We start from the raw sequence: 104644 nt of genomic DNA on the forward strand, positions 1-104644 counted from the left end.
TGTGCCTTGTCCTGTACTTACAAAATGAGGTTTGGGAAGTAAGAATAGGACTTTACATTTGCCTCTGTTACATTTCCTATTGTTAGATTTGGCCATGGCTCCATCCTCATGGGATCTTTTGGGATCCCGATTTGCTCACTCCGTGAATTCAAAGTCCATTTTAAGTGCTGGTCTCCCATCATGTGGTGAGCTGTGCCCGCATGTTGTAGAACTCACTCTGCAGCTCCCAATTCCCTTCCCAATCTCTGGCTTGGGTTTGTGGCCCTCTGTTGCCCTGCACTCATGACCCCTGGAAGTATCACCACCTCCACACTCTCTGGGGTTATTTTGCCCATGCTCACTTGGTAATTTTTTTTGGATTTAGATTTGTTTTGCTTTTTAATCCTGAACTTGCTTTTTTTGGCAGGGGTGGGGAATATACCCCTTCCACCCACCCTTACCTCCTCTACTCTTGACTTGCTGTAGCTGGAGGGTGACCGTGAACTTGTCCACATCCATCCTAGCTGCCACTTTCCTGGGAGGGAACAAGTATGGCCACCGAGGTTGTCCACTGGTGACCACTCCTCACATTAACCCATTTGTCATGGAGTATGGGCGTTTAGGAAGGTGTCCAACTCTACTAAGTGTATTCTTCATCTTGCTCACAAGAAAGAGGTTTGAAATGCTTTCTCGTGAAATCCTGATTCATTAAATTCGCAGTATTCTGCCTAATCTCCACCTCTCTAACCCCATCAACTACAAGATTAAATGAGCTTCACCAGACTTGGTTCATTCTTAGTCACTTCATGCTTTCTCTTAGTGATCATGGCTTCATTAAGTGCTAAAGACAATCACTGTAATAATTCATCTAGAATCTTTCCTGTTCACTAATCTGTGCTTGCACAACCCCTCAGACCCAGTGATGGATGTGGGAGCTGTCTGGAGGTAGGCAGTATTAAGGGTTAAGTATTAAGTATTCTCCTAAGAGGCTTGGAAGGAAGCTGGAAGACAGAGTGTGACTTAGTGGTCTGGGAGAGTCATGGAGATGATCTGGTCTGTTTATGTGTCATTGCCTGGAACAGGAGTGGAATCAGCCAGATCCCCCCGGGGCATAACCACAAAGGTCACAAGGCAGCCATTGTGTATAGCATGTTAACTCTTCAGCTGAAAGGGATAAGGGTTAAACTAACAAAATGTGCCCCTGCAAGGCACTTCAGAGAACATTTAGATCAGTGCTCCTCAAGCTTTACCGCTCACACGGGTCACGTGGGGAATCTTATTAAAATGCTGATTCTGGGGCTTCCCTGGTGGCGCAGTGGTTGAGAGTCCGCCTGCCGATGCGGGGGACACGGGTTCGTGCCCCGGTCCGGGAAGTTCCCACATGCCGCGGAGCGGCTGGGCCCGTGAGCCATGGCCGCTGAGCCTGCGCACCCGGAGCCTGTGCTCCGCGGCGGGGGAGGCCACAGCAGTGAGAGACCCGCGTACCGCAAAAAAAAAAAAAAAAAAATGCTGATTCTGATTCAGTCGTTCTGGGGTGGGGCCTGAGAGTCTGCATTTCTAGTGCATTCCTTGATGATGTCTCTGGACTGTGGCCACACTTTGTGTAGCAAGGATTTAGATTATACTGTATGTTTTTCCAGATGTAGAAACTGAAGTGCAGAGAGGTGAAATGGTTTCCCCAAAGCCACATCCATGAAGTTAGAGCAGCCTCTTTTATCCAGGTCTCCTGGGGCCCAGGTCAGTGTCTAACTACAAAATTAATTACCAAATTGCTGGACCTAGTAAAGCAGGGTTTACCACCCTTTCTTAAGGACCCGTAGTATGTGACAGTACAGGCAAGGTCAGATTCCAGGCATGGACATGCTTGCCTGAAGGCACACACACATGCACACACATGCACACATATGCACATGCATGCACACACACACACGTTGTATGTGCTTTGCATTCTCCTTTCTCATTGATTATGATGTGTAGGAAACACATGGATTAAGGAAACACATGGAGAAATGGGTTACAGTCACATTAAAGATATTCTTAAATGCAGATCCATTCTGAATGTGTAAACTTTTCCATAAAAATCTTACAGGAAAATATGTGAGCTATTTCTGACCTATTAAATATAAATACAGATGTTTCGGAGCTCTGCAAAGACCATGTCGCTGATAAAATCGCGTCATAATGACGTCTTCTGAGAGTTTCCATGGTAAAAGCTGTGGGCTTGGCTCAGTGAGTGCTGTGCTCCAGACTTTGTAAAGGACCTTGGAGTTTGGCGATTTTCCATGAACTTCTGGTACTGAATTTTTATTGCCAACTCTGACAATTTGTTTTCCCTGAACTCTGTCGGGGGGGGACTAAGCAACTGACAAAACCCAGGCAGGAGTGTGTGTGTGCATGTGTGTGCATGTGTGTCTCCTTGTTGAGAAGTGGGAAAGAGGAAGGGAAACATCTGGAGTGGAAAAGAGGGTCAGAAAAATCCTGGAAACAAAATCTTTCCTCTCCACTAAATGTTCAGTAAGGATAAACTGATTAGGGAAAACTTGGGAAAACAAACTCCTGTTTTGGGGCAAATACCTAGGGTGGGTTAAGCCTGCTGGTGTCTTGTCCATGGCCTCCCTATCAACTGGGTAGTAAGTTTCTTGGGGACAAAAGCTGGGTCTTCCTGATCTTTTGTTGTTGTTCTTCCAAAGAGCATTGAGAGGGTCTTGCCTTCAGTGGAAGCCAGAAACATCTCTTCAGTGAAATATCATTCACCTTCCAGCATGAGTAGCACCTGGCCAGCAATGTGGGCGGTGCTAGTGTGTTTCTAAGGATCTAACAGCTCAGATCAGCAAGGCTGCCCCTGGAGCTGGGGGTGGGTTAGGCTCCAGAGGCCCCTGCTACTCCACATTGGAGGAAGGGTGGAAAGTTCCCCCGGCCCCCCGACCTTTGAGGGTATCTCAGCTTTGTCAGTGAGGTTATGTCTTTAGCAGTCTGTTGACACACCGGACGGCCTAGGCCTGAATAGTCACGTGACAGGTAGGTTAAAAATGTCAGTAAAACCTCTACAGGAATGTTGCCTTAACCTCAAGACCGTTCTGCTCATTCTTAATGTTGAAAGTCCTGTCTACCACTCAGGTGGAAACATTTGATCTCTCAATTAAAGCTCGTTAGTCTCCCAATTAGTCACAGCTACTTATAATCATTTAGCATTGGAAACCATTCCGGGAGGCCCTCTGGGAAGGATACCGGGAAGGGTGAGGAAATTGCACTCCCCCTGAGTACATACTCCCTGTTCACAAATATTGATAAATAGCACAGGTCCCTGGAAAGACTCAAAGAGCAAGGCCAGGTTGGGTTCCACCCGGGCTCCACCCTGCCTGGCTGAGGGAATCTTGGGGAAAGTACTTACCTTTTCCATGCCTCAATTGCCTTATCTGTAAAATGGGCTTAACGAATTTAAAGTTCCTGGAAAAACTGATACATAATAAGTGCCCGCCCTTGCTGTCTGTGTTGTTATCATGGACAGAAGACTTGGATTCAGAGCACGGAGCATCACCCCAGGATGCAGTAGGGGGTATGCATGAGTGAACGGTGAAGACCGGAAGTGCGGGGAGGGGGACGAAGAGGAGGGGGACGGAGTGTTGTGCGTGTTGTGACATCACGTTCAAGAGGAGGAGGGGAGACGGGGCAGGGTGGTGGCTGCAGAGCACGTGCAAACACAGGTTTGAACGTTGTCTTCTGGAGAGAGTGGTGGCCCATCCAGGTTGGCGCGGGGGGTTCTTTTAAAGGGCAGTGGGACAAGGTGGAAAGGCATGCGGAGGTAGCTGCAGGAGGGCCTTGGGTGCCAGGAGAGGAGCCTTGGCCATTTTGGTCCTTGCGCTGCAGACTTTGAGTACAGCTCTGATAGGCGGTGCCCGTGCTCTGTTGAGAACATGAATCTGGATGCCGGGCGCGGGAGGGGCCGTGAGAGAGAAACAGAAGAGGGATGCGGCAGCACAGTCCCTCGGGGATGGATCAGGCCACCGCGAGTGGAAGCCAGAAGCTCTGGCTACATTTCCCCGAATCCTCCCTGCCCGGATGGATTTTGAGCCCAGGGGTGACTCTTGGGTCTCCTCGCCTCCAGGATGCTGAGAAGAGATCCCTGCAGTGTCCCCAGGGCACATGGCAGGGGCGGTGGGCACAGTAGGAAGAGGCCCTGCGTCTGAAAATGCAAAGACCTGAATGAAAGGTCCTGCAGCATCGCCGGGAGCTCCCATCCGTGGGTGTCATTACAAGAGGCTTGGGAGGTTGGCAGAAGAGCGAGGGCATAGGAGACCCCAGGCCTGGCCTGGACTGGTCCAGATTCTGATAACAGGAACTGTGACAGACGAGCTGTCTGTGGGCCAGCCTTGCCCAGGTTTATGGCTCAGTCATTTGAGAAGAGAGACACAGCCTGTGAACTGTTAGGAGTGAATGCTCAGTGGAGAGCGTGGTATTTCGAAAGGGCTTGGCACGTTTTCTGAATGTTTCTGGCTGCCTGCCGGGCTCAGAGTTTCCTGTTTCTAGTTCCCCACATGTGTCACAGCTGAGGATTAAAGCCCTAAGAGGCATCACCGGAGCCCACTTTCTCCTTTCTCTCAGCCTCTGCACAGCTGGGTCTCCTGACAAGCTGTGAGGCGTCCCTCTCCTACGTACAGACCAGACCTAAAGCTCTTTGGGAAAGAAAAGTGCAATTAGCAACTCCATCCAGGACTGACTTCTAAATGCACTTTTGTTTTTAATAACCACCGTCAACTCAGCGGGCTCCAACCAGGGACAGAAACCCTGCAGGCTGACCCTGACTTACCACCTCCCTTGGGGCCAGCCGTTCCCAAAGCCTCCAACCATAAGGAAAGGGGACGGTAAGATGATTGATTTGCACTTTGGTTTTCGTTTCTGTATTTTTTTCCCCTCCTTTTCCCTTTGTTTACTTATACACTGATGAATTATTTAAGAGGGGCCAATGGAATCTGATAAAACTGACAATGTCATGCTGTTTGTTTAGACAAGATGTGAAGGATTTCTTGGAGTTATGTGGCCCTGTGGCCATATTTAACCCTAAGTGTGTCTGTGAGCCCTATTAAAAGATCACCTATGATTACATATGTTTTATTCCATGGAAGATTAACTATGAAATATGTGGGAGATATATTTTATGACTATATACTACCTATAAGGCATCAATAGTTATGTGTCTTTTGGTAAATCACGAGGTTTAACCAAAGGATGTTGTAAAGTTCTTTTAAAATGCTGTAGTAGATGTTAGAATTAAGACATTTTATGACTTTCCTTCATGCTTCTACAGTTCTAGAGGGGCATAACCTGGGCCTGTGTTTGGCTGACGGCATTGCATTGCTATAAACAGATATCACCGATTGCATTTAAAATTATAATATATTGTTTTAGCAAGATTTGTGCATGCTTCCTTCCATAAGAGCTTACAATGGAATCTTTTTTTTTAACGTCTTTATTGGAGTATAATTGCTTTACAGTGATGTGTTAGTTTCTGCTTTATAACAAAGTAAATTAGCTATACATATAACATATACCCCCATATCCCCTCCCTCCCTCCCTCCTAATCCCACCCCTCTAGTTGGTCACAAAGCACCGAGCTGATCTCCCTGTGCTATGAGGCTGCTTCCCACTAGCTATCTGTTTTACATTTGGTAGTGTATATATGTCCATGCCACTCTCACTTCATCCCAGCTTACCCTTCCCTCTCCCCGTGTCCTCAAGTCCGTTCCCTATGTCTGTATCTTTATTCCTGTCTTGGCCCTAGGTTCTTCAGAACATTTTTTTTTTTTTAGATTCCATATATATGTGTTAGCATACGGTATTTGTTTTTCTCTTTCTGACTTACTTCACTCTGTATGACAGACTCTAGGTCCATCCACCTCACTACAAATAACTCAATTTCGTTTCTTTTTATGGCTGAGTAATATTCCATTGTATATATGTGCCACATCTTCTTTATCCATTCATCTGTTGATGGGCACTTAGGTTGCTTCCATGTCCTGGCTATTGTAAATAGAGCTGCAGTGAACATTGTGGTACATGACTCTTTCTGAATTATGGTTTTCTCAGGGTATATGTCCAGTAGTGGGATTGCTAGGTCATATGGTAGTTCTATTTGTAGTTTTCTAAGGAACCTCCATACTGTTCTCCATAGTGGCTGTATCAATTTACATTCCCACCAACAGTGCAAGAGAGTTCCCTTTTCTCCACACCCTCTCCAGCATTTATTGTTTCTAGATTTTTTGATGATGGCCATTCTTACTGGTGTGAGGTGTTACCTCATTGTATTTTTGATTTGCATTTCTCTAATGATTAATGATGTTGAGCATTCTTTCATGTGTTTGTTGGCAATCTGTATATCTTCTTTGGAGAAATGTCTATTTAGGTCTTCTGCCAATTTTTGGATTGGGTTGTTTGTTTTTTTGATATTGAAGCTGCATTAGCTGCTTGTATATTTTGGAGATTAATCCTTTGTCAATTGCTTCATTTGCAAATATTTTCTCCCATTCTGAGGGTTGTCTTTTTGTCTTGCTTGTGTTTTCCTTTGCTGTGCAAAAGCTTTTAAGTTTCTTTAGGTCCCATTTATTTTTGTTTTTATTTCCATTTCTCTAGGAGGTGGGTCAAGAAGGATCTTGCTGTGATTTATGTCATAGAGTGTTCTGCCTATGTTTTCCTCTAAGAGTTTTATAGTACCTGGCCTTACATTTAGGTCTTTAATCCATTTTGAGTTTATTTTTGTGTATGGTGTTAGGGAGTGTTCTAATTTCATTCTTTTACATGTAGCTGTCCAGTTTTCCCAGCACCACTTACTGAAGAGGCTGTCTTTTCTCCATTGTATATTCTTGCCTTCTTTATAGAAAATAAGGTGACTATATGTACATGAGTTTATCTCTGGGTTTTGTATCCTGTTCCATTGATCTATATTTCTGTTTTTGTGCCAGTACCATACTGTCTTGATTACTGTAGCTTTGTAGTATAGTCTGAAGTCAGGGAGCCTGATTCTTCCAGCTCCATTTTTCTTCCTCAAGATTGCTTTGGCTATTCGGGGTCTTTTGTATTTCCATACAAATTGTAAATTTTTTGTTCCAGCTCTGTGAAAAATGCCATTGGTAGTTTGATGGGGATTGCATTGAATCTGTAGATTGCTTTGGGTAGTATATTCATTTTGACAATGTTGATTCTTCCAATCCAAGAACATGTTATATCTCTCCATCTGTTTGTATCATCTTTAATTTCTTTCATCAGTGTCTTATAGTTTTCTGCATACAGGTCTTTTGTCTCTTTGGGTAGGTTTATTCCTAGGTATTTTATTCTTTTTGTTGCAATGATAAATGGGAGTGTTTCCTAATTTCTCTTTCAGATTTTTCATCATTAGTGCATAGGAATGCCAGAGATTTCTGTGCATTAATTTTGTATCCTGCTACTTTGCCAAGTTTATTGATTAGCTCTAGTAGTTTTCTGGTAGCATCTTTAGGATTCTCTATGTATAGTACCATGTCATCTGCAAACAGTGACAGCTTTAATTCTTCTTTTCCGATTTGGATTCCTTTTATTTCTTTTTCCTCTCTGATTGCTGTGGCTAAAACTTCCAAAATTATGTTGAATAATTGTGGTGAGAGTGGACAACCTTGTCTTGTTCCTGATCTTAGAGGGAATGGTTTCAGTTTTTCACCACTGAGAACGACGTTGGCTGTGGGTTTGTCATATATGGCCTTTATTATGTTGAGGTAAGTTCCCTGTACACTTACTTTCTGGAGGGTTTTTATCATAAATGGGTGTTGAATTTTTTCGAAAGCTTAAACCATTAGCCAGACTCATCAAGAAAAAAAGGGAGTAGACTCAAATCAATAGAATTAGAAATGAAAAAGGGGAAGTAACAACTGACACTGCAGAAATACAAAGGATCATGAGAGATTACTACAAGCAACTCTATGCCAGTAAAATGGACAACCTGGAAGAAATGAACAAATTCTTAGAAAAGCACAACCTTTTGAGACTGAACCAGGAAGAAATAGAAAATATAAACAGACCAATCACAAGCACTGAAATTGAGACTGTGATTAAAAATCTTCCAACAAACAAAAGCCCACGACCAGATAGCTTCAGAGGTGAATTCTATCAAACATTTGGAGAAGAGCTAACACCTATCCTTCTCAAACTCTTCCAAAATATAGCAGAGGGAGGAACACTCCCAAACTCATTCTACGAGGCCACCATCACCCTGATACCAAAACCAGGCAAAGATGTCACAAAGAAAGAAAACTACAGGCCAATATCACTGATGAACATAGATGTAAAAATCCTCAACAGAATACTAGCAAACAGAATCCAACAGCACAATAAAAGGATCATACACCATGATCAAGTGGGGTTTATCCCAGGAATGCAAGGATTCTTCAATATAAGCAAATCAGTCAATGTCATACACCATATTAACAAACTGAAGGAGAAAAACCATATGATCATCTCAGTAGATGCAATGGACTCTTAAATGCTTGAGCATGGTTGCTGTTGTTGCTGTTTGTTTTTATTTTTATTGGGCTCTGGAAACTTATTCCCTTTGTTGGGCCTAGGGAATCACTCAGACGTTGGGACTGTCCATCACCCCCAGAGCAGAGGCCTGTATAGCTCAGGGAGCCCTGGTCAGCGTTCACTGTTTTGAGCATGCTTCCTCAGAGGCTTTGAAAATGTTACATCTGGAATTGCAAGGAAGACTCTAGGCTCTCAGGGTTTGGTCAACATTGCCTTGTATTTCTTATTGGACACCCTTGACCTCTCTGTGTCCTATGATAATGTTGTTGTGTGAAAGAATAAGAAAATGGGACAGAATCTGAGATATTAAAGAAAGGAAGGAAGAGAACAAAAATGAGGTTAAGCATTCAATTCAATTCAACTTAAAACTTCCTCTTCTTCTTATGCCAAATGTGACTTTGCACTGTGGGTGTGAGGGTGTGAAGGGCTGGATAGTGGGAAGGACATTTCAAAAGGTGCAGTGAGTGACTAGCTGGTTTGGTGAATCACCATGTCCACCCACAGGCAACTGGAGGCCACCATGTGTGTGCTGGGGGCCGGGGGGAACTCTGTGCTCACTGAAAACGTGTGGATAGTTGGGGAAAGGGAGCAGACATACCATCTGGAAGGAGTAGGGACACTTCTCAAGATGAATTTGATCTTCTTAATAGTGATGATGAATTTTATTTTATTTTTATTTAAAAATGTATTTTTTAGAGTTTCTTCAACATTTATTCCAATTTGCTTTATATTATTATACTTCTAATAGTTTTTCACAGTTATTTAAATTTAAAAGTTAACTTATAAATTAGTGCATTTTATTTTTTAAAAAATTTTTATTGGAGTATAGTTGATTTCATGTTGTGTTAGTTTCAGGTGTACAGCAGAGTGAATCAGTTATACATATATCCACTCTTTTTTAGATTCTTTTCCTATATAGGTCATTACAGAGTGTTGAGTAGAGTTCCCTGTGCTATACAGTAGGTTCTTATTATCTATTTTATATATAGTAGTGTGTATATGTCAGTCCCAATCTCCCAGCTTATCCCTCACCCCTCCTTCCCCCCAGTAACCATAAGTTTGTTTTCTACATCTGTGGCTCTATTTCTGCTTTGTAAATAAGTTCATTTGTTACCTTTTTTTAGATTACACATATAAGTGATATCATATGATAAAAATGTATTTTTTATTGAAGTGTTGATTTAGAATGTTTCAGGTGTACAGCAGAGTGGTTCAGTTATACACATATATCTATTCTTTTTAAGTTTCTTTTCCATTATTGGTTATTACAAGATATCCAGTATAGTTCTCTGTGCTGGAGAACTATACAGTAGGGCCTTGTTGATTATCTATTTTATATATAGTAGTGTGTATCTGTTAATCCCAAATTCCCAGTTTATCTCTCCTCCCCCATCACCTTTCCCCTTTGGTAACCATAAGGTTTTTTTTCTATGTAAGTCTGTTTCTGTTTTGTAAATAAGTTCATTTGTATCATTTTTTTTAAGATTCCACATATAAGTGATACCATATAATATTTGTCTTTCTCTGTCTGACTTTACACAGTATGATAATCTCTAGGTCCATCCATGTTGCTGCAAATGGCATTATTTCATTCTTTTCTTATGGCTACATAATGTTCCATTGTATAAATATACCACATCTTCTTTATCCTTTCATCTGTCGATGAGTAGTGATGAATTCTGAAAGATGCTTACGGCCTGTCTCTACTCAACATTCAGTTGTGTTTTTTTTAATTTATTTAATTTATTTATTATTTTTGGCTGCATTGGGTCTTCGTTGCTGTGCACGGGCTTTCTCTAGTTGCAGCGAGTGGGGGCTACTCCTTGGTGTGCTGAACGGGTTTCTCATTGTGGTGGCTTCTCTTGTTGTGGAGCATGGGCTCTAGGCATGTGGACTTCAGTAGTTGTGGCGCGTGGGCTTCAGTAGTTGTGGTTCAAGGGCTCTAGAGAGCAGGCGCAGTAGTTGTGGCACGTGGGCTTAGTTGCTCCGCGGCCTGTGGGATCCTCCCGGACCAGGGCTCGAACCCGTGTCCCCTGCATTGTCAGGCAGACTCCCAACCACTGCACCACGAGGGAAGTCCCCACATTCAGTTTTTAATCTTTAACCTACAAACCCTTTGGGGCTCTGTTAACTTGCTGAGGAGAGAAACTCCACAGGCGAGGTCACGGAGTGGCTAGGATCCACTTCTGAAATATAGCCTTTAAAAACATACACAGACAGAACATGCTCATGGTCAAAAATAAAATTAAAAAAGAATACATAGAGGGCTTCCCTGGTGGCGCAGTGGTTGAGAGTCCGCCTGCCGATGCAGGGGACACGGGTTCGTGCCCCGGTCCGGGAAGATCCCACATGCCGCGGAGTGGCTGTGCCCGTGAGCCATGGCCGCTGAGCCTGCGCGTCCGGAGCCTGTGCTCCACAACGGGAGAGGCCACAACAGTGAGGGGCCCGCGTACCACAAAAAAAAAAAGAATACATAGGGATAAATGAAAAAGGTGAAACATAAAAACCTAACATTGTGAGATAAATACTGTTAGTGTTTTGGTGGGTATGGTTTTCTCTGAACACATTTACATTTTTGACAAAACATGCTTGTACTGTACATGATGTTTTATCACCTGCTTTTCCCTTTCAGCAATATGCTGTGAGCGTTTTACCATGCTAATGTATTTCTTCCTACAAAAGCTTTTTAATCACATTACACAGATGATGTGTTAGATCATGTTGGTATATTTGATGTTTTTCTTTTCTATTTTTAACATTCCCCAAACTAACATTCCTATAGGGAAACCTATGCCTCTCTTCCTGATTATTTCCTTGGAATAAATTCCCAGAGGTCAAAGGGCACGAGCATATTTGAAGGTCTTGCTTCTCTTACTAAATTTTTCTAGGAAAGCACTAGTCGTGTATACTCCCTCCAGCACTGTATGGACACCCTTTTCTCACACTTTCACCAGCATTGGGTTTTTCACCTTTTTTTTTTCTAAAGTGTACTAATCTGGTAACTGGCCAAGAGTATTTTGTTGTCTTAATTTGCTTCAAGGCCACTTTTTGTGAAACCTTCTGGCTTCCCATTCTGCCCCTTTAGGTTCAGCTTCTTGTCTTTTTTTGGTTACATTATCAAACCAATCCTCTCTCACAGTAACTTTTGCCAACCTAATTTCTGAGGCCTTTGACCTCATTTGATGTCTCTCAGCAAGTCCGCCCAGAGTGTGTGGGAGTCAAATGCTTTTGCTCTGACTTTTTATTTACCGTTTGAACAACTGAGCGCAAACCTCGGTCTTTATGATTTGATCTCCTTTTATCTCTACAATTTAGAGGTAAAAGGACTGACTTCCCACTCCACCACATGATCCTACTGGGAAGATAAAGAGAAAAGCTAGAGGAATGTTCTTTAAATAGAAACAAAGTAAAAATACCAAATGGTACTATTACTAGTGTTTGCTTATATTATAGCCTTACCTTATAGAGCATCTAGTTTTGGGAGAGCTGCGTGCTGACATTTTGACAATGTCTTCTAATTCTAAACTTGGAAGGTTGTGCGTGTTACAACATGTTTCTTGGTTCCTAGATTCAGTAGCACGTGGACATACTTTAGATTAAAAACAGGTTTTATTTTGTTGCTTCTTTATCTCACCTGCACATGGGATAATATGCCATTCTTCTCATATTGCATTTTCACCATCCACTTGCTTCACTCTGATCCCCAGTGAGAGCCTCTGAAAGGTAGGGGCTGGTTTTATGTGTTTCTCTCTCTCCTGGGCCTGGTTTGGGGTCTGACACCCTGTGAGGGCTTGACGAACGTTTCTCGCATGAGTCAGTGGAAGGGAGCTAGGAACGTTTTTACCCAACTCTGCAGGGAAATGAACATCCCCAAAAGGAATTACAGAGGATTTAAAAATGGAGCTTTATCTGGGACATATTGATTGTTTTCTTGGTTTAGTTTAGTGTGGGTTGGTTTCTCTTTCTACTGAGTAAGACTTTAAAGCTCTTAATGGATGTTAAGCAAATGAATACAAACCCAGGGTAGACTCAGGAAAACGGAGATCGCAGCTTTTGTTAGTGCGAGTCCCATGGACTTGGCATGTATGGGAAGCTTTGCAGGAGGTACAGAGTTTCACTCTGACCCTCAGCTCAGTGGTCGGTTGTTAATATTGGGATCAAATGAACATTTCGCAATCGTTTGAACCTGGTATTGAATAAGTAATGATGATGGCAAATAACCAACAGAGCACTTTCTACATGTGAGACCTGGTTCTAAGTGCCCTGTGTACGAGGTAGTCTTTATTATTATCTTACTTTGCGACTAAGAAATGTAAGTGCAGGGACATGATTTGCCTAAAGTCACATCAGTACTTAGTGCACGACTGGGCTTCATGACACGGTCTCTAGCGAGAATGAAAACACATAGCTTGCGTGCTTTTGAATAGATGACACACAGTTTAAAAGGCTTTAAAAAGGTTATTCAGCGAAGTCTTTCCCTCTTTCTCACCAATAGGTTGATAGTTAATAGTTTCTTCCACCTCTTTGACACTGTGTTAGTCAGGGTTCTCTCTCTGGAGAACCAATAGGAGATTGATATATATGTAGATATGTAGGTATCGATATAGCTATATCAATCTCCTCTTGGTTATATATGTGTCTATCTGTCTATATGTATCTGTCTAGGAATAGACTTATTATAAGGTGTGGATTGGCTTATGCCATCATGGAGGCTTGAGAAGTCCCAGGATCTGCCATCTACAAGCTGTAGACCAAGGAAAGCAGATGGTGTAGTTAGAAGGTTGAGAGTTAGAAAGCAATGGTGTAGACACCAGTCTCGTCTGAAGGCCTAAGAACCAGGAGTGCCAAGGGCAGGAGAAGACCGACATCCTCACTCAAGTTGTCAGGCAGAGTTCATTCAACCTTCCTCTGCCGTTTTGCTCTATTTAGGCCCCCAAAGGATTGGATGGAGCCCATCCACACTGGGGAGGGCCATTTGCTTTACTCAGTTCACCAATTCACGTGCTAATCTCTTCCAGACACACCCTCACAGACACACCAGCTATCTGGGCATCCCATGGTCCAGTTCGGTTGACATATAAAATTAATCATCACACATGCCAGTGACGTACACTCATCTGTACCTGGTTCCAAATCTGCGTCTAACGAGCTGCTTTTTAGCCTTTTGCTGACTAATAAGTTGTTTGCAGTCTTCTGCTATTACAACCAATGTTGCAATGAATAACAAACAGCCATGCCTGTGTCGTTTTGCAGAAGTGCTAGCAAGCGTATTTGTCGGCTAAATTCCTAGAAGTGGCACTGCTAGGTCAGAGGCTTGTGTGCGTTTGTGATTTGCCCACCCACCTCCCCTCAGGTTATAACAGTTAACAACTCTGCCAGGAATGTTTGAGAAAATGTTTCTCTACACGTATGTCGACACAGTATGCTACCAAACTGTGTTTTTGTTGTTGTTGTTGTTGTTTTTTGTTTTTATTTTTTACCTTTGGTGATCTTATAGGGGGAAGAGGTTAACTCTGTGTGTTTTCGAATTTTTCATATCTCATATCATTGCTGAGGGGTTTTTTTAGACTATTTTTTTATTTTTTAAAATTTTTATTGGAATGTAGTTGATTTACAATGTTGTGTTAGTTTCAGGCGTACAGCAAAGTGAATCAGTTATACACATACGTGTATCCACTCTTTTTTAGATTCTTTGCCCATATAGGTCATTGCAGAGTATTGAGAAGAGTTCCCTGTGCTATACAGTAGGTCCTTATTAGTTATCTATTTTATGTATAGTAATATGTATATGTCAAGCCCAATCTCCTAATTTATCCACTCCCCCTTATCTCCTGGTAAGCGTAAGTTTGTTTTCTACATCCATGACACTACTTCTGTCCTGTAAATAAGTTCATTTTTACCCTTTCTTTAAGATTCCACATATAAACTATATCATATGTTTGTCTTTCTGTGTCTGACTTACTTCACTCAGTATGACAATCTCTAGGTCCATCCATGTTGCTGCAAATGGCAATATTCCATTCTTTTTATGGCTGAGTAATATTCCATTGTATACATGTACCACATCTTCTTTATCCATTCCTCTGTTGATGGACATTTAGGTTGCTTCCATGTCCTGGCTATTGTAAATAGAGTTGCAATGAACACTGAGGTGCGTGTATCTTTTTGAATTATGGTTTTCTCCTGGTATATGCCCAGGAGTGGGATTGCTGGGTCATATGGTAGTTCTATTTAGACTTTATTTTTTAAGAGCAGTTTTAAGTTTACAGAAAAATTGAGAGGAAGGTACGGATATTTCCCATATACTCCCTGCTCCACACGTGTATAACCTGCTCCATTAGCAGTATGCCCCACTCCCCAGAGGGATACATTCGGTACAACTGATGAACCTACACGGACACGTCATTATCACCCAAAGTCCGTAGCTTACCTTAGAGTTCACTCTTGGTGTGGTACATTCTGTGTGTTTAGACAAATACAGAATGACGTGTATGCATCATTATGGTATCATACAGAGTATTTTCACTGCCCTAAAGGTCCTCTGTGCTCTGCCTGTTCATCCCTCCTCCCCCCCGCCCCCTGGCAACTACCAATCTTTTTATTGTCTCTATAATTTCACCTGTTCAGAATGTCATATAATTGGAATCATATATTATGCAGCCTTTTCAGATTGGCTTCTTCCCTTAGTATTATTCATTGAAGGTTTCATCATGTCTTGTCATGGCTTGATAGCTCATTTCTCTTTAGCACTGAATAATATTCCATTGTCTGGATGGACCACTGGTGATTCATCCATTCCCCTGCTGAATGGTATCTTGGTTGCTTCCAAGTTTGGACAGTTATTAATAAAGCTTCTATAAACATCCATGTGCAGGTTTTTGTGTGGATATAAGTTTTCGACTCCTTTGGGTAAATACCAAGGAGAGTGATTGCAGGATCGTACTGCAAGAGTATGTTTAGTTTGGTGAGAAACTGTCAGACTGTCTTCCAAAGTGCCTGCACTGTTTTTCACCCCCTCCAGCAGTGAATGAGGGTCCCTGGTGCTACACATCTTTGACAGCATCTGCCGTCAGTGTTGTGGATTTTGGCCATTCTAATAGGTGTGTAGTGGCATTGAGATTGTTTTAAAACCGGCTGTGATCATGACGATTGTTTTCTGAGCCTCGTGGGTGTCCAGCCATGGGATGCTGCAGTAGGGCAGGGCACACAGAGGGGCCGGGCAGTAGCCCAAGTCGAGTGTGTGATGAGCGTCGTGAAAGACACAGATGGCTGCTGAGACAGTGGCTAAGGGGCTGGGTCTACGTTACCTGGTGATGGGGGGTCCTTGTGAGGAGGCGTGAGGTCTGAGGCAGAGGGAACAGCGGCACTTGAGCCCGGGGTGGGGGGGCAGGAGAATGGGGCCAGATCACGGTGGCGTAGACAGAGATGGGGCCAGATCACAGTGGCGTAGACAGAGATGGGGCCAGATCACGGTGGTGTAGACAGAGATGCGGCCATGGTAAGGAGCTTGGGTTTCATTCTGAACTTCCCAGTCACAGGCTGGGGAGATGGTGCCAGAGTGTGTACAGTCTTACCTCCCAGACCACAAGTGCTCACCTGTGTGATATTAGGGAAGCCCAATCCCTGTGCCCGAGCACTGGGGGCCGTCGTTGTATTTACCATGAGAGATGGTGGCAGGGCGGACATGTCCTGGCACGCAGGACACTGTGCTGTCTCGCCCAGCCCTGGATTCCTGGGTGTGTGACAAGCGACAGGTGCTTTGCCTGAACGTGGCCGTGGAGACATTCCACAGGCACGCACTCTGCCTCTCCCAGGAATGAAACGAGGTGTACAAAGGGCATTCTTGCTCATCCCCTCACGCTTTGCTAAATTAACTGAGGGTTCTGAGAAATGATTCATGAGCGTCCAGTCCGGACTGAGCCCCGTGCTCGGTGCTTCCGGTGCCGAGAGGAGTCGGAGGATGGGAAAACACAGAGGAAGAAAGTGAGCAGCGGCTTCTTACTTTCTTACTTACAGTTTCGAGACAGAATTAACATCAATGATCAAAAGGCAGGCGGAGGGGGCAGCAGAGAGGCCCAGGCGCCTCTGGTTCCAGATGAGAACCCCGGCCTTGCAGACCACTGCGGGGGCCTGTTTGGTGCTGGGGAGTCCATGGGGCTGGAGCTTCTCATGTCCTTCTCTGTAGGTGCAGGTAGGGTGTTCCTTCTATGTTTAGAGGTGAAGAATCAAGAGCTTTCCTCAAGGCCACGGGGTGGGCCAAGGGTGGAGCTGGGACTAGCCCCTGATTCTGAGCTCCCTGAGGATGCTCTCCAGGCATCCCCAAATGGAGAAAAATTCCTCAGCCTCATCGCTGGGGAAGGCCTGGAGGAGAGGCGCTCTCTCTGCCCCGCATCCTCTTTCACTTTGGCCCCTCTGGTTCCAGTATCATGGGGCAGCTTGGCTTCCGAGCCTGTAGCACTGGCAGAGCCCTGCAGAAGGGCTGGGCCACACCCTCACGTGCCTGATGGTTCAGGCTGTAAGCCCAGAGTTGCTTCTATCTTGGGAAGGAACATAGGGGACGGAGGTCAAGTATTGTTGGTCGGGCTCTCAGGCCCCTATCTAGGGCACAACTGGTGATTAGAGTGGGGATTAGCGCGTGTGCGTGCGTGTGTGTGCGTAGGTGGTGTGTCTGAATGAAGGCTTCAGGACCTGCTGGCCCAGAAGATGTGTTCAGGGTTGCAGGTTTCCATGGAGATAGGACCACCTGGGCAGGAAGTGGGACAGCTGTGAGATCAGTTAACACCTCAGCTAGCTTTGCTTCCTGGTCCAGGGAGAAGAGGGCAGGCAGGGTTTGCTCTGGAGGAGAAGGGATTCCACAGATGAGTTCCAGATGCTCAACTCAGACAGAGTGGCCCAATCCAACACAACATGGGGTGGGGTTGGGACTTGTCTAGTGGTAATGATAAGGAGGTAAAAGAGGCACAGCCAAAGGGATACTTACAAAGGAAAAGCCCAGAAAACATATTTAGAAAACTTGAACGGGGCTTCCCTGGTGGCGCAGTGGTTGAGAGTCCGCCTGCCGATGTGGGGGACACGGGTTCGTGCCCCGGTCCGGGAAGTTCCCACATGCCACGGAGCGGCTGGGCCCGTGAGCCATGGCCACTGAGCCTGCACGTCCTGAGCCCGTGCTCCGCAGCGGGAGAGGCCACAGCAGTGAGAGGCCCGCGTACCGCAAAACAAAACAAAGACAAAACTTGAACGGCATCTGTGCTAATTGTAATTAAAATAAACATTTCAGGATTCATAGATTTTTAGGCTCTTGGTTTTCCGATATCTGTGTTCAATCTGTTCATGACAATGACTAAAATTTCAGTGAGAATATTAGCAAGTTTGACGTCTGAAGGCTTCAGACATTCTCCGAATCAATGAACAAATGAATGATGATGTTGCTATAGAACTAGGCGATGGCGTGATTGTGTCTTTTGTGGAGGTTTGCCTTTTTTGTCACTTGAGGGGAAATTATTGGAAGTGGACACACTTATACATTATCCTCTTTTTTCTGAAGATGCTGAACTTCCTGGCTGAGGTAAGCAGTGTTGGTTTGTTTGACTATATCCACTCAGCCACTTACGCCAACGATATATTCCAACATGGCTGCAAACCCAACACATTCCACAGCCATGAGTATGACCCCAGAGGTTGATGTGGTTTCCCTCATTCAATTCCTGGACTTAGTGAGAGGGCAGAACTTGACTGGAAATCATGGGACAACTTTTCTCAGATCATTTATTACCTGGATTTCAATTGCTGGTTCTTTGACCACATCGCTCTGGGCAGATCTGCCGCTGTCCTGAATGAACCAGGGTCAACTGTCATCTGGCTCCTCCTGGCGGCGTCTAGGTGCTTTACAGACATTACCTGTGCTCTGTACAGAGGTTTTGCTGTTTTCAATTTGTCCCAAAGGAAGATGGGGGGCAGAGCTAGCAGATTTAGGCAGGTACCATCTCCAGATGGTGGCAGATGAATGACAGAGTCAGGATTTGAACCTGGGTCAGTTGGGCTCCCAAACCTCTTCGCGTTTCACTGTGCTGATATGATAACGGGACCCAAAGAAGGGAAGTGCTAGTCGATGAATAATTCTTTTTGAGATGTATTTGAACTCATATTTCTATGAGTGCCGAAGCTTTCAGAGTTCGTTCACGGGAGGAACATGATTAAGGCTCCCTTCTACCATTTCTTATGGGAATTTATCATCCAAGCTGGCACCTGGTACCTGTAAGCTAGTTTTTAAAGAAGGCGTTCTGTACAAGGGTTATTTTCCAGCCTCTGAAATGGTCTGTAGATAATATTTAAGCTACAACCAATACAATACATATTATAAAGTAAAAATTCAACTATAATAGGAACTCAACAGATATTTCTCTGGAAGGATTAAACATACCCTGCCTGAAATAGGTGGGAGAAACCTGGTTTCACAGATTGTATCATCTATCTGTTAATGAATGATCTGTACATCAATAAAAGAACAGATAACACATGTTAATGAGTATGTGGAGAAAAGGGAACCTTTGTGCACTGTTGGTGGGAAAGTAAATTCGTGTAGCCACTTTGGAAAACAGTGTGGAGGTTCCTCAAAAAATTAAAAAATAGAGCTGCCATATGATCCAGCAATGCCACTTCTGGGTATATATCCGAAGGAAATGAAATCAGTATCTTAAAGAGATACCTACACCTCCATGTTCATTGCAGCATTATTCATAATAGCCAAGATATGGAAATAATCTAAGTGTTTGTCAACAGATGAATGGATAAAGATGTGGTACATACTGGACATACAATAGAATACTATTCAGCCATGAGAAAGGAAACCCTGCCTTTTACAAGAACATGGAAGAAACTTCAGGGTATTAAGCTAAGGGAGATAAGCCAGACAGAGGAAGACAAATACTGTACGATATCACTTATATGTGGAATCAAAAAAAGCTGAACTCAGAGAAACAGAGAGTAGAGTGGCGTTTGCAGGGGCTGGGGAGTGAGGGAAATGGGGAGATGTTGGTCAAGGTACAAACTTCCGGTTATAAGAATAACAAGTTTGGGGATCTAATGTTCCGAATGGTGACTGTAGCTAATATATTGTATTACATACTTGAAAGTCACTAAGAGAGTAGATCTTAAATGTTCTCACCACAAAAAAAAGAAGTGGTAATTATGTGATGGGATGGAGGTGTTAGCTAACACTATGGTGGTCATATCTGACAGTATAAAAATATATCAGATCAACACGTTGTACACCTTAAACTTACACAATGTTATATGTCAATTATATTTCAATTAGGCTGGGAAACAAACAAACAAAATAATAACCTGTTAAACAATATGCAAAAAGTCACAGCATTTCTTTCCTGGGGAGAAAATATATGATTCTAGCCAGGGGTGATAGAATGGGTTCTTTGACTTGTTGATTTAAAAAATCTCATGTGATACTTGCCATGACGACCTCTTTTGAACAAATTTCCCTCAAGGTTTAAGCACTTCTCTAGAATATCGCAGTGGTTTGCTGAGCTGACTCATAGGGAGAAGGAGAGGTTACATTTTTGCAATTGTAATAATGTGGGAAATTACACCCCACATCACTCAGCACACTTGAATATTTCTCATCAACCTCGAATTCTGAGATTTATTTAACTGCAAGATCAGAGTTCTAGATTTTCTTTCCCAGTTGAAATGTTTAAGAAATTTAGGTAACGTGACATAATATATAAAAACTAGGTTCATAGGAAAGTGAAAAATGCTGGGAGGGTGGCGGAGGAGGGGTGGTGGAGACAGACACTTCCTTTAGTCTGGAACTGATGTCCGGATCATGAATTATTGTTCCAGGGAAACCTGCTGTGTGTGAGTAAACCCCTGAAGTTGGACTCTCTTCCTCTGCCTGGCCCCTGTCGGCCCAGTCGGTGTAGAAAATGGTGTTGCTGCATTAGGGGACCCACTCAGCTACGTACAGGTACCTACTATGGTCAGCCTCTGTGATCTAGGCCAGCCTTTGTCGATCTTGACCGCACGTTGGAATCACCTGGGGAGCCTTAAGAACTACCAGGTACCCGGGCCCCACCCCCCAGACGTTCTGATGGCATAGGTCTGAGATGCAGCAGACCTGGGCAGAGGGATTTTTTAAAAACTCTCCGGGGGCAGGTGTTATAATGTGGCCTGAGAATCACTGACCCGGGAAATAGACAGCCGTAATTTCCATAATTTACCCAAGTCAACGAGAAGCTGGCTAGAACAAGGCTGTCCTGAGTGATTGCCACATCCCTCTGCTGGGGGAATTTAGGTCCATTTCCCAGAATACTTTGTTCCTGAACATGGTCACAGGTTCTCTGTCCCGTCCGTGTGGTTTGAATTTTCTAAGGGACAGTGGGTGTGAGTAGTGTAAACGGAGCCGCTGTCATTTATTCGGCTAAGATTTAAACATCTGCTCTGCTCAAGCTACGGTCAGTAAGGGAAAGAGCTTACCTTTCAGCATGTGATGAGTATCAGGGAGAGAAGGACTCAGCCCTACGGAGTCCGGGGTGCTGGTGCCACCAGGGACGGGGAGGTGAAGCCAAGGGCTCAGAGGAGGTGGAGATAGTCACCCGTTTCCCCTGGTTGGAGGGGTGGGAAAACCCTAGGACGCCCTCTGAAAGGAGCATACAGTATTGAGGCTGGGCCTGGAGGACGAAGGAGGAAGAAGGATAACAGTCTGGGCAGAGGGAATGAGGGAACAATGGAGAAACTGGCAAGGAGGCTGCTTTGCGATTTGACCTCGGCCAAGAAGCATCGAGGCAAGGAGGGGAACTTGTCAGAAAGATGGAGTCAGGGAGGCCAGGAGGGTCTGGAATGAGAGCCAGTGGTCTGGGCTTCATCCAGGGGAGTGGGAGCCCTGCGGGGCTGGGTTCTGACTGCCAAAGCCCAAGCAAAGGGCAAGTAGGGGCTGGCCTAGCACTATTTATCCAGCTAATGTGGGTGCTTTGGAAGAAAAGTCTGTGTTGGTCTAACCATCTCATTTGACAAAGTGGGAAAAACACCCACGTAGGCTCCACACGTCAGTTTTGTGTCCACAGGGTGGTGGGTTATTGCATTAGGGTAGTTCAGACTTTTCCTGATTGCTGCCTTATTCATCTCTCCTTTTCTCTAGCTTTGAGCACTACTTCCTTTCTTCTTCCCCAGTCCTCCTTCTGAGGGGGAAATTGAAGAGCCTCCCACACATATAATCTTGTTGCCTCCAGTAGTGACAGTGAAACTCTGAGTATAAAAAGATTCTCTGGTCATTAAGAGGCCTGATGGTTCGCACGGTATTTACTTCATTCTTCGCCACGTTGACTCTTAAGTAAATATGGTAACTGCTTGTTTAAAAATTCTTTTCACAATACAATAATAACATTGAAAGGTCAGCCAGGTTTTGGCTCAGATGGCCAACATGCTTCTGCCAGAGATGTTTCTGGATTAATTTTATTGCTTCTAAATGTTCTTCAATGCATTTTGAGAATTTTATTTGTGAGAAAGTGCTGTTAGTGGTTCTGTCTAAAAGGGGAGGGGGGGAGAGCGATTTCCCTATAATTGAGATCACTTTGTCTAAGTCTGATTTTGAATTATCTCAGAGGTAGAACAGATTGGTGGTTACCAGAGGCAGGGGGCGGGGAGGGGTGAAATGGGTGAAGGGGTCAAAATGTGCAAAGTTCCAGTTATAAAATAAATAAGTCCTAGGATGTAATATACAGCATGATAACCATAGTAACTGTGGGTGGTGATCGTGGTTCACTAAACTTATTGTGATCATTTCAAAGTATATACAAATATCCAATCATTATGTTGTACACCCGAAACTAACATGTCAATCATATTTCAGTTTAAGAAGCATTTATTTGCATTGTGTTGGACACATTAGAGGATTCCTCCCCTCCCCTCCAGCACACACACACACACACACACAGAAGGAGGATGTTTATGGTCCTGAAAACTCTCGGGTTCACTTTTTCTCCCATTGGCAGAAAAGGGTGAAATCACGTTAGCAGACTTGCTGCGCTGGGTCCTAGTGTTTTCTGTATGACAGGGCTAACATTTTTCTAGATAAACTTTCCATGTCTGTAGTTTCTCGGTTCTATTTCTTACTGTTCTCACATTAATTCAGAACCCCATTGCAATAAGTGTTTGACCTAGTTTGAAAGAATCTGGTCATAAAGGAGGAAGGAAAAAGTCACTTCTTAAAGGTAAGGCTTGTTTATGTGCGATTCTTAGATGTGTGACACAGTCGGGAGGTAAAATACTGAAAGGTCTTAGTTTTCAACGTTGGGCAGTGTTGTCTCATAGCTGCACCTTTTCTCATCAAACCGCAGGTCCAGTTTTGGACTGGGAAGGCATCCTTACTCCAGGCTTGAAACTGTAACATGTCCCCTACCTATCTTGGGGGACCAAAATTAGCAGCAGAAAGCACCTACTATGTGCCAGCTACAGCAATAAGCACTTTACCTGTATGTTCACCGTCCTGGTCAGGCGGGCTCTGGTTTCCCCATGTGACGGATGGGGAACTGAGGCTGACAAAGCACCATTGGGATGGGTAGAGCTGGAGGCACCCTGAGCCTCTCCTGTCCATGGGTTACTGTTGCTCGCGGCATCCCCGGCACATGCATTAGCGATGCTCCCACCACACACACTCGTGACATCCCCAGCACACGCGTTAGTGGCATCCCCGGCACGCACATTTGTGGCTCAGCTCTCCTGTTGACATAGCAAAGTAAAGTACCTGCATATGTTACTGTTAGTTACCTCCAACTCTCAGATCTCTGAACAGCTGTCAACGTTTCACTTGTCACTTCTGCACTCACAGAGCCACCTTTGATTCTCCATCCTAACTTTCACCTGGCATGTTCCCTGCTTCTTTCTTTGTTTAGGTGAATCTCACCTTGTTCCAAAAAGGACTTGAGGCAGCTTGTTTAAATGTTTGTCCAAGTCTGTATGGCCCCTTGGGGATGTGTGAAATAATGCTTGTGTGCGGGGGACACTGCTGGGCAGAAAACATTTACTCTGAGCACTCGAGCTTCAAGAGTTAATCTCATTTATTCGACCTTGAGAAAGTGCTAAAACTGCTACCTCCTGGGAGTTTTTCATTACAATCGTGGTAAAGAATATGTTTGGAAAGTATCAAGAAAAGAAACATATATATATATATATATATATATATTCCTTTAAAGCTATACAATATATACTGTATATATGTGTATACACACACACACACACACACACACACACACACACATTCTTTTAAAATTGCTCAGAATAAGTATACAGCTCAGCTGGGACCAAAGAAACGTTTATCAGAGGGTAATGGTAAAAGCTGTAACTTCGTGCCATAGTGAGATTGGAACTTTCTTTCAATCATTCAAGAATATCTAGTTAAAACATAAGCTCCTTACTGCACTTCAAAGATACGCCTTTGACCACAGAGGGTTTTTCCTCTCAAAACACTTTGTGCTGTCACGCAAAACGGGGATATTCACTATGGAAGCCAAATTGCACTTCCTTTGATCCGCTGAAAGTTAGAAAATAAATTTCATGCTATCGGCAGGTTATTGTTTTAAACTTCACTGCATCAGACTAACTTCTGGACAGAAACCCCGATGACACAGTTGCACAATGTGACTGTAACCTTTACTGAAGCACCAGGTGTTGAGAGACACACAGGTACACCTGGTGCCAGGTGGCCCTCTCGGCCCTGCAGGAACAGAGTCTAGAGCATCTTAAAGAAATTACATCATGAGAGCAGACCCCGAGCTCTTGATTGTAAACAGCTCTCATGGTCATAAATCCCTCCTCAGAGCCTGCGGGGGGCGCCTGTGGGAACTTGGGACCCCCAAGTGTTGTCCTGAAGTGTCTTACCCGGGACCCCCCACCCCCACCCCACCCAGGTCTTAAGGCTTTCGTTCCGTTCACCACCTCCATGTGGGCGTATTTTGCCTGGTTGCTTGGCCCCATCAGCCTGCATCTCTGTCCTGGGGGCTTTAATGTGAAACGTGAAAACATTTCAGCACGGAGACTTGGATGCGTGTGTTGGGTCAGCACGTGTGTTGTGCGTGGCAGGTATTGTGTTTGCCGTGTGTATGTTGTGTGAGTGCGTGGTTTTGCGTATGTGGTATGTTGTGTGACTTTTCTGTGTGTGTTGTGTGAGGGTGTATTGTCTGCTGTATGTGTGTATTTTCTGTGTGTGCTGTGTAGGCCGTGTGTGCTTTGTGAATGTCTTGTGTGTTGTGTGAGTGCCCAGCGCCAGGCATGCATTTCACTGGGTGCTCGGTAAACATTTATTAAATGAAGGAAAGGACACAGTTCCTGCCCCGCGAAGCCCATGGTGCAAACTCACAGGCTGGGCTGTCAGGTCCTCGAGGACACGGCCTACCTCGTGTTCCTCCTTCTGTCCTCAGGGTCCTTCAGAGGGAGGCGATGCTGGCATACACAAGTGTAGGGGCGCCGGTGGGGATGGATATTGTGTAACTGGACATGGTTTTGCTCTCAGGCCCAGACTCCTTGAGGCAGACACTTATTTTCCAGGTTCGCGTCTCACATCCCGTGGAAGTCCCTTCTTTATTACGGTCACAGTTTACTATCGGTTCACCCCCTGCGGAATGTAGGCTCGACGGTAGGGCTTTTGTGTGATTCGTTCTCGTATCCGTCCCAAGTAGCTAGAACATTGCCCGGCAGGTAGTGTGTGCTCCGTAAATATTTACTGAATGAATACATGCCAGGATTAATGAGTTCCAGCATACTCGGTCCAGGTCAAGGTTTTTAGCCCAGGGCAGGCATGACTATGTCCGTCACTGAGTTTATTTTAAATCTCAGTAACTCTTAGGACCTGGCCTTTCAGGGCAACCCCTCCGGCTGCCACTGGTCCTCTCCCTTATGTTGGTGTGGCATCTGCAGGGGTTGTGGAGAGGTCCCAGCCTGCCCCCCTCAAGGGGAGTTGCCTCATCCTGCCGGGTCAGGTGGTAGCCCCCGTCCTTGGGTCCCTGTGGCCTCCTGTGTCAGCTGTGGTGTGACAGGTCTCACTGGGTGTGGGCCATGAAGCTGCTCGGTGCCAACAGCCGTGGGCCTTGCCATTGCGCCAGATGTGAGGCTCCTGGACTCCAGCTTCCTGGTCCCAGGAGCTCTTGGTCGCTTCTCCCACTCTGCTGGTGCCCCCGGGCTCTGGGATCCTTCTGTGCCTGGCTGGAAGCCGGGTCTCACTCTGTGCCCACCTTTCTGGGGCAGTTGCCACCTCCCGGGCTTCCCCGGGGGAGGAAGCCACGAGCCCAGTGACCGTAGGTTTCTACCCCCGCTTCCAGACTTGACCGTCAGAGCCCAGCTCTTGCTTCGTCCGTTTTCTCTTTCTGCGGCTCTTCCCATCGGCCACAGGCCGTGCCCTCCTGGGCTGGGTGGAAGCCCTCCCTGTTCTAGTCCAGCCCAGCTCACTCTCTGGTGTGTGGGTCCACCCTTCCCCTCTGACTCTTGAGAAGTAAAGCCCAGTTTGAGGAGCTCCAATTAAATCCCTCTTGTCTCTCGGCAAAGCCTGGCACATTTTCCACCACATTTTAAGATACATCTTGCAATAGATGATAGGTCATAGTTACTTGTCAGCATTTTCTTTCTTCCTTTCCTACTGCACCTATGACAATTAAGGACACTTGGCATAGGCAATTGTCTGGCCATGGCCTTAAACTCTACTCTGGAGTTTTAAGACAAGCAGTACCTTCTTCGTTCTAGCCTCCGTCTTCTTCTCCCCAAGGTAATGGATGCCTCTCCTGCAAAGGTAGGAAGCTATCAGGCAACCAGAAACAATTAAAGGGTGACCCAGAAGAATATACATTGTTTAATACTTTCAAGAAATATAATTCCCAGTACGAAAGATTACCCTTTTAATCGGTATAAATGGCATTAGACCACCTTCATGCGATAGGCTGGCTTCCATGCTGTATCCTGGAATACAGCTAAAGAGAAAAAAGAGCCTGGGGCTGCCGTGGAGTAAGACGCACGGACCCCTGGATAAATGCGACAGTGCTGTGCACCAGTCACAGCCGCTGAGAAGTGCTGATGCAGAGTGGGGATGAAGGTCCCCAAGACGGATGCCGTTAACCACTGGACCCAGCCTTCTGTCTGATTCCTTGGTCATTAAGAACACTTCTGATGCGATTGTGGTTTCCCAATGTGTCCTTCCTGGAAGAAGAAAACGTGCTGTCAGTAAATAATAATATCTTGTCCCTTTGGAAGTTATAGGTTTTATTTTAAGCTAAATAGTCAGAGTTCCTTTCTGGACTGACACATCTGCCTCACAAGAACAGTATGCGTGTGAAACACCACAAAACCTGAATTCCTGAGTCTGTACAATGAGAGCCAGGCCCGAGGGCCCAGTGGATCCAGAGGTGAAGGCCGTCTTTCAGGACACTTTGGGGTTAGCTGGACGTCCTCTTTAGGAACAGGTTAACCTCAAACAGTGCCTTTCTTGGCAAACTTCTATACTTAGGTCAGAGCTTTCTATGTCAGTTCTCTCTCTGTCTCTGTCTCATACACGCAGACACACACATACACACAATAATGAACGAGTGGACATGAAGTAGAGAGGGACCAAACTGTGTAATAACAACCAAATCTGAGAAAAAATTCACTGTGAAGAGTGAGATGCACTCAGGTAGATGTTGGTGATAACAAGCGATAGGACTTGGCAATGGCAAGAACCATGAGCTTGTTGAAATGAGCTGCCTTTGCTCAAGCAAAAAAAAAAGAGAAATTGTAGCCAACCTTCAAGGGTGCCACCTAGCTTCCGCAACAGCCTGGGAGGTTGCCCGGCAGAGCCTGAGGGGTCTTTCTCTCTTCTTATCTCCACTTCTTGCTTCTCTCTTTCTATGAAAACTGCCTTTCTTTGCATCTCTGGTTCATATAGAGGAAAACATAGCCGCCCCGCGTGTCCCAGATGAATTTCTAAGCAGAAGAGCACCTTCTTTGTGTTGACTCCAACCGAGACTCATAGGATGTGTGTTTCAGGTTGGATGCAAAGTTCTGGGGAGAGAGAAAGTGAATGCTCTAGCTTTGGGCCTAGCAAACGCTCTTGGCCCAGCCAGCCATGGCCCAGGGTATCATCCCTTCATCCCTAGGGCCACATCTATAGACGGGAAGTGGCGGAACAGGGAAGTTGGTTCCCTTTCCTGAGAAATAGGTGTACACTGACTAGACACCAACCCAAAGACATTATATAAATGGAGCAAGGCTGAATGCGGCCTTGAGTTAAGTATTCGAGTACATTCAGTCTGTTTCCTTAAGGTGACACTGCATTCCAATCCAAGGTGTGTTGATTCAGAAGATAACCTAGTAAAATGCCAAATTTCATCAGTCAAAGATATTTAACCTCAGACATTCCAATGCCGTGCTATTCTTATTATATGTAAAATTGTATTTATATCTTATTGGGAAAAGCATCATCAGCCCCACTTTGAGAAGCAAGCTGAGTTTTCTCATAAATGCATTTAGCTTTTTCATAATGACGTATTCCCAGAATGCTAGGCTTAAAACAAATTTGAGTAAATCAGAGCAGAAGATACCATAAATGTTAATGGCAAATGAAAAGGCTGGGGGGAATCCTTATGAAGTATATCAATACTTTACGTATACACAATGATAAAACGTTACAGTTTAAAATAAGGTACGTTGATACAATTCCAAGAAAATATAAAAATACAGGTAGTATCTCATATGGGTCTTTCTTGGTGCATGGAGAGCAAGGAATGAGACTTGGAAGAGATTGTAGAGGGAGATGAAGAATAAGAAGGAGAGGAAGAGGGGGCAAAGGATGGAAAGAGGAAGGGGGAGAGGAAAGTCCATCTAAGTAAAGCACTCAGATGGCAACGCCCACGGCTGAGGCAGGAGAAGTTTAGCTGAGGATGGAGAGGAGGATGGCGGAATGGCCACCCTTATAGCTTTGGAGGATGATGACTGGGAGGGTATCCTGGAGGCTCCTCCTCGGCTACTCCCCAGCCATCTAGAACCCACCGATCATTTAGCAGGTGCCATCTTTCCTCTGCAGAACAACTTGGTAGGAAAACCACACTAGAGGATTTTCTCTTGCAACTTCCCTCATTACCTCTGCATGAAGAATAATTCTCAGCTGGGATCTAGTCTGGTACAAACAATATCTCCTTTCCCCCTTGGTCACAGGTCTTGGTAACCTTCTTATTGTTTCTTGGACCGAGGGCTTCCCCAGGCATTGAAGGGAAGAGTTTCTGAGGTGCATTGACAGCAGTCACATTTAGCGGCCAGAGTGTACACTGTGGCACACAGGTGAGGGGTAGGAGGAAGGGAGATGCTTAGAAAGGAGACGCGCTAAACGCTAAGAGCTTCTAGCCCCACTGTGGCACTTATTGCCCAGCAGGGTCAGCCGGTGTGGTTATGTCAAGCCCTCCTTGTGGTCTTGACTGTAAACTGTCAAAGCAGAGTTGCCATGAATAAAACCAAGTTCTAAAAAGAAAGCTCGCACTATCTGTGCTTCAAAAGGAAAGCTGAGCGAAGCTGAGAGGGTCTCCTTGGGGACCCGTCCATGAAAATAGACCTCTTTTGTGATGCTTGAGACACTACAAGCACTTGGTTTGTACTGGAAGACTGGTTGGAATTTGAACTGGTTCTACTGGGAGACGTTACTGGATAGGTCACACACCTGGATGACGAAGGGGATCAAGTCAATGGTAAACAGGCCAACAACAAGGACGAGCCAAAGAAAATAGTGTTTCTCCTCCAACTAGTAGCTTTGTTCCGAGGGATGAGTTAAGAGGTTTATAACCATTTTTTAAAATTGAAGTATCATTAATTTACAGTGTTGTGTTAGTTTCAGGTATACAGCAAAGTGATTCATTTATACATATATTATCTCTTCTTTGCCAGATTATTTTCCATTTTGTGTTATTAGAAGGTACTAAATATAGTTCCCTGGACTATACAGTAGGACCTTGTTGTTTATTTATTTTGTATATAGAAGTGTGTATGTGTGAATCCCAACCTCCTAATTTATCCCCCCCACCCCTTCCCACTATCCCCTTTGGAAACCATGAGTTTGTTTTCTATGTCTGAGTCTATTTCTATTTGGTTAATAAGTTTATTTGTATCAAGTTTTTTAGATTCCACATATAAATGATATCACATGATTTTTGTCTTTGGCTTACTTAGTACGGTAATCTCTAGGTCCGTCCATATTGCTGAACATGGCATTATTTCATTCGTTTTTTATGGCTGAGTGGTGGTTTGTTTTGAGGGATGAGTTAAGAGGTTTGGATCAGTGGTTCTTGGCTTCAACAGACTTAATGCTCCTTTCCTTAATGCATATTTTATAACATTCTCTTTACAAACTTATAATGAAATTCACTGATAACGTATTCTATCTATACATGACATTAAACACGTAACTATATTACACTAAGCATAATGTGAAGGAGAAATGAAAGCTATTCCATGTTCAGTTCAACATGGACATTTGTGGGCACCACTGAACAGGGAGACAGAAGCCGTCAGGTGTGCAGATACGCACAGACAAGTCTGTAAGGTGGTAGCCGCAAAGCCAGATAGAGATGGTCTGTCCCTCTCTGGAGCTTCAGATCTCATGCGTGGTGGGGCCATCAGTGACTTTTCCCATGATGAAAAATATTTTTTTTAATTTCAGGAAGAAAAGTTCTACTTCCCCTCAATTTTCATGGCAACTGCATTTCTGCAAAATTCAATAGGTAGTAAAACTGCACAAAAATACTTCCTGTTTCTATGAAAAACAGAGTTAGGTTCCAGGCTCGGATTCTACCTACATTCAGGTTGTGTGGGATGTTTGAAAATTTGGTAGGATGGGGGGCAGTTTGTTGTGCAGTGATGTCCTGGGTGTTGCAGAACCTCTAGAAGCCCCAGCTTCTGTCCACTAAACAAGGCACCCTCCCCAGCACAGGCCAACCGAAGTACCTCCACCTCCACTTAAAACTCCCCTGGGCCATGTCCTACCTCTCTGGAGGTCTCAGAGTCTCGTAGTCATGGCTTGGAAGGGTCCTTAGTGGTCTTCTCGGCTTGTTGGTTACCAAGGGTTGGTCTGGGGAGCAGTTGGTAGCACTTAAGACATACAGATATCCAGGCACCACCTGTAGAGATTCCACTCAGGAGGCAGGACTCTAGAATGTCCAGGAGACTCTGGTGCACAGCCAGGTTTGGCACCTCCTGGCCCAGGTATGCCTCGCTCTTCTTCACGGGGTCCCCTTCCCATATCTGGGGTCAGTGGCTGCCCAACCTGGGCTTGAAGGTGCCATGCTTCAGTAAATAGCATCAAGAGAGCCACTTCTCTTCCCAGCCCACTTGTCAGCCCAGGAGGCAAGCCAGGATTGGAGCAGCTGGTCTGATGCACACATTCCTCCTCTGGGCCTTTGCCTGCAGCAGCCCTGGAGATGGTGATTCAGACTTCAGCTTTCTCTGCTCTGCTCATTCCCCCACTGAATCAAGGGTGAGAAACACTTTGCTCCCGGTCTCCATCCTTTGAAGTCCCATTGGCTGAGTCAGCTCCCCGGCTACCTTTAGAAGGATCCAATACAGAAAAGTTGTCCTAAAACTCAAGACCTGTACATTCATGGACAGTGCCCGGTGAGACAAAACAAAGACAGCTGAAGAGTCCTATCAGGGCTGTGGAAAAGAGCTGGACAAGGAAGACAAAGTGTTGTTAAGCGGAAGGGATGAAAAATACTGAAATCAAGCACAAGAGTTTTCAAAGTGCAGAGTTAAATGATTGGTTCATTTATTCATCTTACATAATGCAAAATGCATCTACTACATATCAGGCTTTCTTCTAGATAATGATAGTATGACAGTGAATAAAACAGACCACATACTAGTAGAAGTACAAGTAGAAGTACAAGTAGATGGTTAATAAACAAGATCATGACGGAATATGTACAGTAAGTTAGATGGTGACATGCTGTGGAGCACCAGTAGGGACTTCAGTAGGGTAGGAACGTGCGTGCATGTGTGTGCCTGTGTGTGTGTGTGCACACACGTGTGCACGTGACATCTTATGGCTTGGGATATCTATTTGGCAATGAGGAGGGGAATTTCTTTGACAGTGGTGATTGGGAGTTTAGTTGTGTAGGAAGAACAGGAAAGAGACATTGCAGTTGTTAAGACAGGAAATGATTCAAGTTTGGGTAAAGTTTTTTAACAATGAGAAATGAAGAGAAACAGAACCACTTTAGCATGGCAATAATTACATTTCTGGGTTTGCGTAAGGGATGTTGAGAAACTTCTGGTTGCAAACCAACGTTTTCTTTCCCTGAAGCCCTTTGCAGTCTTGGAGTACTGTTTAGATTTCGGTTCCTTAGAGTTCTTCGTGATATGGACTAAATTCACCGTCCTATCCCATGGAGACCAAGCTGTTTGTACATCTCACACCTGATTACTTTAGACTGGAGTATTTGTGCAGAAAAACCCTGCTTCTTAGATGTGGTTTTGATTGGTGTTTTTGGAATGAGGGCCTTATCAGCTGTGGTATATATACTAGTGTATATAGTCTTTTTGCCAGAAATATTGACCCACCCTTTACCAGAAATATCCCTGTCCCAAAATATCACATTAGGAGTTTATGGCTAATAATGCTTCAGTAATATTTGCTTATTTGTATAATATTCGGTTAAAAACACTCTCAGGCATATTCATTACCTGTAAGTCTGTCAGTAACTCTGTGGTTATCAGGGCAGGAATGTTGTACACTTTCCACAGATTCAAGGAGGCTGAGCGAGTTACCCTCGTGTGTATGACAAATAATGATCCTCTGTACTGTTGACTCTGTATGTGTCAGACAGTGTTTAAATGCTTTTTACATATTAACTCATTCAGTCCTCACACACAGCTCAGTAACGTGGAGACTATTTATAGCATCATTTTACCATCAAGGAAACAGACACAGAGAAGCTATGACTGGCTCAGCCACACACAGCTTGGATATGGTGGAGCTCAGAACCTCCAGTGTCTGTCTACACTCCGAACCACCAGGCTATACTCCTTTTGTTCTGGAAAGCAGATCTCCCAGCTGCTACCTATTTTAGGGAGTTTTTAACTTCACACACAACATCACCACAATGGTGACAAATGTTGGAGCAGTAAAGGGCAGCAGTGTGGATGGGAAAGACCAACGGTTTTGGAGAGTGACCTGAGCTCCAGTTCATTTGGTTATTTTGCAGTTGGGTGAGTTCCTTAAGCTCCCTAGAATGTCTGATTCTGTCTGTAAAATAAGGGGATAGTGATACCGCTCACAGCATAGTGAGCATTCGATGGGTGCCCTATTAAAGCATCTAACTTACTGTCGGACGTGTAATAGGTGCTTACTGCTTGTACATTTCCTTCCTACGTGAAGGATCATCACTAGGCTTGGGTCAGAGGAACAGTTAGGTACGCGGTAGTGAAGTAAACTGTAAATGGCGCTGGCTGTTTTGCATAGCCTTTGAGAAACTCAGTGTGGGATTTGTGTAACCTAAGAGAGCAGCTCAGATCGCGGTGGTGAGCGAGGGCACGGTTCCTCATGGGTGAGGCTTAGAGGGGCTGCTGTTCAGTGAAATATCATTTCAAAGTCTGGGTAACAGGTGAAGCAGCTGGTGCGGGGGTGATTCTCCCTTCTGACCTCTTGATCTGCCCTTGGTCCTTGCTTCTGGGAAGATCCTTCCCTGAACTACACGGTGGTCTCCATAGGGCTGCCCAAGCTTTAGGTAGAACAGAAGTTCTCAACTTTTGATTTAAGGACCCCTTTCACTCTTCAAAATTATTGAGAACTCTACAGAGATTTATTTACATGGGTTAACTATTGATATTGACAGTGTTAGAAGTGAACACAAATTTTAAAATGAATTTTTATTGATCATTCAAAAATAATAACTTCATTACCTGTTAACATAAGTAACATCTCTTTTATAAAATAATTAGATTTTTGGGCTTCCCTGGTGGCGCAGTGGTTGGGATTCCGCCTGCCGACGCAGGGGACGTGGGTTCGTGCCCCGGTCCGGGAAGATCCCACATGCCGCGAAGCGGCTGGGCCCGTGAGCCATGGCCGCAGAGCCTGCGCGTCCGGAGCCTGTGCTCCGCAACGGGAGAGGCCACAGCAGTGAGAGGCCCGTGTACCGCAAAAAAAAAAAAAGATTAGATTTTTAAAACAAATAGAAAAAATAGACTTTTTTCTGGTATTATTTTACATTGTTTACATTGTTCTGGAAATCTCTTTATATCTGGCTCAACAGGAGACAGATGAATTCTCATGTCTGCATCTGCATTCAGTCTTTGAGGTATTATACATCACGTAGCTTTTTGCGAGAGAATTTGTGTGGAAAAGGCACAGATCATCTTTGAATTAGTATCAAAGTAGTTTTGACCTTATGGACCCCTTGGAAGGGTCTCAGGGACCTTTGAGGACCACTAATGTAGAATATCTTTTTCTCTTTAAACATCTTTTTTCAACATTCTTACAATGTCTTCTCAACGCCTCCCTCCTGATGCCTGTATTCAAGTGATCATGATGGATAATAATTCTTCCTTCAGCATTCTTGGCTTTGGCAAGACTGGAGATAGTGGATTCAGAGGTCTCCCTCCTTCTCTCCCTCCTTCCCTCTCTCCTTTCCTCTTCTCTTCCCTTCCTATCCTCCTTCCTTGCTTCACAACCTGGGGAGTTTTTCTGGTGCCTCCCGACTGGTCTCTGTGCCTCTAGAACCTGACAGTTGCCAGGTTGTGTTTTGCTTGACATCATTCACAGTCTACTTCCTTCCTCAAAATTCTTGGTCTTGTCTGACATTTATTAATTCTGGCTTTTGTTTTATAAATATTTCAAAAATGTTTCCAACCCCAAATTTTTTTGAGATGTGTAAAGAATTTGTGGCATGTTCATGGCAGAGGGTAATATCTGCGAACTTCAGAAACTATGCGGCAGAATTCTGCTGCCAGCCAAGACTGAGTCACTGGGCCTGGATTTTCTTTCTCACCAGAGACAACAACGAAAAGCACTCCATAAAATACATGAAACCAGAGGTTTTAAAATACTGGACATCAGCCAGTGAAGGACAGTGGTCCCTGAGAGGAAAACAAATGAATGCTCTTGGTCACCAACTGAGAGAATTTTCAGGCCATGGGAGGGTGTCCAGCCAGTTCCCTGGGGAAGGGGGATCCAGGCAGAGTTCGCCAACTTCCTGAATGGGTGTGATGGAGCTGAGAGCCAAGGGAGACCAAGGTGGCTACAGTTCACAGAAAGGATGCCAGAGGAGAGGGAGCTGGAGCAAGAGAGAACGTCAGATCTGCGGAGGGCCCCCTTTGAGAATCAGCAGAGGGCTGCGCGGCAACGCTCTCTGTCTGGTCCCCGCGCAGGCCCTCGGGCATCCCGTACTTGGGCAACGAGATCAGCCTCATCTCCAAGGCGCAGATCCGCTACGAGGACATTCTCTACACCGTCGACACGGACAACTCCACGGTGGCGCTCGCCCAAGTGAGGTCCTTTGGTGCTGAAGACCGTCCCACAGATAGGCCTGCCCCCCCCGAGAGGAAGTTTATGAGTACATCATCTTCCGGGGAAGTGATATCAAAGACATTACTGTGGGGCTTCCCTGGTGGCGCAGTGGTTGAGAGTCCGCCTGCCGATGCAGGGGACGCGGGTTCGTGCCCCGGTCCGGGAAGATCCCACATGCTGCGGAGCGGCTGGGCCCGTGAGCCATGGCCGCTGAGCCTGTGCGTCCGGAGCCTGTGCTCCTCAACGGGAGAGGCCACAACAGTGAGAGGCCCACGTACCAAAAAAAAAAAAAAGACATTACTGTGTGCAAACCTCCGAAAGCTCATCATGCGCTCCCTGCTATTGTTCAGTCTTCCCTGGGCCCAGCCTCCTCCTTCCAGCCACATGTGCCTTCCAGCCCCTTCCGAGGGATGCCGCCCTACAGCCAGCTGGCCGCCAGCTCCCTGCTCAGCCAGCAGCATACCGCTTCCTTGGGTTTAGGAGCTGGCTTTCCGGCTGTCTCAGTCAGCAAGAGCCCCATGGTGGAGCAGAGGCTGTCCAGACTGGTTCTCTTGATAACCTGAACACCGAAAAGCTGTTACCTGGCAAGGGCACCGCGGGGATGCAGCTCAACGGGTGCCCAGCCCCCCCAAGCAGCAAGGCTGCCAGCGATGTAGCTCAGCCGGCAGCTGGGCAGACTCAAGGGCAGGTGAATGATGAGAACAGAAGACCTCAGAGGAGGCGGTCGGGGGACAGACGAACAAGGAACGGCTCCAGAGGGCAAAGCCGTCCAACTACCGTCAAGGAAAACACAATCAAGTTTGAAGGCGACTTTGACTTTGAGAGTGCAAATGCCCAGTTCAACCGAGAGGAGCTGGACAAAGAATTTAAGAAGAAACTGAATTTTAAAGACGACAAAGCTGAGAAAGGGGAGGAGAAGGACCTGGCGGTGGTGACCCAGAGTGACGAGGCCCCTGCCTGAGGAGGACCACCTGGGGCCCAACTGCTACGATGACAAATCCAAGTCCTTCTTTGACAACATTTCCTCCGAGCTCAAGACCAGTTCCAGTCGGACAACGTGGGCTGAAGAGAGGAGGCTCAACAATGAGACCTTCGGGGTGTCGGGAAGGTTTCTTTGTGGCCGTAGTTTCCGGGGTGAATTTCGAGGGGGCAGGGGCAACGGTGCAACCCCTCGTAACCCGGCTTCCAAAGAGCTGGGACTGGCCGGGTGTAAGGAGGCAGCTGAAGGCTCTTGCTGAAGCGGCACAGACGCCAGACTGTGTCTACGAGGATGCTGGAAAACGCTGCACTTACTGCGGGAGTCGTGGGTCACTTTGTTTACTGAGTTTGGAAAATTCCCATGCTACTGCTTATGTTTTGGACTGAACTGAACTTGGACGTGGTCTGAGTTACAACCACTTTTTTGGGGGGACGCGTATATGGGAAACCTCTTTGAGGTGTCTTGGCCTATTTTTCCTTTTTAGTTGTGCACAGCCCGACTCTAAGGTTTTGGTACTTTGCAGAAAGGTTTCTAGAGCGAAAGCGTGATCCTCACTTTGTGACCTTTTTTGGACAGCTTTGGTTTTTTAACGTGGAACCAAGTCCCATTTGGCAAATGTGGCAGCCAATCGCATCTCTGTAATCCAAGCAGCCTCTGGTGCTGCTGGCCTGGTACCCACTGCCACAGGCGGGGCCTAGGAGCCAGGCATGGCCGGCATGGGGGCATGGAAAGTGGGGTGTCCCACGATCATGTTGTAGAAGCAAACCAGACGACCCTGACCTCAAGGTAGAGGGCGGGGTCGGGGGTGCTGGAGGTGTAGGATGGGGCCCTGAACGGGAGGGAGCTGGGAGCTATCACTTGGAGTGTGGCTTCCGTAGGAATCCAGGCTGGGGGTGAGCGCCCAGGACGAGCTCCTCTGCAGCGTCCCTCTCCCTCCTGCCCTCTCCCTGCCAGTCCCTGACCCAGGCCAGTCAGCGTTGGACTCTGGCCGAACACTGTTCGGTGTCTCATCCACTTGGAAATGAGCCAGTCGTTTTTTTTTTTTTTGCAAGGTCGGTTGACCGAGAACATATTTCCTCTCCATTGTAAATAGTTCTGTGTTTTTGTTTTACTGGTGAGTGGAGGGAGAGTGGGGAATATAAATTTGTGGCATGAGCAAAGGGATCAGACCTTCAGTAGAAGCGTGCGTCCCTCTGACAGGGCATTGTGGTGAGCATAAGTGCCTTGGTAACTAAATCCCTTTAAGTAGGCGGAACGGTTTTAGTTCTGTGTCGATTAAGTTACTGTAAAAGCTTAGGTTTATTTTTGTAGGAATTAATGGCTAAGAATTAGAACATAGCAACGCGGCTGCTCTGTTGGAGCAATGTAAACTTGTAATTATAAACAAACATGCAAACCTTTAAAACTCTCTTCTTCTCTGCTCTGAAAATAAATAATCTTGTTGACTCTGTTAAAAAAAAAAAAAAAGAATCAGCAGAGTACCAATCTGCACATGTATGTGAGGAAATTACCTGAGGCCAGAAAAAGTACCGCTCTGAAAGGATTAGATGGTGCAGAAGGCCAGGAATAATTTCTATTCCTACCACCCAGGCTGGAAAACCTAATTTGCAGGCATTTGGTAGAGGACTAAGAAGGATCATGCTTCAGCAGTGGGGCAAAATGAACCCTAGACCCAATGCTGCTGTGCCCCTGCCTAACAAGGCACAAAGCAGCACCCCAAAATCATCAAACATTTCCAAGAACTCAAATGCATCCCAGAACACAAAAATACCCAGCGTCCAGCAAGTCAAAATCCAGAATGTTTGGCATCCAATAAAAAAAATTCACCAGGTATACAAAGAAGTAGGAAAATAATGAGGAGAGAGATCAGTCAATCAAAACCAGCTAAGAACTAACACAGGTGTTAGAATTAGCAGACGAGCACCTTAAAGCCGCTTTTTATAACTGTATTCCATATGTTCGAAGAAGTAAGTAGTGGATTGGAAGATATGAGAAAGAAAGACCCACCTCTAACTTCTAGAGATGAAAGCTACCATGTCTGAGACGAAAATATACTGGATGAGATTAACTGCAGGTTAGACACTGAAGAGAATAGATGAATACATTTAAAGACACAGCAATAGAAACTATCAAAGTGAAACAGAGGGGAAACAAACAAACAAAAGAACAGAGCATCAGTGAACTTGGAACAGTTTCAAGGAGCCAAATACACATGTAACTGAAGTCCCCCAAAGGAAGGGAGTAACAGACGAAATATTTGAAATTAGTGACCAGAATGTTTCCAAATTAGATGAAAATGATAAACCCATAGATCCAAGAACCCCAACAAACACAAAGAAAAATAGCGTTTCATGGTAACCAAATTGCTTAAAGCCAGTGATAAAGAATAAAATCTTAACAAAAGATTAAAGATTAAATTAAATTTAATTGAATTTTATTAATCTTAATAAAAGCCAGAGAATAAACACACTTGCAGAGGAATGAGGACGACAAAATGGCAGATTTCTTACAGAAACCATGCAGACTAGCAGACTTTGGAGCCTTATTTATAAAGTACTGAAAGGAAAAAAAAAAAACAAAAACCCTGTCAACGTAGAATTCTATACACACTGAAACTATCTTTCAAAAACAAAGTTAAACTGTTTCGAACATAAAAGGCTGAATTCATCACCAGAAGATCTGAACTACAGAAACATTAAAGGAAATCCTTTAGGCAGAAAGAAAATGATGATAGATAGAGATATGGATCTATTCAGAGGAATAAAGACCATGGGAAATGGCAATGGAATTATTACTTAAACTTCTTTAGAAGAAAATGGACTGTTTAAACAAAATAATAATAGTACAGTGCAAGGTTTATAACATATGTAAAAGCAAAATGAGTGACAAAAATAGCACAAAGGCCAGGCAGGGAGAAATGGAAATGTAGTATCGTAAAGAGAAATTTTCATCACAAAATGTCTATTGAAAAAAGAAGAGGGGGCTTCCCTGGTGGCGCAGTGGTTGGGAGTCTGCCTGCCAACGCAGGGGACGCGGGTTTGTGCCCCGGTCCGGGAAGATCCCACATGCCGCGGAGTGGCTGGGCCCATGAGCCGTGGCCGCTCAGCCTGCATGTCTGGAGCCTGTGCTCCATAACGGGAGAGGCCACAGCAGTGAGGCCGTGTACAGCAAAAAAAAAAAAAAAAAAAACAAAAAAAAAAACAGAGAAGTGTCAAATCATAACTTCAGCTTCCACTTTCAGGAACTAGAAGAAGAAACATTACACCCAAAGCGAGCAGAAGATAAGAAATAATAAAGAACAAAGCAGAAAGCAATTAAGTAGAAAACAGAAATACAGTAGAGAAAATCAATGATACTAAAGCTAATACTTTGAGATCAGTAAAACTGATAAAGCTCTAGCCAGAATGATTAAGAATAAAAGATAGAAGACAGAAATATCAATAGCAGAAATTAGGTGATATCACTGCACTACAGTAAAAATATTAAAATGATAATAAAATATTAGGAACAAAATTATGCAAAAAATATTGACACTTAGATGAAATGGACAAATTCTTTGAATGACACAAACTACCAACCTCACTCAAGAAGCAGGAGATAACTTGAATAGCCCTCTATCTATTAAAGAAATTGAATTTGCAGTTAGAAATCTTTCCACGTAGAAAACTTGAGGTTTAAATAATTTCCCTGGTAAATTCTACCAAACACGTTAGGAAGAAATAATATCAGTTCTGCATAAACTCTTCCAAAAAATTGAAGGGGAGTAAATATTTCCCAACTCACAAGTTCGTCCCAACTCTAAGAAGCTAGTATTACTTTGGAATCAAAACCGAAGTGAGAGAGTGACTTGGACATATATACACTACCAAATGTAAAATAGATAGCTAGTGGGAAGCAGCCGCATCGCGCAGGGAGATCAGCTCGGTGCTTTGTGCCCACCTAGAGGGGTGGGATAGGGAGGGTGGGAGGGAGACGCAAGAGGGAGGGGATATGCAGATATATGTATATGTATATCTGATTCACTTTGTTATACAGCAGAAACTAACACAACATTGTAAAGCAATTATACTCCAATAAAGATGTTAAAAAATAAAAACACCTTAAAAAATATACCAGCACAAGAAAAGAGAGCTATAGATCAATATTCCTCATGAACACAGATATAAAAGTTTTAAACAAAATAAAATCTAATCCAACAATGTATAAAAAGGCTAATACACCATGGCCAAGCAGGCTTTATCCCAGGAATGCAAGGTTGGCTTAGTATTGGAAGATCAAGAAATGTAATTCACCATATTAATAAAACTAAAATAGAAAAACCATATATCATCTCAACAGATGCATAGAAATCATTTAACAAAACCCAATGTCTATTCCTGATAAAAATTATCCAAAAATGAGGAATACAAGTATACTTCCTCAGCCTGATGAAGGGCATCTGTGGAAGATCTGTAGTTAACATCATACCTGATGGTAGAATACTGAAAGCTTTCCCCTAAGATCAGGAACAAAGCAAGAATATCCACTTTCCTCATTTCTATTCAACATTGTACTAAAGGATGTAAAAGGTCAAGTAAAAGAAACAAAAGGCATCCAGACTGGAAAAGAAGAAGTAAAACTATATTTGCAGATACCATGGTGGTCTATATAGAAAAGCCTATGGAATCTATTTTAAAATCTACTAGAACTAATAAGCGAGTTCTGTGGGCCACAAGATCGATGTACAAACATCAGTTGTATTTCCATACACTAGCGTTGAAGATCCAGGATTGGCATTTAAAAGCAATACCCTCTACAGTAGGATCAACAGTATGAAAACTTTGAGATAAAATAGAAGACTTACAAGACCAGCATGTGAGGTGGTAGCCGTGGGAGGCTGTCCTTCCCTTGAGCCCATGGTGGGCGAGGCACTGCTCTTGTCTTCTGTCCCTGCTCCCTGCCCTCCCTGGCTTATGCCGCTCTCTCTGCAGAGACTTTTTCAAGATCTTTCCCAAATCACTGGCTTTTCCCGGGTCTTTCAGGTACGTAGCTCACTTCTTCTATACATGGAGCAGGGAAAGCAGAAAAAGCACTTAATCCTTTTCCAGCCATCACCAGTTCATTCCCGAGATGCTTTCCTTTTCATGAAACAGCATGGGGAAAGAAAACTCTCATCCCAGGAAACTTAGGGCTTTCCTCTGCATTCAAAACAGGATGCCCTGGGACCCCTTCTTCCTGCTCTTAGGAAAGCCTGGGTTCTAGGTGGGCACCTTCTCTCAGACTGTTTCTCTGTGTCATTATTCCCATGGCCAGGTTGAGTTGGGCAACACCAAGTTACTTGATAAACACATGGTTAATATGTCAAAGCAACAGGAAAGCACTGTAAGTGATTATTATTTCTTAGAGAATAACAGAAAGGAATGACAAAAATATAGAGTGTGGTAAGACTTTTCAATTTCGTTTACTAGCATACTTGCATTTAAAATCTTTGGCCTTTTTATTTTAAATTGAAAGGTAATAAATGTTCTGCTGCTGATTTTATGATCCTGTGACTAGGGACTACAGTGTTGCCTCTGCTAGAATTCATTGCGGCGCAGTAGAAGTATGGAGTGATACTTGCTGTAAAAACTCTCCACCCTCCTCCTTAGCTGGTCTGCTGACTACTTCTGACATTCAGGGTATTGCTATGGTTGATGTGAGTGTTTTGGGACAGGGGGTGGAGGGATTCCCTTCCTCCCCCACAAAATACATGGTTTTGTATTTTTTATTTCTCTAGTAAATATAAAATCTTATATTTACTATAAATACTTATATTTACTAGAGAAATAAAAAAATATAGATTGGAAATGATTATGGGCAAAGCATTATAATGATGAATGTCAAGTAGTTATAACAGTATACAAACTGAGAACATGAAATATAGAGGGAAGGTGTGAAGAGGTAGGGTTGAGCTGAGCCATGAAAGGCAGTCTAAATGATGACCTGGCTGATTGAGAGGAAAGACGGACGTATGAAGAGGTTTCTTGCTCAGGTATAGATTTAAAATGAGCAGATTGTCTATTTTGGATGAAAACCAGCTGGCCAGAGAAGGAGCCCCTATTCCAGAGGCCTTGAATTGTCTAGGCTTTAGAGCAGCAATGTCCAATGGAATATTTTGCAGAGATGGGAACGTTCTATGACTGTGCTGTTCAATATGGCAGCCACTAATGATGTGAGGCTACTGAGCTCCTGAAATGTGGCTAGTACATCTGGGCAACTGGATTTTTAATGTTATTCAATTTTTAACTATTAAAACAGCTTCATGTTTCTAGAGGCTACACGTATTGGATAGCACAGATCTAGAGGAATATGAGAGGGAACCTTTAGTCCTGAGAGCCCATGCAGAAGTCACACTCAAGGGATCTTCTGTGTCTCCTGCCCAGAACTGGTACCAGGTCTGGATCCTGAATCTTTTATGCCGTTATTGGGAGATTGGGATCGTAGGCTTCTACTACTGTCACTCTCAGAAAGACTCAAGGCTCAGTGACATTGGCCTCCTCTGAGGACAATACCAGCTATGTTCTTGACCATAGGCTGAGCTCATCAGCGGGTCTAACCATCCCAGAGTTGGGATAGCTCAGCATCCACCATCAAGGCTCTCAATTCAGTGACTTACTAGTAAGGATGCAAGAGGCAAAGAAGGAATCAGTGGTACCAGGGCCTCTTCTCCCACCCCTTGGACACAGCTCTCCTCCTGCCTCAGGGGAACAGTGATTATTATTGGAGTAGCTCACCAGCTGCCGGGTTATTGCCAAATTGTTTGTTCTGAGGAAAGACAAGAGAAATGAATAGGTGAGTGTTAATACAATCTTTGGACATTAGAGAAATGGTTCAACAGCTCTGGCACTCCTGAGTCTGCCCAGATTTTCTTTCTGCTTCTACTGTCAGAAGTCGTGGCCTGCTCTCACTCTCGCAAGTACCTTTGCTGGCAGAGGCTTACTTCCCACGGGTCACACTATTTCTTGGAAAACCATTAAAGGACAACGCTAGAAACTAAATCATTCTTGCAGTTAGCATTTGCAAAGTACATGGTTACCTCTTTTACCCAAGATGGTATATGTAAAGCTAAACCTATCTGACTATCTCATAACTCTCATTTTTCCTTTATTTGCTGGTGAGACAGTCATCATCTTAAGGAACCCTGTAACTGGGTAGTGTTCAGAGGTGAGGCTGGAGAAGGGAGATAGGCATCATTTTAATTCATAGAGACTTTGCATGCTGGGCTGACTCTACATGGTGCAGGATGGGCCATGGAGAATCGTAACACATTCCTGAGTGTGGTCATTGCTTTGCCTGTCTGTTATTGTGCTACAAGCTCAGTGACTTAAACAACAGCGTGTTATTATCTCTCATGGTTCTGTGGGTTGATGGGACTCAGCTGGGTGCTTCTCCTTTGGGGCCTTTCCTGTGGATGCAGTCAGAAAGCAGCTGACTAGGGTTACTGGCTTAACATCCAAGATGGCGCTCCCATGGCTGGGGTAGGTTCTGGCTGTCAGCTGGGGCTGTGGACTGGGGTGCGTCCATGTGGTCTTTATGAAGCTTAGTGTTTCTAATAGTGTGGCAGTCTCAGGAGAGTCATACTTCTTACCAGGTAGCTTTGGGCACCAGGAGTGAGTGCTCCAAGAGTCCCAGAGAGAAGCTGAAAGGTTTTTGATGATCTTGCCTCAGAAATTTCAATTCCACCTTATCCTATTGGTTGGCATTGGTTAAGTCACTGGTTCGGGGGGGCCAGAGTCAAGGGGAGGGAATCTGACTTCGCCCCTTAATTAGAGGAGTGAAGAATTTGCAGCCATCTTTAATGTACGATAGTGATCCTATTAAAAGGAAACCACTTAGAGAAATGAAATTGGCAGTTATATTCAGGAAGTATCAAAGAGTTGAGAGGCTGCAACATGAAAATCTGGATTTTGGAAGGTGCTTGGGGAAAAGGGAAAGTGACAAAATTTAAGGATGAATTATAGAAATTTGCGGAGCGCCAATGGTGGTGGGACCACGTAGAATTACCAGGAAAGACTGTTAGATTTAAAACTGTGTTTAAGGAAAGCAGTACTTTTGTTACATAGCTTGCACCTGACTAAGCACAAAGGTTTCAATTGGCCCTGCTTGGATGACGTGGGAAGCTGGTAATGGCTGCCTTTTGGATGGGGATGGATGATTTGGTCATTGGTGCCTTCAGTGTTCTGTTTTGAAGCAATCATCAAATCAAAGACAGCTGGTAGAAAAGAAAAGGCCTGCCAGTCTGGTTCTGTTAGGTTACTAACAGTTCTTGGAAGTTACTAAGTCTATCGGCCTCTGGAACTTGCTGTGCACTTTCTGTGTTAACACGGGAAAAACCGGGTACAAGGAGCCTCTGTGGTCATTTGCCTTCATTGAACAAGATGAAGGCTGCAGTTGGAACTAAGGCTTGGCAGGGCAATGTCTATCTTTTCTTCTTCATAAAAGAGGTTAAGAAATAGTTTATTGTCCGTGGAAGTCTTATAATAGTTTATACTTTCTCCCCAGCACTCCTCTCTAGTTCACACGTGGCTGTCTGATTGGTAGAGGTCTTACAAAATCAGAGGAACTTGGGCAGAAAGATGATCACAGAAGCCCACACAAGACTGCATAGAGAACGATTAAAACTGCGAAGTATTACATGGAAAGAGACATAGGTTTAAAAAGTGATTATTTGGAGCTCAGTGGATGGAAAATGTGTGAAAGGAGCAAAAAACTAGGCCATAGAAGGAAGTCCATCTAGGACAGTGGTTTTTAAATCTATCTCAGGGAACGCTGTGGTTCTGTGAGCAGTTACTGGCAGTTCCATAAATAACAAAAAGATAGGCGTAGCCAGAGTCACAGAGGCGCAAATGTAATTGAAAAAAAAATTTCCCACAACTGAAGTCAACTTAGCTCATGAATCCTCATTTCCATCTGAGGCCAGAAGAAAATCTTGCCAATGCAGAGTTGTTTAGTCTCTGCTGGGTCAAGGCTCCGTCTCTTTGGGGAAACAGCACAATCTATTCAGAATTTTCCCTCTTCAAGTGGCTTTTTTTTCTCTGGACAGTAACTGGGGCTCTTCAGGGGTGGTGGAGATGGAGGTATGGACTGCTTGAGGCTTGTCCTGGCATCTGGATACGGCTTCTGCCTGCTGGCCAGTCCTCTGGACTTACAGCCCTCAGCTGAGATCCTGCTTGCCCTACTGGTCCCCAACTGCAACGGCTCATCTCAGTCCGTCTGAAGCCCCCTTGGAGGGTCTGGGACTCTGAACATTCGAGGATACACTGGACTTAGTGAGGCAGCCTGGCCCCAGGTTCGGGCAGTTCCGCTGTCGGGCTGCCCCTCGGAACAGGCCATGCTGGACCCTGGACTTTGCCATGACATGGGCGGTGTCCAGGGCTACGCCAAGGGGAGCCCAGGGATGCCTCTCTCTTCCAGGGTCCCCTCAGTCTCTTCTCTTGGGAGGAGGCTAGGGTGTCTCTTGTTTGGCGGTGGTGGAGAATGGGGGTGCTGGACCCCCTCTCAGCGACCTTCCAGGGTCAGTAAACACCAGGGGTCTCCCCTCTGCTTTCCTTCTCACCTGCTGGTTAACTCTGCTTCTTTGGGTGGGAAAAATACCTTTCATTCTTGACATGACCGTACATCCTTCTGAACTCGATGGTTTATGATATAAACTCAAGGCTCAGAGTTCTCCAGCACTTTGGCTTTGGGGATTCAAGGAAACAATCACACAAATGCTGCCTCTTTAAAGCTGCCAAAGCTAGTGGGAATGTTTATAATGGACAGTCCTTCAAAGCGTCATGCCTCATAGGCCATGGGGAATGCCTTGTGTTTCAGATCACCAGAGCATGCTGTACTGGTCAGTGGGGTGCTATTTCGTGTGCATATTAGCTATTCCTCTAAGGAGGGTCATGTGATCTGAGCAGCTTGACAGGTCGGGGAGAGGCTGAAAATCCTCAGGGATATGGTCTCTCTTAAGGAAGGTGGCCCGGGGTGGCAGACGGTCAGGTCTCCCAAAGGATAAGTTTCAGAGGTGGGAGGGTAGTGAGGGACACACACTCCAGGAGGGGTCCCGAGGCTCTGGGTGTTATTTCTGTTCCTCGTACGGTTTTGTCGAACACACCTGTCCTCATGTTCATGAAGTGGTCTCTGAACTGAAGCACACGCCCGCACCCAGAGCACTTGTGCGGTGCTGAGACCAGAGCAGGGAGTGATGTAGGGTGACAGTCTCCACCCCGTGAAGACCCTCCAACCCAGGGTGGGGTGAGGCAGGTGGACACACCTGTTACCTAGGAGAGGAAACAGAGGGAGGAGAATCCAGGGAAGGTGGTCAGCATCACTTTGTGAGGGAGGAGATGAATTCATGGTCCCAGTAGAGCAGTGGCTGTAGGTGGGAAGGTCAGGTCTTCAGATCCCATCCCTATAACGGGGGGGGGGGGGGTGTTTGAGGGTCCCACCTGGGTTTAGGGGCCCCAGTGTCTAGTGGAACAGCTGGGGTAGGGGTAGGTGGGAAGCATCGAGAACATAAAAGAAAAATAAAAGGAAAGTATAATTTTTTACTTCTACATTATTGCACAAATCAATTTTTCTTTCTACTTGTGAACTATTCAGAAATCTTCATTGTATAAATAGTAAGACAGTTTATCGCTTGTGAGATAGTTCTGCGGTGTCGAACTGTGTTAGTTTCATTCATTGCCACTCGGACACACTCACTGAAGTATTTTCAGGTGGAGGATACAGAGGGAGGGCATCACTGTAGGAGCTTGGACGCACACTTGTTCACAATCCTGCGTGCGCGTTGGAATCATCTGGGAGGTTTAAAAACCCTGAGGTTTGGGCCTCAGCTGCAGAGTTTCTGCAGGGACTGATCTGAGCGTTGGGAGGTCCAGATGCCCTCGGTGATTCTAACATGTGGGCCAGGTTTAGAGAACGGCCACCTAAACAGGAATAAACTAAGAGATGGGACATGTGATGAGTTCTCATAATACTATGTCACCAGCCCCAGATGTGAACCAGTTCCTCTGAGAAAAAGGAACCATACATGTTCTAGAACCAGCTAAAATAAAAAGTGAGAAAATGTCATCATTCGAGGTCGCAAGGCAGCATTAGGGCAGAGGCGCTGTTGCTGCTGTATCGTTTATGTTTTTTTCCATCGCAGAATTATCTGGGGCAGCTGAGGCCCAGGTTATCTCAATTCTTGAGTTTCTGATGTGGATATCAAGGGATGGGTTAGGGAAAGGAGTGCCTGCCCAGCCTGGAAGGGATACAGGAAGGGGTGGTGTGTTCTATTAGAAAGGAAACAATCATCATTTACTCAGTGTCTCCTGGAAGGATGGCCTAGGTGGTTCTCAAAACAAGCTGGGGTCCAGTCACTTGCTGGAGGTACAGACTGGAAGGGGAAGGGCCGCTTGGAGCCAAGCGCGCGCTGCCAGGACCCCAGCATCCTCCCCCCCCCCACCCCCCCCACCCAGAGGTCTAGGTGTGACCCATTCACTGCATTCCTCTGAGTTCAAAACGAACCGGTGGGGTAAGTAGGTTTTAAGCTTAAAAGCACACGAGGTCTGGCCAATCAGTCTGGTATCAAGACTGTACCACTTGCAGCTGCTTGCCCATTCAGGCGCTTGACTGTAACAATAAAAGTAGCAGGTGATTCGTGTAGTATCAACTCCGCGCCTGGCCCAGGTTTACAGCATTAAATCCTTTAATAGCCCCAACCGCTGCACGAGGTGCGTGCTGTTAAAATCCCTTTCGCAGAAGAGGAAACGGAGGTTCGCAGAAGTTCCGACTCGACCAAGTTCACAAAGCTCCGGAGGCTGGCCGCCGGTCAGACTCGGGGACAGAAGTGTGAGTGTCGCTGGAGCCTGGGAGCCTGGCGGGTCGGCAGCTCCGTTAGAAGTCGTGCCCAGGGACCCCGCCGTGGAGGGGGGCAACCGACTGGCGAGGTCTCGGTGAGTCGCTCCATCTCAGTCCGGGGGGAGCGCGCAACAGCCGTCCGGGGCCCCTCGCGGGGACGCCAGGGGAGGACGGCACCTGAAGGGGCTGGCGGTCTTCCCGTCTCCCGAGTGGGGCGGGGTGGGAGCCGTCCGCCCCCGCGGAGCACGAGCCGGAGCCAGAGCCGCGCCCGCGCTTCCCGGGCGCGAGGGCGGAGCCGGTTGGGGCGCACAGCCCGGCCCGGAGCGCGGGGATGTGATTCTCGCCCGACTCCCAGGGCGCCCCCGCCCGGCCGGCCTCCCCGCTCGCCGCCCGCGGGGCGCCCAGGTAGGAGGACGCTGGGGCGCGGGGCCGGAATTCAGGCGGGTAGGATTTGCGGGGGGCGGGGGGGGGCGACTGTGGCTTTGGCACCTTCGCGGAGTCCCCTTTCCCTGTGCAGCGCGCAGAAAGCGTCCTTTCTGTTACTCTTGGTTGTCAGTTTGTTGTGTAAGAAGGTGATGGTAGTTTGATTTGTGGGTTTATTTTTATTTTTGGGGGGGGTTGTTTTTATTCCTGTGTGAAGCGGGAGTAAAAGTTGTTCAAATCTGTCTTTGGGGAACTTGGCAATCTTTCTGGAGGGTTGTTCTAGGGTGTGTCTGTAAATTGCATCCAGGCGTTTTAATCCGGCCAAATTCAACTTATTTGGGAGTGGCCCTCTTTGGGGTTTAGGGTCAAAAGTGTTGTCTTCTCGAGAAGATAAGGTACGAATTCCCTAAACACAGTGGGGAAGGGTACCTTGTGGCCCCTTCAGATGAAGGATGATGCTGGGTGGTGTAGCTACGGACACCAGGAAGACACTCATTCACAACAGGCACGTCCGGCACTTTACAGTTTATAAGGCCCTTTACACTTTTTTTTGACTTCACATCTTTTTATTTGAAAGTATTTTGTATTTGATTTGTGTTACCAACACCCTAAGTAATTTTCTAATGTAAAGACAAGTTTGAAAAGGTACATTATTACATAGGAAGGGAGCTTTAAAAAGATACGGACCAATCCTGAAAGCAGCATGGCATGGAGTAGTTATTTGACACTACGTAGTTTAGCACGTTGTCCATTTTATCCATATATATTATTTATAAGGTGCCCCAAATAGAAGGTTTAAAATTAGGTTAGTAATTATTTGTTTTAATATTTCACATTTATTTAATGAAAAAGTAGTTACACTAGATGTCTTTGTATGTGTTCAGGTACATTTGCACATCTGCATGTGTCTGGAACTATTATCTGTATATATACGTGTATAAAGTTCCTGACACAAACCTGAATTCTAGGTGTCAACGCTCCACTTTTTAAATAGGAAGAACCCGGGGCTTGGAGCGAATATAGTGCCACAGAATGACGATTCCAGTCGAGATCTGCGGGACTCCAGAAGCTTCTAAACCGCACCACTTTCTTCTTGCACTCCTGGGGGTCACATCCACTCAGTGTGGTCACACACTGTACGGTTCTTTTAGATTTACTTAAAAGACAGATGTGGAAACAGATAGAACTGGGGTCTAACTGGTGAATAGGGAGATCCCATTTCTGAGCTTACATCTAGCCAGTGGCTGGGAATCCAGTGTGGCCTCGCCTGACCCGGAGGATAGAACTGGGGGGACGCCCGTCTGCAGCCCTCAGGGGGCTTGGCTGCTCTGCCTGAAGCAGAAACCAGCACATCTGGGGCCTGCAGGTCCGCTCTCTGCTAGGAGCCTCCGGGTTTGGGAGCCTCCTCGAAGCCCCTTTACACTTTCTGCTCTTCTGTCCTCCCAGCAGTCTTGTGAGAGACATGCAGTTATCACCCTCATGCTCCGGCGGAGGAAGCAGAAGCTTAAACGGGATGGTTAACTTGTTGGAGGGCTGGCATCCGGAAGGAGACAGAGGCCTCTGGACTCCACACCCTATGGCTTCTACTTTATGGCATGATCGTTCCCAGTGGTCCTACCTTCCAGGGCGTCTGGAAGGTGGATGTGCAAAATGGGACTCTGGGACCGTTAAGAAAATGAGGAGAACTACGGGTGGTGCTGGGGAAGGCGGCTACCATTTCCCCACCCAGTCTGCTATGCAGCTACAGGCATCTTTTTCTCTCTGGACTCCTTTCAGTTTCTTATCTAGTATATCCTAGTTAGTATTTCATTTAATATTCTGTATTCGTATCCTACCTTGAGTTTTGTGCTAGACAAAAACGTGGGGCCTTTGGGATGGGATTTGATGGAGAAGGGGTGTGGCCGTTGTGTGGGAGCCCTGATTTATTGTGTCTTGTTTGGCTGGGTGCCATTCTGCTGTGTGTGGAGCATCTCGCGCACCTGAATGTCCTCAGGGGGCCTCCCTGAGGTTCCAGAAAGGATTGACCTGAATTCTCACGTGAACTTGGCAGAGGCCGGAAAAACCCTCCCTGTTTCTAATAGGCTCTGAGGGGCCCTTTGTGGGCTTTCTTTTATGGCTCTGAAACACACAGCATCTTGAGTAATTCCTTCACTGTTGGTGAAACACTATTTAATTTTAGATTCACTTAACAAATGTTTATTGGAGGTCTACTGTGTGCCGGGGACTGTTCCATGTACTGAGGATAGAGCAGTGAACAAGATAGATGCAAATTCCTGTCCTCTAATGGATGGGAGTCCTCTGGGTGAAGTCACAGGACATTGGAGGTCTCTCTGCATAATGAGGTTCTTGGAACTTTGCCCCCTTGGACAAAGTGTGGGGAAACGGACTGCCCTCAGGCAGGACGTCGGTTGATACACTCTGGCTCAGCCATGGCCTTGGACCAGGACAGATGGAGAGCCTGTGACTGGGATGCATCGGTGGGAGGTGTGTCCACCTGGACGTAGGTAGAGAGGTTGTGGAGAGAACATGTCATTGATCCAAGTGGCGAAGCTGGACAATTGCAGTGAAGCTACCATGGCATAGCGGGTAGGGGAGCGCAGAGGTTATTATTATTGTGGTACATGATGGACTCAGTGTGAACTTGCCGCAATGAAGGACAGAAGTCATCAGGGGCTCTGCCCCGTGATGCTCCCCATTTGCTGCTGTCAAACTTGCTTGCGTCTTCCTCCCTTGGAGGTTGTCAGGTGGGCCGACAGGATCTGCACTGTCAGCAGCTTTGCTCCCTCTCTGCACCCACCCGCCCCATTGCCTGCCGGGGCCCCAGGCAGCGCTGCTGCAGCCTCCTGGCCGTGGCACGCGGGAGCTTGCAGAGTGATCTCCCTAAGTGTGGGAAGGGGCTGGGTTCCTCGAGGCTGCGGGTCGCCGGCGTACCTTTGTATTCGGCGCTGGCCCCTCTTTTATGCGTGCGGCAGAGTAACAGAGACAAGTTTTTCATTCCTACCTGTTCTGGAAAGGATTTGTAAGGTGCTATGAGTTAACAGTGGGAAGAAAGTAAAACCAGAATGGAGACAAAGAGGAGTCTAGATGTATAAAAGGTAAAGCTTGATGACCTGTGTGCTTGTTTTTATTGGAGTTGACTTACAATAGTTCAGGTGTATAGCAAAGTGATTCCGTTATTCATATATATAGATATTCTTTTTCATATTATTTCCCATTATGGGTTATTACAAGATATTGAATATGGTTCCCTCTCCTTGTTAACTGTTTTATACGTAGTAGTTGTGTATCTTGTAAGGTGACCCAAGCGGGGCTGCAGGGGCGGAGGAAAGCACAGTGCCCGTCCCTGCTGGCTCCTCTGCACCCCCCGGGGCCCTCCCACTGCTGCTGGACCGACGGCAGAGCAAACTAACGAGCATCTCGGGGTGCGCCCGGGCCCTGGTGTTTCTAAAGCCCCCAGGGTGGTTCTAGCGAGTAGCCAAGGCCGACGGCAACAACACATTTTCCTGCAGGCAGTGGGAGAGGGGACACCTGGCAGAGAACAGCCACACGTGTCTTCGAGATGAAAAGGAAGTCCTCAGGGGATGCAAAAGCATTCCTGGTAGAGAGAAGAGGGAACTCTCTCCTGAAGGTCCCCATTTAAGAGGTACAAAGAGCGAGTTTCAGGGCATCTCTTGAGCGACCCCCGCTAAAAGTGCAGTTTGGTGCATTTCAGCGGGACTCAGGGTGCCGTCGATGGGGGTGGGGGAGCATCTTGGCATGCCGGGCTCTGCGCCTCTGGCTTCCCAAACCAGAGAACGCATGGATCCCTGAAAATACAGCCGATGGCTCCTGACCAAGAGTCAAATTCAGAGTTAGCTGCTGTCGCTTTATTTTTTTATATATATATTTTTAACATCTTTATTGGAGTATAGTTGCTTTACAATGGTGTGTTCGTTTCTGCTTTATAACAAAGTGAATCAGTTATACATATGTCCCCATATCTCTTCCCTCTTGCGTCTCCCTCCCTCCCACCCCTCCAGGCGGTCACAAAGCACCAAGCTGATCTCCCTGTGCTACGCGGCTGCTTCCCACTAGCTAGCTGTTTTATGTTTGGTAGTGTATATGTGTCCATGCCACTCTCTCACTTCGTCTCAGCTTCCCCTTCTCCCTCTCCATATCCTCAAGTCCATTCCCTATGTCTGCGTCTTTATTCCTGTCTTACCCCTAGGTTCTTCATGACCTTTTTTTTTCTTAGATTCCATATATATGTGCTAGCATACCTAAGTGTCCATCGACAGACGAATGGATAAAGAAGATGTGGCACATATATACGATGGAATATTACTCAGCCATAAAAAGAAACGAAATTGAGTTATTTGTAGGGGATGGACCTAGAGTCTGTCGTACAGAGTGAAGTAAGTCAGAAAGAGAAACAAATACCGGATGCTGTCACTCTAGACCAGTGCTTGTCACAAACCTCATTCGAAACCCAGCACCCCCTCTGAATGCGACTATGCTAAACACCCTTTTACAATTCCAAAATGATACAATCAAACTTACCTACAACATAATTTCCAAACAATCAATATAATAGTAGATGTAAAGAATAAGTAAAGTAATTTGGGTTAAAATGGTGTGTTCTGGTGTGCGAATGCTTGGGCAGAGCCCCACCAGGACTTGTGGGGTCAGCGGTGCTTTATGCAGACCGAGCGTGAGGACATGCGGCGCTGCCCATGACGAGGTCTGACTCCTGATCAAGGTCTAAGTGGAGGTCAAAGGCCAGTCCTTCCTCTGTTATCACAGCGGTTGCATCCCCCGGAAAATTCAGGGGGATGCGACTGTGCCAACAAAATATATATTATCTAAGTGGAGCGTGGAGTGGGGTGCTAGGCTCCCAAAGCGGTAAACGTTGCTCCTGTCGCCATGAATGTCTGCAGGACCCTGGAAGCCAAGGAGGATGAGGGACAGGTCTTCGCTGGGTAGGGCCGTTCCCGATGTGTAGCGTCCATTGTCTCCGCCACTAAATGGCTACCCAAAGGGTCCCCTTCCCCACATTTGCAAAATGTGCTCCCTCAGGGGAAATGCTGGCCCCATGGAGAACCACTGCTTTCACTGCATCACTAGGTGGTAAGCGACGAAAACGCCAATGCAGGTGTGCACCCTGAAATAGCAGGGCACTCACAGTAGCAGGTGTGAGCTGGCCAGTGGGGGCATGCGCGTGAACCGTCAGAGGGTCGCAGAGGAGGTGATAGAAATCAGACCGGTGAGGGCCGCATGCAGCAGGGTGGGGGGGTGGGGTGAGTGCTCAGAGGTACCCGGGAACTTTAGGAGGGATGGAAACAGTCTATATCCCAGTGGAGGTGCTCCTGGTATATACAGTTGGCACAGTTTCTGGAACTGTACACTTAGGATTTGTGTGTTTCATCATATGCATGCTTTACTTCAATTAAGAAAACCCCACAAGAGTGAAAACACTGGAAGATTCTTGTAGAGACTGTCTGGTCCTCTGAGACTCACCTGTAGTCGCCACTCTGAGAAGTGGGACTTCTCAGCCGACGAGAAGGCAGTGCTCGGGGCATTCTGTCTCTCACAGTTGACTTTTTGCAAGTCCTGTGTGGCCGGACTCAGTTCAGAGCCTTTGGCAAGTGTCTGCGCTGGGGCTGTGCTTCAGGATGAGATTCTGGAAGGGGCAAGGCAGTGCGCTTAAAAGGTCACCAGGGATGGAGACCAGAGTCACTCCCATCACCGGGTCTGGTTTCTCTTGTCCAGGAGCCCAAGGAAGGCAAAGTGGAGACCTTGTCAAACTCCAGCCTAGTGGTCAAGCCCACTCCTGTCTGTAGCCCTCTTGTGATGGTGATCACTCCCTCTCTGCCTCATTTTCCCCTTTGCCCTTAAAACCCACGTGACACCACCAATCTGGTGGCTTTGAGCCGTGTAAGAGCTGAATAACTTAGATTTCCTAGCAACACCAGAAACCTCTGTGGCTATTTTTACTTTATCTTCATGTCCTGTACGTGATACCCTTATGATGGGGAAAAAAAAAAAAAAAAAAAAAAGCAACTTTCCTTGCCCCGTTTGGGTAAATAAGTCAAATAGTTCTGTGAGCTAGGCTTTTGGATCTGTCCCCCGAGAGGAAAATCACCAATATTTCAGGGTTTTTTGGATTTTCTGAGAGGATAAGTGTTCCTTTTCCCTCTGTGGTGGGAGTGGTTTTGTATGCTCAGAGTCGTGGAAAGCTTTTTCTCGGGGGAAGATCCGTGACAGCCATGCCGACCACATAGTCAGGGTTTAGGATGTCTGTGTGTTTTTCATCTCTGCAGAATGGGAACAGTCATCATGTCACGTCGGGGGGCACACCGTGGCGACCACCAGGTGGTCACGTTCACGTTCTCCTTCCCCGTATGGAGCCGTCCTGGGGCCCCGTCCATCCTCGGGGCTGGGCTGCTCTGTGTGTCTGGGCTGGTGGGTGTGAGTCTGTGGGACCCCAGTGCTTCTGTTTCTCGTGGCTGGGACGGAATGGAGATGACCGTGGTGCTTACGTAAGATAGTGCCTTGCCGAGTTTACCTCCAAAATGCTCCTCTTGGGAAGCGAAGAGTAGATGCTCAACCCAGCACTCCACAGTATCACCTTAAGAGATAGTTCTTTGCCTCATGTTTTATCTCTTGAAGACTTTTCTTTCCTCTTCGTGACATAGCCCTGCATCCTCTAATATAAAAATAACTCCCCCTAGAAAAGCTTCAGGGAGAATCCTTACCCCTGGAACACGGGCTCTGAGATCCCTGGCCGTCTGCAGCTTCTCTGGGCAGGTATTCATGGCTCTAGTTTAAAAAAACAAGGACTTGTGTAAGCACAGAATTCTAAAGTATTTCCCACCATCGTGTAGTTCCCTGGCTTTATAAGTTCCGAAAACTGACATTTTTGGTCTGAATAATATCGACTGTTTTATAGCTGGTTGAATGCTTGTAACAGGTGAACATCATAATTATGAACTTCATTTTAATAGGGTCATCCATTCCCTGTGCACGTCTCCACAGATTTTCAATAGAACACGTGGGTGGTGCCATTTCACGAGCTGAAGAACCTGCCTTACAGCCCTTGCTTTCCAATCAGTTGGAACGTCATTCTCTGAATAGTTTCCCATGATGTCCGATATACACGGAGGCCGCGTTGATTAATGTTTGGGATGAGAAGTTGTAGGAAATAATGCCGTCCGTGTCTTTACGCGGTGCTCAGTGTGGAGAGCGAGTAGGCGTGAGGTGGAGACGTGGAAAGTACCGTTAGGATTTCCTTTTATATTTAGGAGGCGGGGCTCTGCTACTTAAGGTCCCTGGAAGAGGATGGGGCCCCTAGTGTTGTCATGTCTCTCCTTGGGTTTCTCCAGAAACTTCCCTTAGACCTGGCAGGAGAGGTCCCACCCAGGCCCTGTACTTTGGAGGGTTCTGTTCTCTTTCTCAGAGCCGGCTGCTGGCCTCGGCATGGCTAGGAGTCTGTAGGGCCAAGAGGATGGTCCAGGGGCCCAAGAGCCCTGGAATTCCCTGCCCAGACAACCTGGACTTGGATTCCAGGGCGTGTGCAACCCTCTTTCCTGGGTTGTCCACTGGGGACTCCACCGCCTGAGGGCCTCCCTGGTCTGCAGAGTGGCCAGGGCCAGACGGGAGGATGTCTGCCTGTATGCACACTCAGGGCCCTCACAGTATGGGATGGAGCTGGGGGCAGGCCGGGGAGTCAGGCTTGGAGGTTACTGTAGATAGAAACTGCTCAAGCCCCACGGGGCACTGCCCCCTGTAGACCCTGTGTGGGACGGTGCAGCCCGGACCCTGGGCCCACGCAGCAGTGTGCCTTCATGCATCTGGGGTGCATCTGCTGTGCGCCACCTCAGTCCTCTGCGTGGCTTCTGTCCTGGAAGGCAAGAGTCACAGAGAGGGGGAATTCCTCAGAAACACGAAGGAAATTCCTTAGAAACAAGAAGGAAATTCCTCAAGAATAGGAAGGCCTTACTAGATGCTCTGTGGCCACAAACTAGGAGCAAATGCCCTGCCCCGCCCTTCACGGGGGCTCTGGGACTTGTGGAAATCCCTCGGGTTCTTATGACAGCACCCCACCCCCATGTCTCTTTTCCTTTGTCTGCACTGGGTGTGGAACTTCTTGCAGTGACAGGAAGGTGCTATGGATAAAGTCAGTCCTTCCCGGAAGGGGGGTTTTGGTTGGGGCCAATACACTCACTGTAAATTCTGATGCTTAATCTCTGTTCTTATAAATGAGCTCACGTTGAAGTTTCTCATTCTGGGTCTAGGAGGAAATTGCTCTATGCCCCACATTTGTACTTTCGCTTTGTCTTTAATAAGCCACTAGCTTTCTATGTATGTTCCATGTACCACATAGGCATGCTGTGATGTACTAGTTTCCAAACGGTATCACCAAAAAGCAATGGGAGCTGGGCTTGGGGAGCTCACAAGGGCTCGCTTTTGCAGCGAGCGTCGTAGAAAGTCGCGCCTTGTGTTTCCACTCCACGGTGCACTGTCGTGAGCGGGCCAGGCTGCTGGAGGTGGGGTGAGTAGCCGAGGCCTGTTGACCTAGGCCCCCCACGACGGCCCTGGGTCGGGCAGCGGGGTACCTCAGTGCACTGCTGCACCCCTGCACATCAGCTGGAAGCTGCTATGGAGAGGATGTTAGCAAGTCTGGGAACCTTCATACGTGGCAGAGGCATCACTGCATCGAGGCAGGAAAGTGGTTAGAGGGCTGTGGGGTGTCCTTCCCTGCAGAAGGTTTCCTGGACCTTCCAAACAAATCTGGTCCGCTTGCCCATCCACCCCTCCCCCAGTCTGTTAATTTCTCCCAGACGTCGTCCACGGGACTGCCATCAGCTGCGGTCATTCTGGGCCACACGGCTGGAGGTGGGGAGGGCCCTTTGCTGGGCCTGCAGACGGGAATATCTGGGAGGCTTGTCTTTGATCTTGTGTCCTGTTATGATTCATGATGGCGAGCTCTGACACCTTGATGGGACGCCCTGTACTTTCTCTTAAGTCCAAAGTGAGTAACAAGGGTGGCAATTAGCACATTTAGTCTAAGAAGAATGTTTGGCGTTGAATTAGGCTGTTTTATCCACTGGGCATTAAAAGGCCTTATAAGCTTCTCAGAGGCCTAAGGAAATGATTCAGACCTGAGAAAAAAATATGACACTCCAAAACACTAAAAGGAAGCTGCAAAACCAGGGAATGAATGGTGAAACTTCTAGAGGATGTCACAGTAGGGCATTCCCAGCTCAGCTTTTTAGAAGTTATCTTAAGTTATGTAATTTGGAATGCCAGTGTGTTAATATGCTTGGTGCAAAGGAAGAGTGAAGATTCTGAGGGGATGACTGTTACTAAACAGGGCCTGGAAGGTTTTCCTGGCATCTGGTGTGTTTCCCTGAGCATTATTCTCCAGGTGCGTTAAGTGGCCAGGTGCGTTAAGAGGTGGTTTGACTCATCCCTGTGTGCAGCAAAGTGCCAGGTGTGTGCGTTTAATCAAAACGAACTAGAGGTTGTCATATAGATGCTATAGATACTACATATAAAATAGATAACTAATGAGAGCCTACTGGATAGCACAGGGAGCTCTACTCAGTGCTCTATGCTGACCTACATGGAAAGGAAATGCAAAAGAGGAGATATATGTTTACGTAGAGTTGATGTACTTTGCTGTACAGCAGAAACTAACACAACATTGTAAAGCAACTTTACGCCAATAAAAATTTAAAACAAAACAAAACTAGGGGTTGTCAGCCTCCGTATTCTTCACCCCTGACTTGATTTTCTCAAAGGACTGTGGAACACGTGCTCTTTAAACAGGTGACTCACCTTTGTAAGCCTGTTTTGTTTCGTTGGACCCCGTGAGATCCGTGTGGTGGTCGGGGACTTGACGTTCCTTGTTCCAGCTCATGCCTGTGTGTGCATTTCCTTCCCCAGGTAGATGCGCCCCCTGAAGATGGTGACTCCTTCCTAGGGAGCAGGTCACTTCCTACGAGACAAGGCCTCCTCCACAGTTACTGGGCTGATTCACCCCAGGGGCCCGCCGGCCTTTTCTCGTCAACAGCCGAAGTCCTCCACCCTGTTTCAGGTAGTTCTGGACTATTTCCCATTGTATACAAAATATTTTGGTTTTGGCGGTACATTTTTCTTTGGGACATCTCTGACTTCTGAAGGGGTCTGTGAAGCCATTAAGAAGCACTGCTGGGCTTCTCTGGTGGCGCAGTGGTTGAGAGTCCGCCTGCCGATGCAGGGGACGCGGGTTCGTGCCCCGGTCCGGGAAGATCCCACATGCCGCGGAGCGGCTGGGCCCGTGAGCCAGGGCCGCTGCGCCTGCGCGTCCGGAGCCTGTGCTTCGCAACGGGAGAGGCCGTAACAGTGAGAGGCCCGCGTACCAAAAAAAAAAAAAAAAAAAAGCACTGCTCACCCGGTTTCTCAGGGTTGCCTCCCCCTCAGCTTCAGCTGTGACCATGTGACGGTGGCTCCCAGTGCAGGTCTGAGCTGCCTCAATTCCAGATCGTCCCGGGTTCCACGCCCACGTCACTGAATTTCCACCTCACAATCGAATTCTCGATTTCTGTTACATGGTCTCAGGAGACCCAGGCCGGTGGTGCCGTGAGCGACACCCCCAGGCATCTCCTCGGCTGTGTGGGTGCCAGAACCTTCCCTCCTCACCTGCCCTGCCCTTGCTGGTCCCACCTGAGGGAATCAGGGCCGGTGGGTCCCAGACCCCTTCTCTGGCGTGCCTCTGAGTGGGACTCAGATATGCCCCCTTCCGTCTGTCTGTCACTGCTGGCCACTCACGCCTGCATCCCTGCTCGTCTACAGCCCTTCCCCAGACACGTCTCCCGTTTATATTCCACATGAGTGCCAACATTTCCTTAAAAGATGAAAATCTGATCGCGTACCACTCTGTGGCTTAAAACCATTACGCGATTGTCTTGCCACCTACAAACGGCAGTCCCAGCTGCTCAGCAAGGCTCTGTCCTGGGCACTTTCCATCTCTCCAGCTTTGCCTCTTGGCACCTCACTTTTTTTTTTTGGCCGCACCCAGCACGTGAGATCTTGGTTCCCCGACCAGGGATCGAACCTGCGCTCCCTGCAGTGGAAGCGCAGAGTCTCAACCACTGGACCGCCAGGGAATTCCCGGCGCCTCACCTTTGACTTATGCTCTGGAACATGATGAATCTCCCCCATGCTCTCCCCACCGTGAGGCTCACCTGGTCCAGAAGCCCTCCTGCAGGGCGCGTTAGACCCTGTCTTCCCTCCTACCCGGGGCGTCTCTCTCCCCATGGACAGTCAGTCCCGCATTGTGGTGTAACTCTGCAGACATGTTCACTCTCCCTGCTGGCTGGGGAGCTCCTCGAGCCCCTGGGTCATTATTCCTAGTTTTGTTCCCAGGACCGAGTGTACACACAGGCATGTAGTAGATCTTCAACATACAGTTGTTGGTTTGGCAGCAAATGAATAAAGAAATGAATGGATACCTGAGAACATTTTACCAAAACTTACATCTCTCGTCAGAGCGTGGGGTGACTTACGATAACTAATTCAGAGTGTGACCATTTGCCAATGTTCTAAACCCTTCACGTGTGACAACTCACTTAATCACAGCCTTCAAGGACAAATACTGTTATCATCATCCCCATTTTGTCCAAAGGGGGAACTGCGACACAGAGGCTGAACTTTTATCCAGTGTGCCACTGATGGCTATGTGGGATGTATTGCGTGATCACATGTGGCTGACGGCTGAATTGTGACCATCTTGAAGAGCGGGTTCTTGTTTTATATTTCACTTTATTTATTTTGAATTTTAAAAATTATTTTTGTCCCTGGCACTAGCATATACAGCCTGGTATACAGGCTGTATAGGTTGGTATACAGCAGAACACAAATGTCGCTGAGGGATTTTCTGATTTGCCCAGCCTTTCAAGGACTAGCAGGGTGAAGGCTAGTCAGGTTTGGCTTCACCCTTGGAATTTTGTATCGTTTTGGGACCTACGGGGGGTTTTGTTCATTTTTTTCTTTAGTTTGGCCTTGGATGGTACGTCTTTACCTGCTTCCTCTACACTGTCCGCACTCATGGGACTCTTAACCCCCATCCCATGGCCTGGAGCCAAACCCCTTGCCCTAGGATCCTGGAGACTGACAGGGATTCAGAAGGTCCCCTGCTGAGGGGAAGGGGCTTCTCTCACCCCCCTGCTTTTTTCCCAGAGCAGTTCCAGGGCAGGCGAAGTAAAACCTGGACCCCTGGGGCCGGGCTCCTGCATTCTATGGACTATTAGATAGGAAGGGGTCTATAGTCACCCAGCCCATTGCCAACTGTGCAGACGAGGAAACCGAGGCTCAGGAGGAATTGTGTCCAAGGTCGCACCGTCCTTGGACTTGCAATTCTTAAACGTTGTTTGCCCACAATTAATTTGGAATTACATCTCCAGACACACTCTGTATGAATTCAGCCTGGCACCTTCCTTGTCTTCTCCCCCGCCCACTCATCGAACAAGCCAGAGCTTGTGACTAAATGAACGAACACCTGGCAGAGTTCAGTTGATTTTGTGGTGTCTTTAATAAACTAATGTGAGTAATGGATTGGCCTGGAACAGGTAATCGGGAAATGTTTTAACCCTTTATTTACTTCCTTCTATCATAGAAATTTAAAACACACCTCCTCAGGGTTACAGAAATAGTTAATAAGCCAGACTGCAAGACGTCAAAGCCTCCCATCTTATTTAATAATCTGAATACAGGTTCAAGGTAAATATGATAATAATACTCTTAATCTAGACTAATTTGGGAGAAGGCTAACTTATGTGAGTAAAACGTCAGAATTACAGGATACTTAAGGAATGTGGTCTCATGGCTCTGAGGTAGGGTTTAAGGCTTGAATCAGGTATAGGGATCACTGCACTCATGCTGGGGGTAAACTGAGGAGAATGCGGATGGGGGTGTCTCTCACGCTTAGATTGTCTTCTTTTTCCCTGCATTTGCAGGCACACCTTGGAGATACTGTGGGTTTGGTTCTAGACCACCACAGTAAAGCTTATATTGCAATAAAGTGAGTCACACGAAATTTTTGTTTCCCAGTGCATATAAAAGTTATGTTTACACTATACTGCGGTGTGTTAAATGAGCAATAACGTTATGTCCAAGAAAGCAATGTACATACCTTCACTAAAAAATACTTCATTGCTAAAAAATGCTCACGGTCATCTGAGCCTTCAGCGAGTCATCATCTTTGTGCTGGTGGAGGGTCTGGCCTGGATGTCGGTGGCTGCTGACTGCTCAGGGTGGTGGTTGTTGAAGGTTGAGGTGGCCACGGCAATCTCAAAGTAAGACGACACTGAAATTTGCCACACTGATTGACTCTTCCTTTTGCCTGGACACTTAGAGGCCATTGTAGGGTTGTTAGTTGGCCTGATTTCAATAGTGTTGTGTCTCAGGGACTAGGGAGGCCCAAGGAGAGAGCTGGGGGTACAGCCAGATGGTGGAGCCGTCAGAACACACACACTATTTATCAGTTAAGTTTGCTGTCTCACATGGATGTGGTTCGTGGTGCCCCCAAAACACATTACAGCCGTAACATCAAAGATCCCTCATCACAGAATAACGTAAACATGAGAGTAACGAAAAAGTTTGAAATATTTTGAGAATTACCAAAATGTGACACAGAGACATGAAGCGAGTGGGCGCTGTTGGAAAAATGGTGCCGATGGACCTGCTCAATGCAGGGGTGCCACAAGTCTTCCATTTGTTAAAAAACACAGTATTTGCAAAGTGCAGTGAAGCGAAGCGCAATAAAACGAGGTATGCCTGTATCTAAAAAGCACACTGTCCCTTTTTTCATACCTTTTAATACCACTTCTTAAGTAGAACATTTTCCAGCTAATATTCAAATGATTGCATGTTATTAGAATCTGGGTTTGTGATGTCTTAGTTAAAATATTTTGTTTGCAATTAACTTACGGCTACAGAAAAGAATATAGGCAAATTTCATCTTCTGTAAAATGAAAAGGAAAGCGTTTTTTTGAAGCATGAAATTATGCGGTCTGCCCTGGACATTGCCCCTGAGGTCGGGTCGAGGGGATAGCTGTTTCTTTAGTTCATTTTTTCACTCATTCTGTGAGCACTTATCAAGGGCTTCTGAGTTCCCAGCACAGTTCTGGAAGCTGTGAGTGCCGTGATAGGCGGGTCATGGTTCCTGCCCACATGAGGCTCCCTGTCCTAGGGTAACTGCAGTGAAAAGTGCGAAGGCATTAACACAGGTTGCTGCAGGGGCCCAGAGAGAGACGGTCTGGCCAGGCAAGGGTTCTGGGGGCTCCCTGGAGCTGGTGGGAGGAGGGTGACCCCGGCTGAGACCTGCTGGGTGGGGAGGTACCTTCACCACCAGGTGAAGGGTGGAGGGAATAGCAAAGGCAAGGGCTCTGAGGTTGGAGAACTGGGCAAGGTGAAGGCTGACGTATGAACTGGGCATGGGGAGAGGAAGGTGGAGGGTTGAGCAGTCAGAGCCTCAGCACAGAGGACCCGTGTGCTTTGCTGAGGGGTGCGGACTGTTTGGGGTGCACTGGGGAGCCGGTGAAGGCGCTTTGAACCGATCACTTGGTAACTATGAGTTTGTAAGATCCCTGGATTGAATAGAAGCAGTAAGTCCATAGGCAGAGAGACTGATAAGGAGCTAGTTGGCATAATTAATCCAGGAAGGAGCCGGTGATTGTTGAGCTAAAGAGGCATCAGCAGTGGGTATGAGTGAACCGGGCTGGTCTGGTGATCTCCGGAGCCGGACTGTTCAGGGCTGGTGAGAACAGCTCTGGGGATGGCGGGTGTCAGGGTCACTGAGCCTGGGTCGCTCGTTGGGTGGGTGGGAGTGTGGCAGTGCTCTCCCCGTCACTAAGGTGGGGAGCATGGCTGGTGCAGAGAATGAGTTTGGTTTGAGGCCTGTGGAATACTAGGAATTCATAGGTTGTTGAATAGACTTGTGCATAAGTTCACTGGAAGCACGAGATTGGAATTTATTGCATGTAGTTGTAAGGTCCCCCTTCAGGAGCACTGAACAGGAACGTTCAAAAAGGTAAAGGGGGCCATACTGAACATTAACTTAATTTGGGCCTGAGAAGTTTAGAAAGGTAGGCAAAATGGAGTGCTTTTTTCCTTTTTCAATTGATATGATTTTAGGGATATTTTATGGATAAAGCCACAGGCGTGCTTTCCTTCCAGCACCAGCCAAATGCCTCATCTGATTACGCCCCCTGCCAAGTACATGGACAGAGTGTTAGGGAATTGAAATGCTAGGTTACCAGGACCTCAGTTTACTATGTAGCCCTATGGCTGATCGATACCTGTTGTAGCTGCTCCTATGTTAGTGTGGCTTCTAAACCACTCGGAGGAGCTGTGGAGGTTTTGTTTATATTTTTGGTTTTCTTTGTGATAAGATGAATACATGCTTATTATAGAAATTTTAGATAAAAAGCCCCAGAGAAGGGGCAAACCAACCAACCACAAGAAGCAACCCAATTTTGATATACTGTTATTATTTCTTTTAGTCTTTCTGGTGCATTTCCATGCAGCTCTACCATTTCGTACAAACGGTTTAGTGTCTTACCTTATAAAGCGAAGGTGTGAGCTTTCGCAGGATCTAGAAGTATGGGGAGACTTTGCAAGTGGGTCCTGGCAGTGGGTACATTCCAGGTGGGGAACACATCCATGTAAGTAGAGGCAAGATGGTTTAGGGTCTAGTGGGTAGTCTATTTTGGGTGTAGCATAGATTAGATTTGGGGGAAATTTAAATGGAAATGAACGTTGGGACAGTTGATGGAAGTTTTGTTAATCTTAAGTTGTGTGAGTTCGTCCCCAGTTCTGTTAAAAATCTTCATTCCCCTTTTCCCCAGTTTGCGTCCAGAAGCATGATCACATTAAGTGATGTAGGGAGACTAACCCATCAGTGTGACTTGCGGGTAAGGGTGGGACCAGGGGGGGAGTCCGTGTGTGTAGTTTTAGAGATGTTTGGGGGAATAGTAACATTTAAAATTTTTCTTTCATTCCTCTGTTTCTCCAGGAGAATATGAAAGTATTATTCAGGCTTGTTTGTTTCATAGCTCTACTGACTTCTTCTCTGGAGGCTGGTGAGTTAAGCATTTCCTTGTGTTCCTGTCTGCTACGAAAATCTGTTATTTAGAATACATGAAGTACCTTGCTGAACAGAGTCATTTTTCTTACGTGTGTCTGTGGATGCCCAAGTCACAGAACTGTATTGCTGGATGTCCTTTCAAGATCTTTACTTTTCATTCTCTCGTTTATATACATCGGGAAACTGAAGCCCCGTGAGGTTAAGAGCCCAAGGTCATGCAGCTAGTTTCAGAGCAAAAGCTATAGTCCACGTCACCAGTGTCTAGTCCAGGCCTCTTCCCACTTGGTTGCTGCTTGAAGAGTGTAATATGGGAAATCCTGGCTTTCATTCAGAAGAGGTGTTAAACGCAGTCTTTATGAACCACAGCTGGCAGTTCTGTGTTTTCTCCATTCATTCATTCTTTCTCTTCCCCTCTCCCTCTCCCGCTACGAATGTATTTAGCTCCTGCCGTGCGCCAGGCACTAGCTGCTGGGGCTACAGTGGTGAATAATCCAGACAGAAATATCTGCCTGGGGTTTACATTCCAGTGGGGGAGAGAGACAGTACATTACATAAGTAAAGATATATTGTGTCATATGGCGATAAGTGTGGAGAGGAAAAGAAGCAGAAAAGTAAAGTATTCACTTTGGGGATTTTTTGATAGTGTGGCCAGAAAAGGCCTCACTGAGAAGTTGACTTTTGAGTTGAACCTGATGGAGCGGGAGGAGGGAGCTATATAGACATCAGGTTGGGGGTGGGGAAACATTCTAGGCAGCACGTGCCAAGGCCCTGAGGCCGGGAGTACTGGCATGTTCCAGGGGCTGAAATCTGCTGTGGCTGGAGCAGAGGGAATGGTGAGGGATGTGATACAGGGTGAGGTCATTCAGGGAATGGGGGGCGGTGGAGGTTTGACTGTGTAGAGAGAACCTTGTAGACCTCTCTAAGGATCTTGGCTTGTACTCTGAGGTGGGAAGACTGTGTAGGTTCCCTGTTTAAAACCAGAGAGGTGATCTAACTTTCTTTTCTGTTTTTTTTGGCCATGCCGTGCGGCTTGTGGGATCTTAGTTCCCCGACCAAGGATCGAACCCGGGCCCTCGGCAGTGAAAGTGTGCAGTCCTAACCACTGGACCGCCAGGGAGTTTCCATATTTTAAAGGCTCATTCTGGTTCTTATACTGTGAACAGATCCTAGGGAGGCAAAGGGAGAAACAGAGAGGCCAGTTAGGAGGCCATTACGGTGATCCAGGCAAGCTATGATGGTAACTTATTCAAGGGTGACAAGGAGAAGTGAGTCGTCAGAGTCTGGATATACTTTGAGGACAGAGCCAGCAGGATTTGCAGACAGATTGGATGTGGGTGTGAGAAACAGAGAAGAATCAAGGATGACTAAGGGTTTCAGCCCAAGCGCATGTAAAGTGGAGTTGCCGTTGATGGGAGGGGGGAAGGTCACGTGTTCAGACTGAACATGTTAAAGTTAGCTGTCCATTAGATGTCTAAGTAGAGATGTTGACTAGGCAGTCTGGAGGCAGGGGTTGGAAGTATAAAATTGGAGACCTTGGCAAGCAGCTGCTATTAGAACCCTGAGACTAGATGGGTCTACCTGGGGAGTGAGTGTGGTTAGAAAAGAACAGAACTTCAAGGAGTGAACCCTGCAGCCCTCCAGGGATGGGTGGTCAGGCTTCCATTCATCCAAGAACCAGTGAAAGACTGGCCTGAAAGGTAGGAGGAGAACCAGACAAATGTCCTGAAAGCCAAGTGAAGAACGTGTTTCAGGGATGAGAATAACACGTGTCCAGTGCAGATGTGCTAAGTAAGCTGACGTCCGAGAGTTGTCGATTTGATTTAGCAACTTAAAAGTCATAGGTGACTTTGATCAGAGCAGTTTTGATGGAGTGGTGGAGCAAACCCCAGATAAATAGGAGAGTGTGTTGAGCTGAGACCTTAAGGTTTACTCTTTTATCACTGTTATTATTGCTACTGTTACTCCTCGGAGCTAAATACTTACCAGTCCTCCATCAGTGCAGGTACCTTGCTGAGTGCCTAGCCACTTTTATTTCCATTTCTGTTTTTAAATAGCTTTATTGAGGTTATAATAGACATACAATAAACCACACGTTTAAGGTATACAATTTGATGTGTTGACATACATATCCACCCCTGAAACCATCATCACAAGATAATATTGAATTGAGTATTAATTGGTTTGGAGAGAACGGGGCAGCTCAACAATATCAAGTCTTCTGATCCATGAACAAAGTATAGACGTCTTCATTTTTTTAGATCTCTTAAAATTTATTTAAATACATTTATTTTGTAATTTTCATTGGATCAGTCTGATGCATCCTTTGTCACATTTATCCTAAATTATTCATATCTTGATGCTATTGTAAAAGGCATTTAAAAAAATCCAGTTTCTAATTGTTCTTAGGCAATATAGACACACACATTCAAATCTGCGTATTCATATTGTATCCTACAGCTTACAAACCCTGCAGGTCTTCAGTAGATCTCCTAGCATATTCTGTATAGAGAATCATGTTGTCTGCAAATAGAGACATTTTACTTTTCTCTTCAATCCGTATGCCATTTCTTTTTCTTGCCTAATGCACTAATTAGATCTGCCAATACAATGTTGAATAGACGTGGTCAGAGTGGACATTCTTACCTTGTTTCTAATCTTGTATACGATAGCTGTAAGGTTTTTATAGCTGTCCTTTATTAGCTTTAGGAAGTTCCCTTCTATTCCTAGTTTTGTTTTATTGTGGTTTTTTTGGGGGGGGATGTTGTGTACATCATACTGCACTGTCCTTTTTTGATATATTGTAGCATTCAATTTGCTAAGATATTTTAAAGAAATTTTGCATCTATGTTCACGATGAAGACTGTTTTGTGGTTTTCTTTTCTTGGAATGTCTTTGTTTGGTTTTGGAATTAGAATAATACTGACCTCTAGAGTGAACTGGGAAGTGTTACTGACTCTTCAGTTTTCTAGAAGAGTGTGTGTAAAACTGGCGTTGGTCCTTCTATGAATATACCAGTGAAGCCATCTAGGCCTGAAATTTTTTTTGTTGTTGGGAGGTTTTTTAACTACACTTTCCGTTTCTTTAATACCTGTAGGGCTATTCAGGTTATCTGTTTCTTCTTCAGGCAGATTTTATAGTCTGTACTTTCAAGGAATTTGCCCATTTCATTTAAGTTGTTGAATTTATTGGCATTAGGCTGTTCATAATATTTCCTCATTACTCTTTTAAAATCATTTGAATGAGAGATGTCACCTCTCTTTTTTTCCTGATCAGTATGGCAGGAGATTTATCCATTTTATTGATTTTTCTGAAAGAACTAGCTTTTGGTATCTTTGATTTTTTTCTCTATTGTTTTTGTTTTCCATTTCATTGGTTTTTCTCCTGGATCTATTACTATCCTCTGCTTACTTAGGGTGTAATTTTTTAAAAAATTTCTTAAATGGAATCCGAAGTCATAATTTGAGAATTTTTTCTTATACAGACATTTAGTGCTATCAATTTTCCTCTAAGTATTGTTTCCTTTTCATGCCGTATGTTTTGATATGTTGTGTTTTCTTTATCATTCAGGTCAAAAGACTCATCTCCTAATCTCCTCCTTTATTTCTTCTTTTTTTTAAAGTTGATTTATTTATTTTTGGCTGCGTTGGGTCTTTGTTGCTGTGCTTGGGCTTTCTCTAGTTGTGGCGAGCAGGGACTACTCTTCACTGTGGTGCACGGCCTTCTCATTGCGGCGGCTTCTCTTGTTGCGGAGCACAGGATTTAGGCATGCGGGCTTCAGTAGTTGTGGCACGTGGGCTCCGTAGTTGTGGCTCACAGGCTCTAGAGCACAGGTTCAGTAGTTGTGGTGCATGGGCTTAGCTGTCTCGAGGCATGTGGTATCTTCCCGGACCAGGGCTCGAACCTGTGTCCCCTGCATTGGCAGGTGGATTCTTAACCACTGTGCCACCAGGGAAGTCCCCTTTATTTCTTCTTTGATGCATGGGTGATTTTTTTGTTTGTTGGTTGGGTTTTTTTCAGCTTTTAAATACATGGGTGAATTACTAGATATTTTTCTGTTACTGATTTCTAATTTAATTTCATTGTCAAGAGAGAACATACTTTGAATTCTTTTAAATTTGTTGACTGTTGGGTTATAAGCAGGAATATAGTATATCTTGGTAAGTTCTTTTGTGTGCAGTTAAAAAGAATGTGTATTCTGCTGTTGTTGGGTAGGAGTTTTTGTAAATATTGATTATGCCAAATTGGTTGATAGTGTTGTTCAAATCTTCTATATCATTACTGATTTTCTGTCTAATTGTTGTACTTGTTCTACCAATTATTATGAGGAGACTGTTGATATCTCAGACTATAATCGTGGGTTTCTCTATTTCTTTTTGCAATTCTATCAGTTTTTGCTTCATGTATTTTGAAGCACTGTCAGTAGGTGAGTAAATGTCTAGGATTACTGTGTACCTCCTGACAAATTACTCCTTTATCATAATTTCATGACTCTTTTTAATCCCTGTTAATATTTTTCACTGTAAAATCTACTTTGATAATAATAAACATTCAAACTTTCTTTTAATTAGTGTTAACATGATATTTCTCTCCCCTCCCCATTTTTACTTTTAACATATTTGTGTCTTTACACTTAAAGTGTGTTTATGTGTGAGTTCATGTGTATGTTAGCATATAGTTGGATCCTTCTTTCTTTATCCAGTCTGACTATCTCTGCCTTTCAACTGGGTTGTTTAGACCATGAAAAAAATATGATAATATGTTCGGGTTTTATTTTAGGATCTTGTTTTATTTTCACCTTGTACCATTAATTCTTTGTTATGTGTTTTCTCTTTTCTGCTGCCTTTTGGATTGAGGATTTTCATGATTTATTTTGTCTTCTGGGTTGGCTTATATTAATAACTTAAAAAATAACTACTCTAGTGCTTATGGTATCCATAACTTAAAAAATAACTACTCTAGTGCTTATGGTATCCATCTATGACTTATCACTGTTTACCTTCAGGTGATACTATACCAATTCACAAATAGTATAAAAAACTTAAAACAGTATATACCTGCTTCTCCCTTCCTGAACTTTGCCTTATTGTTTCCATACATTTTACTTCTTTATATGTTATAAATCTCAAAAGACATTGTTTGCTTTAAATATGTCGTTGTTTTTAAAGAGACTTAAATAATAAGAAAATTATTTTATGATCACCCAGGTAGTAAACATTTCTGGTGCTATTTATTCGTTTATGTAGATTCATTTTTCATCCGATGCTATTTTCTTTCTTCCTATAGGACTTCCTTACATGTTTTGGCAGTACAGGTGTATGGGTGATAATTTTTGTAGCTTTTATAAATATGAAAAAGTCTTTATTTTGCCTCTTTCTGAAAAATTCTAGGTAGATGATGTTTTTCCTTTTAGTACTTATCTTTATTCTGCCCTCTTCTGGCTTGTATTGTTTCTGGCAAGAAGACTGCAGCATTTTTGTCTTTGTTTGGTGTGCTTTTCTTCATGCTCCTTATGCTTGGGTTTTATTGTGATTTGGGGGTCTGTGGCTACATCATTTTCATAAAATCGTGAAAAATTTCAACTTGTATTTCTTCAACTATTTTTCCTGTTCAACCCACCTCTCCTGTTCTTCAGGGATTCTTATTACATGTATTGAAGTTGTCCTGCAGCTAACTAGAATCCTGTTTATTTCATTGTTATTTTTCTCTGTTTAGTTTTGAAGAGTTTCTAATGCTATATCTTGTAGTTCACTAAGCTTTTCTTCCTGCAGTGTCAATTAATGGCAAAACCTGCCATTAATCACATCCTTTTTTTTTTTTTAAAGCCAGCATTGTAGTTTTCATCTCTAGGGGTTTGATTTAGGATTTTTAAAATAATGTCTTTCATTTCTCTACTCAACATGCTTGATCTGGCCCCTTGAACAAGGGGAACACAGTGATAATTATTTTAATTTTTTCCATCTATTCTATTATCTGTCATTTATGGGTCAGTTTTGATATGACTGATTTTTTTTCTCTTTATTATGCTGCCTCTTTGCATGCCTAGTAATCTTTGATTGGATGCTAGATATTGTAGATTTTACCATGTTGGGCATTGCATATTTTTTTATTACTAAAAACGTTCTTGAGCTTTGTTCTTTTACAGGGTTGTTACTTGGAAATAGTTGATCCTTTTAGGTCTTGCTTTTAAGCTTTGTAAGTCAGGAGCAGAACAAGGTTTATTCTAGGCCTAACTTGCTCCATCTACTGAGACAAAACCCTTCTGGGTTCTCTACCTGGTGCCCCATGACTGATAAGATTGTCCATTCTGGCTGTTGAGAACAGCCACCATTCCCGGCATGTGTGCGCTCCGGGTATCATCCACTCTAATTCTTGTGGCAATTTTCACTCTGGCCTTGGGGAGCTTTCTTTCATGCTTCTGCTAATTGGTACTCAGCTGAAAACCTGAGGGAGATCCTGTAGACCTCCAAAGCTTGCTTACTCTCTGTGTGCAGCTGTGATCTCGCTGGTACTCTGCCCTCCACGCTCTTGGTTGACCTGGATGCCCTGCTCCGTCTCCTCAACTCAAGAGAGAACACTGGGTTTTGCCTGCATTTCCTCCCAGCAATGTCATGGCCTAGAATTGCTCTCTACACAGTAATTTGGGAAAACCCTAGGACTCGCCTCCTTTGTGTCCTTCATTCCCTGACGTTCGAGGTCTTGAACATTGTTATTTCATATACTTTGTGCATTTTTTAGTTGTTCAGGTGGGAGGGTAAATAACGGTTATTCCATCTTTTTACTGAAGCAGCCATCTTTTCCTGCTACCTTATCCCCAAGTTTTAGCTGAGTAAAGAGGGGAGGAGAGAGGTTAAATAACTTGCTCAAGGACACAAGTAGTAAGTGACATCCTGGATTTGACTAGAAATCTTTTAGACTTCCAAGATGATTCTCGTAATCATAAGGCTACTGACACTCTCACGTATAACACAAATTAATGTATTTAATAGTTGGTGTGTTTATATTTAGATATTACATTAAGAAACATTGACTAATTTCTTATAGAAATGACTTTCCCTTTCTCCCTTTTAAAGATAAATGTGTGGAACGTGAAGAGGAAGTTATTTTAGTTTCGTCTGCACATGAAATTGATGCTCGTTCATGTCCTCTTATCCTAAGTGAACACAAAGGCCCTATAATTTGGTATAAAAATGACAGCAAGACACCTGTATCTACCGAAAGAGACTCCAGGATTCATCAGCACAAAGATAAACTTTGGTTTGTTCCTGCGGAAGTAGAGGATTCAGGATATTACTACTGTGCAGTGAGGTAAGAAAGGAATTAATATGTTACAAACGTGCGTTGTATGTACCTGCAATAGTTAAGGACAAAAATCTTCTAACAAACCTATTTTGATTTATTTTAGCAATTCAACTTACTGCCTCAAAACTAAAATAGCTGCAGAGTTTGTACAGCATGAGCCTAACTTGTGTTACAATTCACAAGCCGTCTTTACACAGAGACTACTGATTCCAGGAGATGGACAACTTGTATGTCCTTATTTGGATTTTTTCAGAGATGAAAACAATGAGTTACCCCAAATACAGTGGTATAAGGTAATTTTATATTACATATGGCATTCTACTCATCTAGCAAATAAAATAGTTTTCTATCACAGACAATAGGATGAATCTGCAAAGCGCTTTTTCCTTTGGCATGTTATTTTGCCTGAGTGGTGAAATTTAATAGGATGTTTTTAAAAGGTTTTAAGACTGTACACATTTAATTTGCAGCTTAACTAAAAAGACGTCATTTTTGTTTAATAAGGTAGAGCTGAGAAAAGTATAGTAGGCATAAAAGATGTTTAAAGATAAGGATGATTATAAATTTAGGGTTTTTAAGAAATAACTATTTGTTACAAAGATACTATTTTGTGTTTTATTACAAACATTAAGTGGTCCTTGGATAATCTAGTGGTTCCTCTAACTGTCTGAAAGGCGATTGGCCAGCACTCCATGGAATACATCATATTCTGGTATCTTTGATCTACCTGGCTTGTTGGAGCTTACATGGAGAGTCATCTTGTAGAGGTTAAAAAAATACAAAATAATATCAGTGAAGAATGGAAGTATAGCATTACTAAGCAGCTATGGTGTTAGCATTCTTTCCTCAAATGTGTTTCTCTTGCAGAGTAAGTTTGTCTTCACTTGTCTTCAAAGTGCAAGCCTCATAGGCATAAAAATGTAAATCCTGGGAATGTAATTATGACTTTGCAAAAAAATGCAATATTAAAACTTGTACGCAAGGAACCTTTCTATTCGTATACGTACGAATATAAATATGAATTATTGGTTTTCAATACTTCCTTCCTCTCCCTCTGTTTAGGACTGCAAACCTCTACTTCTTGACAATATAAACTTTGTTGGAATAACAAATAAACTCATCATCACGAACGTGACTACGGCGCATAATGGGCACTATACGTGTCATGCATCCTACGCACACTTGGGAAAGCAGTATCATGTCACCCGGGCGATAAAACTCATTACTCTAGGTGAGTCAGAGCTCCAATCCTAGGATTTTAAATCCAGGAAGGCCCAGAGACCATAACTCTAATATCACCTTCACTGTCTATGGAGGGACTAAATCCAAGAGAAGCTTGATGACTTGCCAGAGGTCACCTGGCTTTAGTTTAGTTTTTGTTGTTACGTGCTATGTATGTGTTTCTCATTCCTACTTCAGAGGCAGTGCTGATCAAACAGACAAGGATGAGCTATGTGTTCCAGCTGAACTCGGAGGCACGTTCTTTGGCCTGGCTAGAGCTGCTTCTCCAGAGGGTTCTCTGGAGAGGCACTGGAGGAACGGCAGTTCTGAGATCCCTCACTTGGGCAGTCTGAGTGTCTAGCCATCACTGGCGTGATGGATGGATGCTAATGAACTTTGGCACAAGCTACACTCTTGTTAGATCTCTGTTAGTCCAGTCACTTAACTTCTCTAAGGCTGTTTCCTCCTCTGTAAGAAAATTCAAGCTTCCAAGCTTGTTGCAAAAGCGAGAGATCAAGTGTGCTCAGCTTGCGGTCCTGTGCCTGGGGCCAAACAGATGAGAAATGAGTAGGTGCATGATGATTATTCTTGTTAGTTTTCCTGAGGTTTCTATTAACCATATTTCGTATTAAAAACTACAACAAAATAAAACCAAGGCACTCCTACAAGTTACCCGGGGATGGGCAGAATGCTCAACCTTTCTGTAAATACCAGGGTTTTCTAAGCTTTCAGTAAGATAAGAATAGAGTTCGTTTAACCAGGACTTTGAAAGTCAAAGCAGTCTCTATCAGTAATTACTCTGGGGCAACAGGGATAAACAGGGCCTATCCCAGGTAAACCCAGATTATGATCACTTTTCAGAGAGCTATGTTTTCTCAATTCTACAATAATTCATTTTTTCTTCAAAGGTTAATTTTATTGTCTCAGAATCAATTCCTTCCCTACATCCTACAAGCATCAATGACTCGTAAATTTCAGGAGTCCTTGAATCACAACCGTCCTGAGTTCCTGAGCAGCCCCTCTCTGGTCATTGTGTAGCTGATTTGTTTTCCTTGGGGTACTGCAACCAGACCAGCAGACCAAATTTTAGGGAAAACAGGGTATTACAGAGTTTTAAAAATTAGGCCAAATGGGTTTTAAATACTTTCTGCCATCCTTTCTGATCCCTTACGTAGAAATAATATACTTAATCAGATGGGAGGTTGTATTTTGTTTTCTTCTAAAGGTGGACTTAGAAATATTTATTGGGCATCTACTATGTTTCAGGCACTGTTCTAGGTATACATTAGGGAACAAAGGAGACAGTATCCTGCCCTGATGGAGGTAACATTTTTCTTTTTGACTGTGGCGGAATAAATACTGGGCTTTCAAATTCATAGTTTCTCAGGCTTGGCCCCAGATAGGTCAGATTAATTTCTGGAGCTCCTTAGTATTTTTATGCTTATTTTAATAAATTATGCCAAAATGTTTGGCATTCTTCAATAATGGTGGCTTTCACTCTTGGGTCATTGTGAAAATTACTAAGTACAAGCACGTCTACCAATAGATGGCCTTCTGGTTAATAAGTCCCTTTCCACAACGACTCGTTTTTCCTGATTTGCATGAAGAGGGGCACTTGTCTGGAGCCCCAGGGCCTGGTGATGTGTGGGGGTTTTTTTTGCAGCACCAAACTCTGGGTTCAGAAGGGCCAACTCTGTGGGTTCTGCTGTGGTCTCTGTGTCAGCCTCCTACCTTCACCTCTGGCCTTCTGTTTCCTGCTATACATGCTTTGGCCAGTAGAGGGAATATCGGGCAGATGCCTTGTAGTATATTTTTGGTATATTTTGCCAAGTGTGGTCATCACTTGAGATTCTGGTCTATAAGAGACCTTATGGCTGTTTTTCTTTCAGTGAAATCCAGGAACAAGAGACCTGAGATTGTGAGTCCAGCTAATGAGACGATAGAAGTGGTCTTGGGTAAGTGGGCTACAATCAGGATATGCTGACATCAGTATTTGTTGCACTCGAGATTAAGATAAACTACCTTTACTGCACACAACCTAAGCTGTTTAGTGGATATATATCTAAAGTTAGAGGGAAAGTGGCACAGATTATGTCTTAAATGTTTCTTTGGATTTCGTGCCTCTTATGGCAAACATCTAGCCCTGTCTGATTGGCCCACCCTTACTTTCCTATGGACACTTATTACTCGTGAAGCCATCAGCCAAAGACCAAGTTCAGGGACTTCCCTGGCCGTCCAGTGGTTAAGACTTCGCCTTCTAATGTAGGGGGTGAGGGTTCGATCCCGGGTTGGGGAACTAAGATCCTACATGCCTCACGGCCAGGAGACCAAAACATAAAACAGAAGCAACTTCAATAAAGACTTTAAAAGCAGTCCACATCAAAAAAATCTTAAAAAAAAAAAAAAAGAAAAGACCAAGTTCAGTAGGCCTAGGAATAGGAAATGTAACTTACTTGGCGCAGGATGGAGTTCTTATGATCAGAGTTAAGCTTTTAGCTAGAAGAATAGGACTACAGGCCAAAAAGACAGTTATTCTAGAAAATTATTTTTCCAAGTTAGTGATAATGTTCATTTTAAGAATGAAGATGTAACACGATAAGCATTCAGATCTAAGCTATGCAATACGATAGCCACTAGGCATGTGTGGCTACATACATGTAAATTTAAGGAAATTTATTTAGTTTAATTAAAAATTAGTCCCTCAGTCAAGGGCTGAAGAGTGACATGTGATTAGTGACTACGTATGAGACAGCACAACTACAGAACATTTTTGCCAACGCTGAAAGTTCTGTTGGAAACCACCAGTCCAAACATAAAAACAGATTTTTGTATCAGAGGATCAAAAATGAGGCTGGCATATAGAATTCTGTAATAGTAACTGCATGAAGACAAAGAGCAATTGTACAGAGATTAGAAGGTAAAATGTGTGACCTCTGAATTCTGTACTTGGCCAAGTTGTTCTTCGTGGTGGAAAGTAATATAAAGACATTCGTAGATGTAAACAAAGATGTGAAAATTTTAAATATTGTCCCGTAGAATCCAGAGCAGTGTTTCAACCCTTTTTTCCCCCATCATTGCTCCCCTGTAGCGCCTAACAAGCCATTTTTTCCCTCATACTCGTTAGTTGCTCAGGTATTTAATACCCAGATGTGCACTGTGGCACTTTGAAAGGCCACACACCACTGCAATAGCTAAGCTTCTCTTGCTCTCCTCGCCAAGACACACATTTCGCCCTGTTGAGAAAGCATGCTCGAGGAATGTACACGTAGAGCTCTAAAGCCTAGATTGGATCTACAAGTCTAAGAAGTTCACATTAGGAAATAATAATTTTCATATATCACATTGATCAGAGGCCTGATCACCGTGGCATATGAGTATCCTATAATCAGACATTTATTTGATAAGATTTCATATTAATTACCAATAAAATGACTTAGAAAAATAGGAATTGAGGGATACTTTCTGCACTTAATAACATCAATTCAAACCAATCGTCACCAACATTTTTAATAGTGAAACACTATATAGTGTTAAACCTTCTACAGGTCTAGGCCTTAACATGTTCCAGAAGTGCCCACTAATGCAAAGATAAAAGAACCAAGGCATGCTGACTGTAGGGGAGAAAATAACTGTATTATTTTCAGATCATATAATGATGTACCTACAAATATTATTGTATTGACCAGATATAAAATTAATATTCTAAAATATTAGACTTATTTAGCAAAAACCAAGAAAATGGGAAAAGAGATCCTATTTGCAACAGTAAAGGCCATAGACATGTCTATAAGATAGCTTAGCAAAACCTTTAAAAATTATATTGGATTTATAAGGAAGAAAAAACCAACCAAACAAAACCCCCACAAACTCTGACCTATAAATCTCAAAAAACTGGGAGATTTAAAGCATACATTCTTAAAGGGATGGGGAGATGTTGTCGGCAATGGGGAGAAAATTGGTTCTTAGGAGGTGAAAAAATTAAATCAATAGATACAGTGTATATCTGTGGTATTAAAAATTCACGGAGAGTTAGGCAACTGGGATAAAAAAATCCAAAAAAGCTCCAAAGGGAGAAATAATAAAAACAATCTCTCAAGAAACACAAATTTAAGAAAAACTGTAATAAGGATGTGTGTTTTTCCTATATGAAAAACTGGAAATTGTAAAGATATGGACTCTCAACAGTAAGTTACAGTTTTAATGGAATTCCAATAAAAATATGAATGGGCTTAAAAATTGTCAAGTGATACTGAAATTCACCTGGGAGAATAAAATGCTGAGATTACTAAGATAATACTGGGAAGAAAAGCTAAATGATATGAATATTTACCCTAAAACTGCAATAATTAAGAGTGTGGTACCCCTGGCGCCAGTATACACATTCAGATCAACCTAGAAAGTCCCAAATAATTATTTTATAATTCTTACGTAACTGAGGAAGAGATTTATTATTCAGTAAGAGATTCTGGAATTATCAGTCAACTATTTGGATAAAAACATTAAGTTAAAGCTTTCTCTCATACCATACCCAAGTTATATTCTAGACAGATTAAAGAACTAAAACACTCAAACTACAGCAATGCAAACATCATATATACCTGAAAGAAAAAAGTACATGGAATATTTTCCTGATTTGATGGTAGAGAGCTTTTCAACAACAAAAAATACTGAAGACGTAGTATAAAACGATTGTAAATTTGGCCAAATAATAAAAATATGTACACTAAAGAATTTCCATAAACAGTAAGAAAATGAAAACAAGCTCTGAAAGATATTTGCGGTAGTTTTCATGTATGATAAAGAGTTACTATCCTTGATAATTAAAGAGCTTCCATGCATCATAAGGTTAATAATATGAGAATGCAGCTTAGTAATGGCCATTAGGAATAATAAGCAATTCTTTTCTTAAAAATTTATTTGTTCTATTTATTTTTGGCTGCGTTGGGTCTTCGTTGCTTTGCGTGGGCTTTTCTCTAGTTGCAGAGAGCAGGGGCTACTCTTCCTTGCGGTGCACAGGCTTCTCACTGCGGTGGCTTCTCTTGTTGTGCAGCACTGGCTCTAGGCACACGGGCTTCAGTAGTTGTGGCACATGGGCTCTAGAGCACAGGCTCAGTAGTTGTGGCGCACAGGCTTAGTTACTCCGCAGCATGTGGGATCTTCCCGGATCCTGCATTGGCAGGTGGATTCTTAACTACTGTGCCACCAGGGAAGCCCATAACAAGCAATTCTTAAAAGAAGGGCAAATGAATACTAATTCACCATGAGCTCAAGAAATGCAGATGAAAATTTAAATGGAATTTTTTTCTTCTCTCAATTGGCAATGACTAACCAAAAACACTTGGTATCTGGGGCTTTCGGGGATAAATGACTCTTGCATACACTGCTGGACAGAGGGCAGACTGGTGTAGTCTCCCTTGGGACAGGGCGTTTGGCTTTTAAAAGTATGTCTCTCTTTTAACTCAATTCTTCCAGATTTTTATTCAGAGTAATACTTCAGGATATGTACAATGTTGACGTACAGGAACATTCATTGGAATGTTAATCATAATAATGGAAAATTAGAAACATTATGTTTAGCAATAGGAAAGGAATTCATCATAGTATGTCTGTATGATGGAATAGTAAACTGTCATGAAATAGCCTATTTTGGAAGGCTAATCACGTGAGCCGAAATTCTCAATGTACAGTAATTACAAATAGTAGACAACGACACCCCATTTTAAAAACTGCATACGTACACAGAAAGGTAAGGAATGAGCTACGTAAAGTTACTAGTAGTGCTTATCTCTCGGTGGTGGATATAAGGGCAATTTCTTCTTTTTGCTTTCCTGTAATTTAAAATTTTTGTTCAACAGTCATTTATTAATCTAGATAGATCAGGTGAAAGTCCATTAATGTTATGATTCAAAATCCATTCCTTTGCAGGATCCTGGCTCCAACTCATCTGCAATGTTACCGGCCAGTTAAGTAACTTTGTCTACTGGAGGTGGAATGGGTCAGGAATTAAGGAATATGAGCCTATGATGATGGAAGAGTTTACATAGTAAGTATGCCAAGAGCCAGACATTTTGGTATTAAATTCCATGTCATACGTTATATAACCGTTATGATTGAATCTAGTGGCCGTGATCGAGTTGGTCATTGATTGGTCCTTAACCCTTTGCTGCCCATATTGAGTTTTGCTAAGCTCAGCAGGATTCATAAGATCTTGTCCAATGAAGGTGACGATACATGTCATTATGGTACAAATTCCAGACCCCTTGGAAGGCTTTCTCTTAAGTTCAGTTAAAAATGTTGCAGCATTCCCATGAAGCAATTGTCCTGAATTATCCTTCATGTCATTCCATTTTTAAAGTAGTTTAGAAAAGACTCATTAATTGTGGCCAAGAATCAGGCACTCCCCTGCTCAGGTCTCTGATGGCGTCCTATTACTTCTTAGCATCACCTGCAAACCCTTTCCCATCTGTCCCAATCTACCCTTGTTTCATATATTCTTCGTGCCCCATGGAGACCAGAATGCCTAGGTCCCCATTTTTCTTCTTGGAAGCTGGTAATTTTAATTTTATTTCTCTGTGCTACTGAGTCTTTTACTAACAGTGGTCTTAGGGCTATGAAACATCAGATCAGTCTTGCTAAAAGCCTGATTCTTATACCTGTGCTTAGGGCTGGTGATTATTTCTGCTGTAACGATAAACCAGGGATGCTTATCGTATCTATAATTGATGCCATTTATACAATTTTGTTACTCTTTTGAACAGCGTGCAGAATCCTTTAAACAAAAGAAAGAGCGCGGTCATCGCACGGCTTAATATTACAGCAGTGGAAAGTAAATTTTTTCTACATCCATTTATCTGTTTAGCCAAGAATACAGAAGGAAGGAGTACAGCATATATCCAATTAATACATCCAGGTAAACAACACAGCTGTTTATTTGAAATGCAATTTTGTTTTCCTGTAGTAAGATTTCATGACCTTGAGGTTTACCATGCTATTTCCTCTGCCTAGAATGCTCTTAGATTCCTCTTAACCTGGGGACTGCCGTTCCTTTTTCACTTCCCAGCTGAACTATATCTTCTTCTAGGAGGTTGTGCTGTCCTGCTGCCTACTCTTAACCCCTCTCTCTGCCCCGTAGAGCCTCTGCTATGCATGTCCATATCTATCTTAGTTTTCTTTACTTGAATATAAATTCTGTGATGTTGCAGATAATTACTAATCGTTCTATTTCCAGATCTAATAGCAACTTAAGTCTGGTCATCCTCGGTACCTAATGAATAGCTTTAGGTAAAGCACTACATGATGAATGCACAGGGGAAGCCTAAATATCCACTTTCCGGACAGGATGTCAGAAGTTACTGGTTTTCATGAATTCTGTAATCAAACACAATATTGGCAGTATTTGTGTTTCTGCTCACTGATTCATTTTTCTGCCTCATTTTCTGCCTCACTTATTCTGCCATTGATCCCTTCTACTGTATTTTTCATTTAAAGTTATGGTATTCAACTCTGGTTGCCTCTATATTTTCTAACTTTGTGTTCAGAACGTCTTATAGCTTTTTGCTCTGTGCATCCATTCTTTCCCCAAGTTCTTGGATCATCTCTACGATCATTATATTGAACTCTTTCTTGGGTAGATTGCCTGTCTCCACTTCATTTAGTTGTTTTGCTGGGGTTTTATCTTGTTCCTTCGTCTGGAATGTATTCCTTTGCTGTCTCATTTTGTTAACTTTCTATTTGTATTTTTATGTATATGCAAGATTAGTTATGTTTCTTGGTCTTGGAGAAGTGGCCCTCCGTAGGGGATGTCCTGTGTGTCAGTACACTCCCCTCTTGCTACCCAGTGGCCTGGGACCAGCTGGTCCCAGGGTAGCTTCTGACCTGTTTGTGTACTCAGTTCCACAGGCTGTGGGATGATAGTTTTCTTGCTTCTGGGGGGTGAGGCTGGTTTAGGGGCTTATGCAGGCTTCCTGGTAGGAGGGGCCAGTGCCTGACCACTGGTGGGTGCCGCTGGGGCTTGGCCCTCTGGGGGGCAGGGCCGTGTCAAGGGGAACACCTAGAGCTGGCTGTGGGCTCAGGAAGTCTTTAGGCAGCCTGTCTGCTGATGGGTGGGGCTGTGCTCCTGCCCTGGGTGGTCGTTTGGCCTGATGCAGCCCAGCACTGGAGCCTACAGGCTGTTGCAGGAGGCCAGGTCTTGGTGCCAAAGACCCAAGCAAGACATCTGCCTCTATCAAGAGTTCACGCAGATGAACACTCCCAGATATGTCTGCCACCAGCTTTTATGATCCCAGAGAGAGCCACAGCTGCCGCCTGCCCAGCAGACCCTCCAAACCAGCAGGTAATGACTCCTATGGAGTCACTGCTTTTGCCCTGGGTTTTGGTGTGCACAAGACCTTGTGTGCCCTCCAAGAGTGGAATCTCTTTCCCCCAGTCCTGCGGAGCTCCTGCAGTGAAGCCCCATGGGCCTTCAAAGCCAAATGCTCTGGGGGCTCTTCCTCCTGATGCCAGACTCCTAGGTCAGGGAGCCTGATGTGGGGCTCAGAGTTCTCATGCCTGTGGGAGAACTTCTGCAATATAATTATTCTCCAGTTTGTGGGTTGCCCACCCGGGTGGTATGGGATTTGATTATATTGCGAGTGTGCCCCTCATACCATCTCATCATGATTTCTTCTTTAATTCCTTGGATGTAGAATGTCATTTTTGGTAGGTTCCACTCTTTTATAGATGGTGGTTCAGCAGTTAGTTGTGATTTTGGTGTGCTCGTGAGAGGAGGGGAACTCAAGGTCCTTCTACTCTGCCATCAAAGGCTTCAGTGATTCCTCATGGCCTACTGGATATTTCAAGCCTCTTACAGACTCCTTCAAGTGTTATTCAGCTTTCTCCCCCTCCTCATTTCACTGATACTCTGCAGCATTTGCCAACTCTCCTTAAAATTCTACTCTTTGCTTCTTGTACTTTCTCTTACTTCATTGTACCCTTATTTCCTTTGCTGTCTCCTTTTCTTTTTCATTGCACTAAAATTATTTTCCTCACAATTTCACCATTAGAGTTCCTTATTTGCCTTATTTGCTCCATTAATAGTCTGTAAAATTGGTCTTGAGACCACTTATTTTCAGAATCATATAGGTTGCTTTTAAAAGTTCAGACTTATCAACCTACATGGGGCTGCAAAGTTAGATTAGAAAGACCCAGTGGTGGAAGCCACTGCTAAAGAACAGAAAAAAGAATGAGAAATATGAGGACAGTTTACAAGACCTTGGGGACAATGTCAAATGCACCAATTATAGGGGTCCCAGAAGGAGAAGAGAGAGAGAAAGGACCTGAGAAAATAATTGAAGAGATAATAGCTGAAATTTTCCCTAACATGGGAAAGTAAACAGTCACCCAATTCCAGGAAGCACAGAGAGTCCCATACAGGATTAAAATCAAGGAGGAACATGCTGAGACACATAGTAATCAAACTGACAAAAATTAATGATAAAATATTAAAAGCAACAAGGGAAAAGCAGAAAATAACATACAAGGGAAACCACATAAGCTTATCAGTTGGTTTTTCATCAGAAACTCTGTAGGCCAGAAGGGAGTGGCACTGTATTTTTACAATGATGTAATGGAAAAACCTACCACCAAGAATAATCTACACAGCAAGTTTATTCTTCAGATTTGATGGAGAAATCAAAAGCTTTACAGATAAGTAAAAGCTAAAAGAATTCAGTACCACCAAGCCAGCTTTACAAAACATGCTAAAGGAACTTCTATAAGCAGAAAAGGAAAGGCCACAACTAGAAACAAGAAAATTATGTAACGGGAAAGCTTACCAGTAAAGGAAAACATACAGTAAAGGCAGGAAATCATAGACACACAAAGATATGAAAACCAGTAATCATGAGGAGAGTACAAATGCAGGATATTTAAAATGCATTTGAAATTAAGAGATCAGCAACTTAATACAACAATGTATATATATAGCCTGCTATACCAAGACCTCATGTTAACCACAAACCAAAAATCTACAATAGATATACACATAAAAAAGGAAACTAACACTAGAGGTAGTCATCAAGAAACTAACACTAGAGGTAGTCATCAAATCACAAGAGAAGAGAACAAAAGAGGAAAAGAAAAAAAAAAGTCCTACCAAAACAAATCCAGAACAATGAACAAAATGGCAATAAGAACATACAGACTGGCTGAATGGATACAAAAACAAGACCCATCTATACATATATCATCTACCAGAGACCCACTTCAGATCTAGAGATATATACAGACTGAAACTGAGGGAATGGAAAAAGATATACCATGCAAATGGAAATCAAAAGAAAGCTGGTGTAGCAATTCTCATATCAGACAAAATAGACTTTAAATTAAAGACTGTTACAAGAGACAAAGAAGGACACTACATAATGATCAAGGGATCAATCCAAGAAGAAGATTTAACAATTGTAACTATATATGCACCTAGCATAGAAGGAGCACCTCTATATCTAAGGAGAATGTTATCAGCTATAAAAGGAGAAATTGACAGTAAGGCAATAATAGTGGGGGACTTTAACACCCTACTTACATCAATGGACAGATCATCCAGACTGAGCATCAATCAGGAAACTCAGGCCTTACATGGCACAGTAGACCAGATGGACTTAATTATAAGAGCATTCCGTCTGAAAGCAGGGAATACACATTCTTTTCAAGTGCATATGGAACATTCTCCAGGATAGATCACATGTTGGGCCACAAAGCAAGCCTTGGTAAATTTAAGAAAATGGAAATCATATCAAGCATCGTTTCCAACCACAACACTGAGATTAGAAATCAACTACAAGAAAAAAACTGCAAAAACCACAAATATGTGGAGGCTATATAATATGCTACTAAAGAACCAATGGATCACCTGAAGAAATCAAAGAGGAAATAAGAAAAAAAACCCCTAGAGACAAATGAAAAAAACATGTCCATCCAAAACCTCTGGGATGCAGCAAAGGCAGTTCTAAAAGGGGAGTTTATAGTGATACAATCTTAGGAAACAAGAAAAATCTCAAATAACCTAATCTAATACCTAAAGTAACTACAGGAAGAAGAACAAACAAAACCCAAAGTTAGTAGAAGGAAAGAAATCATAAAGATCAGAACAGAAGTAAAGAAAATTGATAAACCTTTAGCCAGACTCATCAAGAAAAAAGGGAGATGGCCCAAAGTAATAAAATTAGAAACAAAAAAGAAGTTACAACTGACACTGCAGAAATACAGTGTCATAAGAGGATCATAAGAGACTACAACAACTAGCTATATGCCAATAAGATGGACAACCTAGAGGAAGGAACACTTCCAAATGCATTCTATGAGGCCCCCATCACACTGATACCAAAACCAGACAAAGATGCCACAAAAAAGGACATTACAGGCCAATATCAGTGATGAATATAAATGCAAACATACTCAAAAAATACTAGCAAACCAAATCCAACAATACATTAAAAGGATCATACACCATGATCAAATGGGATTTATCCCAGGGATGCAAGGGTTTTTCAGTATCCACAAATCAATCAGTGTGATACACCACATTAACAAATTGAAGAATAAAAACCATATGATCATCTCAATAGATGCAGAAGAAGCTTTTGACAAAATTCAACACCCATTTATGATAAAAAACTCTCCAGAAAGTGGGCATAGAGGGAACATAATAAAAGTCATATATGACAAACCCACAGCTAACATTATAATCAACACTGAAAAGCTGAAAGCATTTCCTCTAAGATTTCCTCAGGAACAGTACAAGGATGCCCGCTCTTGCCACTTTTATTCAACTTAATTTTAGGATTCCTAGCCAGAGCAATCAGAGAAGAAAAAGAAATAAAAGGAAACCAAATTGGAAAAGAGGTAAAACTGTCACTGTTTGCAGATGACATGATACTGTACATAGAAAATGCTAAAGATGCTACCAGAAAACTACTAGAGCTCATCAGTGAATTTGGTAAAGTTGCAGGATAGAAAATACACAAATCTCTTGCATTTCTATACACTAACAATAGATCAGAAACAAATTAAGGAAACAATGCCATTTATCATCACATCAAAAAGAATAAAACACCTAGGAATAAACGTACCTAAGGAGGCAAAAGAACTGTACCCCGAAAACTATCAGACACTGATGAAAGAATTTGAAAATGACACAAACAGATGGAAAGATATACCATGTTCTTAGATTGGAAGAATCAATATTTTCAAACTGACTGTACTACTCCAGGTAATCTACAGATTCAATGAAATCCCTATCAAACTACCAATGGCATTTTTCACAGAACTAGAACAAAAAATTTTTAAATCTCTATGGAAACAGAAAAGACCCTGAATAGCCAGAGCAATCTTGAGAAAGAAAAACAGCTGGAGGAATCAGGCTCTCTGGCTTCAGACTATACTGAAAAGCTACAATCATCAAAACAGTATGGTACTGTCACAAAAACAGAAATATAGATCAATGGAACAGGATAGAAAGTCCAGAAATAAACCCACACACCTGTGGTCAATTAAACAAAGGAAGCAATAATATACAGTGGAGAAAAGACAATCTCATCAATAAGTGGTGCTGGGAAAACTGGACAGCTACATGTAAAATAACATTCTTTAACACCCTATACAAAAATAAACTCAAAATGGATTAAAAACCTAAATGTAAGGCCAGATACTATAAAACTCCTAGAGGAAAATATAGGCAGAACATTCTTTGACATAAATCACAGCAATATTTTTCCCGATCCATCTTCTAGATGCCAATAAAAGCAAAACCAAATGAGACCTAAGTAAACTTTAAAAGCTTTTGCACAGCAAATGAAACCATAAACAAAGTGAGAAGATGACCTATAGAACTGGAGAAGTTATTTGCAAATGATGCCTCTGACAAGGGATTAATCTCCAAAATACACAAATAGTCATACAACTCAATAATAACAAAAAAACCCAATCAAAAAATGTGCAGAAGACCTAAATAGACATTTTTCCAAAGAAGACGTACAGATAGCCAACAGGCACATGAAAAAATGCTCAACATCACTAATTATTAGAGAAATCAAAACTACAATGAGGTGTCACCTCATTCTTGTCAAAATGGCCATCATCAAAACATCTACAAATAATAAATGCTGGAGAGGGAATGGAGAAAAGGGAACCCTCATATGCTGTTGGTAAGATTGAAAATTGGTACAGCCACTATAGAGAACAGTATGGTGGTTCCTTAGAAAACTAAAAATAGAGTTACCATATGATCCTGCAATCCCACTTCTGGGCATATATCCAGAGAAAACTATGATTCAAAAAGATACATGCACCCCAATGTTCCTAACAGCACTATTTAACAATGGAAGCAACCTAAATGTCTATCAACAGATGAATGGATAAAGAAGATGTGGTATATATTTGCGATAAAATGTTACTCTGCCATAAATAGAATAATTCCGTTTGTATCAACATGGATAGACCTAGAGATTATCATACTAAGTGAAGTAGACCAAACAGAGAAAGACAAATATATGTTATCGCTTATATGTGGAATCTAAAAAAAAAAAAAAGATACAAATGAACTTGTTTACAAAACAGAAATAGACACACAGACATAGCAAACAAACTTATGGTTCCCAAAGTTGGAAGGGGAGGGGGGGATAAATTAGGAGTTGGGGATTAACATATATATACTAATATATATAAAATAGATAACCAACAAGAACATACTGTATAGCACAAGGAACTATATTCAATATTTTGTAATAACCTATAAGGGGAAAAAATCTGAAAAAGAACATATATATATATATATATATATATACACACACATCTAACTGAATTATATATTTTATTTGTATATATAACTGAATCACTTTGCTGTACACCTGAAATTGACATGACATTATAAGTCAGCTATACTCCAATAAAAAAATCTTAAAGTGTTTGTGAAATATTTTAAGGTAATTTGTAGTTGAATTAAAATACGGTATTTATGAACGTGTACATGGAAGAAAATCTAAAAGAACCTATGGACAAACTATTAGAATTAATAGCTAAATGAATTTAGCATGATCCCTAGTGTATATGTTTATATATAGTATTTCTATGTATTTCTGCAAATACCAACAACAAATAGAAATTAAGTTTAAAAAATAACATTTACAGTAGCATCTAAAACTATCAAATATTCAGTATATAGGAATAAATCCAGCAACAGCTGTTCAAAATCTGTGATACAAACTAAAAATACATTATCGAGATAAATTAAAGACCTAATAGATGGAGGGATATACAATATCCATGGATTGAAAGACTGAAATACTCAGTATTATAAATATGTTAGTTCCCTTCAAATTAATCTACAGATTCAAAACAGTTCCAATCAAAATCTCAGCAATATTTGTACAGGTGTGGGTGGGCATTTGTGTGGGCATGTTGTTGTGGGCACGTTTATCCTAAAGGTCATATTGGAAATGTAAAGGGCCAAGACTAGTCAAGGTGGTCTTGAATAAAAACAACAAATCGCAAAGATTTACACTTCAGATATCATGATCTTGTACAAAGCTACAGTAATTAAGACTGTAAATGTGAACTATCAGTTGGGCCAATCGGATATTGATCTATCTTGAGTTCCACTTCATAGCCAGTTCAACTGCAGATGGATCAATGACTGAAATTGGAAAAGCAACATAACAGAGCTTTCTGGATGCCTCCTTGGCATTTAGAAGGCTCCTCCTTCTTTCTCTCCTCTCCTCTCCCTTACCTCTCCGCATGAACTCCTCTGCAGTCATCAGATGAATAACTAGCATGTGAAGCTGGGAGGATGTGGAAGTGTGAAACACTGTCTGGCATCCCTAAACCCTTTTCTCCTTTCCTCCTGTCTTCAGCTTGCTCCACCTGACTCTCCTACTTTTGTAGAACTTTTGTAGGTTCTTGAGTGACTCTGACTTTACTCATAGTCCTATGGAGTGCTCTATCCTATGGTCTTTGGTATTTTTTCTATGTTATTACATACGACTTATGTGAAGATTTAATACAACGCACCTTAGTTTTATACAGTATCCATTCTCAATGCCTTTGTACATTAGTATTCATTAATAAAAGATGATAATGAATGGGTTAATACTGTCTGGGATTTGGGATTACAGGCCAATCCCAAATATGGTTTCTCTGGGATGATAATGTTTAATTTGCTATGCTCAATTTTTAAATTCTTTGGGTTCTAATATTTTTTCCCCTCTTTTCTGCTGTAGTCCCTGACTTCCAGACGCCCACAATTGGTATATTTGTCATGTTAACATTGGTAATTACATGCTCTGTTTTCATCTATAAAGTCTTCAAGGTTGACATTGTGCTTTGGTACAGAGATTCTTTCTATGATTTTCTCCCCAAAAAAGGTACAATTTTGTATTCTATGCAGTATTTTCTTGTTGGGATAGTTAAGAGATGTAAAAGCTAACTAAGAGGGGTTTTATTTAAATTTTAAAATGAAATGAGGCATATACAAAATAACATAATTATACATAATTATAGTTTCTTAACCAAATAGACTGAATAGTATTATTTTCTAAGTTACTGCTCTGGTGTTCATCATGGTGGGATAAACAGGCATTTAGAGCATCTGCTGATAAATCCAGTTATTCAGAAGCTGTGGTTGAGGACTTGCTCTGTGCTGGGTAGAACACAGATCACCCCATGATTTGCCATCAAATGGAAGAAATGATGTAATTTTCAGGCATCAGGGAAGCACTCTCTCTTTTGTTTAAACCTCACAGAAAACTAATACTACACTAATATATAAAAGGAAGAATGGATAGCATTCAGGGCTTAGACGTTTGGGGAAGATGAGAACAGTGAGATAAGGGTAGTTCCATACTGAGGGGTAAAGAATGTTTGCATATGAGGGGACCATCGAATAATACAAGAAGAACTTTGTAGTAAAACAGAATAAATGTAAACTTGTAAGAAGATGAACACTTTAAAAAGGCATTATACTTTTGGTGTTGTTGCTTCATACCACTGCACACAAAATTAATAATTCACTATGAAATGCATGTTTGCGATACTGACTTTACCAAATCTCATTTTTTTTTCTTTTGGTTCTAAATATATTGCATTTTCTCTTTAGCTTCAGATGGAAAGACATATGATGCGTACATACTATGTCCAAAGACCCCTGGGGAAGGGTCCACCTCTAACTCAGATATTTTTGTGTTTAAAGTCTTACCTGAGGTCTTGGAAAAACAGTGTGGATATAAGCTCTTCATCAGTGGCCGAGATGACTATGTTGGGGAAAGTATGTATGCAGTGGAAAAAGTAATAGTCTTGTAAAACTAATTTAATTACTAAACTTGGGTTCCCTCTTTCTGGGTGTACATATCTGACAATTTTAAGAGCCTCTTAAGTGGTGCATGATGACGACTTTCATATTAAATGCAAAGTGTTTACTTTTCTCATATTCTTTTGGGGCAACAATTAACTAAGTTTTATTTCATTTTGGAAAACGTAACTAGTTAGATCCAGTAGTTACTTTACAGCTGATGGTAAAATAGGAGTGATATAGATCCAGTGGTTTAACAAGAAAGTTTATAAATTTCTACTTAAAGTACTCTGACCCCTGCTCACCTTTTGTGGGTCAGTTTTTGATCTATTCTATAAAATGAGAAACTCCTTCAATCTTAGGTAAGGCAAGAAAAAAAGAGCATTAGGAGACATAGGCCATGGGGTGGGAAGAACCTTGAGGGGTTTTGGTTCTGGAGGGAATGATTGTAAGTTGAAAGTTTACTTGCTGTGCTCCGTGTTTTTCAGGCATTGTGGAGGTTGCTAATGAAACCATAAAGAAAAGCAGAAGACTGATTATCATTTTGGCCCGAGAAATATCGGGATTCTGCTGGCTGGGGAATTCATCTGAAGAGCAGATAGCCATGTACAACGCTCTCATTCAGGAAGGAATTAAAGTTGTCCTGCTGGAGCTAGAGAAAATCCCAGACTATGAGAAAATGCCAGAATCCATTAAATTCATTAAGCAGAAACAGGGGGCCATACGCTGGTCAGGGGACATTAGAGAAGGGTCGCAGACTACGAACTCGAGGTTCTGGAAGAAGGTCAGGTACCACATGCCAGTCCAGCGGCAGCCGCCTTCAGCCAAGCACAAGCTGCTGTCCCCGGCCACTCAGCGGGACTCTAAGGAGAAACGGCCACTGGAGGTCCACGTGCCCCTCGGGTAGCAGAGAAGCTTGGTCAAGAGTTCCTTGGTGATTCCTGTCTTCAGGCATTGCAGGCAGGGCTGGGCCTCACTGACTTGTACAGTCATACCACACACGTGTGTAGTCCCTTATCCCTGAGGTCACCTAGAATTGGATTGTTAAGGGAGCAGTAAGTGGTGACAGTTGCCCTGTGGCCAGGGCAACTCAGAGCAGAGAGCTTGGGAAGTCCTTTAACAAGGCAGCAGATGCCCTGTCTGAATGTTTGAACTGCTGAGAAAAGGCACTGAGGCGGCAAACAAGAGGAATGAACGTGCAGGAAATCCCTTCTATAGACAGCTTTAGGAAGTCACCCACAGTCTGAGGGCAGGGCTGTGGCCCAGTCTGGGGACAGCAGGGTCACTGGTCCTCGAGCGGTTCTCTTGGACATTGCTGCAGGCACAGTGAGACCCGTACTTCCCAGGGAAATTAGACGCATTCTTGGAGAACTTTCCATTTGCCTTGCATTTCCCATACCCCTTGACGGCTGGCAGTCACTTTCCCAAGATGGAATTTTACTTCACAGACCTTTAAAACTGTCATTTCAATGAACAAAGGAATTCTCCAGTATTAGAAGGGTTTGCAATAACCTTAGCTTTCTGCAGGAGAGAGAGAATTTCAAGAGCAAGAGTTGCAAAGAATTGATCCACCTCTTAATGCCTTCCCCCTGGAATGACCATTCGGTTCCACCTTATTCTTCTGCATTTTACTTGACTCGTACCTTCTTTGGAAGGACAACTTCCAAGTCACCTCCTCCTTATACTCTGTCATACACACACGGCCCCAGATGAACCATCTTTCCCACAATGCTGCTGTGATCTCATCCTGTCCTTACTAGAATACTTCCACCGGCTCCTCCTGGTTCAGGAGCTAAAGCCCATGTTCTCCCACTCAGCATCTCACCACCCCAACACAGCTGGACCCCTCTTGGTCCTGCTCTGCGAATCCCAAGTTGTGCACCTTCATACCTGCCCCCAGTGCCCCTCCATCTCTGCCTCTCCTTCCTGTCTCCTCACATTTTCTCCAGCTGACCAGAATTTTACTGAAACTCAAAATTTACTCCAAGTCACTTCCTCCAAGAGATCTCCCCAAGAAACTGCCCTAAGGCACTTGCTCTCTTTTTCTCAGTCTGATTGTACTTATTGTTGGCTGTCACTTTATGGGAAGTCTGTTCTGTCTCCAGCTAAGGAGCCCTGCTCTCTGCAGGAGAGGTGTGGGTGTGTCTCTTTGTCAGAGGTGCCTTCAGAAGTAATTTGCACATATAACAGATTTGTGTAGTGCTTTATTGTTTAAAAATGTCCGCAGATTATCTTATTTAATTTTTGAAAATCTCTTTTAAGGTTTCCTCTACCCTCTTTCCTTTCAGGCCTTCCCCATTAATTAGATTTTACTGCGCGATCTGATGGTAAATTTTTTGTTTGTTCTGGTCAGCCTAACTGTTTAAGTTTGCAAATGCAATGAAGTGTTTCATTTCCAGTTGTTAAAACTGGCTTAGCAGAATTTTTATTTTCCCCCTTCTGCCTCTATTTTATTTGCAATGAAAGAAAGGGTATTGAGCCATTTTTTCAATGATATTTTTTGTAAATTATATTTGTACTGGTTAATGATGAAGGGTTTTTTAAAAACTTGTTTGTATAATTCTGTAGCAGATACCAAATATTTTTATATAGTAAGATGCCAGATTCATGTACAGCACCTATCATTGATCAATGAACTGTATTTATTTTCCAATAAAATTGTCAAAACCTGGTATTGACCGTTCTCCTTCAAATCTGTTTCTTTGCCGGTCCTCTCCTGAGTTTACCTGCACACTCCCAGGTCCCATAGAGAGTGAGGACACTCTGCCTGGGGAGGTCAGAGACCATTAGCTAACCAATGAGGGCTGATTCCCCTTTGTAGCCTCAGCTGTACTCCATCTGTTTGCTTGCTCCTAAAATGGATTAAAATGTGAGTCTTCTTATTAACCCTTTACCAGTCCAAAAACTGATAAGGGTAACTATTGTATAGACTTTTACATTTTCACCAGAAGGCCAAGACCCAGCTCTGCCCACCAGTGGGCAGACACTGGCCCCTCCCACCCAGAAGCATGAACAAGCCTCTAGACGAGCCTCACCCACCAGGGGGCAGACAACAGATGCAAGAAAACTACAGTCCTGCAGCCTGTGGATATGAGTCCCCAAGCACAGGTCAGAACCTACTCTGGGACCAGCTGATCCCTGGCCCTTGGGTGAAGAAAGGGAGTGTACTGATGGGACACATAGGACATTCCCTACAGAGGTCCACTTCTCCAAGTTTGAGAAACATAACTAACCTTCCACATACATAAAAATGCAAACAAATTTAGATGAAATAAGAAGGCAGAGAAATATATTCCAGATGGAGGAACAAGATAAAACCCCAGAAGGACAACTAAGTGAAGTGGAGATATGAGAAGTAGTTCAGAGTACTGATCATAAAGATGACCCAAGAACACGGGAAAAGAACAGATGCACAGAGTGAGAAGCTACAAGAAGTTTTTAACAAAGAGTTAGAATGTATAGAGACAACCAGAGCTGAAGAATACAAAAACTGAAATGAAAAATGCACTAGAAGAAATCTAGAGCAGAATAAATGAGGCAGAAAAACAGTAAGTGAGCTGGAAGACAGAGGGGTGGAAATCACTGCCACAGAACAGAAAAATGAAAAGAAATGAGGACAGTCTAAGAGACTTCTGGAACAAGGTCAAATGCACCAACATTTGCATTATAGAGGTCCCAGAAGAGGAGAGAGAGAAAGGGCCTGAGAAAATATTTGAAGAGATAATAGCTAAAAACCTTCCAAACCTGGGAAAGGAAACAGTCACCCAAGCCCAGGAAGCACAGAGAGTCCCATACAGGATTAACCAAAGGAGGAACACTCCAAGACACATAGTAATCAATTGAGCAAAAATTGATAAAGGAAAAATATTAACAGCAACAAAGTAACATATAAAGGAATCCCCATAGGGCTTCAGCTAATTTTTCAGCAGAAATTCTATGCCAGAAAGGAACAGCATAATATACTGAAAGGGATGGAAGGGAAAAACCTACAACAAAAATACTCTACCCAGCAAGGTTCTCATTCAGATTTGACAGAGAAATCAAAAGATTTACAAACAAGCAAAAGCTAAAAGAATTTAGCATCACCAAAGCAGCTTTACAACAAAATGCTAAAGGAACTTTTGTAAGCAGAAAAGGCCACAACTAGAAATGAGACAATTAATGAAATGGGAAAGTTGCCTGGTAAAGGCACACAAACAGTAAAGGTAGGGAGTCATCCACACACAAATATGATATGAAAAACAGTAAATGTGAGAGGAGAGTACAAATGCTGGATATTTAAAATACATTTGATACACACTACTATGTATAAAATAGATAACAATTGAGGACCTACTGTATAGCACAGGGAATTCTACTCAGTACTCTGTAATGACCTATATGGGAAAAGAATCTAAAAGAGTGGATATATGTATATGTATAACTGATTCACTTTGCTGTACAGCAGAAACTAACACAACATTGTAAATCAACTATACTCCAATAAAAATTAAAGAAAATAAAATGCATTTAAAATTAAGAAGTGAGTAACTTAAAACAATCATGTATATACAGAGATTGCTATACTGAAAACTCATGGTAACCACAAACCCAAAATCTATAATAGATATACACACAAAAAAGAAAAAGGAATCCAAACACAACACGAAAGATTATCAACAAATCACAAGAGAGCAAAAGAGGAAAGGAAAAATAAGACTTACAAAAACAAATCCAAAACAGTTAACAAAATGGCAATAAAAATACATATTGATAATGACCTTAAATGTAAACAGATTAAATGCTCCAACCAAAAGACAGACTGGCTGACTGGATACAAAAACAAGACCTGTATTTATACTGCCTACAAGAGACCCACTTCAGATCTAGAGATGTATACAGACTGAAGGTGAGGGGATAGAAAAAGGTATTCCAAGCAAATGGGAATCAAAAGAAAGCTGGAGTAGCAATACTTATATCAGACAAAATAGACTTTAAAAAAAAGACTGTTACAAGAGACAAAGAAAGACACTACATAATGATCAAGGGATCAATCCAAGAAGAGGATTTAACAATTGTAAATATATATGCACCCAACATAGGAGCACCTTAATATATAAGGGAAATGTTACCAGACATAAAAGGAGAAATTGACTGTAGGGCACTAATAGTGGGGGACTTTAACATCCCACTTACATCAATGGATGGAACATCCAGACTGAATATCAATAAGGAAACTGAGGCCTTAAATGACACAGTAGACCAGATGGACTTAACTGATAATTATTGAGCATTCCATCTGAAAGCAGCAGAATAAACATTCTTTTCAAGTGCACATGGAACTTCTCCAGGATAGATCACACGTTGGGCCACAAAGCAAGCCTTGGTAAATTTAAAAAAAACTGAAATCACATCAAGCATCATTTCTGACCACAACACTATGAGGTTAGAAATCAACTACAAGAAAAAAAAACTGCAAAAATCACAAACATGTGGAGGCTAAATAATATTCTACTGAAGAACCAGTGGACCACTGAAGAAATCAAAGAGAAAACTCAGAAAAAGCTAGAAACAAATAAAAACAAAAACGTGTTGATCCAAAATCTTTGGGAGGCAACAAAAGCGGTTCTAAGAGGGAAGTTTATAGCAATACAATCTTACCTCAGGAAACAAGAAAAGTCTCCAACATCCTAACCTTACACATAAAGTGACTATACAAAGAGGAACAGGCGGAGATCACCTTCCTCCCCACAGATACACCAGAAATACATCTACACGTGGAACAACTCCTACAGAACACTACTGAACGCTGGCAGAAGACCTCAGACCTCCCAAAAGGCAAGAAAGCCCCCACGTACCTGGGTAGGGAAAAAGAAAAAAGAATAAACAGAGACAAAAGGATAGGGACAGAACCTGCACCAGTGGGAGGGAGCTGTGAAGGAGCAAAGGTTTCCACACACTAGGAAGCCCCTTCGCGGGCGGAGACTGCGGGTGGTGGAGGGGGAAGCTTTGGAGCCGCGGAGGAGAGCGCAGCCACAGGGGTGCGGAGGGCAAAGCGGAGAGATTCCCGCACAGAGGATCAGGGCCGACCAGCACTCACCAGCCCGAGAGGCTTGTCTGCTCACCCACCGGGGCGGGCGGGGCTGGGAGCTGAGGCTTGGGCTTTGGAGCACCGGGAGAGGACTGGGGTTGGCAGCTTGAACAGAGTCTGAAGGGGTTAGTGCACCACGGCTAGCCGGGAGGGAGTCCAGGGAAAAGTCTGGACCTGCCGAAGAGGCAAGAGACTTTCTCTTCCCTCTGTGTTTCCTGGTGCGCGAGGAGAGGGGATTAAGAGCGCTGCTTAAAGGAGCTCCAGAGATGGGTGCGAGCCGCAGCTAAAAGCGCGGTCCCCAGAGACGGGCATGAGACGCTAAGGCTGCTGCTGCCGCCACCAAAAAGCCTGTGTGCGAGGACAGGTCACTATCCACACCCCACTTCTGGGGAGCCTGTGCAGCCCGCCACTGCCAGGGTCCCGGGATCCAGGGACAACTCCCCCGGGAGAACGCACAGCATGCCTCAGGCTGGTGCAATGTCACGCCAGCCTCTGCCACAGCAGGCTCGCCCCGCACTCCGTGCCCCTCCCTCCCCCCGGCCTGAGTGAGCCAGAGCCCCCGAATCAGCGGCTCCTTTAACCCCATCCTGTCTGAGCGAAGAATAGATGCCCTCTGGCGACCTACACGCACAGGCGGGGCCAAATCCAAAGCTGAGCCCCTGAGAGCTGTGAGAACAAAGAAGAGAAAGGGAAATCTCTCCCAGCAGCCTCAAAAGCAGCAGATTAAAGCTCCACAAACAACTTGATGTAACCTGCATCTGTGGAATACATGAACAGACAATGAATCATCCCAAATTGAGGAGGTGGACTTTGAGAGCAAGATTTATGATTTTTTCCCCTTTTCCTCTTTTTGTGAGTGCGTAGGTGTATGCTTCTGTGTGAGATTTTGTCTGTATAGCTTTGCTTCCACCATTTGTCCTAGGGTTCTACCCATCCGTTTTTTTGTTTTGTTTTGTTTTGGCTTTTAATTATTTTTTAATTATTTTTTTATTTTAATAACTTTATTATATTTTATCTTACTTTATTTTACTTTATCTTCTTTCTTTCTTTTTTCCTTCCCTCCCTCCCTCCCCCTCCCTTCTTTCTTTCTTTCTTTCCCTCCCTCCCTCCCTTCCTTTCTTTCTTTCTTTCTTCTACTAATCCTTTCTTTCTACTTTTTCTCCCTTGTATTCTGAGCCGTGTGGATGAAAGGCTCTTGGTGCTGCAGCCAGGAGTCAGTGCTGTGCCTCTGAGGTGGGAGAGCCAACTTCAAGACACTGGTCCACAAGAGGCCTCCCAGCTCCACATATCAAATGGCAAAAATCTCCCAGAGATCTCCATCTCAACACCAACACCCAGCTTCACTCAATGACCAGCAAGCTACAGTGCTGGACACCCTATGCCAAACAACTAGCAAGACAGGAACACAACCCCACCCATTAGCAGAGAGGCTGCCCAAAATCATAATAAGTCCACAGACACCCCAAAACACACCACCAGACGTGGACCTGCCCACCAGAAAGACAAGATCCAGCCTCATCCGCCAGAACACAGGCACTAGTCCCCTCCACCAGGAAGCCTGCACAACCCACTGAACCAACCTTAGCCACTGGGGGCAGACACCAAAAACAATGGGAACTACAAACCTGCAGCCTGCAAAAAGGAGACCCCAAACACAGTACGCTAAGCAAAATGAGAAGACAGAGAAACACACAGCAGATGAAGGAGCAAGATAAAAACCCACGAGACCTAAGGAAGAGGAAATAGGCAGTCTACCTGAAAAAAATTCAGAATAATGATACTACAGATGATCCAAAATCTTGGAAATAGAATAGACAAAATGCAAGAAACATTTAACAAGGACCTAGAAGAACTAAAGGTGAAACAAGCAATGATGAACAACACAATAAATGAAATTAAAAATACTCTAGATGGGATCAATAGCAAATAACTGAGGCAGAAGAACAGATAAGTGACCTGGAAGATAAAATAGTGGAAATAACTACTGCAGAGCAAAATAGAGAAAAAAGAATGAAAAGAACTGAGGACAGTCTCAGAGACCTCTGGGACAACATTAAACGCACCAACATTCGAATTATAGGGGTTACAGAAGAAGAAGAGAAAAGGAAAGGGACTGAGAAAATATTTGAAGAGATTATAGTGGAAGACTTCACTAATATGGGAAAGGAAATAGTTAATCAAGTCCAGGAAGCACAGAGAGTCCCATACAGGATAAATCCAAGGAGAAATACGCCAAGACACATATTAATCAAACTGTCAAAAATTAAATACAAAGAAAACATATTAAAAGCAGCAAGGGAAAAACAACAAATAACACACAAGGGAATCCCCATAAGGTTAACAGCTGATCTTTCAGCAGAAACTCTGCAAGCCAGAAGGGACTGGCAGGACATATTTAAAGTGATGAAGGAGAAAAACCTGCAACCAAGATTACTCTACCCAGCAAAGATCTCATTCAGATTTGATGGAGAAATTAAAACCTTTACAGACAAGCAAAAGTTGAGAGAGTTCAGCACCACCAAACCAGCTTTACAACAACTGCTAAAGGAACTTCTCTAGACAAGAAACACAAGAGAAGGAAAAGACCTACAATAACGAACCCAAAACAATTAAGAAAATGGGAACAGGAACATACATATCGATAATTACCTTAAATATAAATGGACTAAATGCTCCCACCAAAAGACACAGATTGGCTGAATGGATACAAAAACAAGACCCATATATTATGCTGTCTACAAGAGACCCACTTCAGACCTAGAGACACATACAGACTGAAAGTAAGGGGATGGAAAAAGATATTTCATGCAAATGGAAACCAAAAGAAAGCTGGAGTAGCAATTCTCATATCAGACAAAATAGACTTTAAAATAAAGACTATTAGAAGAGACAAAGAAGGACACTACATAATGATGAAGGCATCGATCCAAGAAGAAGATATAACAACTGTAAATATTTATGCACCCAACATAGGAGCACCTCAATACATAAGGCAAATGCTAACAGCCATAAAAGGGGAAATCGACAGTAACATATTCATAGTAGGGGACTTTAACACCCCACTTTCACCAATGGACAGATCATCCAAAATGAAAATAAATAAGGAAACACAAGCTTTAAATGATACATTAAACAAGATGGACTTAATTGATATTTATAGGACACTCCATCCAAAAACAACAGAATACGCATTTTTCTCAAGTGCTCATGGAACATTCTCCAGGATAGATCATATCTTGGGTCAGAAATCAAGCCTCGGTAAATTTAAGAAAATTGAAATTGTATCAAGTATCTTTTCCGACAACAACACTGTGAGACTAGATATCAATTACAGGAAAAGGTCCATAAAAAATACAAACACATGGAGGCTAAACAATACACTACTTAATAACGAAGTGATCACTGAAGAAATCAAAGACGAAATTAAAAAATATCTAGAAACAAATGACAATGGAGACACGACGACCCAAAATCTATGGGATGCAGCAAAAGCAGTTCTAAGAGGGAAGTTTATAGCAATACAATCCTACCTTAAGAAACAGGAAACATTTCAAATAACCAACCTAACCTTGCACCTGGAGCAATTAGAGAAAGAAGAACAAAAAAACCCCAAAGTTAGCAGAAGGAAAGAAATCATAAAAATCAGATCAGAAATAAATGAAAAAAAATGAAGGAAATGATAGCAAAGATCAATAAAACTAAAAGCTGGTTCTTTGAGAAGATGAACAAAATTGATAAACCATTAGATAGACTCATCAAGAAAAAAAGGGAGAAGACTCAAATCAATAGAATTAGAAATGAAAAAGGAGAAGTAACAACTGACAATGCAGAAATACAAAAGATCATGACAGATTACTACAAGCAACTGTATGCCAATAAAATGGACAACCTGGAAGAAATGGACAAATTCTTAGAAATGCACAACCTGGCAAGACTGAATCCGGAAGAAATAGAAAATATGAACAGACCAATCACAAGCACTGAAATTGAAACTGATTAAAAATCTTCCAACAATCAAAACCCCAGGACCAGATGGTTTCACAGGTGAATTCTATCAAACATTTAGAGAAGAGCTAACACCTATCCTTCTCAAACTCTTCCAAAATATAGCAGAGGGAGGAACACTCCCAAACTCATTCTATGAGGCCACCATCACCCTGATACCAAAACCAGACAAGGATGTCACAAGGAAAGAAAACTACAGGCCAATATCACTGATGAACATAGATGCAAAAATCCTCAACAAAATACTAGCAAAGAGAATCCAACAGCACATTAAAAGGATCATACACCATGATCAAGTAGGGTTTATTCCAGGAATGCAAGGATTCTTCAATATACGCAAATCAATCAACGTGATACACCATATTAACAAAGTGAAGGAGAAAAACCGTATGATCATCTCAATAAATGCAGAGAAAGCCTTTCACAAAATTCAACACCCATTTATGATAAAAACCCTGCAGAAAGTAGGCATAGAGAGAACTTTCCTTAACATAATAAAGGCCATATATGACAAACCCACAGCCAACATTGTCCTCAATGGTGAAAAACTGAAAGCATTTCCAGTAAGATCAGGAACAAGACAAGGTTGCCCACTCTCACCGCTCTTATTCCACATAGTTTTGGAAGTTTTAGCCACAGCAATCAGAGAAGAAAAGGAAACAAAAGGAATCCAAATCGGAAAAGCAGAAGTAACGCTGTCACTGTCTGCAGATGACATGATACTATACATAGAGAACCCTAAAGATGCTACCAGAAAACTACTAGAGCTAATCAACGAATTTGGTAAAGTAGCAGGATACAAAATTAATGCACAGAAATCCCTGGCATTCCTATGCACTAATGATGAAAAATCTGAAAGTGAAATCAAGAAAACACTCCCATTTACCTTTGCAACAAAAAGAATAAAATACCTAGGAATAAACCTACCTAAGGAGACAAAAGACCTGTATGCAGAAAATTATAAGACACTGATGAAAGAAATTAAAGATGATACAACTAGATGGAGAGATATACCATGTTCTTGGATTGGAAGAATCAACATTGTGAAAACGACTCTACTACCCAAAGCAATCTACAGATTCAATGCAATCCCTATCAAACTACCACTGGCATTTTTCACAGAACTAGAACAAAAAATTTCACAATTTGTATGGAAACACAAAAGACCCCGAATAGCCAAAGCAATCTTGAGAACGAAAAACGGAGCTGGAAGACTCAGGCTCCCGGACTTCAGACTATACTACAAAGCTACAGTAATCAAGACAGTATGGTACTGGCACAAAAACAGAAAGATAGATCAATGGAACAGGACAGAAAGCCCAGAGATAAACCCACGTGCATATGGTCACCTTATCTTTGATAAAGGAGGCAGGAATGTACTGTGGAGAAAGGACAGCCTCTTCAATAAGTGGTGCTGGGAAAACTGGACAGGTACATGTAAAAGTATGAGATTAGATCACTCCCTAACACCATACACAAAAATAAGCTCAAAATGGATTAAAGACCTAAACATAAGGCCAGAAACTATCAAACTCTTAGAGGAAAACATAGGCAGAACGCTCTTTGACATAAATCACAGCAAGATCCTTTCTGACCCACCTCCTAGAGAAATGGAAATAAAAACAAAAATAAACAAATGGGACCTAATGAAACTTCAATGCTTTTGCACAGCAAAGGAAACCATAAACAAGATCAAAAGACAACCCTCAGAATGGGAGAAAATATTTGCATATGAAGCAACCGACAAAGGATTAATCTCCAAAATTTATAAGCAGCACATGCAGCTCAATAACAAAAAACCAACTCAATCCAAAAATGGGCAGAAGACATTCTCCAAAGAAGATATACAGACTGCCAACAAATACATGAAAGGATGCTCAACATCATTAATCATTAGAGAAATGCATATCAAAACTACGATGAGATATCATCTCACACCAGTCAGAATGGCCATCATCAAAAAATCTAGAAACAATAAATGCTAGAGAGGGTGTGGAGAAAAGGGAACCCTCTTGCACTGTAGGTGGGAATGTAAATTGATACAGCCACTGTGGAGAACAGTATGGAGGTTCCTTAAAAAACTATAAATAGAACTACCATATGACCCAGCAATCCCACTACTGGGCATATACCCTGAGAAAACCATAATTCAAGAAGAGTCATGTACCACAATGTTCATTGCAGCTCTATTTACAATAGCCCAGAGATGGAAACAACCTAAGTGTCCATCATCGGATGAATGGATAAAGAAGATGTGGCACATATATACAATGGAATATTACTCAGCCATAAAAAGAAACGACATTGAGCTATTTGTAATGAGGTGGATGGACCTAGAGTCTGTCATACAGAGTGAAGTAGGTCAGAAAGAGAAAGACAAATACCGTATCCTAATACATATATATGGAATTTAAGAAAAACAATGTCATGAAGCACCTAGGGGTAAGACAGGAATAAAGACACAGATCTATTAGAGAATGGACTTGAGGATATGGGGAGGGGGAAGGGTGAGCTGTGACAAAGCGAGAGAGTGGGATGGACATATACACACTATCAAACGTAAGGTAGATAGCTAGTGGGAAGCAGCCGCATAGCACAGGGAGATCAGCTCGGTGCTTTGTGACTGCCTGGAGGGGTGGGATAGGGAGGGTGGGAGGGAGGGAGACGCAAGAGGGAAGAGATATGGGAACATATGTATATGTATAACTGATTCACTTTGTTATAAAGCAGAAACTAACACACCATTGTAAAGCAATTATACTCCAATAAAGATGTAAATAAATAAATAAAACGAAGAGGAACAAACAAAACCCAAAGTTAGTAGGAGGAAATCATAAAGATCAGAGCAGAAATAAATGAAATAGAAACAAAGAGAAAAGCAAAAGTCAATGAAACTAAAAGCTGGTTCTTTGAAAAGAGAAACAAAATGGATTAATCTTTAGCTGGACTTATCAACAAGAAAAGGGAGAGGATTCAAATGAATAAAGTTAGAAATGAAAAAGGAGAAATTACAACTGACAACACAGAAATACAAAGGATCATAAGAGACTATAACAACTATATGCCAATAAAATGGACAACCTAGAAGAAATGGATACATTCTTAGAAAGGTACAGTCTCCCAAGACTGAAACAGGATGAAATAGATAATATGAACAGACCAATTACAAGTACTGAAATTGAATCTATGATTTTAAAAGTCCCAACAAACAAAAGTTCAGGACCAGATGGCTTCACAGGCAAATTCTACCAAATATTTAGAGAAAAGGTTATGCCTATCCTTCTGAAACTATTCCAAAGAATTGCAGAGGAAGCAACACTTCCAAACTCATTCTACGAGGCCACCATCACCCTGATACTAAAACTGGACAAAGATACTACAAAAAAAGAAAACTACAGGCCAATATCCCTGATGAATATAAATGCAAACATCCTCAAACAATACTAGCAAAACAAATCCATCAATAGATTAAAAGAATCATACACCATGATTGAGAGTGATTTATCCCAGTGATGCAAGGATTTTTCAGTATCTGCAAATCAATCAGTGTAATATACCACATTAACAAATTGAATAATAAAAACCATATACTCATCTCAGTAGATGCAGAAAAAGCTTTTGACAAAAGTTAACACATATTTATGATAAAAACTCTCCAGAAAGTGGGCATAGAGGGAAGCTTCCTTAACATAATAAAGGCCATATATGACAAACCCACAGCTAACATCATATTCAGTGGTGAAAAGCTGAAAGCATTTCCTCTAAGATCAGTAACAAGACAAGGATGCCAGCTGTTGCCATCTTTTTTCAACATAGTTTTGTAAGTCCTAGCCACAGCAATCAGAGAAGAAAAATAAAAGGAACCCAAATTGGAAAGGAAGAAGTAAAACTGTCACTGTTTGCAGATGATATGATACTATACATAGAAAATCCTGAAGATGCTACCAGAAAACCACGAAAGCTCATCAATGAATTTGGTAAAGTTTCAGGATAGAAAAATTAATACACAGAAATCTGTTGCATTTCTATACAGTAACAATGAAAGATCAGAAAGAGAAACTAAGGAAACGATCCCATTTACCGTCTCATCAAAACCAATAAAATACCTAGGAATAATCACACCTAAGGAGGCAAAAGACCTGTACTCTAAAAACTGTAAGATGCTGATAAAAAATTGAATACAACACAGATGGAAATATAGCATGCTATTGAACTGGAGGAATCAATATTGTCAAAATGACTATACTACCCAAAGCAGTCTACATATTCATTGCAATCCCTATCAAACTACCAATGGCATTTTACACAGAACTAGAAGAAAAAATTTGTATGGAGACACAAAAGACTCCAAATAGCCAAAGCAATCTTGAGAAAGAAAAACCGAGCTGGAGGAATCAGGTGCCCTGATTTCAGACTATACTACAAAGCTACAGTAATCAAAACAGTATGGTACTGGCACAAAAACAGACATATAGATCAATGGAAGAGGAAGGCCCAGAAATAAACCCATGCACCTATGGTCAATTAATATACAACAAAAAAGGGAAGCATATACAATGGAGAAAAGACATTCTCTTCAATAAGTGGTACTGGGAAAACAGAACTGCTAGATGTAAAAGAATGAAATTAGAACATCCTCTAACACCATATATAAAAATAGACTCAAAATGGATTAAAGACCTAAATATAAAACCAGTTACTGTAAAACTCCTAGAGGAAAACAAAGGCAGAACACCCTTTGACAAAAATTGCTGGAGTATCTTCTTGGATCTTTCTCCTAGAGTAATGAAAGAAAACAAAAATAAAGAAATGGGGACTAATTAAACTTAAAAGCTTTTACACAGCAACAGAAACTGTAAAAAATGAAGACAACATACAGAATGGCAGAAAATATTTACAATTGATGTGACTGACAAGGGATTCATCTCCAAAATATACAAACAGCTCATACAACTCAGTATCAAAAGGCAAACAGCCTCATCAAAAATGGGCAAAAGATCTATGAAGATATCTCTCCACAGAAAACATACAGATTCCAAAAGGCACATGAAAAGATTCTTAGCATGCCTGATTATTAGAGAAATGCAAATCAAAACTACAATGAGGTATCACCTCACACCAGTCAGAATTTCCATTATTAAAATGTCTGCAAATAACAAATGCTAGAGAGGGGGTGGAGAGAAAGGAACCCTCCTACACTGTTGGTGGGTGTGTAAATTGGTGCAGCCACTACGGAGAACAATATGGAGATTCTTTAAAACTATAAATAGAACTACTATGTGATCCTGCAGTCCTGGTCATCTATTTGGAGAAAACCATAATTGAAAAAGATA

General features: G+C 43.3%; 1 protein-coding gene and 1 pseudogene across 3 annotated transcripts; both read left to right on the plus strand.

The window, feature by feature from the left end:
• The first annotated feature begins 4577 nt into the window (after positions 1 to 4577).
• Positions 4578 to 91902, plus strand: IL1R1 (interleukin 1 receptor type 1). Of its 2 annotated transcripts, XM_082672091.1 has the most exons (12): positions 4578 to 4841; positions 58218 to 58368; positions 64327 to 64393; positions 71469 to 71703; positions 71801 to 71990; positions 72760 to 72928; positions 74808 to 74873; positions 78844 to 78961; positions 79677 to 79828; positions 88170 to 88313; positions 89045 to 89212; positions 89725 to 91902. In XM_082672091.1, the coding sequence occupies exons 3-12, from the start codon at positions 64333 to 64335 to the stop codon at positions 90141 to 90143; spliced, it is 1722 nt and encodes a 573-aa protein (XP_082528217.1). In that variant the 5' UTR covers positions 4578 to 4841; positions 58218 to 58368; positions 64327 to 64332; the 3' UTR covers positions 90144 to 91902. The 2 variants fall into 2 exon arrangements, with proteins under 2 accessions (XP_082528217.1, XP_082528218.1); XM_082672092.1 differs by lacking the exon at positions 88170 to 88313 and having other exon boundaries at positions 89138 to 89212.
• LOC309833573 (protein LSM14 homolog B-like) lies at positions 35452 to 36254 on the plus strand (annotated as a pseudogene). The gene has a single exon. The product of its transcript is annotated as a protein LSM14 homolog B-like (transcript).
• Positions 91903 to 104644: the final 12742 nt, after the last annotated feature.

This window comes from Grampus griseus (genome assembly GCF_964374135.1).
Source record: "Grampus griseus genome assembly, chromosome: 15".
In the NCBI taxonomy this organism is placed as follows: Eukaryota; Metazoa; Chordata; class Mammalia; order Artiodactyla; family Delphinidae; genus Grampus; species Grampus griseus.

Coding starts and splice junctions, on each gene's coding strand:
- IL1R1 (XM_082672091.1), top strand. CDS start 64,333: ATGAAAGTATTATTCAGGCTTGTTTGTTTCATAGCTCTACTGACTTCT. Junction 72,929..74,807: donor GATAAAACTCATTACTCTAG/GTGAGTCAGAGC, acceptor TTTTTCTTTCAG/TGAAATCCAGGAACAAGAGA. Junction 89,213..89,724: donor AGATGACTATGTTGGGGAAA/GTATGTATGCAG, acceptor CGTGTTTTTCAG/GCATTGTGGAGGTTGCTAAT.